The 144,179-nt window shown below is 44.8% G+C and overlaps 1 long non-coding RNA gene and 1 pseudogene across 2 annotated transcripts; both read right to left on the bottom strand.

Moving 5' to 3' along the window:
- Positions 1-39,125: 39,125 nt before the first annotated feature.
- On the bottom strand, positions 39,126-39,527 carry LOC309529038 (large ribosomal subunit protein eL43 pseudogene; annotated as a pseudogene). Its single transcript has one exon. The product of its transcript is annotated as a large ribosomal subunit protein eL43 pseudogene (transcript).
- A 6,741-nt stretch (positions 39,528-46,268) lies between these two features.
- LOC309529978 lies at positions 46,269-109,178 on the bottom strand. The gene is made up of 3 exons (XR_014218576.1): positions 107,581-109,178; positions 105,248-105,369; positions 46,269-46,364 (listed from the first exon to the last, which is right to left on the bottom strand). It is a non-coding gene; the product is annotated as an uncharacterized lncRNA (long non-coding RNA).
- Positions 109,179-144,179: the final 35,001 nt, after the last annotated feature.

The following is a 144,179-nucleotide window of genomic DNA, read 5'->3' as shown; positions in this document are numbered from 1 at the left end:
AGAACCAGATCTTCGGAAGTGCATGACCTCGCATCCTTTTTCATATCTCACCGTGATCATGTATATATACATAGATCAGGTCACCTTGGTAAATTAAAAGACTGCCTCCCATTCCCTTGTTCCTAGGGAATTACCCAATGAGCTGTTTGAAAAGATTGCCTCCCCATTTGGAAATGCTGGCATTTGAATGATTTGAAAAGTCTGCCCCAATTAGAATAATCTTTTGGAACTTCCTTTCCTTTCATGCAGGTAAATCACGGATAATTTTAAAGCAAAGTACCTTTGGAAATGCAAGTTCGACTCTTTCATCTTCATGACCTCATAATTAACTTTCCATTGTGCGATCTCCTCAGGTTACAGCTACTGATTAAAAGGTCAAAGGTTGAGGAGAAAGTGAAGGGCAGGGAATTTCTCGATGCTTTCCCTTTTAAAGGCACTTCCTTTTAGAGCAGGTATGATAAATACCAAACCTTATTCACATTACAGGCCTGAATTAGTGCCATATGATGAAGAATTCCAATACAAAGAGAAGGCAGGACCTGATTAAAGGAGCAATCTTTCTCTTTTTTTTAGCCAAGAATAGTTGGAGGGGAGAATTACACAGATGGAGGGGGCGGGGAGAGAAATAAGTGAAATCGGAGGATGGTATGAAGAGCCAAGGCCATCATGTTTCCAATGAGCAAGGAAATACTGTTTTGGGGAGGACAAGAGACAACTGTTCACTTAATCCCGAAAGCCAAAGCTCTTGTCTTGTGAAAATAGGAGAGAAAAACTATTTTGAGCTACTTGCAAGTAATGCCACAAGGAAGAACTTGTGGCATGAAGAAAACTGTTTTCATTTCCAGGTCATCAGCAAGGACTGGATTTATTCTACCACTTCAGCCATGAATATAAAATGAGATGAGATGAGCTTTTCCGATCTGTATGTTTGTATTGGGTTTTCATACTAGGAGTAGCCTAGAAAGATACCTGTTGAGTTGAAAGTAATGTTTTGTTGCTGCGGAATTAAATATTTCAAACCTAATTTTCTCAAGGCATCGAGAAATGAGAAATCTTGGTGTCCAAAAGCCAACCGAAGACCATGCTCTGATTGATTTGGAAATTTTATATCCCGCTTGAAGTTTTGGGCAAAAATCCACAAATAGTTTACAGAAGTTATAAAATAATTTTTAAATATATTGTGCAGTAAATACAATGAAACAATACAAATAAAGGCCAGAATTCAAATCCAAAATTTAGAGCAGCAAATCAGCACCACGCCCAGGCATCCAAGACAAGATAACACTCTCAAGCATTCCAATAGGCCTGGGTCAAACAACTGAGTTTTTAGAAGACATTTTGAAGCATCCAGCCAAAACTGTTGCCTGAAGGCAAGATCTCTATCCCTACTCCACTAGGTTCCACCTACAGAAGCCAGCCAGACTGGCACTGAGTAAAAGGTAAAAAAGGTTAAAAAGGTGAAGGACAGTTTAGTCCAGTCAAAGGCAACTATGGGATTGTGGCACTCATCTCACTTTCAGGCCAAGGGAGCTGGCGTTTGTCTACAGACAGCTTTCTAGGTCATGTGGCCAGCATGACTAAACCACTTCTGGTGCAATGGGACACTGTGACGAGTGCCAGAGCGCACGGAAACGCGGTTTACCTTCCCGCCACAATGGTACCTATTTATCTACTTGTGCTTCTATGCTTTCAAACTGCTAGGTTGGCAGAAGCTGGGACAGAGCAATGGGGGCTCACGCTGTCATGTGGATTCGAACCACCAACCTTCTGATCAGCAAGCCCAAGAGGCTCAGTGGTTTGACCACAGCGCCACCCACTCCCACAACTGGCATTGGACTCTAGCTTTGATGTGGGCAAGATCTCCATGTCCTCTACTGCACCTACAGGCTTCCAGCTATATTTGGATGTGCAATGCCTTCCCATTATATTTTATCTTAGATTTTAAGATGAACCTTTCCATATTTCAATTCTTCCCAATTCAGTCCCCACAAGGTATTTGTCTTTCAAATTCAGTTCCCTAAATTCTCCAACACTGCTCCTCTCCCAAGCGCCAGCCTCACTCTGTCTAATCTTAGGGCCACACACATACCCCATCTCAACAAGTGGAGCTTCCCAAGTATTTTGGGGGAGAATATTCCAGCCAAAACTGTTCTTACGGTGGAAGTGTAGATGGTAAGAGATTGAAGAGTGCGCCAGACAATTCCTGATCTAAATCTCATCTTGGCCATAAACACACGTAGGCGAGTCATTATCTCTGAGCTTCATCTTCTCTATGAGGATCACAATATTAAACTACCTTACATAGCATTATTAAAGATTGTTGATATTCCGCAGGCAAAGTGCTTTGCCTAGCTATCTATTTATAGTATATGATATATTCTTCAATCTGACATCAAGCTGCAAATATTTGCCAACAGATTCCAAGGTAAGGGGTAAGGAGTAGCCATCACAAACAGAGTAGAAGTCAAATTATTCACAAGACTCGGAATAATCTGCAGCCTTCCAGTTGTTGCTCGACTCCAACTCCCATCAGCCCACTGGTCATGGATGACTGGAGTTGTAGTCCGCAACATCTAGAAATCCACACCTTCTCCATCTCTTAGGATATAGGAAGTAAAACAAGAGCTCAGCAGATCAGCTCCACAAGAATGAGGGAAGTGTGACGTTTGCTGCTCGGGCAGTGCAACAGTGAAATATTCCGAAGTAAGATGAGACATTCACATAAAAAGGGGACATCTGGCAGAACTAAAGGAAAAGAGAAAGAGAGTTCTTTTTGAATCTGGAGCTGACCAATTCCAGAGGAAATGAATTACAGTTTTATCTTTATGACTAACTTTCTGGGAATCATTCACTTAACTATGCTTCCCAGTAGAGCCTCGCCATAAATACAGTGAAAGCACTACCTTCCCACTGAAGGACAACACAATGCTTTCAGGCTGAGTAAATCTGGATAGAATGCAGAGCAACTGAAGCTGCCCCAGATTTGCCACCATAACCATACTGAATTTAAAAAGGCACTGACTTGTTTGTTTACATTTAAAACAAAAAAGCCAGCAAAATGCCTGGCATCATTGGAGTACAGGGTTTTCTATTACATTTGGTTCATAGAGTCCTATTGCGGGTACACATGTGAAAACACACGCCTTGTGAGAGTCCTGTGTGAGAGAGCTGGGTAGGTCTGTTTTGGCCACAGTCTGATGCTCTGCCAAATGCAGCAAGTGACAATTTTAGGGAGACATAGAGACGATATATCCAACTAATAGTATGCTAATAATATATTGGCACACATACTCATTTTTTTCAGTATCCAAATCACAAGTGGAGCAAATTACAGGTCTTGGCTCAGACCTACCTTTTCATTTGCCCCCAGCTACTGAGGCACACAGGTGGTGCTGTGGGTTAACCCACAGAGCCTAGGACTTGCTGATCAGAAGGTCGGTGGTTCGAATCCCCGTGATGGGGTGAGCTCCCATTGCTCGGTCCCTGCTCCTGCCAACCTAGCAATTCAAAAGCACGTCAAAGTGCAAGTAGATAAATAGGTACCGCTCCAGCTGGATGGTAAACGGCATTTCTATGTGCTGCCCTGGTTCGCCAGAATCTGCTTAGTCATGCTGGCCACATGACCCGGAAGCTGTACGCCGGCTCCCTCGGCCAATAAAGCAAGTTGAGCGCCGCAACCCCAGAGTCGGTCACGACTGGACCTAATGGTCAGGGGTTCCTTTACTTTACTGTTTTTAGAAGAGTACGATGCCTCTCACATAGGTGATTTATGGGAAACTTTTATATCCTATATTTCTGGCTAAAAATGGGTTTGCTAGTACCTACAGTGACCAAGTTCATGTCTGAGTGGTATAGCTGTGCACAGGCATGCCAAGTTGCACTGAACATTGGGGGGGAGGGATCATGATGTCACATGCATGATACCCCACCAACCCAGACAGACCACTCAACCCGCCATCCACCAGGCACATTTATGGAGGTGGCGACCGGGCACACCACCCCCCGCAGGATCCCATCGGAGCCTGGCTCCAGCATGTGAGAAAGGTGCCAAGGCAGCTTCCTTGGAGTGGAGAGCTGGCAGCAGAGATCTGGCACCCGTCTCCTCAAATGGGCTGCACTGCATGCAGCTCCTCCGCAGTGGAAAGAGGCTGCTGGCTGCAACTGCTCTGTTCCCAGGTCAAGCCTGACCTGAGGGGCAGAGAGGGGCAGTGGCCCACGAGGGTCGGGTGCACACAGGGTGATGTTCACCCTCATGCATCCTGCCCTTGCCCAGCTGCCGAGTGCTCAGGAGCGCTTGCCTGGCAGTGGGGGGGAGGAATGGGGCACACAGAGGTCCGGCCCCACTGCCGAGCACTCACTCAGCAGGACAGGGGGGACGGCACCGGTGGGGGGTGGCAGCTGCCTCAATATTGGGAGGCTGAGCCCCGTGCTCCAAGATATTGAGGGGGCTGAAGCCCCCTCCATCCCATATACAGTCATACCTTGGTTTTCGAACAACTTGAATGTTTTGGCTCCCAAACGCCACAAATATGGAAGTGACTGTTCTGGTTTGTGAACTATTTTTGGAAGCTGAACATCTGACGGGGCTTCCATGACTTCTCATTGGCTTCCTGCAGCCAATCAGAAGCCGCACTTTGGTTTCTGAATGTTTGAAAATCAAATGGACTTCCGGAACAGATGCACTGCTGTCTGTGCAAAACCTCTCTCTCTCTCTCTCTCTCTCTCTCTCTCTCTCTCTCTCTCTCCTCTCTCTCTCCTCTCTCTCTCTCCGTGTGTGTGTGTGTGTGTGCGTGCACGTGTGTGGAGTCTGGGATGCTATTAGCAGAGATTATGGGGGAGACTGGTATGCTTTCATTGTCCCTTTCATTTTCTCATAATATGCATTGCCTTATGTAACAACAACAACAACAACTTTACTATTTATGCCACACACATCTTCCTGGATTGCCCCACCCATTCTGTGTAGCCTCCAACATATATAAAAACATAAGAAAACATTAAACATTAAGAAACTTCCCTATACAGGGTTGCCTTCAGAAGTTTTCTAAAGTAGGGTTGCCATATTTCAGAAAGTAAAAATCCAGATACAAAAGTTGTTGAGCTTTTTAAGGCAAGGTTGTGGATCAAAATAAAAAAAAATCGAGGTTTTAGAGCTATTTTATCGCCACTTCTGATATGGGTGCCATATGTCCAGATTTTCCCGGACATTTCAGCAATTTCCACCTGGGCGCTGTTCTCAAGGGGTGAATCCTGGGTATCTCCAGATGTACGGCAACCCTATCTAAAGGTTGTCTAGTTACTTATCTCCTTGGCTTGGGGGTCACATTACTCCATACCTTCCAACATTTCTCTGATGAAAATAGAGACGTCCTAAGGAAAAGTGGGACATCCCAGGATCAAATCAGAAACGGGGATTTCTCTAAATCTGGGACTGTTCCTGGAAAATAGGGAACACTTGGAGGGTCTGTGATGGCAGTGTTGCTACCTCTACATTACACCCAATGGCCATTTTGAATTCAGTGTGCCTGTGCTCACATCATCAGGAAGGGAAACTTCCAGATTTTGAGAACTGGCTGTGTAGAACAGGGGTGTGTGGTTTGGGACCCTTCAAATGACTTTTGGCCATGCTGACTGGGGCTGGTGAGAGATGGAGTGCAACAACATATCGAGGGACACACATTCCTCATCCATGGTGCAGAGCACTGGAATAAGAGGTTCTATAACAGGAGCAGCTTAATTTGTCCTTTGCTTTTGGGGTTCTGTGCGCTTGCAATGATTCTGCCTTGGAAATTGTGCTGCTGCTGTCAACTGCAGCTTCCCGATCTATTGTTGTGCCAACACCTTTTCACAAGAGACACTTCAGTGGAATCTACACACATAGAAAGAAAGCTGTGAAAATGCTTTTTTTAAAAAAAAAAGTTTTGAAAAATACATTGATTTTGGCATAGCTCACTCTCGCCATCTAATGTCCCATTTGTACACTGCACTTTACAACCCATTTAAAACGTTTTATTTGCAGGTGTGTAGCTGAGTCCCACAAGGTTCTGGGGTTTACTCCTATTTTTTTAGTTATTTGTTTACCTCACCTCACCTTAGAAAAGAATCAAAGGAATAATACAACGGTGCTCTGTATACTGAAAGAATTATTCTCCCCAATGCATCTGCAGGGCAATCTCTTTGTGGGAGTTTCCCCATAAACAATGTCCTGATCTAAATTGAAAAGATAAGGGGTTCATATTACCTCTTTGGAAAATCCCCGCTAGAGTTACAGTCCTTCGGAGGTTTCCTTTTCCTCTTCTAAATCTGAAGAATCTTTGGGAAGAAAAGAAGTAAGGAGCAGCCTATTTTAGGGTAAGACATTGATGTTTGGCATCTACCTAATCATGGGTGTAGCCAGGATCTTTGTTGGGAGAGCAGACCTTTTTTGGGGGGCAGAACCTCAGTTTGCTATGTATTTTTACAATTTTTTATTGATGGGGGGCAGTTGCCCCTTCCTGCCCCCCCCTTGACTATGCCCATGTACCTAATTAAGTTAAAAGTTAATAAGTTCCCTTGGTGGCCTCTTTCCTTTGGAGGCATGTGAAAAATGCACGGGAGCAGGGGAAGTTCAAGGTTTGGGTATCTGCTGCCCTTGGTCTTTTCTCAGGCATTCCTTAGCTGATTATACCCTTTGCCTTTCAACAACACAAGCTTTGTATGTTGTGTCCTGTGAAAGATCGTTTCCCCCTAACTACCTTTCTAGGGTGCCTCTTGGTCAGCTACCGTTTGGATAAATACTTTGGATAAATACTTTTAAAAGGTATTTTAATATGAAGTTAATTTTCTTCCTGATTTTTTTTTAAAGAGTCTTTAATCGTGGTCCAAGAATCTTGAAATTAGGGTGATGTATTGCCAAACAGAGGAAATCCCAATGAATTGGAAGGGCTGGGCTACTAATGGGTTCTTCTGATCATGGCACAATTCAGAGTGTTGGTGCTGACCTTTAAAGCCCTAAACGGCCTTGGTCCTGAATACCTGAAGGAGCATCTCCATCCCCATCGTTCAGCCCAGACACTGAGATCCAGCGCCGAGGGCATTCTGGCAGTTCCCTCATTGCGAGAAATGAGGTTACAGGGAACCAGACAGAGGGCCTTCTCTGTAGTGGCGCCTGCCCTGTGGAATGCCCTCCCATCAGATGTCAAGGAAATAAGCAGCTATCCTATTTTTAAAAGACAGCTGAAGGCAGCTCTTTTTAGGGAAGTTTTTAATATTTAATGCTGTATTGTTTTTAACACTCGACTGGGAGCCGCCCAGGGTGGCTGGGGAAACTCAGCCAGATGGGTGGAGTATAAATAATAAATCATCATCATCATCATAGAATCGTAGAGTTGGAAGGGATACCCAGGGTCATCTAGTCCAACCCCCTGCAATGCAGGAATCATCTCAACAACTTCTTCTTCTTCTTCTATCACTCGTAGCTGAGTAAGATTGTCTTCCATAAACACGGTTTTAACAATGAGTCCGTAAGTGACTGTGGAGGCCAATTCTGGACCCACACATCCTTCCACAGTGGGGACATTGGTTTCAGGGCGGGAGTTGATCACGGTGTGGATTTGCCAAGCGGGCCTTCCTCTTAGCACGTTTCTATCTTGCATCCTAAGTTCGAGTGTCTTCAAAGCCCATGACACCTTTGGTAAAGGTTGTTCTCCAATTGGAGTGCTCACAGGCAAGTGTTTTCAATTGCAGTTGTTTTTATTACATTTTTTTTAGATTTGCCTTGAGATAGTCTTTAAACCTCCTTTGTTGACCACCAGCATTACGATTTCCATTTTTAAGTTCGGAATAGAGTAGAATCATCGCTTTGACGCTGGTGATCTTTGCTTCTTCCAGTACACTGGTATTAGTTCGCTTGTCTTCCCAAGTGATAGAATCCATGACAGATGGCCATCCAACCTCTGCTTAGAAACCTCCAAGAAAGTAAAGTCCACCACCTCCTGAGGTAAAAAAGCTCTTACCATTGGAAAGTTATTGTAACTTGTAGCCATTGGGTCCTACCCTCCAGAGCAGGAGGGAACAAGCTCCCTTCCTCTTCCATGTGACAGCCCTTGACATATTTGAAGATGGCTATCATATCATGACCACATGGCAGGACCACAATGTATCCCAAGGTTGGACCTGCTGCCTGCCACCTTAGCCACATACATATCACCAAAAAGGACGCGATTCATCACTTTTTTAGAAAGATACAGGTTTGTCTAAAATTTGCATGTGTTAATTTATAGGTATAGACACAAATTCAGACATAATTGTCATAATTTAAAATAGAGATGCAATGCCTATCACCATAGTGGGGGAGACTATGATCTGGTGAACCTATGTGACTGCTTAGTCTAGGTGCTGCTATCTGTGGATAGGCAGTTTCAAAGCCCTTGCTCTCTTTTCTTATGGTCTGGAACAGGGGTCAGCAAACTTTTTCAACAGGGGGCCGGTCCACTGTCCCTCAGACCTTGTGGGGGGCCAGACTATACTTTAAACCCAGAGATAACCCAGAGATGCATTTTAAATAAAAGCAAACATTCTACTCATGTAAAAACATGCTGATTCCTGGACCGTCTGTGGGCCAGCTTTAGAAGGTGATTGGGCCGGATCCGGCCCCTGGGCCTTAGTTTGCCTACTCATGGTCTGAAAACTAGGCCTTACAAGGAATGCTCAAAGGAGCTGAGAAGAGTTATGATAGCCATCTTCAAATATCTTAAGGGCTGTCACTGAGTTGGTCAAAACAACTGCCTTCGTGAAACATGTGTGCCTATGGTTAAAAGGTCTGTGGTTACAGGAATCTATGGATGCTTTCACACTTAGAACAGCAACATGGGCCAAAGGGAGCCGTGATACTAAAATACACTGTCGGGCTGTACAAGGAAAAGAGGAGAAGGAGAGGAGATAGGACAGCCATCTTCAAATATCTCAAGGGCTGTCACAGGGAAGAAGGAACAAGCTTGGTTTCTCCTGCTCTCAAGGGTAGGACTTGAACCAATGGCTTCAAGTTACAAGAAAGGAGATTCTGACTAAATATTAGGAAACACTGTCTGACAGTAAGAGCTGTTCAACAGTGGAATGGCCTCCCTCGGGAAGTTCTGGACTCTCCTTCCTTGGAGGTTTTTAAACAGAGGTTGGATGGCCATCTGTCATGGATGCATTAGTTGTGATTCCTGCATCGCAGGGTGGCTGCACTAGATAGATGACCATTGGGGTCCCTTCCAACTCTAAGATTCTAAGATTCTTTATCTTTAAAGTGATGTCCTCTCTAAAGCAGGATGCATAGCTACCCCACGGACAACTTCAGGTGCTTCTGTGGGAAGCCAAAAGAGATCCAATTAGAATCAGGCCTACAGATGGGAGGTGCTGTTTCTCTCAGCCTACTGGATTGGTGGGAGGGAATGCCAGGAATCCAGTGATCCATCTGGATCCAAGCCTTACATGCACTGCACAAAGCCACATATAACAATGTATATATCCAATGTATGTATGCATCTTCGGAGTAGCCAGATGAAACTCTGTTTGGACTTAATAACAAAACTTCACCAGTTTCTGGAGATTCTCTAACATAGCTGATAAACCAGCTGAAAGCCTTCCGGCTTTCTACCCGTATCTGGGCAACCTTGGCATGGTGCAATTTGAATTTTGCTGCTTTTGCCAACCGTGTGTTAAATCCAGATCTTGCATATGGTGTTCCCAGCGTGCATTTGACACTGTCCGTGAAGACCAAAGCTCCAAAAAAAAACACCAAGGCTAGCTTTGTGCTGCGATTCATACAGAGCAATTACACCCCCACCCCACTCCAAAGGAAATGTATTTCATTCCTCGGAGAACTCTGCAAACTTTTTTTTTAATAACAAAAAACAACAACACAATGTCCCCTCATAGCTTGTATGTCTGAATAATCAGACATTTGAGTGATCCTTTCATCTCTTCCAGAGGGGTTTGTGGAGACCCTCTGAACTGGGATGACAGGATTTGGAACTGGAGAGTGGGCTCTCTTTGTTTGTTATGGCCTATCATCAGTCAAATCCAGTGTGTAGGTTAATAAGGCTTAAACTTTAAAGGAACGGTGAGCACCTGATTGACAAGCCTGCAAATAATAATCCAGTGGGAAGTTTTGTGCTGGTGAACTTAAAGCGTTCACTGAGATGCAGTCTAATTTTATAGCCAATTATATTAATGCAGGAAATCTCATTAGGTACGTTAAAGCCAATATCGAGACAGCAGATTATTATTTCACGTGAATTCCTGTCTTAGAAACCTGCAATTCTATGCTTAAATATCCTTTTTTTTAAAAAAAACCCCTCCTTTAGATAGCACAAATAATGTCTTTCTATAAACCAACAATTGGTAGCAATGAGTTGGCATAATAAGTCGAATATGAAACGGAGATAGTCTTATTAGCTCTAATTATGCTATCAAATATTATACAGCTTCTTTGAGATGAGTTCGTTTCTATGTGTGCAAAGGATGCACAATTTTAATTTAAATGGACGCAAGGCCTTAAGAGCGTCAGGAACCAACGGCTTCAAGTTACAAGAAAAGGAGACTCTGATGAAAAAACTTTCTGACAGTAAGAGCTGTTTGACAGTGGAACTGTCTCCCTTGGGAGGTTATGGACTCTCCTTCCTGGGCAGGCCAGGTCGTCCTGTTATATACCTGCTGGGATTGACAAGGCATCTGACCCCCACCTGAATCTCACAGCTCTCCTGACGAGTGCTTTGGTCTGCAGCCACAGTGTGGAAATAAACAATGAGATTGCCCACCAGATACCAGGCATTCTACTATTCAAATTAAGTCCCAATGTTTTTGTTACAATCCCCTTCTCAATTAAACAATCAATTTTAATCTAGAATTACATTCTCAAAACTTTCTTATTTGTTAATTCGAGCAAATAAACTACTGCTCTCACTTCATTACAAACAGTATTTCTACCTGCAACACACTTGAGCAACCTGCTCCTCCTCCTTTCACAGATATTTTGTTACCATTTGCAACTGTAACTGCCTCTGATTAGTTATCATTTAAGTCTTGGGCGAAATAATTAGCATCATACATCATGTGCATGGAAGTTGCTGAACCAATTAACCAACTAGAAGGATTACTTTTAATAGCACCAGTTTTCCTATAACTTGATATTGCTGGATAGTTCTGATGAACTGCAAAAGCATTTTTAGTTTGCTTTCTGTTGCCACCCTGGAGCTTTTCTTTTTTAGTGCCACTTTGTTTTGTACGATTCCTTGCAAATGAAGAAAAACAACTTTTCTGCTTGTATATGTTGATAATATAATTTGAGTTACTGAGAACAAACAAGATTTTACAAAAACAAGATTGGGTGCAGGCCTGGGCAGGACATGGGCGTCCAACTGTGACAAAGGTGACCTGTGTGCGTGCTTGCTTGCTTGATTAACAGCAGTTGGGAACTTCAAGGTCCCTGCTCTCCCTTCTTATGGTCTTTATATTGGACCTGGAGACTCCAATAGAGAGCATTCCATGTCAAGAAGGAGCGCAAGTGAGCATCTTATCAAATGACAAGGCAGGAGCTACACGGAGCAGGGCCTTTCACTGGTGGTGCCCATTGTATGCCTCGCTCTGTTCTCTTTTGGCCTGTATTTTGGAGCTTTATAATTTAGGAACACTTTGGAAGAACTGGTTGACAAATTTTATCAGTTGCTGACATATGAGCGGATTTTATTTGCTGCTATTCTGGGGTTCTGGTGCACCAGGGTTTACACTAGCATAATAGAGTTGGCCAGGATGCCAGAAGGGGTACAATTTACAAGCTTTCTCCATTATCTGCACAGCTGGGGGTGTTCAGTCAACAGTGCAAAGGCTAAGCTGAAGCATTCCCTGCTGGTTACCTGCTTTCAGCAATAGGGGTGGCTGTTTGGTAGTACCCAATTGGTAAGCTGTCAGATTCTAGAGCTCCCTATTTGTGGCTCTTAGGTAATTCACAAAATACAGAGTCCATTCATAAAACACAGTGCTCATTCATAAAACAGTAACATATATCTCCATTGCTACATATTGGGTGCATATTTCAGTGGTTGAACGTACAAGTTTATAGCCATGCTGTAGTGTAGACTGTGAATAAAAGGTGGCTGGGCTCATTGTCTCAGGGTTTGGGGGGGGGGAAGAGGCGGCAAAACTGATTTCCAATAAGTGCCCCCCTTTATTTCCATAACAAGTCCTTGAGTCTGTACTCTGAATGGTGACACCAGGGACCTAGAAGGTGCAGGGCTTGTCAGTCCAACCCCTGCACAGTCTCATCAGGGCTGATCTTAAGGCAATTGGAGCAATTTGGCCAAATTGGGCCCTGTGTGATGCTCTTAAGGCGCCCCCCCCCCCCGCACCAGGGCAATCTAGATGGATTTTATTTATATCTATAAGATTTTGCAGACTTTGGCTGTGAACTGGGGCCCTACTAAGAAAAGAAAAAATCAAGTTGTGCCCCACTGCTTCAAATTGGGCCCCACTGGCTAGCCCTGAGTCTCATAGTTGCTGTGCCTGAATTGCCCTGCCCTTGCATAAAGTCTTGGGTTTACTATTTTGGGAGAGGGGAGACTGCGGCATTGGGGAGGAGGCATGCTGGTGAGGCCCGCTAGATTTAGAGGCCCTAGGCTTCAGCCTACTTAGCCTTTACATAAATCTGGCACTGCTGCTGATATTCCCTCTGCATCCCTTCCCAAAGCTAGAGTACACTTTTCAGAGGTAAAAGTAAAGGCAAAGGAACCCTGGATGATTAAGTCCAGTCAAAAGTGACTATGGGGTGTGGCGCTCATCTGACTTCAAGTTGAGGGAGCCAGCATTTGTCCAAAGACAGCTTTTTGGGTCATGTGGCCAGCAGGACTAAACCGCTTCTGGCACAATAGAAAACCGAATCACAGAATCACTGCCCAAGCCTCAGAACTGCTAAGTGAACCTTGATGGTTAGGCTGGTCAGCTGGAAAAGTGTCCCTAACCAAAAAAGGGTATGCCATTTTAAAGCATCCTATTACTAAACCATTGAGCAATGCCTTCCTTTTTTTATTTTCCTCTGTTGCCAGTGACATCTGTGCTGTTGTGCATTGCAGTGTACTCATGCGACTCAGAACACTTTGCCAAAGTCTTGCAAATTTCATAGCAACCATATCAGGCTTCTCTGAACCAGCCAACCTGTCAGGAGATACAGGCTGAAGTCCCATGTGGCAAGCGAAGTAAAGAGAAAGGTAAGGGCAAAACCTACAGGGCAACAGTAGGCACTCAACATAGTGCATTCAGGTAGGATGTTCTTTAGCATACTCATGCATGCAAGCATCATCCCAACAGCAAAATGGTGCAATAGTTCTGCTTGCTGACGTGAGAACTGTTAGTTTTCCAGCAAGTGCATTTTGCAATTGGAGCAGTAGGAAAGTGCAACTTCCCCAAAATGGGACAGGATCTTCTGAGTGGAGTGATGCTGGCCACTCCATTTTCCCAGGACAATGACAAGTGTCTGAGAAAGCCTGTTTCCAAAAAGGAGAGAAGGTGCCATTAGGCAGTGGGTCGCTTTGTATGTGTTAGGAATCCAAATGCTAGGTTTTGTTTTTCTGCTCTGTTGATTGACATTCCTGAAGTGCGCTTTTGATTGCAAAACATCTCAGTTTTGTTATTATCATTTAATAAGACAGCATCAAAAAGAATGACTTCCCAAATCTCCAGTTCCAGCTAGCAGTGGTTCTAACTGCTTTACAGTGCAGTGCCATCTTCTGGTTATTGAGAAACTTTTTTGTGATCTGCAATCTGCAACACCCACAAACAGAAGCGCTTCCTAAAATTCTGTGACATGATGTAAAATTAATATGGAAACATCATTACTGTTCTTTTTCCATAGCCACAAATTGTAAACATAGGTTAGTCAGAAAACAATTACTTGATTTAAAGCACTCTGCTTTATTGATGGATCAATATGTATTAGATATGATAGAGATAGATAGATAGATAGATAGATGATAGATAGATAGATAGATAGATAGATAGATAGATAGATAGATAGATATAGATGATAGATAGATGATGATAGATGATAGATGATAGATAGATAGATGATAGATAGATGATAGATAGATAGATAGATAGATAGATAGATAGATAGATAGATAGATGATAGATAGATAGATAGATAGATGATAGATAGATAGATAGATGATAGATAGATAGATAGATAGATAGATAGATAGATAGATAGATAGTTGATAAAGGTAAAGGTAAAGGTACCCCTGCCCGTATGGGCCAGTCGTGTCCGGCGCTGGGGTCGCGCGTCCATCTTGCTTAAGAGGCCGGGGGCCAGCGCTGTCCGAAGACACTTCCGGGTCACGTGGCCAGTGTGACAAGCTGCATCTGGCAAACCAGCGCAGCACACGGAAACACCGTTTACCTTCCCGCTAGTAAGCGGTCCCTATTTATCTACTTGCACCTGGGAGTGCTTTCGAACTGCTAGGTTGGCAGGCACTGGGACTGAGCAACAGGTGCGCACCCCACCGCGGGGATTCGAACAGCCGACCTGACGATTGGCAAGTCCTAGGCACTGAGGTTTTACCCACAGCACCACTCGCGTCCCAGATAGATGATAGATATAGATAATGTGGGATATTGTGGTAGGTTTCCTATCAGATTTCTGTGAAGAGGACTACAGTGGTACCTCGGGTTAAGAACTTAATTCATTCTGGAGGTCCATTCTTAACCTGAAACTGTTCTTAACCTGAAACTTGCCACAGCCGTGCAATTTCTGTTCTCATCCTGAAGCAAAGTTCTTAACCCGAGGTACTATTTCTGGGCTAGCGGAGTCTGTAACCTGAAGTGTCTGTAACCCGAGGTACCACTGTATCATTGAGGGCTGCATCAAGGCAATACCCTGACTAGATACCTGGACTTGAGGAAGGACTGTCAGTAGCCCAGAATATTCAGACAATCTGTTTCCATGGAATTCTAAATTGTTAATGCTTCTTGATACATGACCAGCTTTGTTGTTCTGAATAGAAGACAACTGGTATATCTTCCACTGCTAAGGAATATTAAATCTAGATCTGTGTATGAAAAGAAACAATAGAAACTGCAGTTTGAGGTGGGAATACAGTTTGGGAGAGACAAAAAAGAAAAAAGGCTGAGTTTTCTGAGGGCTCTGTAAAGGAAGAGCATCAGCTAGGCTCAACCTGTGTAACTGTAAATAAATATAAATATTACATAAATGCCACAACTTTTTTTGTTAATTTTTAAAATTGATTTTATATTTTCAAAACTAATTTTCCAATATTAATACTAAAACTTCATTTTTCAATTCACCCCCTCCCTGTCGACTTCCCTCAGCTTCCATTTCTGGTTTATTACATCAAATGATACATTCTGCTCTTTGTATATAATACTATGTTATCACATTGTTATATTTCTTTTTTGTGTGTGAATAAGGTTGTAAATGTTTATTTAAATCCGGCCAACGAGTCCATTTTTTTGTTGTTTCTGCAAATATATTGTAAAAGGTTCCCATTCTTTTTCAAAGTCCCTATTGTCCTTTTCTCACAATTTGTCCATTAACTTTGCTAACTGCGTAGTTCGTCAGTTTTTCTTGCCATTGTTCTTTAGATGGTACTTCTCCAGTCTTCCAATTTTGTGCTATTAGAATTCTTGCTTCTGTTGTAGCATACATAAATAATGTTCCTTTTTCTTTCAGCAGCTCTTGTCCTAAAATACCTTAAAAAAAAGCTTCTGGTTTTTTAACAAATGTTATTTTAAACATTTTTTTCAGTTCATTGTATATCATTTCCCTTTTTTAAAAAATAATCTTGCAATCCCACCACATATGATAAAATGTACCTTCCCCTTCTTTACACCTCCAACAGTTCTTTTGTTCTGTTTTATACATTTTTGCCAGTTTTACTGGTGTGATATACCATCTGTACATCATCTTCATGTAATTCTCCTTCAACAGTATGCAATCCGTAAATTTCAAATTCACTTTCCAAAGTCTTATCCAATCCTCAAACTGTATATTATGGCCTACATCCTGTGCCCACTTAATCATTACTGATTTGACTTCCTCATCTTTGGTTTCCCATTCCAACAGTATGTTATATGCCTTCTTTAATAGTTTGCTACAACAACAACTTTTATTATTTATACCCTGTCCATCTGACTGCTTTGACCCAGCCTCTCCATTTCCCTTGAAGGGAAATTTGGTCCAGGTAAATGCTGCACTCCTGGAACTTCTCGCACCTTAGAGACTTGTTGCCATGTCCCCATCGCAGGTTAGAACATGCAACGATGGCGAGTGGGGAATCTGAAGGACCAACTTAAGCCACAAGAAAACTGTGTTTGGAAACGGTTGTCTCTAACAAAGTCATTGCATTAGCACAAGGACTTGCCCAGTCCTTCCTCTCCCTCTCCTCTCCCTGTTTCCCCACATCCCAAAGAAATACGTTCCAGAGGATTGGGGCAGGGGAAAACCCAGAATCGAATAATATGGAGGGGCTGGGGGTATGCAGAAATAAAGTGGCTTCGAAAATAGGATTGGAAAAGTGAAAGGGAGGGGGTTCTTTGTTGCATGGCGGGGAGAAGTGGAAGCTGTAGGGTAGGCATCCCCAAACTCAGCCCTCCAGATGTTTTGGGACTACAATTCCCATCATCCCTGACCACTGGTCCTGTTAGCTAGGGATGATGGGAGTTGTAGTCCCAAAACATCTGGAGGGTCGTGTTTGGGGATGCCTGCTGTAGGGGGCTAATGTGGGGGGAGTGGTTGGGTGCTGGTGAGCAGAGAGAGCTTGAGGGCATATGCCCTTACGTATGCATGCCCACAAGTACCTGTTGCACAGCAGTGGAGCTGAGTTCTGCGCAGCATTGAGGGGGCCTCATCACATGGGTGTGACGTCACATGTGCAACACAACACACATGTGTGACATCACACATGTTGGGAAGAGGCCATCCACCACTGTAGGGAGGTCCAGCCGAACCCAGCCCCTCAAGTCTGGGGGCCTCAGCCCCATCCCCACATATTGGAAAAGCGGCTGAGCTGCCTTCAGCCCACAGAATTGGCACATCTGCTACACAGGGAGCTTCTTCTTGGAGACTAGGGTTTCTCAGGTCTTCTCCCACCACAGAACTGGGGGAAATGCCCTCTCTGCAGCCAGGGGACTTCATGGAGTGATCTCTAAAAGCAGTAGCTGTAGAAAACAGACAAAGTCCCAATGAATGCGCTGAAGAACAGGGGCTCTGTCAGAGATCTGTGTCTCCTGGCCATTATTTGTGTGCTGCCAACTAACATGCAAGAGAAACATGCAACGTGTGAAAGTGTAGGCCTTCTGTGTTGCTTGCTTGTAAATAGAGGATGCCTTTGTTGTACTTTCTTTTCCAGTTTGGTTGGCTAACTTATTCTCTTTTTCTTGCCTCATGGTAAGTGGATTGCGTTCGCCGTGCTCTCTGTGAGCTTTGGCACCGCAGCTTTGTTTCACCTCCCTCTGTGGTCCAGGGCGACAGAGAAAGGGCAGCCAGAACAACTCATGGCTCTGCGTAAATCAGGCAAATGTCATAACGGCAATAGACCCTAATCTGGATTGTTTCACAGTGCGTATGTCTTGAGGCGTCGAGGAAATGAATTGGCTATTTCAATCAATCAAGTTTTCAGTTAACTCAAATGTGAACGAGATTTCATGTTAAGCTATTTCCATTAACGTCCCGGGGAAGACAGGTTGTACATCTCCCAAATGTCATCCAGAGGCATGTTTTAGTATTCTGCGAGCCACATCCATTGTGGAACTATTTCCATTGCTGAAGAGTCACATCTCACAATATTCTCATGATCTTTCTACTGGAAATAATGGGAGCGGGGAAGAAACTAAACATTCTCACATTACTTCCAGCCAAAATGCTATAAAAATGCAAAATGGATAGCTAACATTCTCATAGCATTTTAATGGGGGAAGGCCTAAGAAAACATTTTTTCTCATGACATTTCCTGTGGAAGTGGGTGGACCTGTAAGGAGCTGTTGTGAGCATCTACTCTCAGCAGGAATGAGAATATCTCGGGGGTGAACTCTCCAGTGATAGCTAGACAGGAAGGTTCCCAGAGAAGGAGGGGGGGGATCAGGTTGTGATCTCTACTGCGATGGGAACAATGATGAAAAGTGAGCATTTCACAGAAGGTCAAAAGATAAGAAAAAATCTCAGTGCTATAGTATGAACACTGTTGGACTTGGTTTGTATACCTCAACCTATGGCTTTATATATGGGACGTGGGTGGTGCTGTGGGTTAAACCACAGAGCCTAGGACTTGCCAATCAGAAGGTCGGCGGTTTGAATCCCCACAACGGGGTGAGCTCCCATTGCTCGGTCCCTGCTCCTGCCAACCTAAGCAGTTCGAAAGCACCTCAAAGTGCAAGTAGATAAATAGGTACTGCTTAGGCAGGAAGGTAAATAGCATTTCCGTGCACTGCTCTGGTTCGCCAGAAGTGGAAGCTGTCTGCGGACAAACGACGGCTCCCCCGGCCAGTAAAGCGAGATGAGCGCCGCAACCCCAGAGTCAGTCACAACTGGACCTAATGGTCAGGGGTCCCTTTACCTTTACTTTATGGCTTTATATAGCTCTTGGCTGACATAGCAGATCTTTCTAGCTCCATGGTAGAGCTTCTGCTCTGCATGCAGAAGATTCCAGGTTCAATCCCTGGTATCACCTGGGAAAGATTCCCTTTCTGAAATCCTGGAAAACCACGGCCAATCAAATAGGCAATATTCAGCTGGGTGGATCAATGGTCTGAGTATGTATAAGGCAGCCTCCTCTGTTCTGAGGGCACACACACGCACACCAACTCCTAGGATGTGCACTTTCACCCTCTGCAGACAAGCCAGTGACCCCTGCTACCCATAGCAAGAAATACCTTATTTCCCTAGGGCCCTATGGGACAGCTAGACTAGAGGTTTCTCAAGTGAATTGGTAATAAGTGGAATGGTAAGCCAGAGGAACAAGTGGAGGCAGCTGCCTACCACAGACAGCTGTCAGCAAGATCATAGCAGAGATACAGGATGGCAACAGCTCAACATGAATGGCATTAAGGACCTTGAAAAGAGGTCCAGGATGCACGTCAAAGAGACAATTATGACCGCCAGTGGAATAAATTGCTCAGCTAAATGATACTCCATTCTTGTCATTGGACCTTTGCAGCATTATCCCAATGTATGCTGGCATTATCCCACTCAGTTGCTGGCAAATGTTGTATGAAGTCTCCGGTGGTGGATCTGGCTTGATCAGATGCTTCCTGATCTATGCTCAACTCAACATAGTTGTCTCTTGATTGCACGTCAACAAAGCCCTCCTCTTTTTTGTGTGACTGACCTGAATTCAAGCTCCAGAAACTGACTTGCATGATTTTCTGTCCTTCCTTCCATCTCCTTTCCCTATAATATTCACCTGGACCACCCTTTGATATCCATGTTTCACCACAACAAGGTGATTTTTTCTGCACTGAGCTTTTCTAGCACATGCATTTGCTTTCTTCCAGAGGAATGCTTTTTTTGGAACATGTTTTATTGGTTTTTATACAGATACGATGTCCACTAAACACTTATCCAGCAGTGCATCTAATGGTGTTTGTTTTATCCATTCTCTGTAGTCATACGCTTAAACATTCCACATTCAAACATCTTACTTAGTGGAACCCCTCCACTGAGAATATCCTGCCTTAGCCCTGCTATCTTTGGACATAGGCTCCACCCTGAACCACAGCAAACTAGTAGGCTTCTTACTGACCGCAGCATGATTAGTGATAGCTCAGCAATGGAAGAACCAGACTGAAGTACTCCTGAACTTATGGGGAAATTAATATCTGGGATATAGCAATGTCTGTGTGTCTCACCAGATACAGGAGGACAATTAAAGGCAGAATGAATAGAGACATCTTCCAAGAAACGTGGACCCCTTTCAGAGGAATGTTGCAGATCCACTGCCATATGGCAGGGCAAGCCAATATGGTGGCCCTCAGATGTTGTTGAACTCTAATTCCTATCATCCTTCATCATTGTCCATTCTGGCTGTGGCTGTTGGGAGCTGTTGGGAGACTTGCCAACAAGAGTTCTGTAACAGGGTATACAGTAATTCCTGTCCTCGTTTTGAAATGTATAGGAGAAATATAAGATTTACAACTTCAACCATTAAGCATCCTTACCTTTGAGGGACAAGGCTATTGCAATGGCTACTAACCCCGATGACTTTGTGCCTGTTTCTGGAAACTGAAGGAGGGGAGAGTACTGAAGACCTCAGGTCCTGCTTGTGGGTTTTCCACAGGCATCTGGCTGGCACTGTGAGAATAGGATGCTGGAGTAGATGGGCCTCTGGCCTGAAGGTTCTTCTTAGGTTCTGACTGAGCAGGAAGCCCCACTGAACTCAGCAGGACTTACTTCCATAGGGAAGAGGCTTACATGAATCAGAACATCTGTCCGTTTCACTCTATATTGTCTACCCTGATGGGCCGAGGCTCTCCAGCTTTCCAACAGGGATTGCCCGGGATTGAACCTTGGGCCTTGTGCGTGCAAAGCAGGTGCACTACCACAGAGTCATTATGGCCCGTCCCTTGAAGGGTATACTCTGCTCAGCCTTTAATAAAGATAAGCGAAGGTTTGTAGTCTGTGTTTTTGAGATACTGAACAAAGGCACTCAATTTAGGTGATTTAGCCTGGGTCAGACAGGATGTTTGTGGCAGAGCCAGAAAATGAGGGTGTATCTCCTGTCTCCCATATTCATGCCTTACCACAAGATTATTCTTCCTCTGACTCTATGACCTTCTCAGAATGAGTGGCTCATGTTTGCGATGAGACATGGAGCAAATGCACTCTCTAATCTGTGGCGTTTTAATTCTAAAATAATCACCCTGGGTGGTGTCCTGTTGCCTCTTTAATTATACATGTGTTTTATGTACAATTAAACTAATGAGAACCATCCTCCATTCCTAGAACTGAACAGAAGCCAAACCTTTGTGGAGATTTGCTCAGTGACTTTGAAGTTTTCTGTTGTTTGTCTTTAAAATAAACCCCCCTCGCCGCTGCATATGGGCCATTTCTGATCGGGACAAGCACTGCACATTAAATGCTCAGACATAATGAGCTTGAAGCAAGTTTCACTGCTTTGGAAGTCGAGATTAGCAGAGAGTGGCATTGCAAAACCAGTTCAAGTGGCAACTTGTTAATTTCGGTGCAAAAAGGAGTGTCAAACGTTTCACGCTTCAGAGAGCTACTCCTTCAGCAAGACATCAGGGGGACGGTGTATAAAGAGCCATCAATGGAAATGGTTACTTATAGTGCAATGTAAACAAAAGACAAGTCTTTGCCCTGAGAAGCTTCCACTGTAACCATCAGTAGAGTTAGACAACAGCAGGAGCGGGAGGTGAAATGGATGAGGAACATGTGGAAATGCAGACATCATGTAGGGCAGAGGTGGGGAACCTGTGGCCCCCAGTTGTTGCCATCAACCCTAGCCAACAGGGCCGACAGTTAGGGATTATGATAGCTGCAGTCCACAAACATCTGGAATTCCTACTTCATGGCATGATAATATTAATATTCACAGATACTGTTCCATGCTATTATATTTTATGCTTGTTCAGGTAGTTGGAAAGCTCTGTATATATTTAAAAAATGAACCTTGTGTACTGCCATGAAAATAGTATGGCTGAAGAAACAATGAGATTGCACATACAAGATAGGCTGTTCCTGATGAAGATGAAGATGATGAAGAGTTTGGATTTGATATCCTGCTTTATCACTACCCAAAGGAGTCTCAAAGTGGCTAACAATCTCCTTTCCCTTCCTCCCCCACAACAAACACTCTGTGAGGTGAGTGAGGCTGAGAGACTTCAAAGTGTGACTAGCCCAAGGTCACCCAGCAGCTGCATGTGGAGAAGTGGGGAAGCGAATCCGGTTCCCCAGATTACAAGTCCACCGCTCTTAACCACTACACCATGCTGGCTCTCTAGTGTGTGTGTGTGTGTGTGTGTGTGTGTGGTTGTTGTTGTGATGGTTGGAATTCATTACTATTACCATGCTAGCAGGGCCAAAGCTACAGGGGAAGCAGCCAGGTATTTTGCCCCAGGTGAAGCCTCTAGAGGGACACCACTGAGGCTCCCAGCCTGTGTGTGTGTGTGTGTGTGTATGCAAATGCACATACAGGGATTGCCAAACTGGGTCTTTGACTTGGGTAAAATAATGCCTAGTTTGGGCCCTGCATGCTAGTATTAATACAGACTGCCAAACCATTTTAGCATTCTTTAAGACAGTGGTAGGTAACTGCAAGGGCTTTGAGTTGTATCCAGTGTAGCAACCAAACAGCTTGTTTCATTAGCGCAAGGATTTATGCTTGTGTAATGAAATCCCATCTGTCTTGCCTCCTGAAAGCCCCAGATTTGTTTTGGGGGGTTCCCCTGACCCTCAGGAGCAGATCTAGGGAGTGGGAGAAGGAGAGGGAGAAGAAGAGAAGAAGAAGAGTTTGGATTTGATACCCTGCTTTATCACTTCCCGAAGGAGTCTCAAAGTGGCTAACATTCTCCTTTCCCTTCCTCCCCCACAACAAACACTCTGTGAGGTGAGTGGGGCTGAGAGACTTCAGAGAAGTGTGACTAGCCCAAGGTCACCCAGCAGCTGCATGTGGAGGAGCAGAGACGCAAACCCGGTTCCCCAGATTACGAGTCTATCGCTTTTAACCACTATACCACACTGGCTAAATCTTTGCACTAGTGGACTAAGTGGCTCTCATAGCTGTGACAACTTCCCTCAGGGCTGGCCCTATCATTAGGCAGAGTGAACCACATTCGAGGGACATGCTTTCCCTCAGAGAATTCTGGGCACAGGGTTACAATTCCCAGCAATGCTTAATACACTGCCGTTCCCAGAATTCTCTGAGGGAAAGAATGCTTCAAACATGCTTTAAAAGTATAGTTTGTATGCAGCCTTAAAACTCACTATCTCCTGTACCTGTGGGGGGATTTTTTAATTTGAAAATTAGACCTTCTGCTCTGCACAGAGAGATTGTTTCACATGCCTGCCTTTAACCTTAAAGATAGTGGGGGCATTTCATGTATTTTGTATTGTTTTATTCAGGGCTTTTTTTTTCAGCTGGACTTACCGGAACTCAGTTCTGGCGCCTCTCAGATGGGCACCATTGCCATTATAAAAGAACAAGGGAGGAGTTCATGGCAAGTTCTGGCACCTCTTTTTCAAGAAAAATAGCACTGGTTTTATTGTTCATGGTTGGGAAATTGGATAAAAAGTATAAGAAGGAAGGAAGGAAGGAAGGAAGGAAGGGAGGGAGGGAGGGAGGGAGGGAAAAATGGGGAAGAACTAGCAGGAGAGACGGGCATCAGAAAAGAGTGCAGTGTGTATCATCAAGGAGGCATGGCAATCTAGCCAGATTCAGCAGCCTTCACATTTGATTCCTGAATGTAGTCTAAAATGACCCAAATTATATTTAATAGAAGTTCATGCTTTGAAACATCCACCAGAGGAACACAGTTCCACCCCACAGAGGTTGTTTCTTGTTCAGATTTTACTCAGTGCCTGCAGGCTTTCTCCTTTATGTCATGTCAGTTTCCAGAATTCAAGATAAAAATCCAGCATAAGGAAAGAAACCCATGAGATCAAAGTCTGACACCTTCTTCCATGTTTTGATTCCCCTAGGATAGGCTATTCAGAAGGTGAGACTGTCCATAGGCAGAAGAGGGCAGGTTCTTTGAACCCTTGTGACCTTCGGAGAAAGGAGAAGATCAGAAGGGAAACTTTGTGTTTGTTTGTTTTCCTTCATGTGGTGAGGGGTAGTGGCTGAGGGCACCGTGGGTGGCCCCCTGACATCCGATGGTTGATGAGTCTGGCAAAGCATCCCCTTAATTCTAGAGTTCTGGGTGGGTTATGAAACTGAGTGCTGGCATGCTAGAGAGAGGGCTTTGTTGGCATCTCGTTTCTTTGGGCTTGCATGCTTTTGTCAAGGTTCTCAGTTGCACGCACTCATGACTGAAGGATTATATTTTCCCTGCAATGGTGAATTTCAACAGGCAGGTTATTTTAGTTAAGAAAATCAGATCGATGAGAGAGAAGTACTCCAGAGGGGTTCTCAAGAGTCTTACCACAGTAGTGAAAGGAGAGTTAAGGTGGGGCTGATCCTAGCATTAGGACCAGAAGATGAGCACCAGCATAGGAGGCAACATTAAAAGAATGACACAAGGCTTTGCCAGGTGCCCTGCTCTGATGGAAGGAGAGGGCATTGATATTGTGACCCAAGTTAAGGTGAAAGAACCCCCAAATCACTCCAGTTCATTATCCCCCAGAGCCAAAGGCTACAAAAATGTCTGCCTCACCACAGAGGTATTGCTGCTTTTTTTTTTTTAATGGTTATAGCATTCAAAAATTCTCTCTACCTCTCTGAAACCCAAAGTGGTAAAATTGAAGAAAGTCCTCACCACATTTCTGAACATGCAGTTCACCTCTAAGAGTATGTGCAAGGCTTGCCCTGAACTTCCTCCCTCTAGTTAGAAATATAAAATAAACAAATAAATTTGAGCAAAACCACTGCAATTATGGTTACAGAAGCAATGTGACTGCCACAAATTGCCATGTTTTGTGCATTAAAAAATATATATACAGCTCACTCTCAGGCCCACAAAACTGCATCGCCACATTTATTGTTCTGGTTTACTGAGTGAATTCTTTCTCTCCTGTTTGTAGACCACAGTTGCTTCCCAGGAATGACTATGTTAAATGCTCCATATTTGAAGATTTCGAAATAACAAACAAGAAGAAATAAAGAAGCATCATACACATACAGTTAATTTAAGGTTACCAGACGTCCCCTTTTCCCAGGGACAGTCCCCAGATTTACAAACCAGTCCCCATACAAAATCCATTGAAGTTGAAAAGTGTCCCTGGATTCATTGAAAAAAATCTGGTAACCTTTAGTTAATTACATATGAATCATATGGTCATTGTCAAGATATTTGATTCACATCATCTTTTTTTTTTTTCAAGGAAAGACATGGTCATGGATTTAGGCACAGGCTCTGTTAGAGGGAGAGCTGAAATTCAAGCATCAGAAAGTTTCGCAATCTCTTAATTGGATTATATTTCCTTTCTTGTATTACCCTGGCATATGAAAGGAGGGAATTCTCCTAGGGCTGGTAATTTTAGGCAATTGTAAGTTGTTTCTATTAGAGAACTGCATAGGAGACCCAACGGTTTTGATACAGAAGCAGATGGAAATTTACATGGTTTTCTGAATTACTGCCTTAGTGGCCAAGCTGCTATCAAAGAAAAGCAAGTGATCAAGGAAAGACCATGTAAGAGGTAAGGGATCCAGGTAAACCTGGGGCTCAGTGAAGACTGGGCGAATGAGCTGAGAATATACCCAGCAGAACATTTCCTTTTGGATCAGATTAGCTCACGCCACTTTCCTGAACAGGTTTGCTTGTTCAAGTCAACTAGAACTGTTTTCTCTACTATGGTTTACCCCTTCTCCATTGAGGGTTCACAAATGGGCTGATCAATGTGAGGCCAATGAACAGCAAGTTCTGCATGGCAGTGAATAATTTAGTTAAAAGAGGCCCCACCCAAGTCCTTTTTCCTTCTTATGTTTCAAAGTCCACACCCTTCATTTAAAAGCTCCTGGCAGTCTAGGGTTTGCTATGATTTATTATTCCCCTGGTTCTTTCCTTAACCTTCCTGTCTGATATTGTCTTAGCTAGGGTTGCCATATGTCCAGAATTCCCTGGACGTACCCGGAATACTGCAGCTGGAAGCAGTGTCCCGGCGGAAATTGGTGTAATGTCCAGGAAAATCTGGATGTATGCTAACCCGTGTCAGCAGTATTGTTTTTGCCGATTTCCCTTAAAAAGTAAATTTTATTTGTTGTTTTTGCAATTTTGCAAAAAAAAAAAAAAAAAAGCTCTGGGTTTTTAGTTTTTGAAATATGGCAAGCCTATCTTAGCATATTTCTCCTCCCTTTGCTTTTGGGGACTTTAATATTCACATTGGTTGGCAAACCAAATCTTCTGTTCATAATTTTCTCTCTCTTTTAGATAATTTTACTTTAATCCTCTTACCTCATACTTTCACTCATTCAGCTAGCTACTTCTTAGACCTGGCTACTTATACACAGTGTTTTGTCCTTAATCTTGATTCATTATCATTATTTTCCTACATTATCCTTCTCAAGATTCCAAGGCCTTTTTGGAGAACTTCATTCTTTAGACCCTGACAGTTCTCAGCTTCCCATTTCCCCAAACTTTCATTCCTGTTCTGTCACCCTGTCTTGAGACTCTGCTGCCAACTCATTCCATTCTAGGTGTTTTTTTTTCTCATGCTGGTGAATCCTATACCATATTTCATTTTCCTCAACCCACCCCTCATCAGCCCAATGAACAATCAAATCATAGCTTGTTCCTCCAAAGCCTTTTGTCTTCCAGTTGCTCTTTCCCCCATGCCTTTGAAAGCTTAGTGAGCTTCTGGGGTGAGGTGAACATAGAAATCATGTTTAAGGAAGGGTGCTGGGTGCACATAATGCCAAGCCATAGTTAAAAAGCCATGAACAAACCACGGCTTCATATCATGGTTTGTTGGCAATGAAAACCATTGTGAAAGTGCTGGGCAGAATTTACACATAACACTAAGAATGTTTTAATAAACCATAGTTTAATTAACCATTGCTAAGTGTTATGGGTGAACCAGGCCTCTCTTCCCTTTATTTACTCTCTCCCCAACTTGCGCAAAGTCCCCCCCCCTTTCCTTCAAATTTTTGATTCCTTTGTTTCTAATTATTTTTAATTGCTATCTTGCAGGATAGGTCTTGTGTACATTTAAACAACAACCATTCTAAACGGTGCCTAGCACAAATTAGGTACATTGCAAATAATGAAAGTTTACAGTGACCCCATCTTAGAATCATAGAATCATAGAATCATAGAATCATAGAGTTGGAAGAGACCACAAGGGCCATCGAGTCCAACCCCCTGCCAAGCAGGAAACACCATCAGAGCACTCCTGACATATGGTTGTCAAGCCTCTGCTTAAAGACCTCCAAAGTAGGAGACTCCACCACACTCCTTGGCAGCAAATTCCACTGTCGAACAGCTCTTACTGTCAGGAAGTTCTTCCTAATGTTTAGGTGGAATCTTCTTTCTTGTAGTTTGGATCCATTGCTCCGTGTCCGCTTCTCCGGAGCAGCAGAAAACAACCTTTCTCCCTCCTCTATGTGACATCCTTTTATATATTTGAACATGGCTATCATATCACCCCTTAACCTCCTCTTCTCCAGGCTAAACATGCCCAGCTCCCTTAGCCGTTCCTCATAAGGCATCGTTTCCAGGCCTTTGACCATTTTGGTTGCCCTCCTCTGGACACGTTCCAGTTTGTCAGTGTCCTTCTTGAATTGTGGTGCCCAGAACTGGACACAGTACTCCAGGTGTGGTCTGACCAGAGCAGAATACAGTGGCACTATTACTTCCCTTGATCTAGATGCTATACTCCTATTGATGCAGCCCAGAATTGCATTGGCTTTTTTAGCTGCCGCGTCACACTGTTGGCTCATGTCAAGTTTGTGGTCAACCAAGACTCCTAGATCCTTTTCACATGTACTGCTCTCAAGCCAGGTGTCACCCATCTTGTATTTGTGCCACTCATTTTTTTTGCCTAAGTGCAATACTTTACATTTCTCCCTGTTAAAATTCATCTTGTTTATTTTTGCCCAGTTCTCTAATCTGTCAAGGTCGTTTTGAAGTGTGATCCTGTCCTCTGGGGTGTTAGCCACCCCTCCCAGTTTGGTGTCATCTGCAAATTTGATCAGGATGCCCTTGAGTCCATCATCCAAGTCGTTGATAAAGATGTTGAATAAGACCGGGCCCAAGACAGAACCCTGTGGCACCCCACTAGTCACTCTTCTCCAGGATGAAGAGGAACCATTGATGAGCACCCTTTGGGTTCGGTCAGTCAGCCAGTTACAAATCCACTGAGTGGTAGCATAGTCAAGACCGCATTTTACCAGCTTCTTTACAAGAATATCATGGGGCACCTTGTCAAATGCCTTGCTGAAATCTAGGTAGGCTACATCCACTGCGTTCCCTTCATCTACCAGGCTTGTAATTCTGTCAAAAAACGAGATCAGGTTAGTCTGACATGACTTATTTTTCAGAAATCCATGCTGACTATTGGTGATCACAGCATTCCTTTCTAGGTGCTCACAGACTGTTTGCTTAATGATCTGCTCCAGAATCTTCCCTGCTATTGATGTCAGACTGACTGGGCGATAATTATTTGGGTCCTCTCTTTTCCCCTTTTTGAAAATAGGGACAACATTTGCCCTCCTCCAGTCTGCCGGGACTTTGCCTGTTCTCCAGGAATTCTCAAAGATGACTGCCAGTGGTTCTGAGATCACATCTGCCAGTTCTTTTAATACTCTTGGATGCAGTTCATCTGGCCCTGGAGACTTGAATACATCTAAACTAGCCAAATATTCTTGTACTATCTCCTTAGTTATTCTGGGCTGTGTTTCCTTTGCTGAATCATTTGCTCCAAATTCTCCAGGTCGGGCATTGTTTTCTTTATCGGAGAAGACTGAGGCAAAGAAGGCATTGAGTAGTTCAGCCCTTTCTGTGTCCCCTGTTTGCATTTCACCATCTTCTCCTCTGAGTGATCCCATTGTTTCTTTGTTCTTCCTTTTGCTACGAACATACCCATAAAAGCCTTTTTTGTTGCTTTTAACCTCTCTAGCAAGCCTGAGTTCATTCTGTGCTTTAGCTTTTCTGACTTTGTGTCTACACGTGCTGGCTATTTGTTTGAATTCCTCTTTGGTGGTTTCCCCCCTTTTCCATTTTTTGTACACATCCTTTTTTAATCTTAATTCAGTTAAAAGTTCTTTAGACAGCCACCCTGGCTTCTTTAGGCACCTTCCATGTTTCTGTCTCATTGGTATTGCCTGATGTTGTGCTTTTAGTATCTCCCTCTTAACAAACTCCCAGCCATCATGAACTCCCTTTCCTTTTAGTATTGTTGTCCATGGGATCTCACCCAGCACTTCCCTAAGTTTTATGAAGTCGGCTTTCTTAAAGTCAAGAAATTGAGTCCTAGTATGCTTGGCTGCTCCTTTCCGCTGTATAGTAAACTTCAGAAGAGCATGATCACTCGTGCCTAATGATCCTTCCACTTCTACCCCACTAACCAGGTCATCAACATTGGTTAGGACCAGATCTAAAATGGCTGTTCCTCTTGTTGCTTCTCCCACTTTCTGGACAATGAAGTTGTCTGCAAGGCCAGTGAGGAATCTGTTTGACCTTATGCTCTTGGCTGAGTTTGACGTCAAACAAATATCCGGGTAATTGAAGTCCCCCATTACTACTATCTCCCTTCCTTTTGCATGCTTGCCCATCTCTTCCAGGAAGGCATCATCTATGTCCTCCGTTTGGCTTGGGGATCTATAGTAAACTCCCACAATGAGGTCTCTGTTATTCTTCTCTCCCTTAATTTTGACCCAAATGCTCTCACTTTGGCTTTGAGGATCTAAATCTTGGATCTCTTCACAGGTATACACATCCCTGACATATAACGCCACTCCTCCTCCTTTCTTGTCTGGTCTGTTTCTCTGAAATAGATTGTATCCCCCCATTATTACATTCCAATCGTGGGACTTATCCCACCAGGTTTCAGTGATGCCTATTATGTCATATTTAGTTTGCTGTACCAAGAGCTCAAGCTCATCTTGTTTATTTCCCATGCTTTGCGCATTAGTGTACAGACATTGAAGTCCATTAATCATTCCCCCGTGTCTCTTATTTAAGGATTTTTTCCTCCCACCACTAGGTCCGCGTGCTGTTTGCTCCATTTGGTCTATGACATTTGGATGATCATCTTCATTAATTGATAGACTCCTACCTTCAGGAGCACTGTCTCCCTCCCCCACATTAGTCAGTTTAAAGCCCTCCTGATGAGGTTTCTGAGATTTTTGGCAAAAACATTTCTCCCAACCGTTGTGAGGTGCAGCCCATCACTTGCCAGAAGTCCATCTTCAAGAAACTGCAGTCCGTGATCTAAGAATCCAAACCGTTCCTGTTTACACCATTTGCGAAGCCAGCTGTTCACTTCCACTATTTTCCCCTCTCTCCCTGGGCCACGTCGTTCAACTGGGAGGACAGATGAGATGACAATTTGTGCATTTAGTTGCTTCAATTTCCTGCCGAGAGCCTCGTAGTCTCTTTTGATCTTCTGGAGGCTATTGCTTGCAGTGTCATTGGTTCCCACATGAACCAAGAGGAAGGGGTATTCGTCAGTGGGTTTTATGATTCCTTGCAGTCGTTCAGTTACATCTTGGATCTTAGCCCCGGGGAGACAGCACACTTCCCGAGACATCTTGTCAGGCCCACAGATCACTGCTTCTGTTCCCCTCAGTAGGGAATCCCCTATCACCACTACACGCCTCCTCTTGGGTTTGGTCGGGGTTCTTCCGTGAGCTGTCCGTTCCAAGGTCGCCTGCACATTCCCTGAGGACTGACTTTGCTGCTCGTCTTCATATACCTGATCGACTGTAATGAGGGAGAGATCCTCAAATGGAGTCTGCTCTTCGTCTTCCATGCTAGGGGAGAGGACCTCAAAGCGATTGTGTATTTCTAAGCAATCAGAGTGAACCCTGGGCCTCCTACTTCTTTGAGTCACGTTTCTCCATATATCTGGCTCCTGTGTTGGTGAACTAGACTCCTTCTCAGGGGAGTCCCCTGTCTCCTCCTTGGTGGAGACGGTGTGCTCTGTTGCTTCCAAGAAGAGCTCCAGTTCTCTAATTCTTTGGAGCGTAGCTACACGTTCCTCCAGTTGCTGGACTTTGTCTTTTAAGAGGGCAATCAACATGCAATTGCTGCAGGTAAAGCTGCCTGCAACCTTTGGCAAGATGGCAAACATTGCGCAGGAATCGCAGGCGACTGCAGCTGTTCCCTCCCCTTCCATCTTGAGATCGTGTCGTTGGGGTTGGCTACAGAGGTCCTCCATCATAAAAAGCTTGAAGACAGGACAAATAACTTCCCCCACACAAAAAAAAACACCTAGATCTCCCCCAACAAACGTTTGAGACTAGCTCTCCTAAATCTAAAAGATCTCCTCCCACAGCTAATCCCCTGCCTCAACAGAAACCCTGCCCCCTCTGACCTTTACCCAGGGAAAACAGCTAATGAGCCACAAAGAAAGAAACACAGGAAATCCAGGCAACAGGAAATCAACAGGCCCCATTTCTCAAACAGAACACAGGAACCTGGCCAAAATTCTAGTCAGGACAGAATCCAGTGCCATGTATAAGAGAGAGCGTGGAGAATGTCTGCTAGCCTTGAGTAAACAGCATTAGGCCAGATACACCATTGGTCTGAGTCAGTATGAAGCTACCTTAGACCTTAGAATCATAGAACTGCAGAGCTGGAAGGGACCCCAAGGGTTATCTAGTCCAAACCTCTGCAATGCAGGAATTTCAGCTAAAGCATCCATGACAGATATCCATCCAACCTCTTCTAAGGAAGGAGAGTCCATAACTTCCACAACTTCCTGAGGGAGACCATTCCACTGTTGAACAGCTCTTACTGTCAGAAAGTTCTTCCCAATGTTTAGTCAGAATCTCCTTTCTTGTAACTTGAAGCCATTGGTTCAAGTCCTACCCTCAAGAGCAGGAGGAACCAAGCTTGTTCCTTCTTCCCTGTGACAGCCCTTGAGATATTTGAAGATGGCTGTCATATCTCCTCTCCTTCTCCTCTTTTCCTTGTACAGCCCAACAGTGTATTTTAGTATCACGGCTCCCTTTGGCCCATGTTGATGTCCTAAGTGTGAAAGCATCCATAGATTCCTGTAACCACAGACCTTTTAACCATAGGCACACATGTTTCATGAAGGCAGCTGTTTTGACCAACTCAGTTGGGAAAAATGCCCCCACTCTCTAATTTGATGAGCAAATATACTCTCTTGATTGTCTGCACTGATACCCATCTGTTGCGATGGACCGGTGCCCAAGTATAAACTAGCCAAACCTTTTGTTCTGGGCATTAGTCCTGAGTAACAATAGGCTTTAGATGGGTAGCCAGCATGACACTATGTGAAATGTGTTCAGCATCCTGTCCTATGCCAGGACAGGAATACCGGCAGCTGGGAAACAAATACACCATTCTGCTTAATCACAGTTTGGTACAGACACCACTAAGGAGAGAGAGAGAGATCCCTTTCAATATGGAGATACCTGAAATAGCAAGGAAAAGCAAGCTCATATCACTACTGGCTGTCAAGGCGACAGCTTGCATGGCAAAGAACAGATGAGAAATTTATGAACGCCACCAGGATACTGGATCTTGTGCAACAAGTAAAGTGTTGGCCGTGGGCACTGCTGGTCCAGAAATCACTAACTAGATGAATACACAATGTGAATAAAGATTACGGCTGCTGGAGCCTGAGCACATGTTTTCCATTTTCCAAAACAGTGGGCAAGCTTCCAGAGGAGTGCAGCCTTACAGTTCGACAGCTGAGTTTCTCAATGGAACACATGGTGGAATAAACCCCAGGGAGACAGCAAAAGTAGCCTGCCTTTATTCTTATGCTGAAAACGTAATTGATAATTCGAGTGATAGCAGGGGAATGAATGAGGCAGGGAAGCAGTTTGCACATAGAAAGCGTGCTTTAAGCTGAGCAACTGGCTATACGTTGGGTAGCTGAATAGGAATAGTGGAAATATTCAGGGCAGGGCAGTGGTAAACCTCAGTGGATTATTTCTAAATTTGTTGAAGTTAAATAAGGATACTTGTACATCTCTGATGAATATATTGTTTTAGGCCACCCCAATCTCCTCTGAGCCAGGCACAGGATCCCAAGGGTCTTGGCCCTCAACTAGAGTCCTCAATTTGGAGAATTGAAGATGTGGCATATCCCCCCCCCATCCCAGCCACAGTGTTACTTAACATTCGGAATAATGGGAAACCCCAAAGCTTGCTCACTATTTTGTGACACACTGGTTGGTCCGAATAGAGCACTCTCCTGCTTCAGCTTTTGGAATTTATCTGATGGACCAAGCCTGCATCTAGTGCAGGGTTTCTCAACCTTGGCTCCCCAGCCAAGGTTAGCTAGCAGGACCAGTGTTCAGGAATGATGGTTGCTGTAGTCTGACAACAGCTGGAGACACTGCACCTAGTGTTTATGTAGCGTTGAATAGGCTTCTTAATAGAGTGCCAACACGCCTTGCTTTTCTACTACTGTATACGGCTGTTGAATAAAGTCCAAGGCGGACCTGCAAATACTGCTAACTCTATCAAAATAGAGTTTATTGATGGTGATAAATAACTATGATTAGAGGAGTCCATTGGGAGTGTTTTGAAACAAGCACTATGGCTGACGTACCCAATATAGAACTGAGGCAACATATGCTAGTCATATTAAGAAGCGGTCGAGTCTAAGGCTGGGTTGAAAAACAACTGCTCTTTTAAACACTGGGTCTGTGTGCGCACTGATGATACTCTACATCACATAGAAGTGTCATTGTATATTCATTCATTAGGGGTAATTATTTTAAATTTTTGTCCCTATTGACCTGTAGGCAGATGGTTAGCATGAATACCATGTTTATCTGGACACTGGATCTGGCTGGGCAGCTCTCTGATGAGTTTGATCACAAACACCGGCAGCTGCAATACAGACTTGCTTCCTCCGCCCCCCTCCCCGGCTGGCTTCCTCCAGGGACTGCAGATTGGATGCACTGAATATGAACTGCAGCAAAGCGTGGGTCATTTTCTCTCTCCCAGCAAATATTATTACAGTCAAAAGCCAATTGCGATAGAAGGAATCCTTTGCCGCTTTTAACATCACCTGGCCCCTTTTGAATATTTTTCATTCCTCTATGGGCGAGAAACGGTGGTTCACCAAAGAGAAAAGTGGAGGACACCTGAAGGTGTGCTAACTTTAGGTTGGGATATTAATTACTGGCTGGAAGTACTTGGCATTGCCCAGGAATTCCAAGAAACCAACAAATATGGAGGTTTGCAAATGGATAGTGTCATTTGTTACTTTAGGGGCACTGCACAGTCCCCAAATGCCCTCTGATGCAGGAACCCAACCAACCCTGTTCCGGCCCCAAATTAGTTTGGGGTGAATGTTTAATTAGGGTTTTCTGAACCCTGTACCATCTGGAGGAGGTGGGGGGATGAGACACTGTTTCCTTTACCCCTTCCCCTGAACCTCAGGAAGGTTCAGGCCTGCTGCATGTCACTTTGACAATGCATTCCCTGTGGGGAGCCAGCGGGACAGCCAGCGGGACTGCACATTTGGCACCCATTTCCTGTTTTCTGCTGCTGTGCCGAACCTGCTTGGACTCCCCATTGTGATGTCCCCAACTCCTGCACTGTTGCCCTCAGCCTGTCCTGGCTTGGTGTGCTTCAGGTCCCCTAATCCACCACCACCAAAAACATTTCCAAGCAGAGACCAAAACCTGCTCCTCAGTCTCAGAAACCTCCCCACCAAATGGGGTGACATTCAGAGGCATCAAAACTGGCCCTGTGCACATGGATTCACAAGACCTGACAATGTTAATTCCAACACTTAAAGAAACTGCTTCAGTTTGTTGCATGACGGGGTTTGATGGGCTGTTGGTCACGGGGCCTTGTGACAGAGCATAAGGAAGAAAGTAACCTCCTTGGCACTTTCAAGTTTAAGACAAAAGTAGAAATTCTGGAGCATTGGTGTAACAACAGTGGTGGGGGTGTGGCTAATAGAGAAATGAGGTCCTGGTGGTTGACATTTATTATTATTTTTAATAATAATAATTTTCATGTATATACATTACAATTATTCTGCCAAGTTCTAACATCTTCAATTTCCACTCCCTTCCCTCTCTTTCTGAGGCTCCTTGCATTTATTTCTGTCCTTTCCTGCATTTATTTCTGTCCTTTCCTCCAAATTCTTTTATTTCATCCGTCTATTCTAAGATATATCTCATATATCTTTTTAAAACAAACAAACAAAAAAACCCTGCAGGTTTTTACAATAATCCTGCCAACGTCTTAATCTGTTTCCAGTTTGTTTGTAAATACTCAACAAACCACTTCCATCCCTTGAAATTAAATGTACTCTAGGCCCAACGTTCAGGGGAACATGTCCCAGGCATCCGGTGAGAATTGGTGCTAAAGATGTGACCCTGAGGACAGATTTGTTCCAAAACATGTTGGGTCAGGATTAAGAGTCATTCCAAGTACCTGCCAGGGTACCAGCTTGAGAGAATGAGAACAGCCTGGGGGGCCTCAGGGAGAAAAGCTGAGGGAAGAGGGAGCCATCCTGCCTCTAAGCATCTGCCACCTGAGGCAGCTACCTTGCTCTGTCTAAGAGCGGATCAGGAGAAACTCAGAGTGATGACGATGACATCATTCCCCATGACATCTAGTGCCCCTAAATGAAATATATGCACAGAAGCTATTTTTCAGTTGTTGTTGATGTTTTGTTGTTTAGTTGTTTAGTTGTTTAGTTGTGTCCGACTCTTCGTGACCCCATGGACCAGAGCACGCCAGGCACTCCTGTCTTCCACTTCCTCCCGCAGTTTGGTCAAACTCATGCTGGTAGCTTCGAGAACACTGTCCAACCATCTTGTCCTCTGTCGTCCTCTTCTCCTTGTGCCCTCCATCTTTCCCAATATCAGGGTCTTTTCCAGGGAGTCTTCTCTTCTCATGAGGTGGCCAAAGTATTGCACCTCAGCTTCAGGATCTGTCCTTCCAGTGAGCACTCAGGGCTGATTTCCTTCAGAATGGATAGGTTTGATCTTCTTGCAGTCCATGGGACTCTCAAGAGTCTCCTCCAGCACCATAATTCAAAAGCATCAATTCTTTGGCGATCAGCCTTCTTTATGGTCCAGCTCTCACTCCCATACATTACTACTGAGAAAACCATAGCTTTAACTATACGAACATTTATCGGCAAGGTGATGTCTATGCTTTTTAAGATGCACCTGCCTAAATCTAATTTTACCTTAAGAAAGAGAGCTAAACCCAGCGTTAATTAATAGACATTTAGAGAGAGAGACTAAACAGCAAAAGCTTTGTGTCAATTGTAGCACCAACAACGACCCCTGATGTGATAAAGGGCTTGATAATTATCAGGATTTCTCCCAAATCCTACCTTTGTCACATAAAACTAGCAATGTATCCTGTTCAGCTCCCCCCCCCCCTTTTAAAAGCAGGCTTTTAGAGTCCCTAGCATATACTTGCTTATTGATCGGTTTCCTTAAGTGCTCAGACTTTTCTTGCTATGCACTTTGGGAAGCTGGGCGGAGCATGATCGGGGGGCGGGGTCGAAGGAGAGCAACTTAAAATGGTTCTTACACTGCAAGCAGCTTTAATTAACTTACTTTGACCCTGGCCGGAGATGTGGAAATATTCATGGAACCCTTCCTGCGAGATTAATTCCGTGCCCTCGCCCGAGTCGTATCATGGGAATCGTGCTATTTGTACCGCACACTTTGGTGAGCTGACAAGCAGTTATTTCTAAGTCAAGTTGTATACAAGTGACCTCATTTCCTGATCTGGTTGCTCGGAGAACTCACATGCCAGAAACATCAGTCATTGCTTTTCTTCACTTGACAGGCTCCCCCCTCTCTCTCTCTGACTCTTATTCTGCAACAGCTGCTCGAGTTCATCCCTCTGTCAGGATGAACTGCGCCAAATGGTATACATTTGGTTTCCCCCCCTGCACTTTTGCTATGCATACACAAGGTCCCAGGTTATCTCCGACCCTTGTCAACCCTAGAGAACCAGTGCCGCTGCTGGTCTCACCCAGCATAAGGCAGCTTCTGTATGGCTGCATTTCATTGATACTTCATGGGCAATGTCTGTTTCAGGGAATATCCATCTGAAGCAGCTGGGTCATCAGGTCAAAACTCCTTGAAATATACTCAGAGTCGAGAGTAGATTTCATGCTCTTTATTCAGCTCATAGTGGTGAGGAGGTATGGAAGTTCCCCCAGAATGTCTGCTTTATATGCATTATTTACGCAATGGGCCCCACGTGACTGGCTAATTCCGGGATTCACCTGTAGGCCAATCAGGTTGCGGATTCACTTCCACCTGGAGCTGGATTGGGTGGCTCCTGTGGACCAATCAGACTCCTGCATTCTGAATCGTATTGTTCTAGGGCCAATCAGACTGCTGCATTCTGAATCCTATTGTTCTAGGACCAACCAGATTGCTGCATTTTGGATCCTATTCAACTCAGTACATAACATTCCTTGACCTGTAGGGTTACCTGAAAATTTTACGCTCAGTGTAGGAAAGTGCTTAGAGTGCTGGACCGGGACCTGGGATGCCAGGGTTGAAATCCCCAATTGCATTTAGAAAAAGTTGCTTATTTCCCTGACATAACTCCAAGAGAGATGTCCTACCATACTGTCCGAAAATAGGAAGTGGGACGTTCCAGGTTCAAGTCAGAAACTGGGGCAGCTTGTGTTAATACAGGACTGTCCCTGGAAAACAGGGACACTTGGAGGGTCTGCAGACATTGTGAATGAGTCCAAAAGAGAAAGAGAGCAGGCCACCTAGCTCATGCTGAAACAAGAGGAAGCCAACTCCTTAGGCAAACAAAACCGCATCTTTCATCTTTCCTGAGGGAATTCACTGCTACATTTCAGCAAAAGTCTGTCACCGAGCCCCTGGAGTCCAGTGACCATCTGCACCAGCCCCATTATCTGTGGAGTGAGATTGATCTTTCTCCTCTTTGTGTATTCTCTCATCCTAATACCCAGGAGTCTGCAAAGGGAAGGAGACAGACTGGTAATTCATCAGAAAAGGGTGTGTCAGGATGAAGAATCGTTATGTTCAACCTAAGGCAAGGTAACTCAATGTGCTACATGTCTCTGTGGAACCTCTCTGTGTAATCTGAGTCCATTTTTATTTATTCACGTTTACAACCCACATCACCTCCAAAGCCAAGAGGCTGGAATTAGGCAGAACAATTTGGCATGGAATGAAAAATAGCTCTTTCAGAAGGGCCTCACAAGCATACTTGTCCCCTGTACTAATCCTTCGCTAGCTTGCTGCAGCGGCCAATGATTGGCTAGCTCTTATGACATCATGAATGCTGAAGGTTTGTGATGTCAAAAGAGCTAGCCGACTCAGCTTGCAGAATAGAGGTGTGCTTGGGGTTCAGAAGGAGGGACATCCACATTCCCAGACTATCCCTGTCAGTTTACTTCTCTGTTTCCTTGTTTATTTACATTGATACATCTTAGGTTGTATCCTGTTTACAACTTCTCAGAAGGGCAGAGAGTGAACACCTAGAACAGGTTTTCATAGTTTGTGACGCACCAAGCTGAATGCATCCCATCAGCCACTGTTTGGCACATGATCAACCAGTGTATGGGTAATATAAGGTATCTAGTCCTGAGCTAAATGGTTCTTTTCTCTCTCTTCAATGTTCACTTTTGTTGCTGTTGTCATTTAGTCATTTAGTCATTTAGTTGTTTAGTTGTGTCCGACTCTTCGTGACCCCATGGACCAGAGCACACCAGGCACTCCTGTCTTCCACTGCCTCCCGCAGTTTGGTCAAACTCATGCTGGTAGCTTCGAGAACACTATCCAACCATCTCATCCTCTGTCGTCCCCTTCTCCTTGTGCCCTCAATCTTTCCCAACATCAGGGTCTTTTCCAGGGAGTCTTCTCTTCTCATGAGGTGGCCAAAGTCTTGGAGCCTCAGCTTCACGATCTGTCCTTCCAGTGAGCACTCAGAGCTGATTTCTGCCTCTCTTCCCAACGGGCACCTTTTTGTTGTTATAATTTAGTCATTTAGTCGTGTCTGACTCTTCATGACCCCATGGACCAGAGCACGCCAGGCAATCCTGTCTTCCACTGCCTCCCGCAGTTTGGTCAAACTCATGCTGGTAGCTTTGAGAACACTGTCCAACCATCTCATCCTCTGTCGTCCCCTTCTCCTTGTGCCCTCCATCTTTCCCAACATCAGGGTCTTTTCCAGGGAGTCTTCTCTTCTCATGATGTGGCCAAAGTCTTGGAGCCTCAGCTTCACGATCTGTCCTTCCAGTGAGCACTCAGGGCTGATTTCCTTAAGAATGGATAGGTTTGATCTTCTTGCAATCCATGGGACTCTCAAGAGTCACAACCACTTTTAATTGACAATAAGGACATGAACTGTTGAGGAAGAGTAACAGTGGAACAAAAACATGCTTCTACTGGTCTTTTAACTCCTGCAGTCTTCTGATGGCAGATCACCGCTGAAGTGGTGTTGTATGTCCAGGCGCCACCAGCTACTGTTTTCATACAAGAGCCACAGTGCCAGAAACCCACAGCTTTCCTCTTCATTTTGGTCTTGCCACAGAAGAAGCAAGTATATTTAGTATGTTGGCTAATTTCAATCTTCTTCACCATTTTCCTCAGGGAAGCTCCATATCCGGTACCATTTTTACCCACAATCCCAACCTTCTTGGTTTGTTTGGCCATCTTGTTACCGCTGCAGGCCACAGGGAGAGTGAGCTAAATGGTCCTGTGACAAGATCTATGACTCTCCCACCCCCACAATCCCTTTCTGCTCATCTTAACTTCATACTTCATTTTGTCTGGATGGCACCCACACTTGTTGCAGCAGGCACCATCTTAGAAAATAATTCCTACCTAGGAAATTCCTAGGAAATAAGGGGGTGGAGGAGATACCTCTTCTAAGATGGCACCCACCACCTTCTGTGAGGCCTTTTGGTTCAAAGGGAAAGCGGGGTATTCCAAGGGGGCCACAGGTGAAAATCACATAAATGGGGGGGGGCACGGCACAAGACTAGGGGGCCACAGAAGGAAGTGAGAAGTGAAGAAAACAGAGAAGTGATTGAGAAAAGAAAAAAAGAAAACAGAGAAGTGGAGAAAATAGAAAACAGAGAAGTAGAATGAACATAAGGGGCACAGAGGTGATCTTTGGTTATTTCTCACAGCTTGTTTCTGGTCATCAAGCACAAAGGTCCCATCGATCAAGAAATACTTAAAGTATAATTTTTTATGTAATTGCATTTTGTATAAATTATACAAATTATAAATAAAACATGTTCTATTTGCAAACAAAACATTTGAATAGCTACCTTTCTCCCAGTAGGACAGGGGAGCCACAGGAAGGAAACAAAGTTGGAAGGGGGGGCCACGGTTGGAACAAGATTGAGAAACACTGGCCTAGAGTATCCTCTGCCTTCCGCTTTAGTCCGTATGAGCAACAGGACTATTGCTGCTGAAATATACTCGGAGTCAAGTGTGGATTTCATGCTCTTTATTCAGCTCATAGTGGTGAGGAGGAATGAAAGTTCCCCCAAAATATCTGCTTTATATACATTATTTTCACAATGGGCCGCACGTGGTTGGCTAATTCTGGGATTCTCCTGTAGGCCAATCAGGTTGCGGATTCACTTCCATCTGGAGCTGGATTGGGTGGCTCCTGCGGACCAATCATACTGCTGCATTGTTCCAGGACCAATCAGACTGCTGCATTCTGGACTGATTGTTCTAGGACCAATCAGACTGCTGCATTCTGAATCCTATTGTTCTAGGACCAATCAGACGACTGCCTTTTGGATCCTATTCAACTCAGTACATAACAGCTGCCATGGTAGCTCCATTGCTCTGCCACACCCCACCGGGCTTTGGATCACTCTGCTACTGTACTATGAGTGGGTCTACTTTTACTTGGATTCAACCTACTGTAGCATGTTTGCAGGAACACAAAATTCTCACCGTCAACATCCAAACCCTTTCCACTGACCATTTCCCAAGCTGTTTTTTTAGATGCTAACTTCATTTCGTCCCCAATATAATTTGATTATTGGCATTTCCAGATTTTAGAGGTTGTGTGTGTTTTTTAGGATAGAGCATTTTAAAAATGCTAAAGAGAAGCTTGCCATCCCCACAGCTGCCTTGTGAGATAACATTTTGTACCCAGGTGGTGAGGGGGGAAGGAATCCAAAGATGGGGTCGAGAGTGGATGTCTTCTCCAACATACGAAGGCAAAGAAAAAGGTTATCCTTCCTAGCAGCAAATGAATACCAGGAAGATCACAGAAAGCAAGAATGCGCCTGAGCTGCCACATCTATAATACGGACCAACAAGATTTCTTCCTGCTGGGTGACCCGGCTGCACCACCCATCAAAGAGAATTAGTCTCAAAGGAATAGCTTGCTTATGGATTTATAGACGTTGACAATAATCCTAAATGGATGCTAGAGGAATTGACAAATCTTAGCATTCTTCCTCAGTGCCCGTGCGCCTGGGGGAAACACTGGAGGTCTCAGCATTTTTTAAAGAAGGGAGGAAGTCACTGACAGCTGATAGACAAACAGGTAAGGAAAGCCTAGAGAAGAAGGAGCCATTCACTGATGCAAAATTCTGATGGAAATATTTGAAAGGAATGGCCTAGTCAAGGTAACTGTAGACAGGGGATATATGGTGGCAATGAGTGGACTGACTAGGTGGAAGAAGAATTGTGTTTACAGGTTATTCCCTCTTCTGGTCTACCACATAGCCGTGGGGACCTGATCTGATCTGCCAAATTACCAGTGGATCTCATAGTGCCAGGTTGCTCTGCAATGAAAACTAGCAAAATAGAAAGCTAGTCTGGGTCCTGTGGATTTCTCTTCCTTACTTCCTGTTACTAAATTAAGTTAAATATCTTTACTACAGTTAATATTCAGAAGTGACTGATATGAGCTGCTGCAAAGCTCTTTGCACTGACAACTATGGAACGCTTGGGTGGAAGCACATTGTTGTAAGGACAGATGATGCAGATGATTTCACCACTCCAGAAAGCAGATGTGGGGTTGCAAGTTTGAATGCTGCCCCATCTAAAGCAGCAACGACCTCTCCCTAGAGTCCCTCCAAATGGAAAGCTGGTAGTACATCAGAAAGAAAAGCTAAGATAAAGCCCTACTCTCAACTTTCCAGGAAGTTATTGTTGTTGTTTGGGGAAGTATTGCAATGTGTTGATTCCCACCAGTATCCTGAAATGGCATTGTCCCAAGAGATCTTTGCAGTAGGCCTCTGGTTCCCCACTGAAACTTCCATCATACTGTTGGCCATGCTTGCTGGGGCTGATGGGAACTGCAGTCCAGTAAAATCTGGAAGGCCAAAGGTTCTCCACGCTTGCTCTACAAATCATGTCCTCCCTAAAAGAGGGCACGTGTAGTGGTGAGACCTGGAGACTTACCTCCTGGTTGTGGGTGGGTCTGCTGGATAGACACAACACCCGATTGGTAGGTCCCTCGTTGCTGGGTGTAATCTGGCCAATGGGACGCAGTCTCAATGGATCGAGGGACCTATATAAACCCATGCACATGTCCCAGAGCTTCCTCTTTCCGCTTGTGCATCGGAACACCTGCCCACCTCTCCCTAATTTTAGGGCGTTTTGTGATTGACCTTGCTATGCTGTCGTGTGTCGTCTGTCGTCGGGACAGGGGCACGGCAGGAATTTTCCCCACTTGGCTGATTGGCTGTGGCCATTTGGGTTTCACCTGCCGCATAGCAATTCGTCACAACTTGTAAGGTTGCAGATAGGCACTGGTTCATGTGATAGGGATGGGAGAAAGCTCTCGCCATCCCTATGTGAAGGGTATTCCATTAAAGGAATCCAGGGACTCAACTTGGTTTGGTCAACCCTGAGAGGGGGTTGTGCCCATGCCTGAGCCCAGGGGAGCATCTGGGGAGTGAACAGAGTCTGTTCCCAAGCTTTTCACCTGCCTCAGGTTTTCACCCTTGGCTGACCTATGATAGAGCTCTGGGTCAGGGTTACCTGCAAGGGTGTTGGAAGCTAGTCGAACCAGAGCCTATGCAATCACTCACTTTCTGTAATCAATAAGGTTGTGGCCTGAATTCTGCCAAAAACCAAAACTAAAATTTGAGTCAAATGTGTTTTTATTTAAGGGGGAGGTCTCTGGGTCTGAACACACAATGTGCTTTTTGAATCCTTGAACTGAATGCCTCACAAAAGTTATTGATCTTATTGTTGGAAATGCCAACTGAAGTCCCATAAAGTTGATAGGCAGAGGGGGAAATTGACAAAGGCCTGAAGTGTTTCATAGAACAATCCAAGGTAGCTTGGGTTTTCATTGCAGTTGTGGAATATCTATTGCCACTAAACTAGCCCACAGGTGAGAACCAGGGGATAGGAAGAACTGGCTGCCTAGGGCTAACTAAGTTGGTGACTCCATGTCTTCCTGTAGAACAATTCTCTATCCTCATTCTTTTCCAAGTGGAGCACCCGACCAGTGAGAAGGTCAGTGGATGGAATGCAAGGAGTGTGGCCATAAATGAGGGAAATGACAGAGATTTAGCCCCCTTGTAACGCCACAGTCTTTCCTATCTGCGAAACCTATGAATGACCTACAGGAAACAAAAGTGGTTGCCAGTAAATCAGATGCACCAGCCCACATTCCACCGGCAGGTGTGCAAACCTGTCAAGAAGAATATGGATGAGATAAACAGGGACAACAAAGAACTGGATAGCCTCTGACTTGAGAGCTGATCCGGATAGTTGGTGCAGCAAAGGTCACCTGAGGTTTTTTCCTATCTTGTTGTTTGGCCGTCGAGAAACTAGAACCTCCGAAGGAAAGCAAACGAATTTGAGGAAATCGTTCATTGCACAAGGCAAACACATGATTGCTAATAGTATAGCAGGAAATGAACATCCCCTTTGCACAAAGAAATGTTAACATAAAGAACATACTATTCGTTCTTTAAAATTTGCATCAAAGCTAAAGCAAAACACAAGTCTGCCAATGGTACTCTGTCTTAAAGTCATCAAATTTTCCATTGACTGGAAGCTCTGTTTATCAACCAGAAACCAAAGAACACCTTCCTCTCCCCACTTCTCACATTTTTTTTTAAAAAAGGCTGTAGGCCCTTTTAGGGAAGGAATGCAGAGATTTCCTGCTGATTATAAAAGGTGAGCGATGGAGATGGGGGTACATTAGAAATGATTACAGGAATCCGATATCATTATCTTTTGTACTTCGTCACAACGGCAAAGACGACTACCTGGGGCAAAGCAGACATCTTACCTCCTACATCAGATAATTAGCAAAGACTGTCAGTACAAATTTCAATGCCCTTGTCTCTGAAATCCTCTGCAGCGCGCATATATATATTTACACACACACACACACACACACACACACACACGAATCCAACTCTGTCTTTCGTTAGATTCAGATTTTTAGTACTTTGAAGAAGCAGATAAAACTGTAGCGCAGCTCAGAAAACCTTGAACGCTGCTGCTTTTCAAGTTCATCAGACAACTTCCCCTCCACTGTTATGGGGGTGGGGAGGGAGACCCTATGTTTATATAAAGTTTGGGTTTCAGGCTTACTTTTTCAGATGACGGCAACGTAAGGTGCCTAGACGAAGTGAAGCTTAATCCAGGCAAGACAGAAGCACTTCAAGTAGAATCGAGCTAGGATGCTACCTTGAATAAGAGACTGCATTAGCTACAGTGGAACAAGCCTCTACTGGCACAGTTCCTATCTCTGAACCTGGGGGATAGGAACAGCTGAGGAAGCTTACTCACTACATGGATTTGGTAGTAACCTGAAAGGGAGGGTTCAGCAGGGGTAACAGAATCAAGGAGCTGGAAAGGATCCAATGGGATTGTTCAGCTCACACCTACCTAGAAAGGACATCCAATCCCTTTCTGGCCTGTGCTTTATGTCCCACTGAGTCTATGGTCATAGTCAATTGAACAGCAGTCACCTACAACAAAAAGCCAAAAATCTGTTTCTGTGTACAGCTTTCCTTTTAGCGCTTCTGTTTTGCTCTGTTTAGGCTGCTGTATTATCAATGCCAAGGCCTTTGATGTGTACTGTGATTCTGGCATCTCTCAGAGGATGTTGTCTGTTGGCGTATATAGCAGACAATATAAGTTGTCTGTTGGCAACTTTCGTATATCATTTTGCAATTTTGTCGCGCAGCGGCCCTTTGCGGAGACGCTATTTTAAACCAGTTTGAATCCCATGCCTGCACACACACACACGAAAACAGAATTTGTCAGAGGAAATATAGAAGAGAAAAAAAATCACAGAGGTTTCAGCCTACCATTCACAGCAGAAAAAGAGAGAGAGATGTTTCAACACAAGCCTAATTGCAGTTTTGCGAAGCACTGTTGAGACGTGCTGTGAAGTTTCTTCAGGACACAGATTTTATTATTATCATTATTGTTCTTTTGCATTTTGTTGCTACGGCAACTGCTACTTCATGGTCTAGTTTTGCAGAGGAGGCAGAACACCTGCAGGAGCATTGTGGGGGGGGGATTATTAAGCAGCACTTGCAGGATTGGGCCCCAAATTAAGATGAGAAACTCCCCACAAATCCCCCATAAATGCTATTTCAAAAGGGTTGTGAAAGAGTGAAACTATCTGATGCCCACAAATCCAGTTTCCCTTTTGTATGCATGCTTCCCTCCCCCCTCCCCATGCCATATTAATGCTTTCAAAACCAAGCATAACAAACAAAGTTAAACAGTGCAATGCTATATATGTGTCCTTAGAATTAAATACAGACCCTCCAAGTGTCCCTGTTTTCTAGGGACAGTCTTGGATTTACAGAAGCCATCCTGGTTTCTGATCGGATACCAGAATGTCCCACTTTTCCTTAGGACGTCCCTATTTCCATCTGAGAAATGTTGGAGGGTAGGGAGTTATGTGACCCCCGAGCCAAGGAGATAAGTAACTATAAACCTTTATAAGACATCTGAAGACAGCCCTGTATAGGGAAGTTTGTTTTTTTTAAAAAAAAAATGTTTATTGTTTTTATATATGTTGAAAGCTGCCCAAAGTAGCAACCAAGTCAGTTGGATGAGGTATAATAATAATAATAATAATAGAACAGGATGTCCCCATTTTCATTGGAGAAATGTTGGAGGGTATGTAAGTTCAATAAGGTAACCCAAGTGTATAGAATATTGCAGCCTAAGCAGTCTTTTTCTTTATTTATTGTCAATCCATTGAGGATAACCAATCCATGTACCAGTGAAGCTTAGCAACAAAATGTTGGTGGTGTGAGAACGTTCCAAAGTGTTTCCTTTTAGTCTTTGCTCTTGAACGGAGTCTAAAGGGCTAGTTCAGTTTATAGCTCATTTCCTCCCCCATTCATCTCGGTGTCAGGGTGCACAGACTGAGAATGTTTTGTGTCTCGGCAGTAAGTCAGATCACTTAGCTGCAAGCAGGTAGGAGCACACCAGTTGCCCTTCTTATCTGATGTTGATGCCTGAACAAGTTCTTACTATTTTAAACAGCTGCTTCATCCCTTGTGGTGGTAAGATTCACGATTGTGGGGTACTCTGACGTCAACTTCAGCTATTATATTTCCTGGGTGCCTTTATAGATGGATAGATAACTTTAGCTTTTACATTTCACATGTACCTGAAATTATCTCCTCCCCCGTTTAAATTATACCAGATAAGACATGCCGTGGTAGATCAGGCCCCACCTATTTTAAGAGCAGTCCTTTTGCAATCTAGGCAATGGGAAACTTTAAATAGGCAATGTAAGAATAAAATGCATTAAAATGTTTACAGCCACTGCTGGTTAGATTGGAAAGCATTGTATACATGACATTAAGTCACAATCCACATATGTCCTGCATCTATTCTGTCATTTCTTAGGAAATACTGCATTTTGATGTGCTTCTCCCCAAACTAGCTTTAATCCATACTGAGATTTCCACTTTCCTCTGGAACTGACATCCCCTGTTCACTCATTTTTTATCAGACGACCTTGTTGACAAATCGTTGCAGTCCTGGTTGATATCTGAAAGTAATTCAAATACTTCAAATCTTAAATGTAACTCTGGCACATGAAACTGGTTTTGCCCAAAAACAGCTTAGGTCAAATAGTTTAGCAATATGATGCCTAAACTATATTGCCCCTCCCCCCTAAAAAAAACCCCATAGCACAAAAAAGTTGATTGAACAAATTCACTTTGAAAAATTCTCCTCAAAATTCTCTGTGTCATACTCTGTTGTCAGAGATTTCCCAGATATCGCTACATACTTGAAGATTTGAAGAATACTTAATATCCACATCTGACATGCACTGGTATTTAATTTCAAAGCACAGCTGTGTTTGGGTTTGTGTATTCTTTCAGGAAATGCAGATATCATGCAAATTTCATTGAAATACAAACCACAACAAATTTCTCCCCCACCTCTGCCCTATGCACTGCCCTAGAACTGGGATTCTTTTATTTAAAACAATGACACTGACATTGCAGGATGGGATGAACTCCCATTGCTCTGCCCCAGTTTCTGCCAACCTAGCAGTTCGAAAGCATGCCAGTGCAAGTAGATAAATAGGCACCGCTGTGGTGGGAAGGTAAAAGGCAATTCCGTGCACTCTGGCATCTGTCATGGTGTTCCATTGTGCCAGAGGCAGTTTAGTCATGCTGGCCACATAACCCAGAAAGCTGTCCATGGACAAACGGCAGCTCCCTGGGCCTGAAGTGAGATGGGCGCCGCAACCCCATAGTCGCCTTTCACTGGACTTAACTGTCATGGGGTCCTTTACCTTTTTTACCTATGCATGTCTACTCAGAAGTATGTCAAGTTCTCATTTTGTATTTTTATGTTGTGAACCACTCTGTAATCTCCAGATGCAGGGCAGTATGCAAATTTAATAAATAAACAGATAAACAGGGCATCCTCAGACTGATGCCATTTTGAGGTGGGATTCAACCACATACCAACAAATTCAGGTTGCCTGATTTATAGTTGACTGGCAGTTCTCGTGAAGCAAACGTGCTTTCCCAAAAGATCGGACTTTTTGCAATAATGAAATGTGATGGGCAATTGCACTGGAAAGTATGGGCTATTACAGTAGTACCTCGGGTTACATATGCTTCAGGTTACACACTCCACTAAGCCAGAAATAGTGCTTCAGGTTAAGAACTTTGCTTCAGGGTAAGAACAGAAATTGGGCTCCGGCAGTGCGGCGGCAGCAGGAGGCCCCATTAGCTAGAGTGGTGCTGCAGGTTAAGAACAGTTTCAGGTTAAGTACGGACCTCTGGAACGAATTAAGTACTTAACCCGAGGTACCACTGTACTTGCTTTGATGACATCTCTGCACAAGAAAACAGAAAGAATGCTCCTTAAAGAATGCAGCCAATGTGGTCTAATCTCCCTGCAGACAAATTTGGATGACTGCTCAGTACACAGGTTGTCCGGTTGTGCCCTTGCTCCCAGGTTCATATGTATCGGCTCGGTGACATAGTTGTAGAGTTTAGTCGGCCACGTGAAAGCCTTCCCTTCCTCTGCCTCCAGCCCAGCCAAGCCTGAGTCGCTTCTAGATGCTCCCTGTCTCTGCTGATTATAATTCCTCGTGTATCAAATGTGTGCTTCTGCTGGCGGTTGTCAGCTGGGGTAAGCTACCAAGCTGTTTTGATGTCTACATTAATAATCCAGTAATTAGCGGGACTTTTCTTTTCCCTTTTTGCGGGACATGGCCTTTTGGATTCCTTTGGCTGTAACGCTAGCCCCACTGTTCTGCAAAGTTATCTGATCTTGGGATCTGTTGAAAGAGAGCACCAGCTGGACATGTGAGATTGCAACTCACTCCATTGGCTGCTGGGTATTACCAAGCCCTTGAGGAGGGAATGAGAGGTTTTTAAAAGGGGGGAAAGACAACTGAGTGCCCAGGAGAGGAGGAGATGTGGTGGGCGGCACCCAGAACTAACTCCTTTCATTATAAAAAATTCCTTCCAGTAGCACCTTAAAGACCAACTAAGTTAGTTCTTGGTATGAGCTTTCGTGTGCATGCACACGAAAGCTCATACCAAGAACTAACTTAGTTGGTCTTTAAGGTGCTACTGGAAGGAATTTTTTATTTTGACTATGGCAGACCAACACGGCTTCCTTTCATTATGGCACTTCTGTAGCCTTCCTGCCAAGCATTAACATCTTCCCCAAAAATGGTTTAAGAAATTGGAAGAGGAGTTGTTGTTGTTGTGATATCATGCCACCCTCCATCAAAAATAATGCCCCGCTTCCTATTTTCAGCATGAGAATTATTATCTCTTACCTCTGGGAAGTAGCAAAAAATTTTGGTGGGTTGGCATCTAAAGGCTAACCAAGGGAGGCAGAGAATAATTCTCAGAGTGATCTTTTCGTCCAGCTCCAGCAAGGAAGCAAGAAAAACACCCAAAGGCTTGATGACATGTTTTACTACAAGCACAGACCTCGGAGATATCTTTTTACAGGCCCCTTTTTCAATTTCTATGTAAATTTCATTGGCTTAATGTGGCTCCTGCAAAAGAGATTTACCGATAACTCTTTAAAATAATGATGTTGTTAATTCTGTCTGAATTACTGAGCTGATCGCCTTAAAGCACTTACGACAGACACATTAATAATATCTAATGAACCCAGCCTGATTACAGCAATAACTGGCTGTAAAACAGGTATTTTAGATGGCAAAACCAACCTCCCCCTCTCTTTCTCTCTCTCTCTCTCTCTCTCCTATCTTTTACTATGCCCGCATCCAGAGAATGAGAGCCCTCTTGGAGCACCCTGGAAACTGCCCATTCAGTATGCAAAAAGGGGGATCATAATGTTTGTGCGCACATGTGCATAGAGGTCAGTGATAGCTAACACTATCCCTTCCAGATGTTCGTGAATCACAACTCCCATAATGCCTGGCCATTGGCTATGCTGCCTAGTTTTGACGGCAACTGAGAGCTCGTGTGGTGTTGTGATTAGAGTGTCTGACAAGGACGTGGGGGACCAGAGTTCAAATCCCTACTCAGCCATGGGCCCATCACAGCCTCTCAGCCAACCTTCTTCACAGGTTGTAAGTAAGTGAACTCTTTATTAGAAAAAAAAACCAGGGTCTGCTCAGGGGTGCCAAGCCTAATGAGCACAGCAACTCTTCTTTGGTAGGTCTTGCCCCCATGTGGCAGTTCCCAAAGCTGCCTGCCTCTTCTCCTCTCTTGGATCCTTCCCAAGCAATCTGATGCTGGTATGCCTGTCTTTGCTCGTCCCACTAAATACTTCGCCTGGTCTTGAGAGACCAGGTTGGAAGGGAGCTTATCGCAGCAGAAGGGGGAGACACCCTTGTTTCTTCACCAGCCCGACTCACCTCTGCCTCTTGGTCTCCCTCCTCTCCTGCTTCCACTTCATATGCTGATTTGCTCTCTGCCACAGACTCTCCTGCCAGGGGAGCTGACATGGGCCCCAGGTTATGGGTACCCAGTGCACATGACATCATGATGTCATTTTGCAACATGACATCATGACATCACGCCCACTCCCCGGCCTCGGAATCTGACTTCCAGTGCCACCAGAAGCTCTCAGAAGACCTCAGAAAGCATCTCTGGGGGCAGCTCTGGAATTCCGGTGCCTAAGATGCTGTTGAAGGCCTTGCGAGACCTTGGAAGTTGCATGGGGGCCCTGCTGTGTGGGTTCTGAGCACCCACAACAAAAATTTGTGGGTGCTCACACACCATAACCCCCTATCGTTGGCACCCTTGCTCCCTGCTCCCTAAACTCTAATACCTCTCCAGCTTCCTCCTCCTCCTCTCAGTCTTCTCCCTCTTCTCCCTCTGACCACTTGCCATTTTCCCAACACCAATCCTCAGGCCCTAAGCCCGTCTCCCTTGTGGGTTCCACAGCTGGTGCCTCCCACCATGACTCTGTGCCCAGCCAGTCTGTAACATCAAGACATGGTTTGGTTTAGCGTTATCAATCAGGGAGCCCAGTCTTGTGGTTTGCTCACTCTCAACAAACCATGAGTGGCAGTGCTGGCTGGTGTCCAATGAGGCTCAGAGGGCAGAAAACAGGGAACACCTGAGTAGGTGGAGCCTGAGACAGAGACCGGCAGAGTTAACCAGTTCTGGTTTTGCCCCCATCCTCCTCCCTGATGAGCAACAGTGAAACTTGGGAGGAGGAAGCTGACATCCCCATGGGCCAGTTGAAAGCAAGTTGTCCAGCTGGTGGGAGCTGCTTGAATGCAGGTTGAGATTGGTGGGGCAGCACCCTATTCACCCTAATGGAGCAGCCTTCCTTAGGTTACAGTTTTATGTAACCTAAGTTTTCTTGAGAGTCCCATGGACTGCAAGAAGATCAAACCTATCCATTCTGAAGGAAATCAGCCCTGAGTGCTCACTGGAAGGACAGATCCTGAAGCTGAGGCTCCAATACTCTGGCCACCTCATGAGAAGAGAAGACACCCTGGAAAAGACCCTGATGTTGGGAAAGATGGAGGGCACAAGGAGAAGGGGACGGCAGAGGATGGATGGTTGGACAGTGTTCTCGAAGCTACCAGCATGAGTTTGACTAAACTGCGGGAGGCAGTGAAAGACAGGAGTGCCTGGTGTGCTCTGGTCCATGGAGTCACGAAGAGTCGGACACGACTAAATGACTGCAGCACAAAAGTGCTGCAGGGCAGAGTGGGGTGAACGATTCTTTTATTCTCTTATTCAGAAATATATTCAGGTCTTCCTCTTAGTTTGTGTTTAGCTTTGTTACCCTTTCCAAGAACAAGCATAAAACACGACGGAGCAAACATCTTTATGATTTTCACACTGTGCACCTCTGAGATTTGAACCTATGTTGCCGGCCTCCATAGAACCAGCCGATATATATTATGAGGAAAGCGATCTCTACCAGTTCCCTGCAGTTCCCCTCGTTTCATCTCCAAAGGATGGCAAACACATTTAGTTTTCAGCACCCTTGAGACAGCAACAGGTAAGATTCATGGTGTACTAAAACAAAAAACAAAAAAACCCACCACAACCTGCCATATCCTTGGCTTTTTAACAGCACACAGGAGCATTCCAGGCGGAAGTCAGCGGCACAACATTCTGTAACAGAGTTTTCTGCTTTGCCTGATTACATTACACACACCGCAGATATTGAAGCATTCCGGCAGTTTTCCAGCGCTCCCAGTGAGGGATCTAAACCTTTTGACCTCAAACATCTTATTAAAGCCTATGCTGAACTACGCTTCCACATGGGAGAGGCGGGGGGGGGGGGAGAGGAACAAGAAACTCCTGGACTTATTCTCTCCTATAATTCATTCAAATAAGCCCTTGTTGAGTGGAGGACCTTGGCTTTGATGTTAAAGGCTCCTAATTGGAAGGAAGTGAAGTGTTAGCCTGTCAGGCTATTAGTCTCTCATCAAATACTTTAAGAGGTATGGGGGACACCGAAGTTCTCACACTGAGGCAAAGAAAGCGCAGAGTGGCCTGGTCTTTGTTAAACTCTTTAAACTTTGCATCTGTCTTTTTCTTCTCCTTTTCTTTCTTTTTTTTTAAAGGTGCTTAATATACATTGAATTATCCCTTGAATTTTCGGCCTTTTTATCTCATTTTTAAAAAATGACCTGGGATTTGCCATTGACATCTTTTGGCAAATTCTCCAAGTGTCCCTATTTTCCAGGGACAGTCCCAGATTTACAGAAGCTGTCCTAGTTTCTGATTTGATTCTGGAATGTCCCGCTTTTCCTTAGGATGTCCCTATTTTCATCAGAAAAATGTTGGAGGGAACGTCTCTGTTTTCACTGGAGAAAGGTTGGAGGGGATGCTTTTGGCAGGAGTATCAGGAAAGGAGGATGAAGGGTGAAAGGCTACAGCTGGCAGAGTGTAGGCCTCACATCAGTGATAGAAAGCTCAGCCCTCATCTCTATCATGAGGGCCTTCTCGGTAGTGGCGCCTTCCCTGTGGAACACCCTCCCACCAGATGTTAAAGAGAACAACAACTACCAGGCTTTTAGAAGACATCTGAAGGCAGCCCTGTTTCGGGAAGCTTTTAATGTTTGATGTATTATAGTATTTTAATATTCTTTTGGAAGCTGCCCAGAGTGGCTTAGGAAGCCCAGACAGATGGGTGGGGTATAAATAATAAATTATTATTATTATATTATTATTATGTGATGTAATTCATGGTTCACAGACCCTCCAAGTGTCCCTATTTTCCAGGGACATTCCCAGATCTACAGAAGCTGTCCCAGTTTCTGATTTGATGCTGGAGTGTCCTGCTGCTCCTTAGGATGTCCCTATTTTCATCAGTGAAATGTTGGGTATGGTAGGACACCCCCATTTTCATCAGAGAAATGCTGGAGGATATGGAGTAATGTGGCACACACCCAGCTACCCCCAAGCCAAGGTAACTATAAACCTTTAGAAGACATCTGAAGGCAGCCCTGTATAGGGAAGTTTTTAATGCTTATTGTTTTAATAATGTCTTTATATATGTTTGAAGCTGCCCAGAGTGGCCAAGGAAACCAAGTCAGATGGACAGATAAATCATTATTATTAGTTATTATGGAATAGGATGTCCCTGTTTTCATTGGAGAAGTGTTGGAAGATATGTTTTCACTGTGAGCTTTTGAGCGTGATGTTGAATGTCCTCCACCATGTTTTTCTCTGAGACTACCTGTATTCAGGTTAGTGAGAAGGTCAAAGATTCCATGCTCATTCTGTCTAGCTAGAGTACCTTTCTGGAGGGATGTGTGACAATATCCCAAAGACATCTTTCTTCCACCTTTCAACAAGAGATGTCATCTGTATATCAAGGAGTGCCACATGCAATTATTATAAGCGACAATGTTTGTTTAGATGGGGTGGATTGTCATAATCTGCTGAATGCCATGTTCCTCTCACCTCTGAAGTGGGGCAGTGGTGTCTCACAAGTATTTGCCATATTAGGCCTTATGGGGGCGGGGTCCCTCACTGCTCTTTGATTCTACTAGAGCCCTGTGCTAGTTGAGGAGAAACAGTTCAATGAAAGCTCACTGGTTCTGCTACAATAACCATTTTATACAGCCAAATACAGTCATACCTCGGGTTGCAGATGCTTCAGGTTGCGTTTTTTTGGGTTACGGGCGTGCCGAAACCCGGAAGTACCAGAATGGGTTGATTCCAGGTTTTGGCGGTCACGCATGCACAGAAGTGCTAATTTGCACTTTGTGTATGTGCAGAAGCGCCGAATCGCAACCCGCGCATGCACAGACACGCTGCTGTGGGTTGTGAATGCTGCAAGTTGTGAACGTGCCTCCTGCACGGATCACGTTCGCAACCCAAGTGTCCACTGTATGTAGAAATGTTTCCATTATTTTCTGCTCGTATTTCAGAAAGGGGAAAAATAGATAAATAGAAAAAGAAAACCCCACAGACATATTTGCATTCTGGATGTGAAAAAGTTGATGGTTACAGAGAACCTGTTGAAAAAAGACATTACTGGGTATTATTATTATTATTATTATTATTATTATTATTATTATTATTATTATTATTATTATTACAGAATGTGTGTTGGATCATTAACCAGCACAAATCACTATATTTTGGGAGTTTCCAATATCACAGTGATACAAACTGCAGTCCAGTCATATCCAGCAGTGTTCATACTGGATCTCACAGAATTGTGATGGCAGGAAATACCATCAGTTGTGTGTGTTGACTGTATCGGTTGTTTGAAAGCACATGCTTTGAGCAAAAAGCAGGCAGGAATGTGAATCTGTGGTGGGTGTCAAGCTGATCATACCCCCTACTCATGTGTCTGGTGTAAAACAAGGAGTTGCTGCCTACCTTGCTGCTGCAAGCTAAATTTGGTGTGCTTAAATTAGATAGATGGAAAGATAGATAGTTTGCATTAGCCACAAGCCATAGCAATAAGATTAAATATACTGGGGATGGAGCTAAATAGTGAGCTATACAAAATACGTTCCAGAAGTTTACAACAATACAAATGACAGAAGTGATACATGATCCTTTAGCCACAGATAAAACATGTGAACCAATAGGCTTTATTTTGCTGAAAAAAATAAAGCTGAGTAATGTTAGAAAGTCAAACAAATAACAGATCTTATTCTAATCACCCCTGCTAAAATTTTTGCAGTTTATGCTTAAATGAATAGATTATGTGGTGCTCCTATAGAATGATCCCAACTAAAGCTGTGTTTCTGTCACGGTGTGTTTTTGGAAAAACTGTGATTTATTTATTTATTTAAAAAACCCATGAATAACTTTCTGTAATAATTTTCCATGGAACTGTGGTATATGAAAAGTGGAAAATACTGGCAGCCTATGTACAGTGTGTCATTAACGTTTACTGCAGTGAGGTATTTACTTTTGCCATGGTATTTGCTCTACTCTCTATACTTAGATTTTAAAAGAAAGCAAGTTTTCATGTTAAATTTAACTCACTGGAATTGTTCATTTTGAAGCGGCACCGACATCAACTTGTTACATTCCAGCCTTTCTGCTGGGTTAGATCATACCTAGATATTCTTATTCCACAGCTCAGTACAAATACCACACAAATTCATAGCGGGCACATAATTCAACCTCTGTAGAATCTGAGTATTTCTCCTTTTTCTTATACCTTGTTGCTTCTTCTGGCCTTCATATGGAGCTGTCAGACAAGCTGGACTTCATAAGGCCTTAGAATAGGAGCGAGGAACTTCCAGACCATGTGCCAAATTTTGCCTGGCATAGTTCCTAATCTGGCCCACTGGGACATTTTGCCCAACCATGCCCAGCTGATGTCAGATGTGATGTCAGCTGTGCGGCAGAACAATGGCTGGATCAGCTGCACAACTGAGTTCATGGGGTGGGGGGCAAAATATGGGGGAAACCGTATAAGAAATAGGCTTGAAGTCTTCATCCACCAGCTAATGGGCAGTGGCTTCAAGCCTGATGACCAGTGGCACTTCAAAGCACAGAGCAAGTCCGGCATGTTGGCTTCAAATCCCAATAATAAATACCTGGCAGCATTGTAGTGTCCGGTGATTGACAGGCGGGTAGCCCCACCCACCCATCAAATTTAGTTCATCAGTCAGTTCAAACTCCCCACCCCTTCCTTAGGAGCCTAGCATGCTGCAGGAGCAAACTACTCCCTCTTGAACAGTTCTCACCAGCTCTGGCCACGAGGGGAGCTCTCCAGGGTCCTGCTCAGCAGTTTGCCTTGCCTTGGACTGGTGAGTTTGAACTCCTGGACTCACACCGCCTGGTCCTAGCTCTTCAACAACTTGGAGTGCCCTGAACTCTACCTGGCACATACTCTCCCTGGGCACCCGGTAGAAGACATGGCAGCAATCTTTAGAGGAAGCTATTGGGACGCGGGTGGCACTGTGGGTTAAACCACAAAGCCCAGGGCTTGCCAATCAGAAGGTCAGTGGTTCGAATCCCCACAATGGGGTGAGCTCCCGTTGCTCAGTCCCTGCTCCTGCCAACCTAGCACTTCGAAAGCACGTCAAAGTGCAAGCAGATAAATAGGTACAGCTCCGGCGGGAAGGTAAATGGCATTTCCGTGCGCTGCTTTGGTTCGCCAGAAGCGGCTTAGTCATGCTGGCCACATGACCCAGAAGCTGTACGCCGGCTCCCTCGGCCAATAAAGCGAGATGAGCGCCGCAACCCTAGAGTCGTCCACAACTGGACCTCATGGTCAGGGCTCCCTTTACCTTTTATTGGGGCATGAGCTCACAGAGGCCAAGCTCCTCCGCTGATGGCAAATGCACAGGAGGAGATACACAATCCTAACTCTAGAGACTTCATTGTGCAATCGACCTGGTAAAATCGGTATAGGAGATCGAATGAAGTCAAGAGGGGCTGTCCCTCTTTTGAAGAATGGAACTATGATGAACGACCTTCAAACATTACCTGTAAGCTCATTCCTTGTCACCTTCCACAAGGTTTCCCACTTCAAGTTGGTGTGCTTGTTTGCTGACACCTGAGGAGCAGTTGAGGTATGTCAGGTGGGGTGCCCCTGCAGTGGCCCTTCTGCTCCCTTGGTTTGGCATAGGGTGACCCTGCCCCTGTACATCCCAATACCCACCTCTGGCCACAGGTCTGCTCCGAAAGGAATGTGGTCCTCAGGTATAATAAAGCACCTGCTCCTCAAGCCTACAGTGTCCCATATTCCATTGATTGTGGGTGACATTTGCCGAGGTCTGGCCTCACTGCCATCTCGATCCTGTGAAACCAGATGAGCCCCAACTTAATTTTACATGACTCGTGCCACTGATGCTGGGAGAACTGCTGAGGCTGAAATGGAAGCAATTGATATAATGGTAATTGTGCTTGGCATCTTGTGCGATGAGTTATTAGGCGCATTAAATGTAGGAGTGAGCTTTCTTTCCTTTTTTTAAAGCTCTTCTACCCTATTCAGTAACGCAGCCGCATTCTTAGGGAGTCAGCGGAACCCCTTCCACCCTGAGGACAAGGGATATTGAGATGAATCTCCAAAGACATCCAATTACATGACATTTTAATCAAAATGGCACTATTTAAATGTCATCAAAATGTATCACTTCAGAATTTGGGGGAAAAGGAAGCACCGAAGTGAGGAAATGAGCTACTGACCGTCTTCCTTTTCTACACCATACTGAACAAAGAGTAGGAGCAGGGGTCCTTGATAGTTTTGGAAAATCTAGAAATCTAAGAAATCTGGAAATCTAAGAAACTATCCCAAGCAGCAGAAAACACCTATTTCACTGAGGACAAGCAGGCAACGCTCAGCACCACCCAACTCACCCTGCAACTGGCAAAGCACCTATACACACCCCTTCGTGCATTGTGTTATGGTGTGTGACTTGAACCTCCTTAATATACAGCAGAGATGGGGAACCACTGGCCCTTCAGAAGTTGTTGAAATTCAATGCCCATCAGCACCAGCAAGCATAGCCAATGGTCAGGGATGATGGGAGCTGTAGTCCAGTAACCCAGCTTCAACGCTCCTGAAATGCAACACCCACCCATGTTCTGTGCCCTAACTTTCCTCAGAGGCTTCTGTGGCAGCCATTCCCTGTCCACTTGATGTAAGATCACGATCACATGGTTTTTCCAAGATGAGGCTCACTTACTGCATTCTGGGTGAGCTGACAACTGGGAACTTCCCCAAATGCAGAAAACTCAACTGCGTAATTTCTGCGTAACTTCCAGACGGGGGCTTAATATAGTAAAGTGGTTGTAAACAGATATGGCAGATGGGCTGCTGGCCACAGGGTGTTTGCTTGTCTGTCTGTCTGTCTGTCTGTCTGTCTATCAGATTTCCCCCAGAAATGGTAAATCTGGGGGAGGGCGGGGGGGGGGAATACATGTTTTTGATGCCAACAATGTAGTGTAGATGCTGTGGGGAAAAAATCTTCATGCATGAGGAACATTCATCCCACACGAAATGCCCATCTGGAAGCACCCTAAATCTGAAGAAGGATCTGTTTTGATGGACCACATTATCTCTTGAAGCATTCTTGAATCATAGAATTGTATAGTTGAAAGGTATCCTGTGGACCATCTAGTCCAACCCTCTACAATGGAGGAATATGCAGCTGTCCCTTATGGGGATTGAACCTGCAACCTTGGCGTTATCAGCACCACACTCTAATCAACAGAGCTATTCTTTAACATGAATCATTGCAGATTCCCTTAAAGCTCCTTGAGATCTGTGCCACCCTTGGGCATGTCTCCACTCAGCCATTGCTAAAGACCTGGCAAGCTCAGAGTTTCCCAGATGCATGCCAAGGGGCAGAGATGTCAACACACATCATGTGACTTATGCAATTTTTTGAGCTGTTTCTCGGCACATCTTCTGAGAGCCAAAGCAGACATGATGGTGGGAAGCTAAGGTGTCATAAGCGAGTTGCCATGGAATTTTGATGGAAGTAGAAGTTCTGACCAAGTCAAAGTGTGCCATAGTCTATTTCAGGTCCTTGTCACTTTCACATGTGTTAGCTCATGAGACCCTGTTCTCTCCTGTTTCCTCATTTTAATGTAGTTGTTGTTGTTGTTGTTATTGTTATTATTATTATTATTATTATTATTATTATTATTACTCACGAAAATTTGCACTTACAATATTTGGATTTGTTTTCTAAGCCAAGAGCTGTGTTGGAACACCCAGGAGGTGGGAAAGCCAGTGGATCCAACCTGTGCATTAGTCCAAAAGGTGTGGATCATATCAGTTTTTACTGGGATTCCCAAGGCTTGAATTCCTCAAACATCTCCTAAGCAGAAATCACTTACAGCAGAGGTTTTCAACCTTTTGGGGACCACGGCTCCTTTGACCAATTACCTTCTTTCTGCAGCTCCCTTGTGGGGCTCAAGAGTCCAGTTACATCACCCTTTGCTTGCAGAGCTGGCAGCCTTTCACCCTTTTTCAGACACCCTCCATTGTGGAGTGTTCCCTCAGCCTCCTCTCCTCTCCCTTCTCCTTGGGAGTCCTCTGGGCAGCTGCTACTGCCATCCCTGGTCTCTGAGCTGCCCCCCCCCACCCCAAAGAGAGGTGCCTTCTCACACTGCCAAACAAGGGCCTGGGACTTGTGTGTCCTTTCCCAACAGCAAGGGTTGCCAAACTGGCTGGCTGGGCTCCCTCGTCTGCTTGCTTGCTTGCTCTGAGGCTGCCTCAGCTCCTGGCAACCAGCACCCCCTGGCCAGCCCCAGAGGCACCATTCACCTGGGGAGCTTGTAGCTAGGGCCGCTGCAACAAACAGCCATGCAAGCCTTTGGGAGGCAGAGATGCAAGAGGGCATCAGAGGAGGGAGGGAGAGAAGGAAAGAGGGACAGAGGCCAGTATTGCCCACGGCACCCCAACCATCTTTCAAGGCACCCCAGGGTGCCACAGCACACTGGTTGAAAGCCACTGACTTACAGAGATGTGCTTGCAGAGTGGCTGAATGTGTTGCAATGTATAATGCCAGCAATACTGTATCCACATTCTAGTTCAAATGTGCCCATGGGAACTCTTTAACATCTATGCAGATTTGCATCACGGGCCTATGTACCCTGTTATTTAAGTACCCAGTAGAACCAGTGCTCATCCCTGTCACGAAGTGACAAAAGAGATGCGGAGATTGTCTCATAGGCCGCGAGCCTGCCGTGCATTTGAAGCACCCCCCCTCCAACGAGGAATCCTGGAAACCATAGTTTGTCTCTCACATTGATACAGTTCCCAGTGCCCTTAACAAATTACAGTTCCTGTGATTCTTTTTTTGTAGGGTGGGGTGTGCTTTAAATGTATGATGTGCAGACAGCCATAGATGCAGTGACTGTGATAGGTAATGGTTTATGCAGCAACAATGGACTAAAATGTGTGAGCTGGAAAACCCTCTTTCAGAATTATTGATACCCATCACAATGTGCAGTTTAAGGCACTCCCAAGCACATCTGCCCTTTTAGGTACTGCATAAAGTCCTTTTCTTAAGTCCCAGGCATTTGACCTCTGGTGTATTCCATTTCATTTCTGCTCTTTTTTATAAGCACTGCAGTCAACCGGTCCTGTTTTCCTTGTTGCTGCTTTATTGTGTTTCATGATGCTTCTTGGAAATAATGGTGAGAATGTTTTAGTCGAAGGTTGATATAAAAAAATAAAAAAATGACTAAATGGGCATTGGCATTTACACTGTGCTGTAAAAGGCAGAGCAGCTCATCATTAGACATCCCTGGTTCCTGCTCCTGAGAAACTAGCCTCTGAAGGCTCCTTCTTGCATTATTTTCGTATATGCTCCCAAAAACATAGAGGTGTGCTAGATGGTTGGAGGGGCAGGAGGAATTAACCAAACTCATTAAAAACTTCAAAAGAAGTTCATGTCAGAATTCTGGATCAAAGGATTTAGTGGGTCCTGTAATAGGAACCACCTGGTTTGTTCCTTTAAACACACACACACACACACACACACACACACAAACCCACCATCAAGGAGACATCTTTATTCCCGTTTATAAGTACTTAGCATCAAATGATTTAGAATAGCTTCCGAAACACATTACCATAATCGTGTTATGATAATGAAGTTAACCAGCCACTTCCATCTGATTATTGTTAGAGCATTTAGAATATTGTGTTACTAACGACACACATATACATACACAATTTCCAATGTTCTCAGAAAGCTTTCTAGGACAAAGGCGGAAGTTTAGCTCCCATGTAGAAAACCACAGCTCTGAATGCAATGGCTGATAATACAAGGGCGATAATGAGTACTCAAAGGTGTTGAGGTAAGACAGAGCATGAATTAATAAGATTACGCAGCCAGGCATTTTCACTGGGCAACTGCCATCCAGGTAACTTTCATGTTTCCTGTATACCCACATGAAAAAAAATCTTCTCCCCCCGCCCCCTGCCCCACTCTCTCTCGTGACCTTTTTTCTATAGGCATGTCCCTCATCCTTAGATGCAGCAGCTTACCACCTGCCAAGGTAAACAATGAACTTCAGTAAGACCTGGGCATGGTGATCCTCAAGGCCTCCAGCCTGACACCCCTCCCCCCACACACACCTGGTACTCTTGCCTACAGTTGTCATCTTTGCTACTCACTTCACCTTGGAACCAGACATCATTTAGATGAGGGTGGTGCACCCCGTTTTGCTTCTTGAGGTGAAACAGGAAGTGCTGCCATGTCAGTGGTATAGCATTGGGGGGGCCCTGAGTGCAAAATTGCAAGGGGGTGCAGAATGTCAACACCCGGTGCTGCCTCAATATAGCTGCATGCTTCTGTCACTAGATGGAATTAGGACCCTCCCAATGGTGCATTAAAAATGAGTAAAGCTAAACAGGAGTGGACTTTAGTGTGAAAGGACTCTGAGCTCAGTTTAGATCTGGTACTGACAGGAGAAGAGAAATCCTAGGCTCAAAACATGCTCAGAAGCAAACTATTGTTTGAATTCTAACTCTGCCCACCCCTGTTTCGAAGTGTTGACTCTCAAGCCTTTTGGATAAAAATCTCAATATGGCTGCTCGCTTTCTTCAGGGAAACAAATGATTTGGCTAAACTGGAAGAATGCAAGGGTTAAATTTATACCCAAGTTAGGAAATCACTCCACCCATGTGAGAAAGTACATTCTGCTTCATTCATACGACAACAACAATATTTATACCCCACTCATCTGGCTGGGCTGCCCCATCCACTTGGGGCAGATTCCAGTGGAATATAAGAACATAGTAAAATATCAAGTATTAAAAAATTCCCGATACAGGGCTGCCTTCAGATGTCTTCTAAAAGTCAGATAGTTGTTTGTTTCCTTGACATCTGATGGGAGGATGTTCTACAGGGAGGGCACCACCGCCAAGAAGGCCCTCTGTCTGGTTCCCTGTAACTTCACTTCTCGCAATGAAGGAACCACCAGAAGACCCTTGGAGGAGGACCTCAGTGTCCTGACTGAATGATGGAGGTGGAGACACTCCTTCAGGTATGCTGGGTTGAGGCCATTTAGGGCTTTAAAGGTCAGCACCAACACTTTGAATTGTGCTTGGAAATGTACTAGGAGCCAGTGAAGATCCTTTAGGATCGGTGTTATATGGTCCTGGCGGCCGTTCCCAGTCACCAGTCTAGCTGCCGCATTCTGGATTAGCTGTAGTTTCTGAGTCACCTTCAAAGGTACACCCAAAAGAGCGCAATGCAGTAATCCAAGTGAGAGATAACCAGAGCATGCACCACTCTGGCAAGACAGTCTGAGGGCAGGTAGGGTCTTAGCCAACATACCAGATGGAGCTGGTAGACAGCTGCCCTGGACATAGAATTGACCTGCGCCTCCATGGACAGCTGTGAGTCCAAAACGACTCCCTGGCTGCACACCTGGTCCTTCAGGGGCACAGTTACCCCATTCAGGACCAGGGAGTTCCCCAAACCTGCCCATCCCCGTCCCCCCAGAACAGTGCTTCTGTCTTGTCGGGATTCAGCCTCAATCCATCCTCCAACCACCCTCAGACAATCTATTGTTTCTCTATTGATGAAAACAAAATTGATGGAAACAAAATTGAAAACTACTATTGCAGTAGCCCTCGAAACACATGTGCCTTAAGACCATCCTATCATGACTGAATTCAAACCCCATTGAACACTTCTCCTGGAGGGGGAAAAATCTGTGGAATTTTAATCCTCAGGACTGAACTGCATGCATTTTCTTTGCTTGAGCACTTATTTACGATGTGATTAATGAGTTTCTAGGATGAGTTGTGCTTTTGGGGGGCTCCGGTTTCCATTCACTGGTTATGAGAACACCCACAACATAAAAGGAGATCTTTACTGCTGTGCAATTTCTAAGCACTGCATCTGTGTTACTTCAAATGTGCCCCTAGTAGTTTGAACACTCATTCCTTAAAGAGAATGTAAAACTCATAATTGGGCACTTAGAGAACATAGATTGTCCATATAACATGACCTGTGATTCCCCACCCCATGTCTTCTTTCCCATTAAGATTCAAACAAAACAAAATAAGGGAATCTCCGCATCCAGAAAAAAGCGCTTTGTCTGCAAATAAGCAAATAATGTTCCTGGTTGTTGTCTTTTTAAATGCTGAAGAGTACATTCCAGCACTATAATTTAGGCGGTGGGAAGCAAGCTACTTGGGTAGAGGCAGATAAGCTGCCTGCCATCTCTGCTCCCCCTTGTAAGTATTTGCCTGAGATCTCCAGAAAACACTCCTGTCAAGGGGTAGAGGAAATATGAGGGATTGTGGTGGCAGCTACCAGAGAGTTTTTATGGCTGACCAACCCAGACTGGCTGTTACAGAACAAAGGGAGCAAAAAGTTCTTTATCCACATCCGTTATAGGCACTTTCTCCTATGTACAAAATGCTACTGAAACTGGATGTTATTTTAACACTGGCTGTGTCTTTCATTGCACCTAAGGGCAACAGGCTAGCGTAGGGGAGCGCAGGTTAGGCTATGTGACACACACAGCTCTGTCTGCTCCATGCCACTCAACATTTCCTGCTGCCTGAGGGTGCCGCCGCACTCTGGCTAATGAGAGGGCCAAAGGGTGTGATTGGGACTGTAGTCTAAACCACTGAGCCTCTTGGACTTGCCGGTTGTAAGGTCGGTGGTTCGAATCTGCACGACGGACTGAGCTCCCGTTGCTCTGTCCCAGCTTCTGCCAACCTAGCAGTTCGAAAGCACATCAGTGCAAGTAGATAAATAGGCACGCTATGGCAGGAAGGTAAACGGCATTTCAATGCGCTCTGGTTTCCGTCATGGGGTCCCGTTGTGCCAGAAGCGGTTTAGTCATGCTGGCCACATGACCCTGAAAGCTGTCTGTGGACAAACGCTGGCTTTCTTGGCCTGAAAGCGAGAGGAGCGCCACAACCCCATAGTTACCTTTGACTGGACTTAACCATCCAGGGGTCTTTTACCTTTAAAGGTAAAGGGAGCCCTGACCATTAGGTCCAGTCGTGGCCGACTCTGGGGTTGTGACACTCATCTAGCTTTATTGGCCGAGGAAGCCGGCGTACAGCTTCCGGGTCATGAGGCCAGCATGACTAAGCCGCTTCTGGTGAACCAGAGCAGCGCATGGAAACGCTGTTTACCTTCCTGCCGGAGTGGTACCTATTTATCTACTTGCATTTTGACGTGCTTTCCAACTGCTAGGTTGGCAGGCGCAGGGACCGAGCAACGGGAGCTCACCCCGTCATGGGAATTCGAACCGCCAACCTTCTGATCGCAAATCCTAGGCTCTGTGGTTTAACCCACAGCACCACTCGCATCCCTTTTTTACATTTACCTTTTACCTAATGAAAGAGCCAGCCCTGCCAATACCTGCATATGGACTTGAGTTGTTGGTTTTTTTGCTGCTTAAAACATATGCCTTAACCCTTTCAGAGCCTCATGGAATATGTGCCCTGTGGTAAATTCAGTTCCCAAAAGGAAAAGTTGCCACCACACCGACACACATCCTGTGATGTGAACTTTAGAGAACATCAAGCTAATGTGTTACCCACCCAAGACGAGTAAACAAATAGTTTGAATTTGATTGATTTTTGCTATAAAAGTTTCCATTTTTCAGTCCTTGAGATTGCAACGCTTTAGGGTGGGCTTTTAACATCCAATTTGGTTTCTTTTTCTCAGGGTGCATTTGTTGAGCGGCTGCCACTTTCCCTCCTCTTTGGCTTTGTTTTCGGGGGGTTTTGCTAAAATTCTATAATTGTAAAATTCTATAAAAGTACCTTTCAGTTCTTTTGGACTGCTTTTATTGATCCTTTGAATACTTTCATCGTGCCACTTGGAAGTTTTATTACGGTGAAGTGGCATATAAATTTTGTTAGAGAAATAAACAGAACCAAAAAATAAATAAACAAGCAAACAAAAGGTTGAGGGAACAAGCTGGAGGAGCACACATGGACTGGATGCCACAGTCATGGAGGGAAATGGCCAATAGATGTTTGTTTCCTGTAAGTTTGGGTCTGGTGGGAATTTGGGCACAGCTACAGCATCGCCCTGCACTAAAAAGGTCTTCCTGCCAAACTGAAGAGCACAGAGGCCACCTTTTGTTTCCTGGGAAAAGTGGGCAAGGCACTTTCTAATATGCCATGGCAACCGTCTCAGCTAAGAGTGTTGACAGTGGGAACTGAACGACTAGAAACGAAACTGAATCGGCTCAGCTGGAAGGAGAGCAGCATTCCTAAAATATTTGACAAGGCTTTAAGCCAGCAAGGAAAAGAGATCTTTTTATCTTGTTCCTCTCCCTCCCGCCTTCTTTCTGTCTTGGCTAGAATGTCCACAATTCTAGGAGCAGAAGCCCTCCTCCTCCTGCTCTCATTCTCTCTCCTCATAAGGTTTTCGTAGCTGTGCACACACGTCCCGAAGCACGTACCATCTTTGCTTCTAAAGTTTTCTGGCAAAAAAGGTAAAAAAGGGGACCCTGTGTGTGAAAGGCACCTGGAACACGTTGATGATATGTGCCTGACTTTGAGGTCCCATCCACACCACTTTTACAGTCATGAAGAATCTTGGGAACTGTAGTTTGCTAAGGGTGCTGGGAGCTGTAGCGCCATACCCTCAACAAACCACAGTTCTCAGGATTCTTCGGAGAAGCTGTGGCTGTCTGTTAACATGGAACAAGAGTGCTTTAAAAGGATGATGAGGCTGTGGCCTGAGCTGGAACAACATAAAATCACAATATAAAAACACAAAACACATAATAAAAACAAAAACAAGAGCAGCTCACAATAATTCCACACACCCCTCCACAACACATTTTTAAAAAGCATCTGGTGTTAATCAGTCAAAGACCTGAGTGAAGAGGAACATTATTTTTTTTGCCTGGTGCCTAATGGTGTATAATGAAGATGTTAGGCAAACCTCCCTGGGGAGAGCATTCCACAAACAGGGAGCCACTGCAGAAAAGGCCCCTTCTTGTGTTGCCACCTCCTGGACCTCTCATGGAGGTGACACACAAAGAAGGGCCTCAGAAGATGATCTCAGGGTCCGGGGTGGGTTCATATGGAAAGAGGCGGTCCATCCTAGCAGTTGTTCTGGGGCATTAGGAGCAGCTTGGTGCAGGCATGTCTTGCTCCACAAAAGCAGAAAATTGTTCCCACACAGTTGCCATTCTTCACAAGTGGAATCTAGGAAGAGATGTGTGAATACTTGTTTCCTTGCAAACGTCAGGGTATGAGCAAGGATTAGGGAGGTTAAGCTATGGTTACCAGATTTTTTTCAATGAATCCGGGGACACTTTTTCCCTTTTCTTTTGAAGCTGAGGAGCAACAGGGAGCCAGTAGTGGGGATGGTGAGGCAAAAGACCCTGGGCCCAAGCACACATGCATATTGTATAAAGGTGCAAAGCCCTTCTTTCGCACCCTGTGAAACATAAATGCGCAGAGTTTTTAAAAAACTGGGCAGCAGCGCACTTCCCGCCCATGACTCCCAAGCCTCCCCCAACCTCCTCCCCCCTTTGTTTTGACTGATCAGGGGAGGCTTGGGAGTCGTGGGCGGGTGGCCGTTGCTCAGTTTTTTAAAAATTTTGCACCTTGCCTGGCACAAAACCGCACGCCTTGAGCCCCTCCTGGGCAACGGCCACCCGCCCATGACTCCTGAGCCTCCCAAGATCTGTCAAAAACAAGGGAGAAGGGCGCAGGAGATCTGTACCGCTGGACGTCCCTGGTTCCCCCTTGGCAGTGGCAGCAGCAGTGAGCAGCAAGCAGCTCCTGAAGCCAGCCAGAGCCAACTGCGCTACCAGGCTGGCTCTGGGCAGCTGAGGCTGCTGCTGCCACGTTTCCCGGGAACAGATTTGCAAATCTGGGGACGTTCCAGGGACGTAATTTGTCCGGGGACAGATTTGCAAATCCGGGGACTGTCCCCGGGAACCAGAGACATCTGGTAACCCTAGGTTAAGCAGCAATCATTGCTGTCCGGTCTCCAAGAGGACCATGCCTCTTGACATCCATACTAAAAGAACTAGTGTAGAGAAGATACAAACTCCAAAGTCCAGCTTGTTCAGGACATGAGTTTATGCTTGTAGCAGCCAGGAGTGTCATTGCCAGAAAGAAAATATGTTAGTAGACAGACCCAGTTTGGAAAATGGCGCATGCTAACCCTTAAACCTGCTTCAAAATCAAATCCTCCATCTAGAAATCCTTTAATCCTAATCCTAGAACTTTGTGGCTCTATTTACTCATGAGATGAAGGGAAAGCCTTCTGCATGTGCTCAATAACACTCTTTCTTATTGCACTGGCCAACCTCAGTTCAAATTAAAGCCTCCTAGGGGAGTTTCAATTTCTTCTGTTTTTTCTTTTTCCAAAATGAGGATTTTCTCGCCAGAGAACGATGCAGATTTTACAATTGAAAACCTCAGTAGGCATGCTCCTTTGAACGATATCGTGGTGCAGACACACTAACAAGTGTGGAGTTATGAAATGCAGCCAAGAAAGTAAAGACACAATAAAAAAAAGTGGGGCATCCCAAAAGGAACCAGTTTTCCAGAAGTGATGCTGAAATGAAAAAGGTTCTCATCAGCTTGAACTATGGTTAAGACTCTGCCAATTATATTTAAGGATAATGAAAAATAAATACAGCTGAGCTATTAGAATAGCTGCGAGAGTTAAAGGTCTGTCAGCACCTCCATTGTAAATCTAGTTTTTCAGTGGCTTAAAAGTGCAGTAAAAATGGATTCCAGCCCTAAACTTGGCAGACAGTCATTGCGGCTTCAGACTTCTTTTCCCTTTTTTTTTAAGGAGGAAAAATGGGATTGGCCTGCTTTTTAAAGCTGCTCAAATGGTAGACGTTGACATTTTCCCCCAACACTTAAAAAAAAAGTTTTTTTAAAAAAATACTTTGATTTAAAAACAAAATGATGCAAGTTATTAGTACTCCATAATAAGAACTAGCCATGTGCTGCTTTTGGGGCTGGTCCAAGACTTTAAAAGGCCAAAAGAGTTCAGATGTGGGTCAGCAGACTAAAATAATTGTAGTCCTTTAGGGTGGGCTTTTTAAAACAACAGCTCCAAATTGGCCTAATAATTCAGCCTGTGTTGGCACAGCTTTCAGTTTTTGCTTCAGAGGGAGGCTAGTACCAATATTGTGCAAAAGTCCAACCCGTGTTCTTAATCACCCAACCTCTTTGCTTTTCATTATTTGCATTGCATTCAGGTTAGGGGAGACTTGGGCACCTGAGTGCTACAGAGAAAGCATTATGGAACAGTCCAGTTGTCTTCTGTGTTGATGTAGCAAATAATTCCTTACTAGCAAGGTGCCCCCCAGATGATGGAAATGTACGAAACAATCTGAAACACAGGCTAGCTCTGAATTTCCAAACATGCCAATGGAGCAGCAGGTGTTGGCGAGGGTTGGTGACCGTCTCTTGGCTGTACGCTGAGAGAGGCTTTTATTTACTGTTCTTCAGGGATGTTGGGTGTGTGGGTTGCACTCTGCGTGAGAAGTCAGCTAGGTTCCCTGAACTGAGCATGCTACTACCCTCTCTCCATTCTTCAGGAAATCAGCCCTGAGTGCTCACTGGAAGGACAGATCGTGAAGCTGAGGCTCCAATACTTTGGCCACCTCATGAGAAGAGAAGACTCCCTGGAAAAGACCCTGATATTCGCAAAGATGGAGGACACAAGGAGAAGGGGACGACAGAGGACGAGATGGTTGGACAGTGTTCTCGAAGCTACCAGCATGAGTTTGACCAAACTGCGGAGGCAGTGGAAGACAGGAGTGCCTGGCGTGCTCTGGTCCATGGGGTCACAAAGAGTCGGACACGACTAAACAACTAAACAATGACTACCCTCTCTTTCCTCTTCAGGTTTCTATAGGCACTTTTCCTGCACAAGCCAGGGAAGCAGTTTAGGAGGACCTGGCAGACAGGCCTGATGGTTCACAGACATTGGGAAATTGTGTACGGAAGACCATCGTGGTTGATTCTGCTTGGCTCTGTATGGTGTGGACTGGATTTATTGGGCCGCGGAATTCAAAGGCTCCCTTCGTTCTTGCTCCATTCACACCAATATTCTGCCCACTTCTCGTGAGAAAGAGGAAGACACATAGCCACAGAACATTTCTGAGTTTTATGCATTTGAAGGCTAAGTAAGAAGCCAGTGGGAAAGGGTTTTCCATGGCAGAAGGGGTAACAAGGGAACACAACTGAGTGTGGAGAAAGGCTGGCATGAATCCACCAGTTTTTGGAGCTCTGACATCACTAGATAGGAAACAGGTGTTCCTTCTAAGCCAGTGGTTCTCAACCTGTGGGTTCCCAGATGTTGTTGGACTACAACTCCCATCATCCCTGAGCTCTGGCTTTGCTAGCTGGGGGTGATGGGAGTTGTAGTTCAACAACATCTGGGGACCCACAGGTTGAGAAAGGTTGTTCTAAGTGATAGACTAATGCAAGCGGCCCAAACAGGGACCACTTCATGTGGAGGAACTCTATATAGCACTGGTGTGTGGGTCAGTGGACCAGCAGGGCTAGGCTAGTCCCCTAAATGTTCCTGGTAAATTACTATTAAAGCCTGGTGCCTCCTTCCCAAAGCCCAGGAAGCTTCTGCCAGGCTTAGGGAGGGAGGCACGATGCTCACACATGCCTCTGGCCCTACTAAAAAATTCACTGCACGCCACACAGGTGTTCCTTAACACGCCAGTCAAACATGTGTCTGTCTCCATGCATATTATGCACGTCTGTGATGGGAGGCCGGGCTAGTCTGTGTCTGCACCCCCTGCACACATGGGGAAGCGGGTGCTCTTGAACCTTCTGGCAGAAAGTAGCAGGCTCACGCCATGTTCTCTCCCCCTAGATACTTAAGCACACAAGATCATCACACCCTGGACTTCATACTCTTGGACAGCCATTGTTTGGAGAGGTAAAAAGAACAGGGAAATGATATGCATAAGTAGAGTTAAATATTACATTGGGAGGATGCTCAACACAGAGTCATCATTTTCGGTGGTATTTCCATTGGCGGTTCCCTCCCTGCGAGAAGTGAGGTTACAGGGAACCAGGCAGAGGGCCTTCTCGGTGGTGGCACCTGCCCTGTGGAATGCCCTCCTATCACAACTTTTAGAAGATATCTGGAGGGAATTTTTTTTATTGTTTGATGTTTTATTATGTTTTTATATCTTTTGGAAACCACTTGGGAGTGGCTGGGGCAACCCAGTCAGATGGACAGGGTACAACTATGATGATGATGATGATGATGATGATGATGATGATGATCAGTGGAACATCAACTTCTTTCCAGTGTTTTTACTGTCCCAGGTCCAGGCAACACAATGCAAGCATTTCTTTTTTATCTAGCAGTTTGGCCACCCTAGATTACCAGGATAATCTTATCCTTTAAAGAGAAAGTTTCCAATAGAAATGAATGCATTTTTAACAACAGCAAAAATCTCTCTTTGTCTTTTCACATTTTAAACATTTTTTAAAGGTGTCAACACATTTTTCAGCTAAAGGCAATTGAGACAGCTTTGAAAAGTGTTAATTTTTTAAAAAAATCTTTTATATGTATAAAAAAACCCAACAGCCCAACCCCAGACTGTTCTGCCACCTGCATGTGGAATGTTTTAATGTCTTAGGAAGTGTTATTTACACTAAGTAAGCTTGTCTGAGAGAGTGTTTCTGGCATTAATCTATTGTGTTAATTCTTAAGCACTGCGGGGATTTTTCTCACTTAGTTGTTATTTGCATAATAAGGTGGCTTAAGGATAAGATCTCAGACTGTTGAGGTTTGTTTTTTTACTGCTTATTTTTAATTTTCTTGCCTTAATTGAACTTGCACGCTGTTGCCAGAGCATTTGGTATGATTCATTACAAACTCGATTGCACAGCAAGGGTAACTCAGAACTCTCTGAAGAAAAGATCTGATGCATTTGAATGTCATTTTAGGAGATATGACTTCGCAACTTTAATGTGTATTGTTTTTTATATGCCAGCAAGATTTCTAGATGGCACAATCTGGAGAAATATTGCTGTGGTTAAGGTGTCATATCCAGAGCCGTGATTAAAATGTTTAGAGCAATTGAGCAAAGGAAGCTGATTAATACCAGGTCAGGCCACTAATCTATCTGGATCAATACGACCTACTGGGGTGATATCTAATACAGTGGTACCTCGGGTTAAGAACTTAATTCGTTCTGGAGGTCCATTCTTAACCTGAAACCCTTCTTAACCTGAAGCACCACTTTAACTAATGGGGCCTCCTGCTGCTGCGGCACAATTTCTGTTCTCATCCTGAAGCAAAGTTCTTAACCTGTGGTACTATTTCTGGGTTAGCGAAGTCTGTAACCTGAAGCGCCTGTAACCTGAGATACCACTGTACAGTGGTACCTCAGATTAAGTACTTAATTCATTCCGAAGGTCTGTTCTTAACCTGAAACTGTTCTTAACCTGAAGCACCACTTTAACTAATGGGGCCTCCTGCTGCTGTCGCACCGTCGGAGCACAATTTCTGTTCTCATCCTGAACCAAAGTTCTTAACCCGAGGTACTATTTCTGGGTTAGCGGAGTCCATAACCTGAAGCGTATGTAACCTGAGGTACCACTGTACGTTACTCATTTGTGTCTACCAAAGGCATCATGGACTTTGAAGACATGCAAACTCAGGACGAAAGGGAGAAATGAGCTAAGAGGAAGGCACAATGGGCAAATCCTAACAGTGAGGGACAAAGGAATGCAGTCTACCTCCCATTAATGGCGTTGCTCCAACTGAGCTCCTCTCCCCTCCCTTCCTAGCAACAGTACTTCCCCTTATGGTGGCCACCAGGGGCTAATTGTCTCTGAGTCCTTTGCTCTTCCACTTTCAATGCATGCCAGGTTCTGGGAGAAGGGGGGGGTCAGAAATGCTCTCCAGTGATAACGTGTCAGCTGGCTGCTCTGTCTCCATCTTGCCCTTTTCTTCTCCCAACACCTCCCCAATCTTCTGTTCACCTGTCTCTGAGCAGTGACCTTCCTCAAACCACTGCTGCATTTCAATACTGCCTTCCTCTTCTCTGGAAGCTTCAGGAGAAGGGGGCAGGGCAATCTCCACCATTCCTCCTCAGTCTCGTCCCCTTCAGTGTGGTGTAGTGGTTAAGAGCGGTAGTCTCGTAATCTGGTGAACCGGGTTCGATTCCCCGCTCCTCCACATGCAGCTGCTGGGTGACCTTGGACCAGTCACACTTCTCTGAAGTCTCTCGGCCCCACTCACCTCACAGAGTGTTTGTTGTGGGGGAGGAAGGGAAAGGAGAATGTTAGCCGCTTTGAGACTCCCTAGGGTAGTGATAAAGCGGGATATCAAATCCAAACTCTAACTCTATCCATGACAAATGGTCATACAACCTCTGTTTTAAAAGCTCCAAGGAAGAAGAGTCTACCACCTCCCAAGGGAGTCCGTTCCACTGTCAAACAGCTCTTACTGTCAGAAAGACCTTACTGAAGAAACCCAGATGCAGACCTCGTATGGTCCACAAGCCAGGACCTCTCCTCTTCTCCTGGCCAACACGGTCTGTTCCAACAACACATGGCAGGCGCCCCTGGTGTGAAGATTCTCCGGGGAACAGAGTGATCTATGTAAGGTAAGTATATTCCACATGCTGTGGGAACTAATGTTATGGTAGCCGTAACATGAGAACCGACATGGGAAATGAAGGTGCACAAGAGTGTTTTGCCTGAAATCCTTCAATTTATTCATTGCTGAGATCTCGCTTGGATCCAGATTTCACCACCTGAAGTCCAAGAAGACTATACGCATTAGAAAGAGTGGCCATCATTAATTGGAGCAGGGGAGAGCGCTGAGATGTAAGATATTCTTTAAAACGGGCACCACCAGCTGCCTTTTTTCTTGATCACCTCAGCTACTAATGTGCAATAAACAACCCCTCCCATTGTCAGCCTCCTCCATGTTCCATGCACTAAAATTAAACACCTTTCATAGCAATAGTGGCAAGCCGCAGACCACATCCTGTGCATAATTGCAACTTTCCCACTCGCAGACTTTTTTACTTTTCCACTTTCACAGATGTTCTGCCGAGATATGCTGAGGCCCTGCATTCGAGTACATATTCAAAGATGTTTCCTGTTTCTTCGTGGTGGTGGTCTTTCCGTGGAATGAGCGAAACCCTGGCCAGTAGCTATATTGTGACCACTAATATTTTAAATGCAACATCCTGCAATTACTTCACTTGTTCTAACATCCTGGTAGCAGCTCATGACTCCCAGGTTGTGAAACCCTGAGCACCAACTTGATTACGTCTACATTTTAACACAGCAGTTGCAGAGGATGCTAAAATGTGATCATTAAACTGTTACCTCCTCTGAGCTTATTGCTGGTAAGGGTGGTGGAAGGTGAATAAATGAGAATCCTGGATTAAGGAGCCCCAGATGAGGGTAGAAGGGGAGCTGGGGTCTCCTAGGATTGACGGATTGGGACTGAGCCCCCTCCTCCCCAAGGTAGATGGTGGGGAGTTGTTGCAGTCAAGAGTAATTGATAATGAAGCAGAAGGTATACATTCCATTTGCTATGAGCCAGCCACTGATGGCATCATCTACACACCATGGCCAATGGTAGGGGATTATGGGAGCTGTAGCCTGAAACTGGGTTGTATGGGGTGTTAGGGGAAGGGTGGGACCTCTGGTGGGGAACACGTTATGCTCCTTCTGGGGTAACATGTCCACTTTGGTCCCCATCCTGCACTCAGCTCTCATCTGCGGCTCATAGATGCTGACAGCACGTGACAATGGCCACACTCTGGGAATTGGCATCGACTAGCTGGCTAAACCAGGTGAGCATAGCTGATGGGACTCAAACTCTCGGTAATTTGGGACTTCATCTGCACGTGAAGACAGGCAGGTTGAGCTAGGGTTGCCATATGTCCGGAGTTTTCTGGACCTAAACAGAATTGGCCATCCCAAGCAGTGTCTGGACAGGAATATCTTAAATGTCCGGAAAACTCTGGATGTATGGCAACCCATGTCAGAAGCGTAGATTCTTTGTTTTTTGAGATTTTGCAAAATAATTATAATTTAAAAAATCATTTTTAGAAATATGGCAACCCTAGATGGAGCAGATAAGACCAACACTCCATTGTGTCTCGAGACAGATGGAAGCTATCAGTCTAAAACACCTAGTAGACTCAGGGTAGGCTGGATGTACTGTTCTGCTGAAGGAGCCCACTGGGCAAGGCAGGTGTTGCAGCACCACGGAGAGCTCCATGTGAGCAACTTGTTCATCTAAAGTGGACTGGGGACCTTTCAGCTTCTGCCTCCAGTCCACCACTCTTAAGCTCCACCCCATTTGTGAGACCTGCAGTCCTTAAAGGGCCAGTGCCTCTCAGGCCTGCACATGGGGACTTCTTCCGCACTTCCTGGCCTCTCACCAGGTATCCTTCTTGTGTTCTTGGATTGGCGAGGAAGGTTGGGATGCACTTGGTTCCTCAGGCTCAGAGGACAGTGCCCATGAGGATCCTGGCTCTATGGGCCCCAGTGCTCTGGGAACAGGTCCAGGGCTCCAACCTTGGGTTGATTCGTCTCCTAGCCACCAGCATCAGGCTTGAGCAATAGGTTCAGTGTCAGATACCAGGTCTGGCTCCTTAGTCAATGACTCTGCAGCCTCTTTCTTGATCAGTGCTGGATTAATTGGTTTAAAACATGCCCGCTTTGAGTTGGCAGCCGAACATTGTATAAAGACATTATTTTTCATTCAAATGTGCTTGAAGTCAGGCATGGCTCGCTTCTGTACTTGGCTGGCTCAGTTGGGAGTAAAATTTAGCCAACTTGTTCATGTTTTCTCATGCCCCTTTTACTCTTCCTTGAGAAAGCCCAACGTAATACAGCCAGCTGGCCAAAGGATATCATCCAACTGCATCTCCCCACCACCAACACCTGAGTCTGAGTTGGCCTGAGACGGAGTTTTCATGATCTGGGAGAGGGAATTGGAATGGGGCAGCAATGCTGCATGGGTTTGCCTAACTCTCCTCCCTCTGTATGCCCAATCAGAGCTGCTGCTTCAAAGCTCCTTTTAGACTTGCTAAAAGACAGACACAGCACAATATTAAAACATCTTTGAGAGTAGTAATCTCTATCAGACATACAAATAAAATGAAAGGTTGGTTGAGTTAGGGTTGCCATATTTCAAAAAGGAAAAACCAGGACACCCCAAAAGTTGTGGAGCATTTTTTAAGAAACCCCCAGAATTGTTTCACAAAAATGCTAAGAAATCAATTTTTCATTTGACTTGCCTGAGATCCAGCGCCAAGCGCTACGTTTTGGAAGTCCATTCCATTAATTTTTTGGGGGGGAAATAATATTTATTACTTTTCCAACAATTTAAACACTACAAAAACATTACAATACAATACAAAAACACTACATAACACTAACACATTAAACTAACAAAACAGAACAAAAACAGTTTAGAACACATCAAACAATTTCAGTATCTTATCTTTCATTCACTTATTTCAACGACCTCCTCACACCTCCCTTTTTGTATTCCGCTTCTGTTAATTGTTTCAGCAATTCCTTTCCATCTTCCTCTGTTTTCTATCCTATAATTATCTTAACACATTCTAACCTTATTTTTTCCTTTAATACTCTATTAATCTATTTATACTTAATTCCTTATAACATTTCTACTAAAGCCATATAACTTCATTCCAACATTTTCCTAACATTCATTAATTTTACAGTATTTCTGTAAATAGTCTTTAAACTTTTTCCAGTCTTCTTCCACCGACTCTTCTCCCTGGTCTCGGATTCTCGGATTCGGAAGTCCATTCCACCTTTGAAATCCCACCAATGCCTGGGAAAATCCAGACGTATGGCTGAGTTCTCTTTTTTAGGCAGTGATTCAGAGTGGCTCAGTATTTTGTTCCCTGCAAAACAAGCCAATTTTTAAATTTCTTTTAAAATTTTGAATGCAAGGAATGTGAGTGAGTGAGGGCAACGCATCTCCACCAGGTGTCTTCTTAGAATCTCAAACGCTACGTTGTTTCTATAAAAATAGCTGTTTGGAAACTCCCAACTTTTGCTCTAAAAGGGAACCGTGAATGATACGATATCCCCATTTTTGGAAACTCCTTCTCTGGCACTGTGGACCGTTTGGGGTTATGAGGTGTTACTGAGAGTTTCGCTCTCTCTCCAGCCCCCTTTTTATAGGTTGCGCAGCAAATTCCATCCTCACAGATGTGTTAAAAGCCGCGGGTTCCAGGAGTTGAACTGCCAGGAGCTTACAGCCGAAGGTTTTCTTTGGCATTTGGGCACAATGATTTCATCAGGACGTGGAGCAAAAGTCAAAAACTGCTGTTGAGTTTCAGCATGTTAAGACTTCAGCACTGCAAATCCAGAAAGGGTGTGGGGAAGGGGGAAGCAGGTTCAGCTTCTATGTGTTCCAGTGCAGAATTACAGAATAACTGCAGCTCCTTTGTGCAATTTAAAACCTCTATATAGAATGCCCACAGAACTGCAGCCATTCACGTCATTACAGACTTTACAATGGGATCATGTTCACGGGCTTTCACAGCCCAGCTTCTGCTCTCTTTGAATTGCAATAAATATACCTGGGCAAGTCCAATAACTGAAGTAGCCAAACTTTGTTTAGCATTCAAATAACAGCTGACCCAGTGTCTTGTTTGTTCCTGACCAATAATACTCTGTAAAAAAAAAAAGTTGCACTTTCTTTAAGCACAGCAAATGTGGGCAAATATTAGCTCTTGAAAACTAAAGGGGGAAGTTATTCATTCACTCAGCAGTGCTTTCAAGCTATCAATCTTCCAGGTATTTCTATTAGCCTTAATCATCAAGGTTGTTTATTTGGAGCAGTTTCTAAGAGAATAAAGGTACCTTTTGGCTCTTATCTCCTGTCATCAAAGCATCCATTAGGAAATATAAGCCCTGCAGGCAAGCTCTAGGGATTACTCAAAGAAGTTTTCTTGAAACAGGCAAGAATCCTGGTCTCTCTCTTCAGCGCACAAGAGTTCAGCTGGAAAAAACACACCCCCCAAAAAACAACACCACAGAATCTGAAAGGAAAGATTTATCTTTGGGTTTTATACAATTTGAACAGGATTTTGTTCAAGGGAAATCTATAGATAAAAGCATTTTAAATGGCATGAAACAAAGGCAGGCTTTGCATTCCTAGGAGTGCTTATTTCTAACTTACCTGCTCAAGTTAAAAAAAAAACCAACAGCAATTCAACAAAACAAAACCAGAAGGAATTTTCTAGATTCTTGAAATGATCCCATTAGTTAATGGAAGGGACTGGTGGCTAGCTAATTCACATCTACCCGTTTTCTTTTTTAAAAAGAAATACTCTATAGGTGATGTGAGGCGGCATTTTCACACCAGCTGAAAAATATCGAATCAACATTCCTGAGAACAAAGAGGATGTTTGCATTTTGGAAGAAATATTTAATTAAATCACACTTTGACAAAGGGCTGGGTGTGATGCATGGATATATAAACCAGAATTCCCTTGACTTTGGGGGATTAATTTTTTTAAAAAATGAAGTCAACAACAGGAAACGATTGCAAATCGTCCACCTACTCTTAATGCAGGGGTTTTTTTTGGCCATTTGCGTTCTGAACTTTATAGATGTCAGAGTGCTACATCATTATTCCATTACTGTGGGAGAGATATTTTGGTTTTAAGAGGGAATGCAGGAAAAAGGGAGATAAGCAGTCCTGGTGAGCAGGGTAGAGGGGGGTCAAAAGGTGGTTTATTTGGATGGGGTGACTTTTCCCCAGTGTTTCATGTTTCCTTTAAGAAAAAAATAAAATAAAAATTGAGTACCATTTCATACAGGATACTGGCCCATGGCAGAAGCATTTTTGGGAAGCTTTTAATGTCTGATTTATATTCTGTTGGAAGCCACCCAAAGTGGCTGGGGCACCTCAGTCAAATGAGCAGGATACAAGAAATATTATTATTATTATTATTATTATTATTATTATTAGCCACATAAAAGACACAAATAAAGGGACCAGACTCTGCAAGGAATCCGGATGCCAACATCGTCCCCATATCTATCCAGGCATCACTATGATAGAACCTATATGGGATGTGGGTGGCGCTTTGGTCTAAACCACTGAGCCTCTTGGGCTTGCTGGTCAGAAGGCCAGTGCTTCAAATCCCTGCAATGGGGTGAGCTCCTATTGCCCTGTCCCAGCTCCCGACAACCTAGCAGTTCAAAAGCATACCAGTGCAAGTAGATAAATAGGTACAGCTGTGGCAGGAAGGTAAATGGTGTTTCTGTGTGCTCTGGCTTCCATCATGGTGTCCCGTTGCGCCAGAAGCGGTTAAGTCATGCTGGCCATATGACCCAGAAAGCTGTCTGTGGACAAACGCCAGCTCTCTCGGCCTGAAAGCGAGATGAGCGCCACAACCCCATAGTCGCCTTTGACTGAACTTAACCATCCAGGGGTCCTTTACTTTTATGATAGAAACTAATATTGCTCTCCACAACATCATGGGCTCAGTCACCAGCTCATTGTGTCATATGACATTTGCCATCATCTACCAGCAATGCTCTTCTGCGTGGTACGTAAGGCAAACCGGCAATTCACTGCACAAAAGCGTAAGCGGGCACAAGCAATGTTGACATCGGAAATGGCAACACCCAGAAACCAGTAGCAGAACATTTCAACAAACCAGGACACTCTGTGACTGACCTTAAGGTGCCCGTTCTCAAACAAAGAAACTTCAAAGTAGTGAAACCACACTGAATCATCCAGAAATTTAGTTCCATCGCTTGTGGCTTGAATCAGGATTATGGCTTTTTATCACACTATGTGTGATAATTAACTAACCAATGGCAGGATTTTAGTGTTATCACCAATACTACCTTGTCAATTGATACTTTTTGTGTGTGTTTACATATCACAGCCTGTTCCTTTTTGCATTTCATTTCCTCTGACCTCATCTTCTCCACCACCCTAATCCACGTGACTTGGGGGGGGTTCATTTCCACCCACAACCCATTCTTTATTCAGAAATGAATTTGAAAAAGCTATAATTCTCCCCTTTTTGGCAGAAGTGGATAAAATCTGCAGGGGTACTAGTTTCTCCAGTGTGGATAAAGCCCACAAACTTACAGATAAATATGTTCAGGGGCTTTCAATTTTAAAAACTGATATATGTTTTTTAAGGTCACACACACACACACACACGATTTCTGGATGGAATTGGATGGAATTTCCAAGCAAGATCAACCTTTGGAGAGCATGAATCTCACCAGCTTTCAGAAGAATCGCTATAGTGGCTTTCCCACCAGGACAGCTGCCACAGTTGTAGGGTGGGTAGAAAACAAATCATTTAAACTTTTCCAGTGTTTGTAAGCCATTTGTCTGAAAATTGCAAATGTCAGAGAGATGCAACTAGGTGAGAAACCTGCCAAATTGCAGGTGAATAGGTCCAGGGATTATTTGCTAGACTCTAGTTGGTTTTTGGCAGGGGATAATGGAAAGGAATTCATTTTCCTGAAAAAGCCATTCCTACCAGGAGTGCCAACTTGGCCCCATGACTGTGGGTGCCTCAGGCTGTGGGTGCCATGCAGCGTGCATGGTGCTGGCACCAAAATTTGTGGTTGTCCTGCCCTTTCACGGGAATTTTGTGGGTGCTCAGGCACCCAAGGCCCCGGTATCTATGATTCCCACTGATGATCATCTTGATCTGTCAGACACAACTGTGCTCTCTCTCCATCTCCCCTCCCAACTTTGATGTTTTCTTCCTCTTCCTGTGTCATAGCATTCATTGTGCCATACGTCCAGAATTCAAATGGATTCATATGTCTGGAATTCAAAGGGTGAAATTAGTAGGGGGGAGGGATTTCTAAAAATCAGCAAAATGTCTGGGTGTGTTTGAGTATCACTCTCTGCCTTCCCCCCCCCCAAAATACTCAGCAATGTTTTGGGTGATTTCCCCCAAAAAAGCTCAACAACAACTTTCATGTCTAGATTTTTATATCTTGAAATATGGCTACCCTATATGGTAAATCGAGAAACCTTCCTTTTGCTCAGCAGATATTTATCTATAGTAGTTTTTTGATGCCTGGATTGCTGAGGTGCCACGAAGCACTTCAAGGGCTCACTGCTTTAACTCATGCCACATTGTACAGAACCCTCTTCACCTCTGAGAAGCCAAAAATTCCTCCGAGGTGCCTCGCTTCGCCTTGGGATTAATCTGAACACAGTGCACTCCCCTAGTATATAAATATAAAGGGACCCCTGACCACTCGGTCCAGTCGTGGCCGACTCTGGGGTTGCGGCGCTCATCTCGCTTTATTGGCCAAGGGACCCGGTGTACAGCCTCCGGGTCATGTGGCCAGCATGACTAAGCTGCTTCTGGTGAACCAGAGCAGCGCACGGAAACGCCATATACCTTCCTGCTGAAGCGGTACCTATTTATCTACTTGCACTTTGACGTGCTTTTGAACTGCTAGGTTGGCAGGAGCTGGGACCAAGCAACGGGAGTTCACCCCGTCGCGGGGATTTGAACTGCTGACCTTCTGATCAGCAAGTCCTAGGCTCTGTGGTTTAACCCACAGCGCCACCCGTGTTCCCCCCCCCCAGTATATACGCCTCCTAAATTAGGATTACATTTCATGCATTCAGTGGTGTGGGCTCCGGCTCATGAGCTTCTTCATTCCCTATTTCTCTAACATCCAGGCCTTACTGACAACTATATCCTTAAGAAGAAGATCTTCATTTCCTTTTTCGAAAACATCTGGACTTCACTGACAATTACATCCTTGAGCACCAGAGTTCATATGAAGTTCACATTCTCATTTTCTGCTTTCATAGAGGGGACCCCACTGCAATCCTTTTTTCTTTTCTTTTTTGCAATTCTCTGGGTTGCTAAAATGGCAACTAGGAACTAGGGTTGCAATATGTCCAGAATTTTCCGGATCTACTGGGCTGTCGGAAACAGTGCCCAGGTGGAAATCGCTCATATGTGTGGGAAAATTTGGACATATGGCAACCTATGTCAAAGTCTAGATTTTGGCGAATTTCCTTAAAAGTAACTTTAAAAACTGCAGACACACACAGAGAGAGAGAGATTTGCAGAAGCAGTTCAACTTTGGGGAAACTAAAGAAAGCTCAACAACTTTGGTCCTCACCCCCCCAGAAAACTCAACAACTTTGCAAAAAAAATCAACTTTTGTGTCTCGATTTTTCACTTTTTGAGATATGGCAACCCTATAGCAACCTGTCAGAGCTGCCACCCAGTCCCAGCTCACATAGGACCAAGTCCGCCAGCGTTCACTTTATAAGAGTCTTTATTAAGTTACAGGTTTCATTTCCGAACTGCAGCGTGCAGCTCTACACCTTCTGCCCTAGGTCGGCGAAGACCCGTCTGAGTCCCCGCCTCTTGCACACCAGCTTAATACCCTAGCCTTGCTCCACCTCCTTCGCCTCTCCCTACGTCTCTGGGTCCTTCTGCCCCCCTGGGCCTCCTCCCTTCTACTCTCCTCTGACGCTGACCCCCCTGATCCTTCTGCCTCCTTGCGGCGGGCTTTGGGACCTGGCTCACTCTCCGGGCTGCTTACTGCTCCAGCTTCCGCTGCATTTGAACTTGGCGCGCGCGCCCAACTCTCTACTTTCCTCTTAACCGTTGCCTCGCTCTCTGAGGAGGGCGTGACCACCCCTGACTCGTGCCCTCCCTCCTGCTGACAGCCTCCGGAACCCGATGCCTGGCTACCTTCCTCCCTGCTGCTCTCAGTCTTGAGCGTGGGTCCCGACTTCCAGCTGCTGCCGCCCTCAGTTATGAGCGTGGGTCCCGACTTCCAGCTGCTACTCTCTGAATCCCCTCTGTTCCCTTCCTCCTGGGGTGTCCCCCCGGATCCCCCCCTTGCTCTGCTCACTGGGGCTCCCTTTTGGGAGTCCTCTGACTCACTGCTTAGGCTTGGAGATCTCGGGTCGTCATCATCACTCATTTTCCCTTCGGATTCCTCCCCCTCGCTCTCTGCTTCCTCCCTTCTCTGCGTCTCTGCTCCTGAACCCCTGACATCCATCCCCCCCTCGAAGCCCCCCCTTCCCCCCTCCCCGCTCTCAGGTGTGGGTGCTGGGTGCTCTATCATCACGGGAGGGAATGCCGGATACAGTTCGCTCCCCGTGGTTGGCCGCCAACTGAAGACCTCCGAGTCTTCCTCCTCGCGGTCGCCGACGTTGACCTGTTCCGCTTCCATCTCTGTACCGCCGTGCTCGAACCCAAGGTCCTCCCCGAACACGTCCATGTCAGTCTCTGCGTCGGTCGCTCGACCTGGCATCTCCAGCCACTTCCGGCGCCATTGCTCCTCCGGTCGATCGTCCCACCAATACGAGGTGTCTGACGCCGAACCCGCCGGCGATCCTTCTGGGGAACGGGTGCTCAGTGCGGGTTCCCCGTCCGAGTCGAATCCATGGAACGTGCTGGAAGAAAGTGTGGGCGTGAACAGCCAGTCGTCGAAGAAGCTCGCTGGCATGGGTCTGTGTGGGAAAAGGGCATGAAACTCGTCCTTGAGCAGGGGTTCCTCCAAAGCGTAGTCTGGCACCCAGCTATTGGCGCTGGCCCGGGTGCCCTCTCTGGCTAGGAGGTATTCGACTCCCTCTTCCCCCCATCTGGAGTCCAAAATCTCCGTGACCTCGTTGATGGGGTCTTGCTGCGTCACCCCTCGCGTCTCCGTCCGCTCCCGGAACGGACTCGGTGCCGTCCCTGGCTCCTGGAATCTGTGAGGTGCCTTGTAGGGAGTGAGCACCGACCTGTGGAACACCGGATGCATTCTGGAACCCTCCGGCAGCGCCAGTCGGAAGGCTACCGGGTTGATCTGTGCTTCGACTTGGTACGGACCAATTTGCTTGTGCCCCAACTTCTTCTTGGCTAGTGACCTGGTCGGCACTGCGTGGGCTGCCAACCAGACCCAGTCTCCCACTTGGATCTCTTCGCCAACCCGCCTGTGCTTGTCAGCTTGCACCTTGTAGGCGTGCTTAGCTAGCTCCAGCTGCCGTCTGAGTTGATCGTGTACCGCCTGCAACTCTGACGCGAACGCGTCCGCCGTCTGTGGTTCTCCGCCCCCCACTCTCTCCCGTCCCGGGAAGGTTCTGGGATTCCTCCCATTGTTGGCGAAGAACGGCGTCACCCCTGTGGACACGTGCTTCGTGTTGTTGTAAGCGAACTCGGCGAGCGGCAGGTAATCCACCCAGGTCGCAGGTTGTTGATTGGCATAGCATCTCAGGTACTGCTGCATGATGGCATTGACCCTCTCTGCTTGCCCGTTGGTCTGCGGGTGTCTTGCTGATGCCAGATCGACCTTGACATTTAGAAAACTCATCAGCTTCTGCCAGAAATTCGAGACGAACTGGCGCCCGCGGTCGGACAGGATAGACCGCGGCAGACCATGCACTTTGAACACGTGATCTATGAACAGTTTGGCGGTTTGTTCCGCCGTGGCCACCTTCGCACACGGAATGAAATGTGCCATCTTGGTGAACAAGTCCACCACCACTAGTACAGCTGTCTTGCCTCTCGAGCTGGGTAGATCCGTAACAAAGTCCAGGGCCACTCTCTCCCACGGTTCAAACGGCGTTTGCAGCGGTTCCAGCAGTCCCGCCGGTGGTTTGTGCACCGGTTTGGCCCTCTGGCAGGTGTCGCACCTCGCAACGTAGTCCGCGACTTCCCCTCTCAGTCTGGGCCACCAAAAGTCCCTTGCGACTAATTCCACCGTTTTTTCCGTGCCAAAGTGCCCGGCCGTGGGTGCGTCGTGCAGCTGCTGCAGTACCCTGGCGCGAAGTTCGTCTCCCGGCACGTAGATGGCCCCTTTACGTAAGAGCAAGCCGTCTCGTATCTGGAACTCGTCGCCCTTCGCCGTGCCCTTGTGCACCTCTGCCATCTTCGCCTGCGCGAAGGAGTCGTCCTGCAACGCCCGCCGCACCGCATCCAGGTCTACTGTGGCTGAAGCGCACGCCCACGCTGTTGGCGCGAAGATGTGCATGGCTGCCGCTGGCGTCGCCTCTTCGAGGTATTGCGGTTTGCGGGACAGTGCATCCGCCATGACGTTGGTGTCGCCTGGGACGTACTCTATTCGGAAATTGAAGTCAGCAAAGAACTCCGCCCAACGTATCTGCCTCTGGTTCAGGAACTGAGCCGTGCGCCAGTGCTCCAGATTCTTGTGATCCGTGCAGACCTGCACCGTGTGCTTGGCGCCGATCAGGAAGTGCCTCCACGCCTTGAAAGCTGCATGAATGGCCAGCAACTCCCTGTCCCAGATGGTGTAGTTCTGCTCCGACTTGCTGAGCTTTCTGGAGTAGAACGCTCCCGGCCTCCAGACCCCCTGTGGGTCCCTTTGAAGCAGGACAGCTCCCACTGCTCTATCGGACGCGTCTGTCTCTACCCGCATCGGTCTGCTGGGGTCGATATGCAGCAGTTGCTCTTCCGACGCGAAGAGACGCTTGAGTGCCTGAAAGGACTGCTCCGCCTGCTCCGTCCAGATGAATTTCTTTTTCTTGGAGCTTAGCGTGTCCGTAATGGCCGCCGTCTGCATCGCGAACCCCTTGATAAACTTGCGATAGAAGTTGGCGAAGCCGACAAACCGCTGGACCTCCTTCCGATTGCGCGGGCTCTTCCAATCCAACACCGCACGAACCTTGGCGCTGTCCATGGCTAGCCCCTTGTCCGACAACTTGTAACCCAAGAAATCCACCTCCGTCGTGTCGAACTGGCACTTCTCCAGTTTGGCGTACAGCCTATGCTGCTGCAGCCTCTTCAGCACCTCCCGAACATCTTGGTCATGGGCTTGCTGCGAGTCGGAGAATATCAGGATGTCATCCAGAAAGCAGACGCACTTCTTGTAAAGGAGTCCCGCCAACACATGATGCATGAAAGCTTGGAAACAGTGAGAACCGTTTTGCAATCCAAACGGCATCACTCTGTATTCGTAGGTGCCCAGAGGCGTGAACATGGCTGTCTTCCACTCGTCGCCCTCCCTCATGCGGATGAGATTGTAAGCACCTCGCAGGTCCAACTTGGTGAACACGCGTCCCTTGCGCACCGTCGCTAGTAGGTCGTCAATCCTGGGCATGGGGAAATCAGAAGGCTTGGTCATCTTGTTTAAGAGGCGAAAATCCACCACCAGTCTTTTTTGGGGCGTGTCCTTCTTCTTCACGAAGAAAACAGGACTGCCCCCTACTGCCCTGGACTCCCGGATGAAACCGCGCTGCAAATTGTGATCTATGAACTGTTTGAGTTCCTGTAATTCGTCCTCAGACATGGAATACAGCTTCCCTTTCGGCAGCGTCGCCCCTGGTAGGAGGTCAATCTTGCAGTCATATTGCCTGTGCGGTGGTAGCTTGTCAGCCTCTTTCTCGCAGAAGACCTCCAGAAAGTCTGCGTATTTGTGGGGGACTGCTTGCAACGTTCCCAACTGCAGTTGTGATTCCTCCTCCTCTCCCTCCTGTCTGGGCAGGATGCAGTGTTCTGCGCAATAAGAGGAGCCGAAGATCAGCTGTCTCTGGTACCAAGCCAGTGTCGGACTGTGCCTGTCCAGCCAACTCATGCCCAACACAATGGGCGTGTCCGACAGTTGGGTGACATTAAAACTGATGACTTCCCTGTGGTTGCCAAGGCGCATCACCATCGGTGGCGTTTGCTTCACCACCTGCCCCCCTAGCAACTCTCTGCCATCCACTGTGACGACTTGCAGGGGCAGAGTGGCAGGCAGTAGCTGTATAGCGTGCTGCTCCACAAAATCCTGCGCTATAAAGTCTGCGTTGCTTCCAGAATCCACAGAAAGCGGCACTTCGATAGTGACGCCATCGGGTAGCTGGAGAGATGCTGTGAGCTGCACTACTGGTTTGGGTGGGAGGGGGTCCGTGGGTTGCAAGATCGCTGGGGACTGCTTCACTGATGCGTCTGGCTGGGCCCCAGTGCCTCTGTCTCCAGCCAGACATCGTCGTTTCCCTGCTGTGGTTCTCCTTGCTGCGTTGCTGCAGTCACCATTGCTGAGGCTGCAGTGTGCTTGTGGAGCCTCCGGGGACACTCTTTCGCCAAATGGCCTGGATCCTCGCAGATGTAACACTTCCTGTTCCCTCTAGGAGGCTTCGCTTTCACTGCTGTCGGTGCTTGGGCTCTGGCTGCTGACTGAGCCCTTGCACCTCCAACCTCCATCGGTTCCCCTCCCCCTCCAGGCGGAGGTGTGGATTGCGCACGCGCTGCTTCTCTTGGAACGAAAGAGAAACTTCTCGCTGCTTCGCGCCCTCCACGTCCTTCATCTCTGCACCATGGACGTTCTTCCAGCCTCACCCCCACAGTCAGCGCCCTTTGGACCACCTCCTGCGTGCTTCGGGGCCTCTCCCCCCTTGCAATTTCATCCTTGACCGCAGAGCTTAGACCCTCCCAGAACAGGTCTCTGACAGGGGGCGAATCCCGGTCCCACTCTAAGGCACTGACCAGCGCAAAAAAGCGGGCGTGGTACTGCCGGACGCTTGCCCTCCCTTGTTTTAGTCCATGAATCTCCCGTCGGGCAAGATCCACATCAATAGTAGACAAAAAACACGCATCCATCGCTTTGATAAAGGCATCTGCATTCTGAAGCGCCGGATCTTTATCCCTCCACAAATTGCGTAGCCACGCTTTAGCATCCCCATGCAAATGGGATAGTATGAACCCCACTTTCTCTTCCTCATCTCTAAAGTCTTTTGCCAGCAGTTGCAGTGCGCACATTACGTCTGCTCGAAAATTGGGGTACTGTTGTAAATTCCCATCGAAGTGAGCCACAAGCCCTCCTGCTCTCCGTGCCAACCCAACCCCCTCCGGTCTGGGTCCTGGCTGCCCGTGTTTAACCCATGCTTCAAACCTGGCGTGGAGATCTCTGTAGGCGGCTGCCGCATCCTCCTCCCTCTTCTTGGATGCCAGTACCTCCGCGTTCAATTGGGTAACTGCCTGTTGCAGCGCTGCAACTGTCTCTGCTTCCGTCATCTCTGCTAACCGTCGTGAGCTTGCTCCCAAACACCGATCCCCTCCTCCAGCTGCCTCTCTCTCCGCTGCGAGATATCAGGTGTCCGAAGCTTTTGTGAGACGGGTCTTACTGTCAGAGCTGCCACCCAGTCCCAGCTCACATAGGACCAAGTCCGCCAGCGTTCACTTTATAAGAGTCTTTATTAAGTTACAGGTTTCATTTCCGAACTGCAGCGTGCAGCTCTACACCTTCTGCCCTAGGTCGGCGAAGACCCGTCTGAGTCCCCGCCTCTTGCACACCAGCTTAATACCCTAGCCTTGCTCCACCTCCTTCGCCTCTCCCTACGTCTCTGGGTCCTTCTGCCCCCCTGGGCCTCCTCCCTTCTACTCTCCTCTGACGCTGACCCCCCTGATCCTTCTGCCTCCTTGCGGCGGGCTTTGGGACCTGGCTCACTCTCCGGGCTGCTTACTGCTCCAGCTTCCGCTGCATTTGAACTTGGCGCGCGCGCCCAACTCTCTACTTTCCTCTTAACCGTTGCCTCGCTCTCTGAGGAGGGCGTGACCACCCCTGACTCGTGCCCTCCCTCCTGCTGACAGCCTCCGGAACCCGATGCCTGGCTACCTTCCTCCCTGCTGCTCTCAGTCTTGAGCGTGGGTCCCGACTTCCAGCTGCTGCCGCCCTCAGTTATGAGCGTGGGTCCCGACTTCCAGCTGCTACTCTCTGAATCCCCTCTGTTCCCTTCCTCCTGGGGTGTCCCCCCGGATCCCCCCCTTGCTCTGCTCACTGGGGCTCCCTTTTGGGAGTCCTCTGACTCACTGCTTAGGCTTGGAGATCTCGGGTCGTCATCATCACTCATTTTCCCTTCGGATTCCTCCCCCTCGCTCTCTGCTTCCTCCCTTCTCTGCGTCTCTGCTCCTGAACCCCTGACACAACCCATAATCCTACTGAAATCATTGTTGGTGGCACTACTTCTTAGAGGACAGGCCTATCACAACAGCTATTAGTTTGTTTGTTTTTATTTATTTCATGGCTGGCATCCATGTGCCACCCCAATTAACCACGTCCTCTGGGCAGTTCACAAAATCGAAATAAATAGAATGCAGGTACAGCCAGCTGCCAATCAGTACAAAAGCTGCATTGGCACAAAAATAGCTTGAAAAAAGCACAAGATGCAGAAAAATAGCACTAAAATCCAACAAAGGGGTCACAATGTCTACGTATGGAACCCCAGGGCTTCCCGCAGGTATTTGAGTGGCCACTGTGTGATGCAGGATGCTTAACAATATTGACCTTGCTCTTATATTTATGTATTGGCATGTCGTCTTTTCTTTTGCTAAACAAGCAAGTGCATGTCAAATTCTCAGAGTCAGCCCCTAAGTTTGGGAACTCCTTTCCCACAGAGATGTGTCAGGCATCTTCATTATACAAAGATTCCTGCATTGCAGGGGGCTGGACTAGATGACCCTCAGGGTCCCTCCCCACCTCACAGTTCTACGATTTTATGCTTCTAAACTTTCCTCAAATGCTGAAGGCACACCTCTATATTCTGGTTTTTGACACGTGAGGTGCATATTTTTTAGGGCACACCTTATTTCTGTGTTTGCAAGTTGTTTAAAACTCAACAGCATTGTGTTTTAAATGGTTGTCGCCTGTCCTTTGGGTGAAGGAGGGTTATTCATCATCATCATCATCAGAAAATGTTATTGTAAGTGCTATTTCAGCCCCTGAGTTAACCCACCCCCCTTTTGAATACACAGGTTTTTCTTGCAGTGTACCTTTGACTCTTTTGCACACATTTTTACCATTTGAGCAATTGCCATATTTAAGATGGATATATAATTTTGCATAAAGTTGTGTATTTGGATTCGGTCCGAGGGGCTGTTTCAGTAACCAAAACCAAAACCACCCAGAGGGCATACAGTAACCAGCAAGAAGCAAATTAACAGCTTAATTTATGTTTATACAACACTTCTAGCTGTATTTCTTTTCCTTAAGCACCCAACAACATATGTTAACATCCACCATAAATTTATTTTAACTATTGCAAGTGAGGATTTTTAAAAACAAACCTTTTCTTTTTTTAAAAAAAGCAACAAAAAACCCCTACGATTTGACCAAGGCCATTTCTCCATAAAATGACTTTTCTTTCAAGCTTCTGTACAACGATTTAACAGAACTTACATCTGGCAATTTTAATGGGAAGAAAAAGGCATCTTATTAGTAGTTCCTTTCATGTCGACCATTATGACTTGTAAAGGATTGTCCTGTAATTAGCTAAAGGTTAAAAAATGGTAACAAGACATAAATGCTTAAGGGTGTCTTCATCTACCTGGATATTAAATGAAATTGCAGCAAACACATACTGTACATGGCCCCTTTATAGTGCATGTAATTTTTGGCTTTTATAGTAACAAAAAGCTAGCCTTTCTGTATAAACCATCTCCATGCTCCTTACTGCCTGTGGTACCCTTATTTCGTGTATTCCCCTCCATTCCTTTATTCAGCTCATTTTATAGGATTCTTGCGGCTAGCCAGCTGAACAGCAAATGTAGTGCCTCCCCTTAATTTTTCATGATGTGCTGTTACACAGCTTAGGGGGCTCATTTGTGAAAATATTCTGAGATGATGCATGCGAGTAATTCTTCGGGATGGGCTGGTTCTCAGCAAGGCAAGCATCAAAATCTTCCTGATGCCCATAAAACTCTCAGCATGGGCATGTTACATATACAATTTGCATGGTGTATTGAAGCCTCAAAAGAACAACCACCACCACCACCATTTTATTATTTATATCCCACCCCACCCATCTGGCTAGGTTGCCTCAGCCACTCTGGGTGGCTTCCAACACACATAAAAACACCAAATATTAAAAACTTCCCGATACAGGACTGCCTTCAGATGTCTTCTAAAGGTTGTATAGTTTTTTATTTCCTTGACATCTGATGGGAGGATGTTCTACAGGGCGGGCACCACTGCTGAGAAGGCCTTCTGCCTGGTTCCCTGTAACTTTGCTTCTCGCAGTGAGGGAACCCGCAGAAGACCCTCAGATGAGGATCTCAGTGTCCGGGCTGAGCAATGGCGGTGGAGATGCTCCTTCAGGTATACTGGGCTGAAGCCATTTAGGGTTTTAAATGTCAGCACCAACACTTTGAATTCTGCTAGGAGCCAGTGAAGATCCTTTAAGACCAGTGTTATATGGTCCTGGCAGCCACTCCCAGTCACCAGTCTAGCTGCCGCATTCTGGATTAGTTGTAGTTTTCACGTCACCTTCAAAGGTAGCCCCACGTAGAGAGCATTGCAGTAGTCCAAACAGGAGATAACAAGAGCATGCACCACTCTGGAGACAGGGTGCAAGCAGATGGGTCTCTATTTTTAAAAAACCCAATGTACAGTGGTACCTCGAGTTACAGACGCTTCAGGTTACAGACTCTGCTAACCCAGATATAGTACCTTGGGTTAAGAACTTTGCTTCAGGATGAGAACAGAAATCGTGTGGCGGAGGCAGCAGGAGGCCTCATTAGCTAAAGTGGTTCGTCAGGTTAAGAACAGTTTCAGGTTCAGAACGGACCTCCAGAACGAATTAAGTTCTTAAACCGAGGTACCACTGTAATTACACCCAGCTGAAAGGTTCTGATTCATTTCTCAATGAAGACAATGGAACCTTCCGATGGACACCAATGGAATTGATTAAGAGCCAAACAATTTAGGGGCCCAATGGTGGCACAACCTTCTGCCTCTGGATAACAAAGAGTTTCTAACGAAAACACAATGACCTTAATTAGCACTTTCATTATAGTCCTGAAAAGATTATGCTACAAGGGCTGAGAGGACCCCAAAGGAAGCTTGCCAAATTTGAATTATCAGAAGAAATTGCGGGTGATTGCTCAGAGCTGTCTTGGAATTGAGAAGGGCATCTTGATATTGGATGGTCATCTGTCAGGAATGCTTTAGTTGAGATTTCAGCAGTTGTAGGGGGTTGGACTAGATGATCCTTGGGGTACCTTCCAACTCAACAATTCTTGGTATGTTATTATATTTTTGGTATGTTATTATATTTCTCTTTTGCTGTGTTATTATGCAATTGTTATTATGTTATTATTTTGCTTTTAATGTACAGTCATACGTTGGTTTTCAAACAGCTTAGTTCCCCAATGTTTTGGCTCCTGAACGCCACAAACCCGGAAGTGACTATTCCGGTTTGCAAACTTATTTTGGAAGCCGAACATCCGATGGGGCTTCCACAGCTTCCAATTGGTTGCAAGAGCTTGCTGCAGCCAATCAAAAGCCTGCTTTGGTTTCTGAACGTTTTGGAAGTCAAACGGACTTCCAAAATGGATTCCGTTCAACGTCCGAGGTGCAACTGTATAGTGTGGATGTAAGGAACCCTCCAGATCTATTTGGTTGGTTGTTCAAAAGGCAGTTTTCAGGGCTTCTTCAGGGTACTGCTAGACTCAAATACTTGAGTTATCTAAAGGGAGACCCAAATCCTTACTTCCAGTTCTGAAATGAACAGGGGTGTTAGAAGTATTGTCCATTTGGATGTTTGAGAATCTAGAACGGTCAGAGATTTTTTTATTATTATTATTTTAAATCAAACCACTAACTTCTCAGAGTTCAGCAAAGATGAAATACAACCAGTCTGGACATTCCACATACAGCACTTTTCTTTTCCATCTACACAGAGAAACATATTCTTCTCCACCAGGCACATAGAAGGTGAAAAGTTCATAGTACAAACTGGGCGATGGGAGCCCCTTATCAAGAGGCCTGCATATCAGAGATAGCGGGGGGGGGGGGGGAATCCCATGTGTTGCTCCAGATAATCCATTATAAGTTAAGAACTATTTTTAATGGAATGGTAGAGGACATAATCACAGAGACTTTTATGTAAATATACTCTGCAGACATGGCGGCTGCAGCAATTTTAAATCTGCCCTTTTCTTTGATGCCTAATTTTTCATGATTTTCCAATAATCATGCCTCTTTCCTACAGTCCAATGCATTCTTTGGTGTCATCTGCACAATTCCCAGTGCATAAGAACCAACAGAGAGAGAGAGAGAGAGAGAGAGAGAGAGAGAGAGAGAGAGAGAGAGAAATACTGTATTTTTCTGTGTATAACATGCCCCCGTGTATCAGACGACCCTTATTATGTGAGACTCCAAATTTAGGAAATGTGGGGGGGGGGGTTGCCCAGAGTTGTTGAGCTTGTTTGGGGGAGGATTTCCCAGAGTTTTTGAGCTTTTATGGGGGGGGGTTGCTGCCAATCACTCACCTGCCTAACCGCCACTGACAATCACATGGCTCAACGAAGCCACCAGTCGTCTGCCCGCTCCCCGCCACCAGCTGCCAATTGCCCGCCCACTTGCCGCAGCAGCAGCCAATCACCAGCAGGCCTTGCCACAGCCACCAATCACCCACCTGATCACCGATTACAATCTCCTGCTCGGGGCTGCCACCAATCACACTTCCCTCCTTCTGCACTATCCGTGTATCAGACGACCCCCCAAATTTTAAACAATTATTTATATAAAAAACACACACCTCGCCTTATACACAGAAAAATACAGTACATAAACAAACACACACACATATACACTGGTAGAGGAACAGGTGTGCGGGGGAGCGCACTGCCCCCGGCGGCACGATCCTGGTGGGGTGCCATCGTGGCTGCCCTCCCCCACACTGGGCGCCACGCACCCACAGGTGGTACACCACGCCCCTGGGACGCGTGCCAGCCACGCCCCAATCTGCTCCCCCCCCCAGGAGCTTGAACCTCTGCCACTGCACATATATACACATACCTACACAGTGGGATTTTTCTGGAAAAAGAGGGGCTGGAACTCAGTTCCCTGGAGTTGCTGCTGAAAAAAAGCGCTGTATATACAGTGTGTGTGTGTGTGTGTGTGTGTGTGTAGATATAATAATAATAATAATTTATTATTTGTACCCCGCCCATCTGGCTGAGTTTCGCCAGCCACTCTGGGCGGCTTCCACAGAAACCAAAAATACACTAAAATATCACACATTAAAAACTTCCCTGAACAGGGCTGCCTTAAGATGTCTTCTGAATGTCAGGTAGTTGTTTATCGCTTTGACATCTGATGGGAGGGCGTTCCACACAAACACACACATATAATCTCATGGGTACATAAGCAGGTCTTGTCCTTGTCACAGGGCATATTTCCTGAAGGTACATTTTTTGAAAGTAAACATGGGCCTGTCTGGTACCTAGAAGAGAAACTTGCTTAAAAACTCTGCGTATGTCATTCTGATCTCATTGCAGGAAAAACGAGCTATAAAAAAAACCACAAATAATTTTGTTGCTGTTCCACTGAGTGGATTAACCTTACCTCTTACGTGCAATGTAGGCTCTGAGATATCGTGAGGGGAAGGGCTATTAGCACCAGCGATAAATTTTGTATTTGGATGCTTGGGACTGTAATAAGAAAGCATTCGTGCTGGTAGGCTCTCACTGATAGGATCACTGCCTTAATCGTTATTTCTTCCATGCAGGTAAAATGGCTATTTGTTCCTCAGAGACAGACTAAAGAAATAATGTGGAAATCAAAGGTCCTCTTAGTGGGCCAAGAGACGTTTAAAATTAAGGCCACGGTGCTCTGCCTTATGAGAGTTCAGCAAAGCTGTTACTCTCTTCCGGCGTCCAAATAAACCCACGGCAAATTAAGGTGCTCACACGGAATGCCTTTTGCAGCATTGGAAGAAGCTGCCTCATCATTCAGCCTAGCAACATATTCTGTGCTGTTTATGATTTGTCAATACAATAAAGTCATACTAAAGGCAGACGCTCCAAGTGTCCCTGTTTTCCAGAGACATCCCTGATTTAGAGAAGCAGTCCCGGTTTCTGATTTGATCCCGGAATGTCCTGCTTTTCCTTAGCATGTCCCTATTTTCATTGGAGAAATGTTGGAGGGTATCAGGCCCTTGAGCTGTCTGAAGGCAATTCTGTATAGGAATTTATTTATTTTTAATGTTTAATTATGTTTTTATATATGTTGGAAGCCGCCCTTACCCAATAAGATAGGGTTGCCATATTTCAAACAGAAAAAAGGGTGCTATTTTTAGAAAGACCCCAAAATTGAGCTTTTTAAAAAAACTTGTATCATCAGGAGGAGCCACATCATCAGGAGGATGATGGCACAGCATCAAATCGGGCTCCTGAGTGCGAGTGACAAGGGCACGTGGCCGGTGAAGCTGCGTTGCACTCAGCTTGGTGGTTTGGCCTCCTCCGTCCCCTCAATATTTGGGGGGCTGAGCCCCTTGCTAAGGAATATTAAGGAATATCTGGCCCCTAAAGTTGGCACTCCTGGGTCTCCGCTGGCTATTGTAAGAGCTTCATAACTAAGAGTTAGTCAGCCTGAGTTAGGTTTTTTCCTTCCTCCCTTCCAACCTCTTCCCCTTTTATTTTGCATCCGTTTAGATCAGGGGCTGTCAACCTGGTCCTTACCGCCCACTAGCGGGTGTTTCAGAATTCTAGGTGGGCAGTAGGGGGTTCTACAGCACAAGCTGAATCCTCCTTCCATTGAGCACTGGTGGGCGGTAAAGAAATTTTACCATCAAGAAAGATGCATTAGTGGGCATACTGGTCCCATCACCTCCTGGCAAATAGAAGGGGAAGAAATGGAGGCAGTGAGAGATTTTACTTTCTTGGGCTCCATGATCACTGCAGATGGTGGCAGCAGTCACGAAATTAAAAGACGCCTGCTTCTTGGGAGAAAAGCAATGACAAACCTAGACAGCATCTTAAAAAGTAGAGACATCACCTTGCCAACAAAGGTCCGTATAGTTAAAGCTATGGTTTTCCCACGCGGGTGGCGCTGTGGGTAAAAGCCTCAGCGCCTAGGGCTTGCCGATCGAAAGGTCGGCGGTTCGAATCCCCGCGGCGTGGTGCGCTCCCGTTGTTAGGTCCCAGCGCCTGCCAACCTAGCAGTTCGAAAGCACCCCCGGGTGCAAGTAGATAAATAGGTACCGCTTACCAGCGGGAAGGTAAACGGCGTTCCGTGTGCTGCGCTGGCTCGCCAGATGCAGCTTTGTCACACTGGCCACGTGACCCGGAAGTGTCTCCGGACAGCGCTGGCCCCCGGCCTATAGATGTGAGATGGGCGCACAAACCCCAGAGTCTGTCAAGACTGGCCCGTTCGGGCAGGGGTACCTTTACCTTTACCTTTTCCCAGTAGTGATGTATGGAAGTGAGAGCTGGACCATAAAGAAGGCTGATCGCCGAAGAATTGATGCTTTTGAATTATGGTGCTGGAGGAGACTCTTGAGAGTCCCATGGACTGCAAGAAGATCAAACCTCTCCATTCTGAAGGAAATCAGCCCTGGGTGCTCACTGGAAGGACAGATCCTGAAGCTGAGGCTCCAATACTTTGGTCACCTCATGAGAAGAGAAGACTCCCTGGAAAAGACCCTGATGTTGGGAAAGATGGAGGGCACAAGGAGAAGGGGACGGCAGGGGACGAGATGGTTGGACGGTGTTCTTGAAGCTACCAGCATGAGTCTGACCAAACTGCGGGAGGCAGTGGAAGACAGGAGTGCCTGGCATGCTCTGGTCCATGGGGTCACGAAGAGTCGGACACGAATAAACGACTAAACAACAATAAGGTGTAAAAAGGTTGACTACCCCTGGTTTAGACCATATGCCTGACACTAGGAAATGGCTTATGAATGACCTCTGTATGGCAACCTTTTTTGGCTGAAGACCAGGATCAAAATGCTTCAAAATAAATAAAGATATCCTGCGTTATATGCCCTCTGCAGTCCTGCCGCTAGTAAAGAAAATGAATTAATTCAGACAGACAATGACAATGTATGTCTAAAGGTCTTTTAAAAAAGAACTTGATAGTGTGAATGGAAGAATCCAATACAATCACATTCTCTTCTCCCCCACCCCCTTCCCAAGAATGGCATCTACAGAGAGGTGGCAAATAGTCCAGAGAGCAGATAAAAGATAATTTAACAAGAAGCAAATTGTAAAGGGTGACAAAGTGTTATTTCCATAATAAGCTTATCTGAGCAAACTTTCCCAGAGCCTTAGTGAGTTCCTGAACAGGGTGTGGATTTGGCAATAGTAAAGAAACAGGCCCCACAAAGAATGCCTGTTGAGCTAATGAATGCTTCTGAAGTGGTTGACTTTCATTTCTCTGGCTTGGATCGCTGCCACCTTTACTCTCATGTCAGACTTTGCTTAATTGGCAAATATGTCTTCAAAGTCCTGTAGACCCTTCCACATTGCTCCCTCGGCTGTTAATGTTTAATTGTGATTTGTTAAAGGCATACTAGCAGTTGATAAAAACTAAGAGTCTGGGTGCTTTATTGCCCTTATAGACCAGAAAGGACATGGCATATCCCATTCTTTGGCAAACATGGGCATTTTTTAAAGAGAGAAGCCAAGGTTGAAAGTGACAAATTTCTTTTGCTTGGTGCAATGAAATATTAAAAAGTCTTCCCTTGAGGAACATTATAACTACATATTTTCATTGAGTCCTAACAGCCAGCCTTGAGAAAGATTAAGACAATGTTTCCAGTAGCGCATACGCTCCAACATTTCTCTGATTAAATTGGGACGTCAATAATAATAATAATAATAATAATAATAATAATAATAATAATAATAAACCGCTCATCTGACTGGGTTGCCCCAGACACTCTGGGCAACTTCCAACATATATAAAAACATAATAAAACTTTAAACATTAAAAATAACTCCCCTGTACCGAGGAACCTGTTTTCGAGTGTCTCGGAAGCTGAACGATTCGGAAACCGAATGCCGAAAACCTGGAAGTGAATGCTTCTGTTTTCGAACGTGCCTCGGAAATTCAATAAACCATTTCCATTCCATTTATTAAAAGTTTGTTATCTTGATTTCTTATTTTTCAAGTAAGTTTCACCATTTCTGCATATTCCATAAGTTTTTGTATTCATTCTTCTTTCATTGGGACTTCTTTTTCTTTCCATTTTTGGGCAAATAACATTCTTGCTGCTGTCGTCGGATACATGAATAAATTTCTATACTGTTTAGGTCATTCTACCCCTATAACTAGGAGTAGTTACTAGTTCTTAAACCAGTTTTATATCTGTGTTCTCACCAGCCTTAGCAATTCTATTTTCCATTATTTTTCCTAGTGTTGTTTCTCCCTCCTCTCTAGTTTACTACATAGTTGTTGCTTTTTCATATACCAGAAGAAGAGTATCCTGCATCTTTTTCAACAGCTACTTAAATCTATCTGGGGCAGAAGATTGCGACAATGGCCCGGTATGATTTCCAGTTCTCGTTTTGAGGTAAACCATAGTTTACCCAAACTAGACACAACAGCAAACAATGGTTTTCTTATATCAGGAAGTGAGGGAGGGAGCAGGTGATGGAAAAGGGAGCAGTTGAACCTGAAGCCTCCTCCCCAAAGCCATATCATTGTTTGGCCGTTATATCTGAAGCTGAACTGGCCCAGGATGTTGCCTTTTTTCAAAGACAACACATCTATAAAGTAAAAGGTAAATGTAAAAGTAAAGGACCCCTGGACAGTTAAGTCCAGTCAAAGGCAACTATGGGGTGCAGCACTCATCTTGATTTTCAGGCCAAGGGAGCTGGCGTTTGTCAACAGACAGCTTTCCGGGTCATGTGGCCAGCATGACCAAGCCACTTCTGGAGCAATGGGACACCGTGACAGAAGGCAGAGTGCACGGAAACGGTGTTTACCTTCCCGCTGCAGAGGTACCTATTTATCTACTTGCACTGGTGTGCTTTTGAACTGCTAGGTTGGCAAAAGATGGGACAGAGCAACAGTAGCTCAGCCTGTAGCATGGATTTGAACCACCGACCTTCCAATCGGCAAGCCCAAGAGGCCCAGTGGTTTAGAGACCACAGCGCCACCCACGTCCCTCAATCTATAAAATAATATAATGGAATCATAACAATCATAGAATCATAGACTTGGAAGGGACCCAGGTGTCATCTTGTCGTTGCTGGATAATTGCTCTTGTCATTGCTGGATAGCCAGAAAGAGTATTACTCTTCTTGTTATATCATAGAGTTTAGTTTCGATGATCTCCCAAGAGATAAAAGGTATGAAGTAATACAAATTATTATGGATTTTCACCTATCATACATTGCCTGTGAGCTCAGCCATTGACATCCTCAAAATTTAAAACAATGTGGATTTCCACTTCACTTTGGGGTTGGTCTGAATAAAAAAGGTTTAGACAAATGTAAAACTACTCTCCCCTCCCCCAATAGCTCATTCATAGGGCTTTTGAACTAGAACTTCCATAGTCAAAACAAGCCAGATCCATGACTGGGAATAACAGCGTTCCTTTCTCACAAAATCAGCAGCTTTTCAGCTGCAAGAAATTACCAGGATTTCCAAAGACTTTGACTGAAACAAAAACACTAATAAAATGATTAACAGATTCCCCCTCCCCTTGGCCTGTTTAACACTCAGCACCTTTCCTTAGCTTTCAGCTTAATTTCATTGCTTCATTTATTTTTACAAGGTCTGTTCGAGAATAGCTTGGCTTTTTATTTTTATTTTTTATTTTTTTTATAAAAAAAAACCTCACCTAGTTTACGGGGAGGCCTATCTGAGGAAATCTGATTATACCACAGTGGAAAGGCCGATGTCAATATCACCCCACAGAAAATAATGGCTTCTTGCACACAACTGACAAATGCCATTGTTTTTGTCTCATGCCGGGAACACTGCGACTTCCTCTTTTTGTGCAGCAAAACGCATGCTGGAAATCTTCCTTAAGTCCAAAGTATAATTCTTTTTGTTAGCACAATCCATTTAGCAGACAAGTGGAGTCAGGGGTTCCCTTTTGTATTGCTAGCATATAGAATTACAGAATTGTAGAGTTGGAAGGTTCCCTAAGGACTTTGCAGCTGTCCCATCCGGGATTCGAATCTGCAACCTTGGTGTTATCAGCACCATGCTCTAACCAGCTGAGCTATTCAGGACTTTCATGTTTAGGTCTGATATAATAAATACAGTGGTACCTCGGGTTAAATACCTGCAGGTTACATACGCTTCAGGTTACAGACTCTGCTAACCAGAAATAGTACCTCAGGTTAAGAACTTTGCTTCAAAATGACAACAAAAGTCATGCGGCGCAGCAGCAGCGGGAGGCCCCTTTAGCTAAAGTGGTGCTTCAGGTTAAGAACAGTTTCAGGTTAAGAACGGACCTTCGGAATGAATTAAGTACTTAATCTGAGGTACCACTGTACTCTGTACTCTGTACTCTGGGGTTGTGGCGCTCATCTTGCTTTATTGGCTGAGGGAACTGGCGTACAGCTTCCAGGTCATGTGGCCAGCATGACTAAGCCGCTTCTGGCGAACCAGAGCAGCGCACGGAAACGCCGTTTACCTTCCCGCCGGAGCAGTACCTATTTATCTACTTGCACTTTGACGTGCTTTCGAACTGCTAGGTTGGCAGGAGCAGGGACTGAACAATGGGAGTTCACCCCATCGCGGGGATTCGAACCACCATCCTTCTGATCGGCAAGTCCTAGGCTCGGTGGTTTAACCCACAGCGCCACCTGCATCCATGAGAGTAGTTAAAACACGTTAAATAAACTAGAGTTTCCAGGGTTCTTTGGAGAAAGCCAAGACTGTGCATCCCTCCTTCTCTCAACCAACAGCTGCAGAAGACCCCACTTCCTCACTGCTGTCAATTGACATCTCTACCTGGGCAGACCTCCAGGTGCTTCTGGGTAAAGCAGGTGTGTTATGAGGGCTTGGTTTTGATATGTGTCTGGGACAGGTTCAGCCTAGAGGTACCACATCTGCAGGTTGTGCAGAAATGCACAACTCCTGCGTAGCTTTTGTCTTGATCCAAGTAGCTTGGTCTGATTGGGCAAACACATTTCTTTCTCAGCTTCATCTGATCTGAAGACAAGTCAAGGTAGTATTTTCTGCATTGCATCCTTGAAACATATGTTTATACAGCATCTGGTATTGTCATTTGGGGGGGGGGATAGTATTAATAATGGTATTATAAATTGGCATTGTAATAATGAGGTTATTATTGGGCTGTAATTGAAAACTAATTAAAATTATTATTTTTAAAAATTAGAAGAAAACATTAGGGTGTATAAATATTACTGTGGGGAAAGATCTAAAAATTCCAGAAGATAACATCATTTTAAATTATATACTGAAATAAAGGTAAAAAAAGGGGAAACGACCCCTGGGCAGTTAAGTCCATCAAAGGCGACTATGGGGTGCAGCGCTCATCTCACTTCACAGTATATGGGGCCGGACAATCAGTCAACATAAATGGATTTTCTGTGCCCTCGCATCTGCAAAAAGACTGATACATTGGAAGGACAAAAATATGCCCCCCCCCCTTGATCAATGGATAGACAAAATGATAACTCTTGCAACCCATGAAGGGAGCATCTTAGGCGAAGATTATGCATGGACAAATTTAATGATATTTGGAATGTATTTGTCAAAACCATAGTGACACATGCATTAACATACACTTGAGGGAAACAATATGTTTAATGATGATGATGATGATGATGGTGATGATGATGATGATAAGTCAAGGTAAGGTGAATGAGGTCCTCTGTGGTACCATTAAAGTGCAGCAAATGGTATTTATTTTATCCTTGTTAACAGAAATAATGTGGGATGCCTCGTTCAAGGATTCGCTCCAGGGTTATCTCTGCCATCCACTTTCAACTTGTTACTGGGGGGGGGACCCTAACTATATTTTTGTTATAGCAGAAGGCAGCATCTGGATTTCACTAGCTAAGTATCCAAAATTATGGCACCTTTGAAATTAGGACTGTCAGATCAAACTTTCAAAAATGAGGGGCAACATATTCCTCCTGTGGTGTTCCTTCTGTGGAGCTTTATGAAGTGGTAATGTTTTGAAATAAGAGCTATCCATATGTTTCTATGATGTTCTGGAAGAAGGAACAACCCTTTAAGATAAAGGTCATTACTTAAAATAGAAGACATCTGGCAGTCCTATTAGATACTTTCCTCTTGTGCATGAAATATTATTACAAACCAGACAAAACCCAAGGATCCCAGATCCCAGGAGATCTGCACCTAAATCTCCACATTCCACACAGGAGTGTGTGTGTGTAATGGGGTGGCGGGAAAAGGGAGAGGTGTTGCTCCCGTAACTGAAATATAAAACCTTAACAGTTGTGTTGTGAATAAGATTGCTGCCTTTGCACAATTGACATTTATTTCTTTGTGGAATTCAGAATGAAGTGTATATCAGAAACTGTGCTCTCTGTCCCCAGACATTGGACTCCAACTCCCATAGCCAGGTTGGCACTATTGCCATTATTAGAGAGCAAGGGAGGCGTTCATGGTGAGTTCTGGAACCCCTTTTTCTAGAAAAATAGCACTGCTAGTAGCAGGGATGGTGGGAGCTGGAGTCCAGCAACATCTTAAGGAAAGACACTGAAGCCACTTGTGAGCTTCTGGAGGCATCTATCTTGCCCGTCTTACATGTGAAAAGGAACCAGGAGTCTTAGTAGACCACAAGCTTATCGTGAGTCAACAGTGTGGTGCAACAGCCCAAAAATGTGAATGCTATTCTAGGCTGCATCAACAGAAATAAGGTAAAGGTAATGTCAGGAGCTGGGCAGAGAAGGAGGAGTGGTGGAAACTGCCTCCCCATCCTGACCCTTCCAGGGAGGAGGAAGAGGAAGACAGTATAGATTTACAAGAAGGGTTTGATGGAGGTCACAGCTCAGAGGAAGGGGGGGGGGAGTTGGGATATAATGGGAGAGGAGGAGCAGGCAGAGCTGGAGCAACAGCTGGCTAACACGTTGTCACTAGAAAACATTCCAGACCCACCATCTCCCAGAACCATCTCCTTAGAAGTAGGAGAGCAAAGAACTCCAAGACAGAGGGCATTTAGTGGCACCCGTAGAAGAGGTGATGATGATGACGGATGAGGAAGTGAGAGAGAAGCGGGGTGGAGATGCACTCTGGGCAATGCTGTTATCCAAGAAGCTGGGTTCTACAGCCTCTCTCTGTAAAGTTCGAAATAAAATGGGAAACTGTTCCTTGTCTTTATGCCTTCCTGGGCAACCAGGAGCCACTGACAGCACCATGACAGGTAAAAAGGTAAAGGACCGCTGGATGGTTGAGTCCAGTCAAAGGTGACTATGGGGTTGTGACGCTCATCTCGCTTTCAGGCCGAGGGAGCCAGCATTTGTCCACAGACAGCTTTCAGGGTCATGTGGCCAGCATGACTAAACCACTTCTGGCACAATAGGACACCGTGATGAGTGCCAGAGTGCATGGAAACACAGTTTACCTTCCCGCCTCAGCGGTACCTATTTATCTACTTGCACTGGCATGCTTTCAAACTGCTAGGTTAGCAGAAGCAGGGACAGAACAATGGGAGCTCACTCTGTTGTGGGGATTTGAACTGCCGACCTTTGGATCGGCAAGTCCAAGTGGTTCAGTGGTTTAGACCACAGCGCCAGCTGCGTCTTGATCAAGGGTAGTCATATTGCCACTTTATTCTGCCTTGGATAAATCACTGTGTCCAGTTCTGGGCACCACAATTTAAGAAGGATATTGACGAGTTGGAATGTGTGCAGATGAGGGCAACCAAGCTGATCAAGAGTCTGGAAGCCAAGCCTTCTGAGGAACAGTTGAGGGAGTTGGGTATATTTCAGCCTGGAAAAGAAGTGGAGGAGAAAATATATGATTGCTAAAGGGCTGTCGCATGGGAAATGGTGCAAGCTTGTATTCTCTTGCTCTGGAGGGTAGGACCTGAACCAGTACCTTCAAGTTACAAGAAAGGAGAGTCTGACTAAACACCAGGAAGAACTTTCTGACAATCAGAGCTGTTTGACAGTGGAATGGACTTCCTCAGAAAGCTGTGGACTCTCTGTCCTTGGAGGTTTTAATTCAGAGTTTGGATGGCCATCTGTCATGGATGTTTAGCTGAGATTCCTGCATTGCAGGGGGTTGGACTAGATGACCCTGGGGGTCCCTTCCAACTCTACAATTCTATTATTCTTTCAGAAAGCACGCATCAGGGAGCTTGATCTTTAAATACAAACTGATTCAGCTTCCTCTCCCATCCCTACCTGGAGAACAGGTGAGCAACCTCAGGCCTGGGTTGCTGAATGCAGCCCTTTCATGGTTCTAAATTCTTCAGGGGAGCTGGGGAGTGGATGGTTGAAAGTATGGGGCTGGGGATGTGTGAGAGCAGCTAAGACCCTCATCCCTTCCCTTGCGTGATGGTAATCATGTATACATAGGGTAGTGGAGGAGAATGAGTGAATAGGGCTATGGTTTATATGTCTTTCTTGCTCTTCAACTCGTTTTAATCTACAACTACAGTTTGCATCCATCTTTAACAGAAATCCATCATTTCGATTCTACCTCTCTGTGTGTGCTTTTCATAACAGGCCATTCAAACAGAGAAAGATAGGTCAAGAGCTATAGTGTTTGGTGAATGAGCAATTCAGAAAGTGCAAGGAAAGGACCACTGGAACGTGTGTTTTCTCAGAGCCACATTTGCTTTTGCAAGGCTACCAGGGAGAATAAAAAAATGCTCTGACGTACTGGCTTATAAAAGGCACTTAAGCACGTTATAATCTAATCAGACTTGGAGGTTTAGATGGCTTGAAAAATATAAGGTTGGGCATTGTACGCTTGTGAAAGAATTACGAGCTGTGGTTTTCCTCAACGAAGTGAAAGGATGTCTTCCTCCATTCAGATTTCCCCACCAGGTCCAGCAAACAATCAGTCACCAGAAATTGTTGGGTTTTTTTAAGAAGAAGGGAGGGGGAAGAAAAGAAAATTCTTTAAAGAAGTTTCTCTTAGTTTGGGCCCAGAGAGTAAACTGACCACAGCATAGTCTCTCCTGAAGACGTGGTTTCCTCTGAACACACTGCTGTTCCTTCAGAGGACAATGCTGTTTTCATCAGAGCAGTAGTCAGTTTAATCATACACACACACAAAAATGTGTTCGGGACTGATAAATTCCTTAAAAGGTACAGAAACCAATCTACAAACAGCATATGTAAACTCTTTCCCCTACAGCAAAACTGTGGTAAATATGCCTTCACTGCATTCTGATGTATTGGGTGTATTGAGTAGCGATGCTGAATGGCAAGCAAAGAAAATATCCAAAGAAATGAAATATTAAATCTTGGATTTAATTGAGTTTGAGATGGTGATGACACACCCCAAAAGGCAGTTGGATATGCAGATTGGATGAGGGTAGGGGACTTGTGGTGTAGAGAACTGGATGTTGCTAACCCATAGGCAGCAAGGAGCCTCAGCGGGTGCAATCGAGTGAAAGCTCATTGCTGGAAATCAATAAGGAATCAGTCTTAAGCTGAGTGGACTTTAGAAAGCGAGCTGCCGTTAAGCCCGTTCCATAGAGTTCTATAGGATTCTCAGGTGGACAGGCTACAATCCTGTATCCATTTCCCTGGAACTGAGCCACACTGAAGTCAATTGACCGTCCTGGATAGCTCAGTTGTTTAGAGCGTAGTGCTGATAATACAAAGGTTGCAGGTTCAATCCCTGGATGGGACAGTTGCAAACAGTGGCGTAGCGTGGGGGGTGCAGGGGGGGCCGGCCGCACCAGGTGCAACATCTGGGGGGCGCGCTCGCACTCTCAGCTCTCTGCCCCTACCTGGCTCACTCACTCTCTCTCATTGCAGTGCTGGCTGTGTGAATCCGATCCGAGCCACTGGGTCGCCGCCCACTGTGGAGAGGGTGGGTGCCAGGCGTGCGGTGCGGAGAGAGAGAGAGGGACTATCTGGGGGAGAGTCAGTGCAGTGGCCGCCCAGCGCAGCGCTGAGCGCGGGAGAGAACCACACCAGACCAGACCAGGCAGCAGCAAGAAGAAGCTGGCAGCGGTGGCAGGTTAGGGGTTAGGGGCCGCAAATTACTTGCCTTGCCCCGGGTGCTGACAACTCACGCTACGCCACTGGTTGCAAAGTCCTGTATTGCCACGTGTATTGGACCAGATGATCCTCAGGGTCCCTTCCAACTCTACAATTCTATAATTCAATGAGATTCACTTTTGCGGAGATTTATATAAGACTTCCCCCCCCCAAAAAAAAATCATGCCTGATGTGTGCATTAGAGATTCCAAATATGTAAGGGAGGATTGAATCTGCGAACAGCAAATCCATAATACTTACTAAAGCACTGGAAATAAACCTAGTTCAGGCTTCCTCCGACTGTTTCAGACTAGCACACCTATCATCAGCCTTGCCCAGGATGTCCAGTGATCAAGAGAGATGTGAGCTGTACTCCAAAACATCTGCAGGACACCAATAATAATAATTTAAAGGTAAAGGTAAAGGTACCCCTGCCGGTATGGGCCAGTCTTGCCAGACTCTAGGGTTGTGCGCTCATCTCACTCTATAGGCCGGGAGCCAGCGCTATCCGCAGACACTTCCAGGTCACGTGGCCAACGGGACAAAGCTGCTCTGGCGAACCGGCAACAGAGCAGCACACGGAAACGCCGTTTACCTTCCCGCTGGTAAGCGATCCCTATTTATCTACTTGCACCCGGGGGTGCTTTCGAACTGCTAGGTTGGCAGGCGCTGGGACCGAACGACAGGAGCTCACCCCGCCGCGGAGATTCGAACCACCGACCATGCGATCGGCAAGTCCTAGGCGCTGAGGTTTTACCCACGTCCCAATAATAACTTACGGTTGTATAAAAAAGGGTTAGCTAAGATAGCTCAGTGTTGGAGACATGGCAAGTACAATGCCTCTTTGGAACGTATGTTTGTACAGTGCTCTGTACTTAATAGGTTTGGAGAGAAAGGGCTGGACTGTGGAAAAAGTTAAATCTTTCAGCGGAGCAGGTATGGGAAGAGCGAGAGAATATTTTATGGAACTATATACAGTGGTACCTCGGGTTAAGTACTTAATTCGTTCCAGAAGTCCTTTCTTAACCTGAAACTGTTCTTAACCTGAAGCACCACTTTAGCTAATGGGGCCTCCTGCTGCCGCTGCGCCGCCGCTTCACGATTTCTGTTCTCATCCTGAAGCAAAGTTTTTAACCCGAGGTAATATTTCTGGGTTAGCAGAGTCTGTAACCTGAAGCGTATGTAACCCGAGGTACCACTGTACCTGCAGTATGGAAATTATTAACAGGACAATGGAAATGGATTTTCTGTACCCAAATGGTGGCCAAGAAGAGAAGACTCCCTGGAAAAGACCTTGATGCTGGGAAAGATGGAGGGCACAAGGAGAAGGGGACAACAGAGGACGAGATGGTTGGACAGTGTTCTCGAAGCTACCAGCATGAGTTTGACCAAACTGTGGGAGGCAGTGGAAGACAGGAGTGCCTGGCGTGCTCTGGTCCATGGGGTCATGAAGAGCTGAACACGACTAAATGACTAAACAATGGTGGCCAAGAGATTGATATTGAGGAATTGGAAAAATAAAAGTATGATACCCTTCAGTCAGTGGACTGACGATATGACATCTCTTGCAATTTATGAACTTATGCTCACTGGCACAGACTTTGTATGGATAAATACAATCACATTTGGAATGAGTTTATACAAAATGTAGCCGGCTATTCACACATACATAAGCACTAGGACAATAACACTATACCAATTTATATAAGAATGTATGGGAATATCGTATATTACTTCTTTCTTTCTTTTGCATATTCTCGCTTTTAGACATAACTTTGTTGTTTTTCTCCCTCTCACTTTTCCGTTTCTTTCTGTATCACTTTTTTCTTTTAATTGAAATCACCTTAATAAAGTATAAATACCACTAATAGTCATGCGTAAATGTGAACAATGTTTCTAAGCTCGGTTACACATGCTAATGAAAAGCTACCAGAGCAATCAGTTTATACTGTTATTGTATGCTCTGTATGCAAAGTGGCATATCTATTTTTATATATGTATCCCTCAGCACCCGTGATCTACAGACAACTTATCTCTAAATGGAGGGATTGGGCAATTTATACTCCTTAGGGATAAGGTTCCATCATCTGTCACTGGCGCCAAAGTTAAGACGATACATGGGAAAGATTATCGGTCAGTAATTAGGGATTTGTAATTACCTAACTAGAAACTAAACCGTATTTGATCCAGCCAGTCAAATAAAATGCAAACTCAAGGGTGTGGGTCATGTTAATTGGAAGATCCTATTGATGGAGGTCATAATCTGAATAGTAGCCTGATATCCTCTGGTCATTTCTAATGGGGCACAGTTACCCCACTGTGAGGTTGCTGTGGTTGTCACGCCAGTTTTGTAGTAATGATGAAGATAGTAGAAGAATCTGATCATCATTTGCCTCACTGAAATCAAAATCACTGTGTCTTTGAGAAAATGTAATTGAGATGCAATTCAGTCTCAGAAGGTCTTCTCTCTCATACACACACACACACACAGAGAGAGAGAGAGAGAGAGAGAGAGAGAGAGAGAGAGATTCAACATGATCACCTAACATGTTTCCATATGTCTTTTCGGAAACAGACAGTTATAGAATTGTTACCTGAAAAGAGTTGAGCTTATGATTGGAGTACACTGGATGTAAATGAAAGGGTCTTTCTTTCTTTCTTTCTTTCTTTCTTTCTTTCTTTCTTTCTTTCTACAAACAAACAACAAACTCATGCAAATAAAAATGCTCTGCTCTGCCCCACCCCAACTTTAGCTGGGTGGTGCCTTGTGCTTTTAAAAGTAGCACCTCTGTAGCCATTGCATGCTGACCTTGTTAGCGGAAGCTTTCATCACATGTTGGCTGCTCCCATGTCAGTCTCATTAATTTGCACGATGATAGGTTGAAAATAATAATAATATATCTCTCTCTCTCTCTCTCTCTCTCTCTCTCTCTCTCTCTCTCTCTCGTGTGTGTGTGTGTGTGTGTGTAAAAAATCAGAGTTAAAAACAAGATATTTCTCCATCCAGATTCCGTTGGTCTTACGGAGTGCTCAGAAGACACAGGTTTGTCATGCTTCTCTTTAGCAGGCACAAATTAATACTGTGAAGTGTCCTGCAAGTTTAGCCGTGTCGCACCCTTTAATATGCTTTCCCCTGTTTTACTGGTGCTTTGGCTTTGACCAACAACGAGAGAATAATTTGCCTGTGATGAGCCTGTCTAGATACTCTCATACTGTTGACAGTGTTGTCCCCGTTGCATTGAGTGGTTGCCAAGTTTTGCGCAGCAGCGGGACCACCTTCTGCACATTGTTGGGTGTCTCGTGTTATGGATGCTTGCGGCCCATTTGACCTGTAAAATTAGCCATTCCATTAGAAAGAGTTCTACCCATTTCATCGCATCCTGAAATAAATTATTCCGTATTATATCACCTTAAAGACTTGCCTGTTGCTGCTGCAGAGTACTTATCGGGCTCCCTTAGTACTGATCTATAATTCAATTAGGTATGTAACAGATGAAAAGAACTTAAGTCTGTTAGTGGCAGAAGGCAGACATGCTCACTAATGAGGAATCACAAGAGCATTCTCAGACAGTGCACTGATCTGCAAGGCATTATGCATGCAGGAGTTCAATTATGCTAAGGACCTTATTCAGCTAAGAGAGTCAAGGGGTTATTCAGATATGTATCTCATAGTTACACATGGCTTATAATGGACACTACTACACTTCATGAATACCCTGCTGTGCAATGCTTGGATAACAGTACGGGGTTTTGTTTTATTTCATTTTGCTTTGAGGGGTGAGGAGGTTCTCCATTGCATATCAGGGGCTGTACCTATCCTGCTGTGACTCTTGGGGTGAGAGTAACCTGCATGGAACTTAATAGGACTTGCAATGCAATCTTATTCATGTCGACCAATAAATTAGTCCCACTGAGTTCCATAGGGCTTGCTCCTAGGTAAGGATGCATAGAATTGCAGCCTTATTTCCACACCCTCCAACATTTCTCTGATGAAAGTAGGAATGTTCTATTCAGCAACAACAACACAACACCCCACCCGTCTGATTGGGTTGCCCCAGACACTCTGGGTGGCTTCCAACATAGATAAAAACAAAACATTAAACATTTAAAAAAAATCCTTCCCTATACAGGGCTGTCACCAGATGTCTACTAAAGGTTGTATAGTTACTTACCTCCTTGGCTCATGGGTCACCTAACTCCATACCATTCAACATTTCTCAGATGAAAATAGGGGCGTCCTAAGGAAAAGTGGGATGTGGGGCTCAATTTGGCCCAAGTGCTCCAATTGCCTTAAGGTCAGCCCTGATGAGACTGTGCAGGGGTTGGACTGACAAGCCCTGCACCTTCTAGGTCCCTGGTGTGATGTCAGTATATGGAAACATCGCTGCTGCAGACAGCCAGATTGTTGACATCACATGATGCGCCTATCTGTGGGAAAGAAGAATTTCCCAGGAAGTTCACAGGCTGGAAAAGTCTCTGTGAAGAGTGTAATTTGAAACCTTCCATTTGCGCATGTTCAGGAAGTTTGTCAGACGTGCTGGAAGAACTGAACTGAAAGGACATGTTTTTCTGTAGTGCTGTAATGTCAGGAATAAACATCATGTAAATAGATTTCTGACTACTTTTCTTTCCCCTGCGGAAGCAGGAGGAGGAGGTGTGCATTTTTACCCACTCTTGTGAAATGTCGCCTATCAAAATCTCCCTGGTCTGTCCAAGATATCAGCCAGAGGAGGTTACTGGTATGCAAGCTCCGAGGACAGTGAGAGGGGCCAGCCTCTGTGGAGGGGGCTTGCAAAACAACAGGTGTCACCATTCAGAGTACAGACTCAAGGAAAGAAGGGGGGCACTTATTGGAAAACAGTTTGTCACCTCTTCCCCCCCCCCCCTGAAACCCTGAGACAATGAGCCCAGCGACCTTTTATTCACAGTCACATAAGCACTACACTACAGCATGGCCATAAACTTGTTCAACCACTTAAATATACAGCCAATATGTAGAAATATGTAGCAATGGAGATTTATGTTACTGCTTTATGAATGAAAACTGTGTTTTATGAATGGATTCTGTATTTTGTGAATTACCTAAGAGCCACCAATAGGGAGCTCTAGAATCTGATAGCTAACCAATTGGGTACTACCAAACAGCGACCCCTATTGCTGAAAGCAGGTAACCAGCAGGGAATGCTTCAGCTCAGCCTTTGCACTGTTGACTGAACACCCCCTGCTGTGCAGATAATGGAGAAAGCTCATAAATTGTATCCTTTCTGGCATTCTGGCCAACTCTATTATGCTGGTGTAAACCCTGGTGCACCAGAAGCACAGAATAGCAGCAAATAAAATCCACTCATACGTCAGCGACTGATAAGACTTATCAACCAGTTCTTCCAAAGTCTTCCTAAATGATAAAGCTCCAAAATACAGGCCAAAAGAGAGCAGGTCTGGGAAGAGCGAGGCATACAATGGACACCACCAGTGAAAAGTCCCTGCTCCGTGTAGCTCTTTCCCTGTCAGTTGATAGAGTGCCAATTTGCCCTCCTTCTTGACATGGAATGCTGTTTATTAGAGTCTCCAGGCCCACTGGCTGCATGAAATATCTATGGCCAGAGGGACTTAAAAATCATGTGATTATGCCTTTTTCGTATTTCAAAGAAAGGAAAAAGTGCAAGATATTTAGATACGTTTGAGTTAAAAAATAATTAACATCACACATCATATGCATGGAAGTTGTCGAACCAATTAACCAACTAGAAGAATTAGTGTTAAAAGCACCAGTTTTCCTATAACCTGATATTGCTGGATAGTTTTGATGAACAAAACATTTTTAGTTTGCTTTCTGTTGCCACCATGCAACTTTTCTTTATTAGTGCCACTTTGTTTTGTACGATTCCTTGCAAATGAAGGAAAACAACTTTTCTGGTTGTATATGTTGATAATATAATTTTGGTTACCAAGGACAAACAAGATTGTACAAAAACAAGATTGGGTGCAGGCCTGGCCAGGACATAGGCGTCCTGACTGTGACAGAGATGACCTGTGTGCATGCTTGCTTGGTTGATTAACAGCTGTTGGGAACTTCAAAGTCCCTGCTCTCCCTTCTTATGGTCTTTGTACTGGACCTCGAGACTCCAATAAAGAGCATTCCATGTCAAGAAGGAGGGCAAGTGGGCACTCTATCAACTGACAGGGCAGGAGTTACACGGAGCAGGGCCTTTTCACTGGTGGTGCCGATTGTATGCCTTGCTCTTCCCATACCTGCTCTCTGGGATTGACGTTCCCAATTTTCCACAGCAGGAGCAGTGAGATGCTAATTATTTTCCCCAAGAGTTAAATGATAACCAATCAGAAGCAGCTACAGGAGAATGATGAGATTCAGGTGAGGGTCAGATGCCTTGTCAATCCCAACAGGTATAAAAGAGGACGACCCGGCCTGCCCAGGCCCCCAAAGAGGAGAAGCTTAGTGTTAATTCAAAGAATTTGTAACCAAGAATGGAATCCAACACATTCGTTCCGCTCCTTTTCACCTGGCCACTAAGGACCAAGCTGAACACATGGTCCATACTGTTGTTATTGCAGAGTCCTGTGCACAACGGAATGATGAACAGTACGTGCCACATGCTTAAAGTTGCTTTATTCTCAGTTCAGTATTGAGAAATTACAAACATGCATCTTGCCTCTGCGGGAGCAGAGAAGCAACACTCCTTCTCCTCGGAAAGACGAACACCAAGAGAAACAGTGAAAAACAGGAAACCAGTGTACGTCACATCCAGCTTCCCATTCCCGTGGGAAAACCCAACAGTGCTCTGACTGTGGAATGTAAACATTGTCTTGTGACAAGCACTTCGCTGCACAGTGAAGAGAGCAGAAATTAACATCCTCCCCCTTTCCGTGAACATCACTGGGCAGCGTGTTCGTACAATATCAGTACAAACCCAACTTCTGTACATAGGTACAGTGTTGATCTCTTGATACAATCTTGGACAATACATCAGCAGGAATTTCATTACCTTGCATATAGGACACCGTTACGAGTCCCTTCTGAATATGTTCCCTAGCATGTTGCACCTTCAATTGCAAGTGCTTCGTGCTTTGCTTACAACCTTCCGAATTCAGCAAAGCCAAACATGCTTTGTTGTCCTGATAAACCTGGATTGGACATTTGACAGGAATTTTCATGTCTTTGCACAATTGTAACAACCATTCACAATCCTTAAGTGAATAAGACAGTGCATTCAGTTCAGCTTCACAAGTACTTAAGCTAATTGTTGTTTGCTTCTTGCATGACCAATCAAATAGACCCTGATTGTACATGTAGCAAACTCCAGACGTACTTTTCCTGTCTGTAGTGTCACTTCCAAAACTTGCATCTGCAAAAATCTCAAGACCACCAGACTTCTGATTGTTAAATCTCAGTCTGTAATGCATAGTGCCTTTCAAATAGCGTGCTATGCGTTTCAGAGCTTTCCAATCCTTAACAGTAGGATTGTTTACTTGTCTGCTTAGCAAATTACAGCTAACAGCAATGTCAGGCCTTGAACATCTGGCAATGAAGTTTAGCTTACCTAGCACACTTCTGTACAGTGTAGTGTCAGAAAATGCTTCTTCAGTGTCTTCTACCTGATAACCTGTTGTCATTGGTGTATCTACAGGGTTAGCATCCATCAGGTTTAGTTTGCTTAACACATCAGCAATCTTTCGTGACTGGTGTACTAGAATGTTACCACTTTGGTCTTTCTCTATTTCCAGAGATAGGTAGTTGTTTACCTCACCAAGATCTTTCATGTCAAAGTGCTCTTTCAGTTGAGCTAGGGCGTTATTGTACATTGTGACATCTTTCCAAAAGAATAAAATATCATCAACATAAAATAAACAATACAGCTTCTTTTGCCCCTCCTCTTTGACAAACACACATGGATCAGCTTTCCCTTGTTGAAAACCTAGAGAAAACAATGCTTCAGTGAGTTTTGTGTGCCAACACCGTGCACTTTGTTTGAGACCATAAAGGGACTTCTTCAGAGCACAAACAAATCCCTGTTTTACCTGTACGCCATCAGGTGGAAGCATATAAAGTGATTCACCTAGAGATTCGTACAAAAATGCTGTATTCACATCGTGGTGATTAATGTATAGATTCTCCTCTGCAGCTAGCTTGAGCATAAGCCTAATGCTCTCATATCTCACCGTGGGTGAGTAGGTCTCGTGATAGTCTTCACCTGGTACCTGTGCAAAACCTCTGGCTACCAATCTGGCTTTGTGTCTGACTATCTTGCCATTTTGATCAGTTTTCGCTTTGAAGACCCATTTGCTTCCAAGCAGTTTCATTCCTGGAACTACTGGAACTAGCTCCCAAGTTTTGTTCCTTTCTAAGGAATCAAGCTCAGCCTTCATGGCATTTAACCATGGCTCAGCTTCCTTAGAATCCAAATCCTGGATTTCTTGGAAACTTGAAGGTTCAAATACCTTCTTGGAGCTTTTAACAGCTGCTACTGCTGTCTTAGCAAATTCATCAGCAAATCTCTTTGGAGGTCTGCCTTTTGTGGCTCTTTGTGACCTGCGAATTAGCCTTTGGTCTTCAACACTCTCCTCTTCCTTCTTGGGAGAAAAGTGACCTATTGTGAACAACGGTTCTTCCAATTCCTGATCAGAGCTTTCAGAGGGTCGCATAGAGGCTTTCGCACTCTTGAAATCCTCTGAATTATCCGATTCAGTTTCAGACTCAGAATCAGAACCTTCATCAGTGGGTGTGGGTTGTTGTTGCTTATCCTCAGTCTCATCACTGTCATCAGGATAACATTGCAAAATTCCCACGTTCTCCCCCCACTTGGCATTGTACTCCACACTTCTTGTTAGCTTAATTGTCTTAGAGTCAGTCATCATTATTCTGTAAGAGCCTTTCTGATAACCTAGAAAGATACCATGCAATCCACGTTTGCCTAACTTGGAGCTTTGTGGTGAGTGAATCCACATGTCAGAACCAAAAACTTTCATGTGTTTGATGTATGGTTTCTTGCCAAACATCTTATCATACGGGGTACAACCAATCGCTGAAGATAACCTGCGATTGTAACTGTAAATAAAACATGAGAGAGCTTCGGCCCAATAACTCTCTGGAAGATTGGCATCATGCAGCAAGGTTTTTAACCCTTGAAGCAATGTTTGATTTGCCCTTTCGCAAAGCCCATTCTGCCATGGCGAGCGAGGACTGGACAAATCGTGCTGAATTCCTTTCTCAGTCAGAAAAGCTTCAAACTGCTGAGAAGTGAATTCTCCCCCGCGATCTGTGAAAAGAATTTTTATCTTCTTACCATTCACATTTTCCAACCAAGCACAGAATTCCTTGAACCTTGGAAAAGCCTCTGATTTCTGCTTGAGATTATACACATAAATATACCTGGAAAATGCATCAATGAGAACCATGAAGAACCTATTGCCACCCAAAGAGGGCGATAGTGGACCAACTAAATCAGCATGAACAACCTGGTATGGTTCTGTAGCTTGCCTACTAGACACCTTACCTTTCGCAGCCATTTTCACCTTGTTTGCTGCGCATGCTTTGCACTTCATGTGGTACCTGCAGGGTTTAATAGTCATACCTTCAACCAGGGCAGGCATTTTAGATACTGCCTCAAAATGCAAATGACCAAATTTCCTGTGAAAATCATGAATACATCCTGCATGCAAACTTTTGTTAGAACCTGCAATGCAACAAGTCTCATTCTGCACAACATCATCATAATACAAAACAAACAAACGATCAACACATTCAGCATGCAATCGTCTTTTTTTGTGATGGTGCATTTCTTGTTCTTGAAGGAAACGTCAATGTTCCGTTCATTCAGCTGCATCACACTTAGAAGATTGTGTGTGGCATCTGGAACATAAAGTACATCCTGTATCGATAAGTCCAAACTGTGAAGAACAACAGTTCCGTAGCCTTGACTGGGGATTGTGTGGTCATCCGCCTGGTGAATTGCACCTTCCTGCAGTGTAAAAGACACGAACAGTCTCTTATCGTTGCACATGTGGTGGGTAGCTGCTGAATCAACAACGAAGAAAGATCTAGACGTCTTCTGGACCTTTGCAACCTTTGGAGTGAAGCGTGAGACCTTTGCCTTTGCTTTGGCCTTTTCCACGTGATGAACTTCCGCTGCGCTGCTCTGTCTTGGCCCTGGGATATCTGCATTCCCTCTTCATATGGCCTAGACGTCCACACGAGTAGCATTTCACTGCCTTCAAAGCTTTGGCGCCCTCTGGTGGTTCCACTGCACTCTGGGATGACGTCTGTGAAGACTCCCCCTTACCCATGCAGCTAGCACCCCGGCGATCTGCTTCATTCTGGATCACGGCAGTAACATAGGCTACTGTGAGTTGAGCAGTTGGTTGAACAGCAATCTGAGTGGCAACGGACTCCCAACTTGGACCCAAAGAATGTAGTATCATGAAGGAATACACAGCCTCTGGAAAGTTGAGTCCTCTCTGTTGCAGCTCATGTCTCAGATTCTGCATCTCCATCAGATGTTTACGCACATCTCCACCTTCAGCAAGAGCCATGCCATGCAGCTTGGCATAATAATACATTGAGGAACCAGCTTCTGTCCTCAAGTGAGCTTCTCTTAAAGAGTCCCAAATTTCTCTGGCTGTGGTCTTTCCACGCAACAGACAGAGCTCTTCTGGGGATACTATCAACGTAAGTGTTCCCCTTGCTTTGGAATCCTTAGCATTCCATTCAGCTGTAATTGGAGCTGGGGGGTTGTCTGTAATAACATTAAACAGACCTTCTTTCCGCAGAACTGCCTCTGCATAAAATACCCACTCCGTGTAATTTTTCTTATTGAGCTTAGGAATCCCAAAAGCTTCAACCAGCTTTGCTTCAGCCATCATTGCTGCTTTAAACAAGCTGCGTCACAGTACTGCAGCTTCTTCCAAAAGCACTTTTAAAAAGTACTTTCGTTTTCCCCAGCCATCCAAGCCTGTGAGCTTGTGTCTCATAGCCTTTATCGCGGCAAAACGGCTTTAAAAGTTCAAAGTCCAGCCATAAAACCATAAACTAGAAACTGGCAGGCTGCTCGGAGCATGAGCACATACCTTCATCAATCAAACTTGACGCGCAGAGCAGATAACGCGATCCGTTCCTCTGTTCCTCTGCCGGCATTCTTCAGTTTGATTTACGTCTTTCTGGGCCCATAACCACAATGTTGTTATTGCAGAGTCCTGTGCACAACGGAATGACGAACAGTACGTGCCACATGCTTAAAGTTGCTTTATTCTCAGTTCAGTATTGAGAAATTACAAACATGCATCTTGCCTCTGCGGGAGCAGAGAAGCAACACTCCTTCTCCTCGGAAAGACGAACACCGAGAGAAACAGTGAAAAACAGGAAACCAGTGTACGTCACATCCAGCTTCCCATTCCCGTGGGAAAACCCAACAGTGCTCTGACTGTGGAATGTAAACATTGTCTTGTGACAAGCACTTCGCTGCACAGTGAAGAGAGCAGAAACTAACACATACTACCAAAGATGCGCTTAGGCGCATAGTGCATGGAGACTGGACTCTCCGGTTAGTGGAGTTCTTATTGGTCCAACACATCACCCCAAACGCAGTGACCGGCCAGAGCCCGACGGAGTTGCTTATGGGGAGGAGTCTCACTACCCTCCTTGATCGTATGCACCCCGACCGGGCTCTTGAGCAACGGCCTGCCACTGTGGTGGGGGGGGCTCCAAGAGGGTTCTCTGCGGGGGACACTGTGTACGTCTGAAACTATGGGCACAGACGGGGTTGGGTCCCTGGTATCATTGCCCACTGTACAGGTCCGGTTTCCTACAAGGTAGGGTTGGAGGGGGGACTGGTTTGGAAGGGACACCTTGACCAGATCAGAGCCAGGGCACCTCCGAACACAGAAATTCAAGCAGAAGCAGAGAACAGAGAAATGGGTACTTTGGGAGATTCTGTGCCCAGGCCAGAGTGGGAACCAGATGGGTTGCCAGTGACTGAGTTACCCCAGCAGGGTGACTTCAGGCCCGAATCCTCAGTGGCTCCATCAGCAGTGACTCCTTTGGAGCCGGCCGCGCTGACCACCCCACTCAGACTGCGGGTACTGTAGAAACCTCCTGGCACAGGAACCGTGACGGTCCCAGCAAGAGCGGAAAAGGCCGGCACACCTTGATGACTATGTTTGTTCCTTTTGTTAGGAAGTTGGGTGGAGGAGTGTTATGTATTGGGTTTAACACATTTTATGTTACGAGGCGCGTTCTAACCAATCGTATAAGCGTTGCTAGACAAACATTCTAATGGCAAGTAAGTGCATGTACTTTCAACTGTCAACTGTCAACGGTCAGTTCATGCTTGGTTTATTATTGTGTTGTCCAGTCAGTTTGGTTCTTGTGTTCCTTTGAGTGAGCTGTTGTCACTGAGAAATGTTGAATAAACTTAGTGGGTGACCCAGGAGGTGCCCATTGTATGCCTTGCTCTTCCCATACCTGCTCTCTGGGATTGACGTCCCCAATTTTCCGCAGCAGGAGCAGCTACTCCTCATACCCAACATTGGAAACAGGGTGGAAGAATGTCCAATTCATTTTATCAAATGTATTCATTGGCTATGTGGATGTGAAATATGTCCCCCCCCACCCCACCCCACCCCACCAATATGCATGTTCTCTTGGCAAACAGCAACCTCTCAACTTGCCAATGTAAATGTAGCTGCAGTGAACTCAGAGAATTAGTCATAACTACCAGGACAAGAATAAACAAAGGCCTCTCTACCTATATGCAAGGCAACATGGAGGAACAGCAGTTCGCTTTATCTTATTTAAGGAGGGCAGACAAAAGGATCATTGCTTACTAATACCATTTAGGGGGAAAATATGTAAGTATTTGATTACAAACCTCAATGGGATGTTGTTTAAAATAGGAGCTGAGTGGCGACAGAAGCCTATGTGAGTCATCTGGTATAATTATGATTTTTCCAGCCTCCCCAATTTCTCCCCCTTTTTTCAGTGGGAGGACTGACAGTACAGTGCATGAGTGTGAAAATCCAGGGGTGTCTACGTCATGTACCAAAATGCAAGGGCCTCTGCTTAACATCTCTGTTTCTTGTGACCAGTCCCCATGCCCATTATGTTGGGAAGTGACGACGCTATCTAGAGACCAAAAAGTTAGGAAACATTCTTGAACACACTTAATTCCTTGGTTCCAGTGGAATTCTGGGGCTGCACACCAGATTCAGCCATAGCCTGAATCCGAAACTGAATCGAGCCAATTCAGAGGAATCTGGGGTTCATCCAAGTCAAGGCTGCCCCAAATAGGTAAAGGTAAAGGACCCCTGGACAGTTACTGAAAGTCCAGTCAAAGGTGACTATGGGGTGCGGCGCTCATCTCGCTTTTCAGGCTGAGGGAGCCAGCATTTGTCCACCGACAGCTTTCTGGGTCATGTGGCCAGCATGACTAAACTGCTTCTGGCTCAATGGAACACTGTGACGGAAGCCAGAGTGCACAGAAATGCTGTTTACCTTCCCGCCACAGCGGTACCATATTTAACTACTCGCACTGGTATGCTTTTGAGCTGCTAGGTTGGCAGGAGCTGGGTCAGAGCAACAGGAGTTCAACCCATTGTGCAGATTTGAACCGTCAACCTTTTGATTGGCAAGTCCAAGGGGTTCAGTGGTTTAGACCACAGTGCCAACCACGTCCCGCCAAAATAATCCCAGGTGAGGCCAGGCTGCTTTGAGAAATCACTAGCCTTGAATGCTAGTGGTATATGGGTTGTGAAGGAGGGATTTCATTAATTGAGAAACGTTTTCAAATTTGTACCAATAACAAATGTTTGCTAACCTTTATAGGAAAGGAATATTTTATAGGAAATAGATATTTTATGCAGCCTGAATGGCGTTGCTTAATTTATTTAACAATTTATTTAACATATTGCTAATATGCTCTTCATTGTAATGTGATACACAGAAAGATAAAAGAAGCAGATAAAATAATATCAATAACGACCCAAGTGTGGTCAGGCAGTCCAGCCGCCCTCCATGAGAATCTGCTGCAAGAGTTGTGTTTTCAGTTGGCAAATTGTGTTGTCCTTGGTGCTGAAACTACTTGTGAGGAGCTTCCTTTTGGACGCAGGTATGATACATTTCCAAAACAATGTTGGAACTGCTTCTCAGAGGTGTAGGAAGATCAGGTGGTACCCGGTGTGGAAAATTTCTTGCCCCCCCCATTGATTCCCCCACCCCTGCAAAAATGGTTTTACATTTTTTCATATTTTCTTACAAAGGAATGTGGATTCTGGGCCTCTGATAACAAGTAGGCGACTGTGGACAGATACTTAAATCTACAGGATGGATTGTGTTTTGGCTTGTGTTGTTTTATTTATATTTATTTATTGTTTATTTATTTAATAAAATTTATTTTTTTAAAAAAAAAACCTGCAAAGTGGTTTACCAAAACAAAAAAACATATCAGTTAATATCTTGACCCTGCTCCAATGAACTGAAATTTCAGCCTTCATGACATAGGAAGGCCAAGTAAACAGCTACCAGTATTTTCGTGGAGGAGGGTCAAGATATTAACTGGTATGCATGAAATTTCATATATAGCGATATAATCCCTAGTGTAGTAAGGTAAGACCTTTGGAGCAGGCATTTTTTTAAAAAAGGGGTTTTTATGAACCGCCTAGTAGGGCAGTAATTGTTCCTTGATAATTTGTCACCCCCCTCCATGATGGCACCTGGGTCAACCCACGCCCCACGCCCACCCTCCTTCCTACGCCCCTGCTGCTTCTTGCTGTCATTTGTGGGATGCTGCAGATGAAACTGCAATTGTTCAGCAGTAACTATGAGAAGTCAACTTGCAAAGCTATACTCACTTTTAAACCTCTGCAACAAGGACGGAGAACCTGTGTCTCTCCATACATTGTTGGATTACAACACCCATCATCCCTAGCTGGTATAGCCAGATTTCAAGGATGATGGGGTTTGTAGTCCAACAACACCTGGTGGGGACAGGCCTGAGTGGGGACAAGTGGGGACGTGTGCCCCAGGTAGCAGGTTAGGGGCATGGTCACACACCTCTTCAAAAAAGCAGAACCTAGCTGGAACATAGGGAGTCACCTTTCTCTCCCATCATTGCCAGGGCAGACCCTCCAAGTGTCCTGATTTTTCAGGAACAGTCCCAGATTTACAGAAGCTGTCCCAGTTTCTGATTTGATCCCAGAATGTCCCACTTTTCCTTAGGACGTCCCTGTTTTCAACAGAGAAATGTTGGGGGGTATGGAATAGAATGCCCCTATTTTCATCAGAGAAATGTCAGGGGGTATGGAATAGAATCCCCCTATTTTCAACAGAGAAATGTTGGGGGGTATGGAATAGAATGCCCCTATTTTCATCAGATAAATGTTGGGGGGTATGGAATAGAATCCCCCTATTTTCAACAGAGAAATGTTGGGGGGTATGGAATAGAATGCCCCTATTTTCATCAGATAAATGTTGGGGGGTATGGAATAGAATCCCCCTATTTTCATCAGAGAAATGTTGGGGGGTATGGAATAGAATGCACCAATTTTCATCAGAGGAAAATTGGGGGGTATGGAATAGAATTCCCCTATTTTCATCAGAGAAATGTTGGGGGGTATGGAATAGAATCCCCCTATTTTCATCAGAGAAATGTTGGGGGGTATGGAATAGAATCCCCCTATTTTCATCAGAGAAATGTTGGGGGGTATGGAATAGAATGCACCAATTTTCATCAGAGGAAAATTGGGGGGTATGGAATAGAATTCCCCTATTTTCATCAGAGAAATGTTGGGGGGTATGGAATAGAATGCCCCTATTTTCATCAGAGGAAAATTGGGGGGTATGGGATAGAAGGCCCCTATTTTCATCAGAGAAATGTCGGGGGGTATGCCAAGGCCTGACTCTCTTTTATATTTTTGCTGGACCAGCAGGAACATAAAACAGGACCCAAGCCTTGACAACAGCATGGCATGGCTGGCTAAAGCTTACCCACCTCCTTCTGCTTATTTAGAAATGGTGGGCAGTTGTAGAAAGGCCTGCCCCAGAAGAAGAAGGTGAGAAGCTGTGGGCCATGGGATGGGACACAAACCTACAGGCCACCAAAAGAAAAAAAAAGTCTGCACAAGACAGGAAGGGGTGAAAGACATCCTTTACGTGTGTTTCCCCTTCCTGTCACCACTGCCCCTGCAACCAAGAGAAGGAAGACTCTGGGGATGTAGCAAGAACCTACAGAAGACAGCGGCGACACTACAGAATTTTGCATGCTCCAGCAAAATTTGCTGATCAAGAACTGGGAGTGGAATGGGTTCTCCAACCCTGGTCTATAGAATCTTGTGACAATAAAATGAGAGAAAGTCCGAGATTCAAAGCAGATTTATGCATGGGGGGGAGTGCTCATGAGAGGTGAAAAAGGACCCCTGGACTGTTAAAGTCCAGTCAAAGGCAACTACAGTGGTACCTTGGGTTACATACAGTTCAGGTTACATACGCTTCAGGTTACAGACTCTGCTAACCCAGAAAAAGTGCTTCAGGTTAAGAACTTTGCTTCAGGATGAGAACAGAAATTGTGCTCCAGCGGTGCGGCAGCAGCAGGAGGCCCCATTAGCTAAAGTGGTGCTTCAGGTTAAGAACAGTTTTAGGTTAAGTACAGACCTCCAGAACGGTTGGCCAATTCCCTATTAATGCCAGGATATGGATCCTGAAGATTCACTTCTGGCTAAAACTCATATTTTTCCCAGTGGGAGTGGCTCCATTGACTCTACTAGACCCGTTCCAGTCTAAATGGAGATTGTCGCTTTATGAAAAATTGAGGGGCCTGGGGCTTTCCTCACAAGAACTCATAGCCTCAGGCTTTGAAAAGGCTAAAATGATGGTGAGCCAACGAATAGGAGATGTAGAGCTTCAGGACCATATGAGCAAGATAGATAAATATCCAGCTATCCAAGATTATGGAAAAGGGTTTAATCTAACCCCATATTTGATGGACCTACAAATCGCAAAATATAGGCGGGCGTTTACCCTTACTAGATTTGATGTATTGCCATCTGCCTTACTAAAGGGCAGATACGAGGGCACACCCTATGCTGAACGAGTTTGCCCATGTGGTCTGAAGGAGGTGGAAACGGCTTCACATGTGCTGTTACACTGCGACCTTTACGGGGATATCAGGTTACTGTTTATCTCCCCTATCGTTCAGAAATTTCCAGGTCGATCTGAATCTCAGCGGCTGAAAATCCTACTAGGAGACAAAAACCCAGAAGTAACATTGAAAGTGGCCAAGTTTTCTGCGGCCGCGATCAAGCAGAGGGCATTAGCTGTAAAAAAGTAAAAGATCTGACCCCTGGATAAGCCCTCCCCTTTTTTAAGCCCATACATATACTGTAGTGCATATATGAGTATGTATATGTGTGTGTGGGTGTGTGGGTGTGTGTATGTGTATTGTTTTTATGTATAATTTTACAACTTTTAACTGACACCATCATTCCCTTGTAAATTATTGCTGCCTTTTTTCCCCTTTCTTCTGGTCTATGACCGTAATAAATTTATTCATTCATTCATTCATTCAGACCTCCAGAACGAATTAAGTACTTAACCTGAGGTACCACTGTATGGGGTTTCGGTGTTCATCTCACTTTCAGGCCGAGGGAGCCGGCATTTGTCCACAGACAGCTTTCCAGGTCATGTGGTCATGACTAAACCACTTCTGGCACAACGGGAGCTCACTCCATCACACAGATTCAAACCGCCAACCTTCCGATCAGCAAGCCCAAGAAGCCCGGTGGTTTAGACCACAGCGCCACCCACTCCCCTTGCTCATGACAGGCTTTTAGTGAAAAATGTGGCAATAATGAGAGGAATCTGGTCTGAAGTCAGTATGTTGCCATAAAAATTAAGAATGTTTATAATTATGCATGTGCTTGTTTTTGGTTATTTTTTAAATCACGCCCTGGTCTCAATCAGCTAGCAAATTAAGTTTTGCTCGCAGTCAGCCTTCCAAGCACCCTCGTCGTGCTTTACAACTTTCATTCCCCACCAAATGTACACAGTGTGGCACTTTGAAATATTAATAGCAGAGATTAGCCAGGCTGAACACTCTGCCTCAATACAGATTTTTCTTTTATGAAAATCTCAGAACTCATTATGAGTCCCTTTCTTATGAGCTTCAGCATAATTTGCCCGGCCAGATGTAATTTCTTAATTTTTTTTGTTGCTGCGAATGTTGCTTTTTTCAGAACCTCCATGTCCTACACACGGATATTTCATTCTCTTTTGTTTTCTTTTGGCCATATTTCAGAAATGGTGTAGAACACCCATAAACCCCTCAGAATGGTTCCTCCTAAGCATTCATCTGCCTGTACGAGGATTCAGTTAATAGTAGCATGTAGTAGCTCCTTTGAAGTCGCCTTTATACTGGCACTGTATTGTATTATAGTCCACAATCTGGACCGACGCAACATCAAGGGCCTCAGCTGGACTTTTAATAAGGCAGGAAGTTCGGCATTAAGGCCTTTGCCTTTCTGTTTGGGGACAAATTAAAAAGGCCGGATAAGTCCAATGCCACATGTCCTCAAACACATCAGAAAGTGCCAAGATTTCCTTTGACCTGATCAGCAAAACTGGCTCTGATTTTAGAGACATTCCTTTAAAATGTTGGGGACTCGCCACAGGTTAACATGATGGCCCTCAATAAATCCATTTGAATCCAGTAACAGAAAGTGTATTTGTGATGGAGGGTGCTTACCAGACCTCCCTGCAGGTGGGTCACTGCCATACCCTCCAGCATTTCTCTGATGAAAATAGGGATGTCCTATTTCATCACCATCATCATCATCATCATTTACACTCCTCCTCTGACTGGGTTGTCCCAGACATTCTGGGCAGCTTCCAACATATATAAAAACATAATAAAACATTAAACATTTTTAAAAAAACTTCCCTATACAGGGCTGCCTTCAGATGTTTACTAAAGGTTACTTATCTCCTTGGCTCGGGGGTCACATAACTCCATACCCTCCAACATTTCACTGATGAAATAGGGACATCCTAGTATAACCCTCCAACATTTCTTCGATGAAAATAGGGGTGTCCTAAGGAAAAGCGGGACATTCCAGGATCAAATCAGAAACCACGACAGCTTCTGTAAAACCAGAACTGTCCCTGAAAAACAGGGACACTTGGAAGGTCTGCACTGCTGCATACCAGGAAGGAGAATGCAAGGGGAAAGGTGTTGTGACCACCAGCACTGTGCAAATGTGCTCACTGAGCCAATGCAGGGCTTCTGCCAATGTGTTTGCACAGCGCTGACACTCCCAATACCTTGTTCCTCCCTCTTAGAAGCAGTGACCCACCTGGCAGGAGATGCAACTCTACTCTACTATCGGCTACTGAATCAAATTAAGAATTATTGTTGCAGCTTGGCACTAGGAATCATAACTCTTGGAGGGGATTCTCAGCTGCTTGTTTTCCCAAAAGCATTTAGCTTTTATGATTTCGACACAGCCTCATTTATAACCAGGTGGAGCTGGTTAAAAGGTAGTATTAGGCACAAGGCCTGTAAAACCCAGTCAGCAAAACTATGACTATGCTTCTTGTGTCCCCACCCCCCCACCCCTTGTGACATGGATCTTTGTAAATACTAATGCCAGATGTAGGCCTAGGCTGCTGACAGATGTCCCCAATAATTATATTGTTGCATCTTTACTGAATTTAGCATGATACTGGCATATGGCAGTGTTGCTACAATACGAGGGCATGGAGCCAACACTGTCATTTCCTGTTTACAAAGTAATATGTTTGGGAGCCAATGGTGATTGGAAAAGGGTGGATTCTTCTGATGAGTGCCCACGGACAATGCTTTCAAACGGGAGCCGAGGCATGTAAATTCACAGATTAAATGCTCAGTTTTAATTAATCAATTAATTAATTGAAGGCTCAGGATGAACAGATGAGCAGATAGGATTTGGGATGGTTGAGACTGAGTCAATTCCTTCTCTCCGTTCCCCCCCCCCCCAATAATGCTCACAGAACTCATACCGCACGGCGGTCTTTTCTTCCTCCCCTTCCTGCTATTTTAAATCTTGCTATTTTTCTCACCACGTTAGTCTTGTGTCTTCATCATCTTTGCCCGATGCAAATTCTCACTATGATATCTTATCATTATAATAGATTTAAACTCAAATTTAGCGGTGGGATGGCACTGCTATTTTTCCAGAAAAAGAGGTGCCGGAACTCACTGTGAATGCCTCCCTCATTCTCTTAGAATGGCAATGGCGCTCGCCTGATTTCCAGCAAGTTCCACCTGGGGGGGGGGGGAGCCATGGGTTTACACAATTTCAGTGCTGATCACTGAAAATGAATGCTATACATATATTAATAAAAGCAACTTTTTATAATGCTATATATCTGTAAAATTCCCTACAAGTTTGAGTAACATAAGAACAAATGTACATATTGTGGTTGCTACACAAAATCAGTCTTGAGTTGCTCCTCACAGTCCTATGTAGTGGTAAGTCACAAATGCATAGTAGTTTGCCAAAAATTTTGCTACATCCACAGCAGTGCGAGATTCCTGGGGTTCCAGGCATGCTTTACCCAGGGTCTGTGTTTCCTTTTGGAAAACGAGGCACAGCGGAGATGGTGGTGTCTTTATGATATACGGTTTATTTACATATCTTTTTTTTCCCATCTGAGACTGTGATGGAGAACTTCACGGCATTACACTCCATGAGGGCCTTGCCATTCCTCTGCCTGTTACCTCAACCACTGGGCTTTGGGAAGGCAGTACAATGGCCGGCGGGGTAGGGGAGGTGTCAAACGTTGCTGAGGGCCACCCAAAAAAAGGCCCTCATGCTGCATTTGGGGCTGCCCTGCTTCAGACTCTCATAATTTCAGTCAACACATTGGGGGGTTATAAAATGGCCACCAAATTAAGGGGATGGAAGCTGAGGAACTGTTCAGAAGTGCTACTGCCTACTTGAGTGAGAACTCTGGCAGGGACAGGCAAGTGGGCACTGGGGCCAAGCCCTACATCCATTGCACTGAGAAAGCCTGGTGTGCATGTCATCACTTGACATATTGCCCATCTTCCACGGCATACCCTCCAACATTTCTACAATCAAAATAGGGACATTCAGTGCTATTTTTCTAGGAAAAGAGGTGCTGGAACTGAGTTCCAGGGAGAAATACCCTGGTGACATCCTAATCTATACTCTCCAAAATTTCTCCAATGAAAACAGGAATGTCCTAAGGAAAAGCAGGGTGCTCTGGGATCAAATCAGAAACTGGAACAGCTTCTGTAAATCCAGGACTGTCCCTGGAAAAATAGTGCCACTTAGAGGGTCTGCCACTGCTGACTGCCAAAGCTGTGAGGCCAGGCAGAGGGAGGGGGCGTGCCAAATAACATTTTGTTTATGAGGAAGAGAGGAAAGGTGATATGTAACAGCAGCATCAGCTATATCTAGTTGAGCCCTCAGTCTACCACTTGAAAAAATGATCCCCCTGAAGTAACTGAGATCAGCAGCATGTGCTCTGTACCCAAGCATGTCTTCTATAAAGGTATAGGGTAAAGGGACTCCTGACCATTAGGTCCAGTCGTGACCGACTCTGGGGTTGCAGCGCTCATCTCGCTTTACTGGCCGAGGGAGCCAGTGTACAGCTTCCGGGTCATGTGGCCAGCATGACTAAGCCGCTTCTGGCGAACCAGAGCAGCGCACGGAAATGTCGTTTACCTTCCCGCTAGAGTGGTACCTATTTATCTACTTGCACTTTGACATGCTTTCGAACTGCTAGGTTGGCAGGAGCAGGGACCGAGCAACGGGAGCTCACCCCGTCGTGGGGATTCAAACCGCCGACCTTCCGATCGGCAAGTCCTAGGCTCTGTGGTTTAACCCACAGCACCACACATGTCCCTATGTCTTCTATATGTAATCTTTATTTTGATAACATTTAATTATGTCCACACATTCTTAAGGTTCATTTCATTTGTAATTTCTTAAGCGTGTTTTGTTCTATGCAGACCACTTAGAGGCGGTTGTTTTCTTAATGAGTGCTTTATAAATCTTGTTAAAGAAAGAAAGGTGCTCTCCTTCCACGCATAGTCATGAATCATCCTATGAGATAACACTGAAGTGTTGGGCAGGCACAAAACCCACTACTCCAGAAATGTCTTGTGGCAGTGCATGTGAAAGGGTTTTATTCCTTCGAGTGCATACATCCGTCTTCTTCAGATAACTCTTGGAACTGGAAGAGTAAAGCAATTCTTGCTATGTGCAACCCATATAAAGCAGTTTTTGTTGTTGTTGTTTTGCTGGAAAAAGCCACTAACCTCTCTTAGTTTTCATATTGCACTTGCATTGTAAATGCATAAATGGTATTTGGGAAAGGAGTTGGCAATTGGCAGTTGGTTGGTTATTCTGTCAGTTTATTATTTGACTGAGAATGTGGTGGTGACTTCATGCAGATGCCATCCAGAGATGTTTGTGAGGACAGGCAAACGATAGATTAATAACTTATGCACTGCTACATTTTGAAAGCAAAAGGACTAAACTCTCTGTTGGGCTCAAGAGAGACAAATGCGTTGCACCCATCCATATATATCTATCATACTTGTTGTTCAGTTTTTGCCAACTTGGCAAGTAAAGATTTAAGGCAGGGTTGCATACGTCTGAAATTTCCAGGACATGTCTGGTATTTAGTGTCTGGGCAGGTGGGCGGGCGGATTTTGGAAAATTGGTAAAATGTCCGGGAGGTTGATTGCCTAAAAAAAGCTCAACGTGGTGGAGCAGGGAAGGGGATTGAAAACCAAAGAAGAACAGTATGGAAAGGGATCTGCAACCCCACTGCCACAAAGGAATTCTTTTTTGGACCAGGGTCATGAGTTTTTAACTCAAGGACCTTGATGCCTCATTGGTAGCGATCTGGAGAGTGGATGGGTCAGAGGCAAATGTGGGTGGAACAATGGGTGCATGTGACTCTGACCTTTGCACACTAGGCCTAATTGAAGGTTTACACACACACACACAAACACACCCGCCACTCCATCCAGGAAAGCAAGAGGTGTAATCACAGTTCAGGAACACATGTTAGCCAAGTACTCAAGGAGGTTGCAGAGCAGGGACCAGTGAGAGGTGTGACTTGGGGAGAGTCCTGAGGCCTGAAGAGTCACATTTTAAACCCAGACCTAAGAGCTTGTTTGAAATGTTTGTGTTATTAAAGTCTCTTCATGGGACATAGCGAGAAGATACTGTCTCTGTGGCAGTGGCTCACGGGACAAAGAGGGAGGTTTCATTTTACTAAGATGTCAACTAAAAATGCAAATGCACTCATTATTAAATGAGCAGGATTCTTCTTCTTTTTAAAAAACAAAAAAACCTGTACATTTCTCTTCATAGTACAGTGACTAAAACTGAATTAAACTTAGTCTTCTCCTGAGTTTTCAGGTCTAGAATGACATGAAGCTTCTATTAATCCCTCAACATCATCTTTGACTGTTTTAATTAGGTCATTCCTGGCTGAATTGCTTAAGCTGCATTGTTCTTGCTTCGGCCATTTGTGTGTGTGTGTGTGTGTGTGTGTGTGTGTAAAATTTAATTTTTTTTTAAAAAAAAAAAACCTTCTAGCCTCAAATGAAGCACTCCTCCTTTGCCATTCTGATTCTTGCAAACTGTCTTGGCTGTAATTGAGAGAATTGCTTTGGTTACGGGGTTGTCCTAGGGCTGTTACAGGTCTTTGAAGAGTTGGCTCAGTTCATTTTGCCGCCTGAGACAAAGGACAAGATGGTGGTCCCTCCCATGCTATGTACAGAAGCCGATTGGACAGGCAACTGAATGGAACCTTCCACTGCATCGGAGGAAATCATGTTTGCTTAGGGGGGAAAGGACAAACATGAGGTTGGGCCAGTTTTTCAACAGGAGCAAATTCATTCCCAGAGCCTCTTCAGAGAAAATGGAGCAGGGGACAAGTTCATTATGCCTCATGACACATCTGGCTTTAAGCTGCAACAGAAAGAGCAGAAATGCATGTGTGTTCTTCACATATATCAGTAGCAATAAGCAAATAATTCCTGTTTTTCATTTTGATTACTCTTGCACTTTGCTGTAACTGCAAATCTTCAAATCCTCAGAAAACCTGATTGATGTTTGTTCGGATTCGACAGTAAACAGCAAGTTTTCCCAGTGAAAGTGGAAGGAAAAGAAAAAAAAACCTCTCAGACTCATGCCTAAGAATCATGGGTCAAGCAAAATAATTTGTGGGAAGAAGGGAAGTGTGGATGAGCCTGTGGAGATTTCAGCCAGTTGTACTGGTATATTTCATTCATATCTATCTATCTATCTATCTATCTATCTATCTATCTATCTATGGTGATTATTTGAAATGACTATTCACCTGAGACTAATCTCACTATCATACACCAGAGATCTGCCGATGCCAAGATATGACACTGAATCAAATCAAACAAGGTTCTTTTAAAACATAAAAAACCCACCCTGACAACAGGAAGGATTTTGATCTGTGAACGTATAGGACAAACGTAAAGGGTCCTGGGACTTAAGCCATAAGGAGCTGCAATTTATCTAAAACACATTTCCTGCCTTTTAAAGGTATTAATATTTAGCCTACCCAAGTGACTCCAGTGACTGTATATTTAACAATTCAATTAGTCATTCCCAAGTGAAGCATGCTAATTGATTACTTTGCAGCATCCAGTGGTGATAAAGTTAATGGATGTTTTTGTCGAGTAAATTGGCTTCCGCTCTTAATATCACTTTCTTGATATCTCAACCTCCTAGTAAGTAGCAGAGCATATTTCTATAAATAGACCAATGGCTAGCAAAAAGAAAAAAAGAAAAACCCAATATGCCAAGGATTTCCTGACAATGCAGATTTCAATTCCCCTCTAATCTTTGCAAATGTACACCTCTTGAGCCAAAATTATACAATGAGAAATGGGAATTAAGAGACTGGGCAGAAAGCACAGAAATAGAAACACATAAAAATCACCCCGGATAAACATTTTGCTTTTCATTTTGGGAAACTCATTTTCTCCAAAGTGACTTATATGGATATATTCCAGTTTATGTGCTGCCAACAGTGGATGTGTCCTTCATTCTGTTGGGAAATAACTGAGGGAAGCTTGTTAATCCCAAAGTCCCATGTGTGTGGCAAACTGCAAAAAGAAAAAAAATGGATGACTGTTTGAATTCAAGAAGCATGGCTTGACTCACTCTCTAGCCAAAAGTGCCCCCAACAGAGTTTTAAAAATGTGTGCAGTATTTGCAAAGTGCAGGAAATATAGGTTGTTAGACTTTAAACATCCGAGTGTTAAGTGTTCCCCACACATCTACCCCTCTCAGAGTAAATAGGCCACAACCTTAAGTAAGTTTAAATGCTTTACTTACAGAAATCAGAGCTCTCACTCATGCATCGTCCAATGCACAGAAACAACACAGGGATTGTATTCTTGGTTACAAAATACTGAAGTTAGTCTTAAACAGCCTCAAACGTCTGCTCAGTTACATAGTTGAAAGCAAAGAGAGAAAAAGAGAGAACAGGAAAAGAAATCTTTACTTCCTCCCTCTCCAATCCGAGTCTTCTCTAGCAATTAAGAACTCTGTGATCCCTAACCCATTACTCACTGGCAATTCTGCACAATTGAGGTGTGCACATTTTGGACAGGCATCGGACGTGTGCAGATTACAGCACCATTGACTGTTCAGTAGTGCTGCAAATGCAGGGAAACAAATCAGGTAATGTGCATCAGGGAAAGACATCCCCACCACCACCATCACCACCTGTACAGCAACATTGAAATGTGACTTGAAATGCAGTAGGGGGAAAACCTCTCTGCATTTCAAGCCACTAATGTGTACATAGCTTCAGTGATCTCGTTCACACACATAGTGCTGTGGTCTAAACCACTGAGCCTCTTGGATTTGCTGATTGGAAGGTTGGCGGTTCGAATCCCTGAAATGGGGTGAGCTCCCGTTGCTCTGTCCCAGTTTCTGCCTCCCTAATAGTTCGAAAGCATACCAGTGCAAGTAGATAAATAGGTACTGCTGCAGCGGGAAGGTAAATGGCGTTTCCGTGCACTCTGCTGGCAGGTGAATCTGGCTAGGTAGTTTTCTATGCTCCTATGTTGTCTTCCAACTCTTCCTTTTGCCTTCCAGATTTATAGCCAGTTCCACATGCACTATAACATATCTCGCCCCCCGCCCCTGGTCTTGAAAATAAATATTGCAACTCTAGAGACAGTGGCACAGAAAGTGATAAACCAATTCCTAAAACCACGAAGGAGGAGTAGGGGGGATTTAGTTCCCCATTTATTTTGCTCACTTTTGAGGTTTCTTTTATATTATTATTGCTTTATGTTTAAACCAAACTATATACACCAGCCGTGTTTTGATGGGATAAATCACTTCGCCCAGTTCAGCTCTCTAGCTCATTACCTCAGAATCGTGGAACATTCTAGCATTGAGTTGTTATATATCTTCCCTTTGTTTGCCAATAAGCTAAGCTAACAGGCACGGGAGGAGGAACGGCGGGTTAAAAAGGAAATAAAGCCAACAGAGAAATATTGCGGCACTTGCTCAAACATGCAAAGAATTCCGGCTCAACAGAGAGGAACAACTTGAACAATGTGTGTGAACAAGTTACCTCATTCCAGAAGTGAGCTCGGATTGTGTGTAGTGATTAATATATTGGGAGTGCTGACACTCACTTCACAGACTGTGTCGGGGTCATATTTTCCGAAGGAAATCGTTGCTGTATTTATTTATTTTCTGTGCAAGGGACTCTCCAGCCTACTCCTGTGTTCCATACATGTGGTTAACAATTGGACTACATCTCTGTGTTGGTTAAAAAAGGCCTGCTTTCTGCCATGCGAATGTACACACAGACTATATACATGCCCTGCATTTAAAACACATTTAAATCACACGTACCCCTCTAAGAATCCAGGGAACTGTAGTTCACCCCCCCACACACACACACAGAGCTACAATTCACAGAACCCTTTCTGGGATTCTTTGAAATCTGCTTTAAATATATGATGTGTATGCATCCGTGTGGCAAGAGCATCTGCAAAAGCTGTGCTTCCTTGCTGTCTGTGCAGTCAGCTGGTGTGTGCGAAGGAGTTCCGTGCACAAAGCGATGTACGTGGATAGATTTTATGCAATTCTATTTTACTATAAATGCTTACACCGGTCCTGAAAGACCTGCATTGGCTCCCAGTACGTTTCCAAGCACAATTCAATGAGTTGGTGCTGACCTTTAAAGCCTTGGCCCAGTATACCTGAAGGAGCATCTTCACTCCCATCGTTCTGCCCAGACACTGAGGTCCAGTGCCGAGGGCCTTCTAGCGGTTCCCTCACTGTGAGAAGCAAAGTTACTGGGAACCAGGCAGAGGGCCTTCTCGGTGGTGGCGCCCGCCCTGTGGAACGCCCTCCCATCATATGTCAAGGAAATAAACAACTATCTGACTTTTAGAAACAGGTAGGTAGCTGTGTTGGTCTGCCATAGTCGAAACAAAATTTAAAAATTCCTTCCAGTAGCACCTTAGAAACCAACTAAGTTTGTTATTGGCATGAGTTTTCATTTGCATGCACACTTCTTCAGCTAACTCTTAGACTTTTAGAAGACATCTGAACGCAGCCCTGTTTAGGGAAGTTTTTAATGTCTGATGTTTTATCGCTTTTTATTATTATCATCATTAATTCTGTTGGGAGCCACCAAGAGTGGCTGGGGAAACCCAGCCAGATGGGTGGGGTATAAATAAATACATTATTATTATTATTATTATTATTATTATTATTATTATTATCATCATCATCATCATCATCATTATTATCATCATCATCATTATTATTATTACAGTCAACTGCCCTGGGATATATGGTATGCAAACTAGCAGATTACTCTTTGATCATCCTTCTGTCAAACTATTATTGATTGATTGATTGATTGATTGATTGATTGAATTTATATACCGCCCTATGCCCTATTCCCAGTTCTGCCTCTTGGCTTGTCTTTTAGCTCTGACTTTCCTGTGAAAGAGGACAAAGACCCTGCGCTTGCCACCAGGGGATAGCCTTTCCCACCTGCTCTGCTCACAGCTTCTGTAGCCCTTAGAGCATTATAATGGATCCACTCAGTGCTTTTTTTAAAAGTAAAAAAGGTGCCGGTGCTCACCGAATGGCACTATTTAGTGGGAGGAAACTGCAATGAAAATCCTCATTATTACATATTTTACATGACTGTTTTAGTATATATTTTAAAATTTTATATATGGATGTTTTATGTTGGCCTATATTTGCAATGCCTAATAAAGGTTTGGCGAGGTAAGAAGTAAGTACAGTGGTACCTCAGTTTAAGAACAGCCCTGTTTACGAACGATTTGGTTTACAAACTCTGCAAAACCGGAAGTAGTGTCGCGGTTTGCAAACTTTACCTTGGTCTAAGAATGGAATCCCAACAGTGGAAGGGCACCGATGGCCGGAGGCCTCCTTAGGGAAAGCATGCCTTGGCTTAAGAACAGTTTTGTTTTTCCCCCAAAAAAATTATTCATTTTATAACACAACTAAACAACACAAACAGAAACCAAACAATACAAATAAGTTCTTGTCTTATCCTTATTTTTTCTAAACATTGTTAGGTGGACTTCCCCAAGTCCCCCCATCTGATTTTCATTTTACCTCATCTTTAGCAGTTTACATAGATCATAATTCTTAACCATTTTTTTTATCACACTTACTTTTACCATAAAAAATCTTCACATTTTATCACTTACAAATAATACTATTTTAAAATACACTATCTTCTAACCCTACAGCCTATATCCACTTCCAAAGCTATTCTGAGATTTAAATATTAACATATTTTTTAAAATATTCTTTAAACTTCTTCCGATCTTCTTCCACCGTCTCTTCTCTCTGGTCTCGAAGTCTCCCAGTCAGTTCGGCAAGTTCCATATAGTCCATCATCTTCATCTGCCATTCTTCGATAGTTGGTAAATCTTGTTTCTTCCAATTCTTCGCTAGTAATATTCTCGCAGCTGTTGTGGCATACAGAAAAAAAATGTAACATCCTTTTGGGGGATTTCCCACTAGAACAGTTTTTGTTTAAGAATGGACTTCCAGAACGGATTAAATTCGTAAACCAAGGTACCACTGTATGTAAATAAATTGACTGTAAATAAATAATTAAACTCTATGTAAATACACTGTATGTATGACTCTTTAGTCACCTTAGACCTCCGCCTATGTCTCAGCCTTGACAGGGTTCTCTACGTGATGACTATATAGGAGGAGAGGGACTCCAGAGTACAGATTGCTTCTTGTAAATGTTTTATGTGGCGGCTGTTCTTCATCCACACCTAAAAGCTTCTCTGGCTCCCGGATGTGCTTGTTTTGTCATGGTGGGCTGGCTGCCTTTCTAAGCAGCCTCTCTTTCATAGATGATGCTGGGAACCACCATCCCCAAGAGGCACTGGGATCAGGTGCATGCATACAGCATGATCGATGTGCATGCAGCATAATCGATGCGCATGCGCCAACATTACAAGTCCGAAGAGAAACCTCAGAAACAGATCTTCTCCCCCCACATGCCCCTCCCAAATGGTCACTAATAAAACTTAGAAATACTAAATCAATTCCAAATCAGGGGCTATTTAGCTATATGGGGAAGGGCCATAATTCTGCAGGTTCAACCCCTGGTAACTCAAGGTAAGTTCTCCATCTGAAACCCTGGAGAGCCACAGCCAATCAATGTGAGCTGAATGAACCAATGGCTAGACCCAGTAAAAGGCAGTTTCATATCTTGTATCACTATTGCAGCTAGGAGAAATATATTATGGGATCATAACAAAGGAAATCCATTTAAGTGAAGGGGTAGGAAAGAGCAGAAATGGATGCTATAGGAATAAAGATTGTTGTTTTAAAAAATGCATTGATAAATAATAATCAACATGCCAATTAGTAATATATGTAAAGGCAGCAGGGGCGGTGACTTGCCCTCAAATTGAGAGGGCCAAGCATTGTGTAATGTCATATACACATCATGTGCAATTGGGGATGTGTGCAAGGCAAGCTACCCCCACAGATATCCCTATATCGCCCTGCCAGTGGCAGGAGCTGGCGAGCACAGATAGTAAAGATCACCCTTCGCGTTGGTGGTGGGGGATGGGGAACGCAGAGGGTGATCTTCACCTCCTGTGTGTCAGGCCAGCGAGGGATGGGGAGCGCGGAGGGTGTGTTTGCAGGCGGGAGGCCAATCTGTTTGGGGGCACCTCAATATTGCAGTGGGGGCTTGTCTCCCTTCCCCCAAATATTGAGGGGGCCAAAGCCCCTTCCACCCCCTATAGCTGGCGCCCCTGAGAGGCAGGTTCACCACTTCGGACTTGATCCAAGTGCTCCAGGGTTGAAGTCTGGATGGGAATCTGGGAGCTGGCGGCGGTTTCTCAAACAGCCTGTTCATGCACCCATCTGTGCATGTGCATCGAGGGAAGGAGCGATGCAAGGATCCAGCGGGTCCTGTGAATCTGGCTCATTTTCCCATTTCCCTGTGCCTGTTTTGTACATAGGAGAAACAGGAAGCCGTAAGAAAATGGAAAGGAGAAGTTAAAGCCACAGTTCCACCTCTACAGTGACCCTTCTTTTGCCCATCCCTTTCCTTTTATCTCCTCCACCCTGCTCCCTCCCTGAATAAACACAGGGCTTCCGCATCTGCAGCTATTCACTGATGCCCTTCAAGGTATACCGAGTACGTGGGTGTAGATTGCGTAACAAAACAAGCAATTCCAAGCTTTAACTGGGCAGGAAATACAACCCGACAGCACTAAACGCTATCCCTGATATACGCAGCTCAGCCACCCGCTCTCTCTTATCAGCAGAATATCGATTGTCACATCTTACTACCGCAACAACAACAAAATGGCCTTTGTCGATGAAAGCAATGCAGACACCACCACCACCTGGCCAGATGGAGGAATGGGAGGGAAAAGTTAGCTAGCTGTAACCACTGCTTCTGAAATAACAAGACTGGTGGGTTCGTGGTGTTGCTTACTGCCTTCCTCACACAGTGGTGATACACAGTGGAGCAGACACTGCGTCTTAAGGTTTTTCCATCAGGGGCCTGGAGCCTGTGTGGCTAAAATGTATATTTACACTTTGGAAGGGGACTGCTCGAGATTCGCAAGCAAAAAGAAGCAAGAGAGACAGATAAAGAACCACCAATTCTCCAGAGAGGGCTTTAGGCAAACTACCCAGCACTATGTGGTCCAAGGGTTTGTTTTGCTGTAGGTTTTAAAATCAGGGCAAATGCGTGCTCACATTCTGCTCCAAGGAAAAGCAGCATTTATAAGCTGATCGCCAGAGAATTGATGCTTTTGAATCGTGGTGCTGGAGGAGACTCTTGAGAGTCCCATGGACTGCAGGAAGATCAAACCTCTCCATTCTTAAGGAAACCAGCCCTGAGTGCTCACTGGAAGGACAGATCCTGAAGCTGAGGCTCCAATACTTTGGCCACCTCATGAGAAGAGAAGACTCCCTGGAAAAGACCCTGATGTTGGGAAAGATTGTGGGCAAAAGGAGAAGTGGACGACAGAGGACGAGATGGTTGGACAGTGTTCTTGAAGCTACTAACATGAGTTTGACCAAACTGTGGGAGGCAGTGGAAGACAGGAGTGCCTGGCGTGCTCTGGTCCATGGGGTCACGAAGAGTCGGACACAACTAATCGGCTAAAGAACAACAACATATACATTCCAGAGATGGCCACAGAGAAGGAACAAGAGAACTGGCACAGCCACCCACCCTTTTGCTCTTCCTTGGAAATCTGTTAGGAACCAAGTCAGACCATCTACTTCAATATTGAAGAAGAAGAAGAGTTTGGATGTGATATCCCGCTTTATCACAACCCTAAGGAGTCTCAAAGTGGTTAACATTCTCCTTTCTCTTCCTCCCCCACAACAAACACTCTGTGAGGTGAGTGAGGCTGAGAGACTTCAGAGAAGTGTGACTAGCCCAAGGTCACCCAGCAGCTGCATGTGGAGGAGCGGGGAAGCGAACCCGGTTCACCAGATTACGAGTCTACCGCTCTTAACCACTACACCGCACTGGCTCACATTGCTCACATTGACTGGCAGCAGTGTTTCAGCTTTTCAGACAGAGGTCCAACCCAGTCTTGAAGATTGAATTGGGACATTCTGTGTGCCCCTGGGCCACCGGCCTTCCATGAAACCTCAGAGGGCTGAGGGCTGACATCCACAACTTCATAACCTGTTGTTTTCTACTATGCTATAGCATTAAAGGCTCTCAGAGGCAGGATGTTATGATGCAGGATCGGAGCATCTCAAGGTAGTCCTACCTTGAGCAATGGTTTACCCCATCAAAGGGATGGACACACAAAGAGAGAGAGAGAGAGAGAGAGAGAGAGAGAGAGAGAGAGAGAGGGGAGTTTTAAATATGTGACCCTTCGAGTGTCCCTATTTTCCAGGGACAGTCCTGGATTTAAGAAGCCATCCTGGTTTCTGATTTGATCCCGGAATGTCTCGCTTTTCCTTAGGACGTCCCTATTTTCATTGCAGAAATGTAGGAGGGTACGGAGTTATGCGACCCCTGAGCCAAGGAGACAAGTAACTATACAACCTTTAGAAGACATCTGAAGGCAGCCCTGTATAGGGAAGTTTAATGTTTTGTTATTTTTTTTATATGTTAGAAGATTGGCTAGGGCAACCCAGTCAGATGGGTAGGGTATAAATGTTGTTGTTGTTGTTGAATAAGACATCCATATTTTTATCAGAGAAATGTTGGAGGGTATGATTAAGGACATAAAAGTTTTCAGAATAGGAAAAGTTCACTGTTAATAATTTTTCAAAAATGGAACATGTATGGTTTCTTGTCTGCTTTTTTAATCGGTGGTAGGTGGTTGCTCCCCCTTCCTAAAAAATATAGCACTGTACTGTGCCCCCAAATAGAAAGAAGCAGAAGTCCCAGTAAAGGAAGAATGCATACAAAATCTTATGGAATATGCAGAAATGCCAAAACTTACGGGAAGAATAAGAAATCAAGTTAACATTTTTTAAAAATAAAATAATGGAAATGGTTCATTGAATATTCACAGATAAACAGGTAAAAATGTTGGAAGGATTATTGTAACAACCTACCGTTTTATAAGAGTATATATTTTAAGAAGATAAACAAATGAGCAAATGAAGTTAATTTGGATATGCAGAAGAAGAAATTTAAAAATAAAATTTAAGGAACTGCAGAAAGAGGGGGATGGAAGCCAAGTTTCTAAATGTCAAAATGAATGTAAAATCAGCCTTGTTCTCATCTTCCCTCTTCCCTTGTCGCATCCAGGTTGGTTGCCTCTCTGGAGGATGGCTCTGTGGCATCACTCCTGAGGGAGAAGCGTGTGGGCTCCAAGTCATCTACCTGAACGCCATTGACTGTAACATGTAAGACCTGTAGTCCTCCATTGGTGGTGGGGGTGGAGAAGGCCCTGCTCATAGCCTCCCATGAGCCTGGCTTATGGGATCGTCATACCTGCAGCAGGACTTTGCGATGATTCTCCAATTGTCGAATTGACAGAGATCCAACTATTTCCCATGCTTTTCCCCCTCAGGCAACAAAAAAGGAATTTTGAGGCCTTTTTAAGTCTAATTATTTGCCATCTGCTGTCTTGTTATTGTTGTTCATTACCGTACTGTATTTTTTGGTGTTATATTTTATTGTTATTTTGCATTCCTTTTATTGCTGAATAATTACTTGATAGCATGCAATCTTGATATGTGGCTTTAGTGTTTTAGGGTTGCCATACGTCTGGGAAAACCAGGACATGTCCTCTTTTGGGGGGGCCAACATGCCTCTCGGGGGAGGATTCTTACATTTTATTTTTTTTATTTTATTTTTTTTTTAGAGATGATAGCCATCTTTATTTTTTTTTTATAATATTTTTTATTACATTTTTTACAGAAATAACAAAGCAATCAAAGAATAGAAAGAAAAGGATAGGAAGAAAGAAAATAAAAAAGAAAAGAAACACGACCACTTCAATAACTTATTTCAAATTTCCATTGGACTTCCCCCGTCCCCCGCATAATGCATTCTTGACAATAAATTTATCAGCAAATTATACCCTTATTTCGTGTATTTCTTTATATTTTCAATTACAATTTAGATTTAAATCTCTTACTCACCATATACTCTAAAAGTATACCATAATATCATTTTTACCCATTTAAATCTTGGTTCTTTCATAAATCTTATCAAATTTCATAGATAGTTAAATTTCGTTACTGGGGCTAGATTCCCAATCATACGACATCTTATGTTTCATATAACTTATAATACTTTTGCAGATAGTCTTTAAATTTTTTCCAGTCCTCCTCCATTGCTTCTTCTCCCAAGTCCCGGATCCTTGCAGTCATCTCGGCTAGTTCCATGTAGTTCATCAATTGCGAGTGCCAGTCCTCCAGTGTGGGCAAATCTTGGGTCTTCCAATGCTTAGCGATTAGAATTCTTGCTGCTGTTGTAGCATACATAAAAAAAGTTCTATCCTTTTTAGACACCTTCTGGCCGACAATGCCCAGAAGAAAGGCCTCTGGTTTCTTGGGAAAGGTGTACTTGAACACCTTTTTTAACTCATTGTAGATCATTTCCCAGAAGGCCTTCAGTCTTGGGCAGGTCCACCAGAGGTGAAAGAATGTCCCCTCAGCTTCCTTGCATTTCCAGCATTTGTTATCGGACAAATGGTATATCTTAGCTAGCTTAACCGGGGTCATGTACCACCTGTATACCATCTTCATAATGTTTTCTTTCAAAGCATTACATGCAGTAAATTTCATACCGGTGGTCCATAACCTTTCCCAGTCTTCAGACATAATATTATAACCAATGTCCTGAGCCCATTTTATCATTGCTGATTTAACTGTCTCATCCTGAGTGTTCCATTTAAGCAGCAAGTTATACATTCTCGATAATAACTTGGTCTTTGGTTCAAGCAACTCTGTCTCAAGTTTCGATTTTTCCACCTGGAAACCTGTTTTTTTATCTAACTTAAAAACCTCATTAATTTGGGCATAATGCAGCCAATTTTGCACCTTATCCTTTAATTTTTCAAAGCTCTGCAGTCTCCAATTACCTCCAATATTTTCTATTATTTCCCAATATTTCGGCCAGTATGCCTCCATATTGGTTGTTTTCCGAGCTTTGGCCTCTATTGGTGAAATCCACCTCGGAGTTTTGCTTTCCAATAAGTCTTTGTATTTTTTCCAGACCATATATATTGCTTTTCTGACAATATGGTTTTTAAACATTCCATATGATTTACCCTTGTCATACCACAAATACGCATGCCAACCTAACGAATTGTTAAAGCCTTCCAGATCTAGGACATCAGTGTTTTCTAGTAAAATCCAATCTTTCATCCAGCAGAAGGCCGCCGCTTCATAATATAACCTTAAGTCCGGCAGGGCAAACCCCCCTCTCTCTTTTGCATCAGTTAATATTTTAAACTTTATTCGGGGCTTTTTGCCCTGCCAGACAAACCTAGAGATGTCCTTCTGCCACTTTCCAAAGCATTCCACTCTGTCCACAATCTGCAAGGCCTGAAACAAAAACAACATCTTTGGCAAAACGTTCATCTTTATAGCTGCGATTCGACCTAACAAGGATAATTTCAGTCTTGACCAAATTTCTAAATCTTTTTTAACTTCTAACCAACATTTCTCATAGTTGTCTTTAAATAAATTCAAATTCTTAGAAGACAGATTAACTCCCAGGTATTTCACTTTTTTAACAATATTTAGTTCTGTCTCTTTCTGGAACCCTTCTGTTTCCATAGCCGTCAAATTTTTACTTGATAGCATGCAATCTTGATATGTGGCTTTAGTGTTTTAGGGTTGCCATACGTCTGGGAAAACCAGGACATGTCCTCTTTTGGGGGGGCCAACATGCCTCTCGGGGGAGGATTCTTACATTTTAAAGGAAATGTCCAGGGTTGGTTTTTGGGGGGAGGGGGTTGGGGCTCAAGCTCGGGTTTTCCTCTTTTTCACTCTTCAAGATATGGCAACCCTAAATTACTTTCCCCCAATGTAATTTGTTTCTAATCTTTGTTTTTTATTGGTATTTTAATGACTGCCTATTGTAAACCATTTAGAGGCCTTTGTTCTAGTAAGCGGCATATAAATGTTGATTTAATAAACATGCTGCTGATTTTATCTATGTGTAAAGGTGGGGTTTAAGTGCTAATAATAGCAACTAAAAAAATATCAACTGTGGGAAAGTAAAGCGTTTTGCATATTCTCAGAGGCACTCTTATCTTTTCCTGTTTGGCTTCTTTGTAAGATCTGTGTTGTATGAATTACCAACAAGGCTTTTCTGCATCACAACTTCCGCATGCAAATCATCACTTGACCTCCAAACTGGCAATGCCTAGGAGCCATGTCCTGAAAGAAAAGGTGCTATGCAGCATGAAACCAGGGTCAGCGCTGGCAAATTCTCCCTGAGTCAGGATTTGGAGCTTCTGCTGAGTCAGAACAATTATCAAATTAGGGATGGGGGATTTATAGATTCTGCCCGGTCTCTGTCAGATTTGGAGCACCTGTACTGCTATGTTTGGCTTTCTTTCTTTTTTAACATTATGCATATTGGATACCTGCACACATGCATAGACCAATTTGAGCTGCACTGCATCATGGACTTCATAGTATACAGCTGTTCTGTAGCTCTCATGTGGACTAAATTAACTTGTAAATTAAAAAAATATTTCTCTGCCATGTAAATGGAATTAATTGATCTAGTCTGGGGAGGATCAGACACAGCTGGATTCAAGAATTCATTTGGATGTTTGTTCAAACAATGCGGAATGTGACAACCAAAATCTCATTTGTAGTCTCAGCAGCACAATTGCATTCAAATGTGTATTGTCGGCTCTAACCACTCCAAAAGTGTAATATGGATACGATTCTCCTCCCCTCTAGAACTTGTAACACGAAACAGTGTTTAAGGTTTTTTTTAAAATCCTTGCCAAGTACTCATGCAAGCGCTGGTTACGACTTAATGAATGAATCTTTATTTGCATCAGCCACTGGCCATAGCAATAAAACAACAATACAATAATGTAAAGATTTGGTTGCCAACCCCAAGAATCTAAAATGCGGATGTATATAAAACATAAAATGGCCCCAAAATAGTCTCGGCACATTGGGTTGAAAAAACTTAATGAATTAAGGTAACTGAATGCATCCAGATGTGAATGGCACAGCTTAAACAAATAGATTTGAGAGTGTCCCTTCTAGTTTTTAATCATTACCCACCAACATACAAAAAGACAAGCAAACATTGGATGACAACTGTTCAAAGAACGCCTAGCAATCAGGAAATTGATTTTACAAGCAAAAACAATAGAGATCTTTTGACCATCACTGTGCATTTCCAGTATGGAAGAATTACCGTATTTTTTGCTCTATAGGACGCACCCGACCATAGGACACACCTTGTTTTAGAGGGGGAGAACAAGAAAAAAAAATCTCCCCCTCTCTGCGTAGCGCCCCTTCAGTGAAGCGGCAGGAGAAACGGAGCCCCTTCCATTTCTCCTCCCACTTAGCTGAAGGGGCACTGCACCTTAGCTGAAGGGGCACCTACCCTTCAGCGAAAGGAATCCGAAGCCTCCGGAGCGCAGCGAGAGCTCCCACTGTGCTCCGGAGGCTTCAGGCAGCTATCTTTGAAGCCTGGAGAGTAAGAGGGGTCGGTGCGCACCGACTCCTCTCGCTCTCCAGGCTTCAGCGAAAGCAAAGCGAAGCCTCCGGAGCATGGTGGGAGCGCTCCCGCTGCGCTTCGGAGGCTTCGCGTTGCTATCGCTGAAGCCAAGGAGCCTGCATTTGCTCCATAAGACGCACACACATTTCCCCTTAATTTTTGGAGGGGGAACTGTGCATCTTATAGAGCGAAAAATACAGTATGGCTTTCAAGTATCAGAGGTGGCATGCCAGTCGCTGGGGAACAAAAGTGGGGTGAGTGCTCATCTGCTCATGTCCTGCTGGTGAACTTCACGCCAGTATTTGGTAGGCCATTGTGAGAATGCTGGACTAGATAAGCTTTTGGTCTGGGAAAGGAAACAGGTAACGTACACCAGGTAAACAGATGCCCCTCTCCTCTCTGGTGTGCACACCAGCGTGCAAATACAACTTGAAACGCACCAGGGAGAAGCACCCTCACTGCGTTTTAAGATGGTAATCTGCACATAGCCTTAGATCAGGTTTAATCTTATCTTAGGGCTGGGAGAGGCCTCTGTCAGAAATCCCAGAAAGTCACTGTGTGGCGTTTGCCTGTTCGTTTGAAAATGTCTGTACAGAGGGAGATAAAGAGTTAATAGGTAGACCAATAAAAAGCCAGAGGCGGAGCCTACCTGTTTATAAAAGGGCTTAGCCTGAGGTTTGGGTTGGTTGGTTTTAGTGGCTTGGTTGGTTGGGAAAGGCAGTTGGGAAAGCAGTTGGCAGACAGTTGGAATTAGAGAGAGAGTTAGTGCAGTTGGTTCTTGTGTGAGGGGAGGTAGAAGAGTTAGAGACAGGATAAAAATAAGACTAAGAAGGCAAAGAGTAACAATGTTTTGAATGCAATTAAAGTTTAATTGTGTCTGCAATAAGCTACACTCTTCTTTGTTAACTTAAGAACCTGACTGAGACTAAGTGATTTACCAGGGAGGACCTGGTTGGTGGCAGCGGATTAGTGGTGTACGGGTCAATAGTCCGTGAGATGACCAGGGGCTCTGTATGAGTGCCACACACTGAAACTTGAGTGTTCATGTCAGAGGGCTGTCAGGGGGAACAGGTTCCTCAACAGATCAGAAGGGAGACTTGAAGTAAAGTTAGCTGTTCTATTTAGGAAATTAGTATACAACAGAGATCGCACAGGCACGGCTGCCCCCGTGAAGTCCAGCAACATCCCGAGGGCCACAGGATCCATAAGTCTAAGCTGCCTGGACCCTGCTCTGTGACCAATGCCAGCATGGAATTAGTTGAATGCCCATTGCAGTGCTGTGGCTTGAGATGTTCTAGGTACATTGCATCCCATCCTATCTGTATATGACAAGCAGAAGACGACGAAAAAAGGGGGAAACTGAAGTTGGGGAGAGGGTTACATGGCCACCTGGCAGGCTACATTTTTATTTTGTCTTCTTATTGGCTTATGTGTCAC

The sequence above is a fragment of the Podarcis vaucheri genome (genome assembly GCF_965113315.1).
Source record: "Podarcis vaucheri genome assembly, chromosome: 3".
In the NCBI taxonomy this organism is placed as follows: domain Eukaryota; kingdom Metazoa; phylum Chordata; class Lepidosauria; order Squamata; family Lacertidae; genus Podarcis; species Podarcis vaucheri.
This window is presented reverse-complemented; position numbering and strand designations above follow the sequence as displayed.